The following is a 137,500-nucleotide window of genomic DNA, read 5'->3' as shown; positions in this document are numbered from 1 at the left end:
GGACATCAACCACCCGAGCCACTGCCTGTTCACCCCGCTATCATCCAGAAGGCGAGGTCAGTACAGGTGCATCAAAGCTGGGACCGAGAGACTGAAAAACAGCTTCTATCTCAAGGCCATCAGACTGTTAAACAGCCACCACTAACATTGAGTGGCTGCTGCCAACACACTGACACTGACTCAACTCCAGCCACTTTAATAATGGGAATTGATGGGAAATGATGTAAATATATCACAAGCCACTTTAAACAATGCTACCTTATATAATGTTACTTACCCTACATTATTCATCTCATATGCATACGTATATACTGTACTCTATATCATCGACTGTATCCTTATGTAATACATGTATCACTAGCCACTTTAAACTATGCCACTTTGTTTACATACTCATCTCATTTGTACATACTGTACTCGATACCATCTACTGTATCTTGCCTATGCTGCTCTGTACCATCACTCATTCATATATCCTTATGTACATATTCTTTATCCCCTTACACTGTGTACAAGACAGTAGTTTTGGAATTGTTAGTTAGATTACTTGTTGGTTATTACTGCATTGTCGGAACTAGAAGCACAAGCATTTCGCTACACTCGCATTAACATCTGCTAACCATGTGTATGTGACAAATAAAATTTGATTTGATTTGATTTGAGTCCTTAAACAAGAGTCCTTAAACAAGAGTCCTGAAACAAGAGTCTTTAAACAAGAGTCCTTAAACAAGAGTCCTTAAACAAGAGTCCTTAAACAAGAGTCCTGAAACAAGAGTCTTTAAACAAGAGTCCTTAAACAAGAGTCCTTAAACAAGAGTCCTTAAACAAGAGTCCTGAAACAAGAGTCCTTAAACAAGAGTCCTGAAACAAGAGTCTTTAAACAAGAGTCCTTAAACAAGAGTCCTTAAACAAGAGTCCTTAAACAAGAGTCCTGAAACAAGAGTCCTTAAACAAGAGTCCTGAAACAAGAGTTCTTAAACCAGAGTCCTGAAACAAGAGTCTTTAAACAAGAGTCCTTAAACAAGAGTCCTTAAACAAGAGTCTTTAAACAAGAGTCCTGAAACAAGAGTCCTGAAACAAGAGTTCTTAAACCAGAGTCCTGAAACAAGAGTCCTTAAACCAGAGTCCTTAAACAAGAGTCCTGAAACAAGAGTCTTTAAACAAGAGACCTTAAACAAGAGTCCTTAAACAAGAGTCCTTAAACAAGAGTCCTGAAACAAGAGTCTTTAAACAAGAGTCCTTAAACAAGAGTCCTTAAACAAGAGTCCTGAAACAAGAGTCCTTAAACAAGAGTCCTGAAACAAGAGTTCTTAAACCAGAGTCCTTAAGTTGAATGTATTCCATTGTGCAACTGACTAGGTATCCCCTTTCCCTGTCCATCCTGCCTGGTACAGGCTGGCGGTAGTGTAAAGGTGTGGGGAATGTTTTCCTGTCCACCCTGCCTGGTACAGGCTGGCGGTAGTGTAAAGGTGTGGGGAATGTTTCCCTGTCCATCCTGCCTGGTACAGGCTGGCGGTAGTGTAAAGGTGTGGGGAATGTTTCCCTGTTCATCCTGCCTGGTACAGGCTGGCGGTAGTGTAAAGGTGTGGGGAATGTTTCCCTGTCCATCCTGCCTGGTACAGGCTGGCGGTAGTGTAAAGGTGTGGGGAATGTTTCCCTGTCCATCCTGCCTGGTACAGGCTGGCGGTATTGTAAAGGTGTGGGGAATGTTTTCCTGGCACACGTTTGGTCCCTTGACACCAATTGAGAAACAAACATTTCCAACACCTTGTAGAATCCATGGCCCCTGAAGGATTCAGGCTGTTTCTCGAGGCATAGCGGTGTCAAGTTGTCTGGATGTCCCTTTGGGTGGTGGACCATTCTTGATACACACAGGAAACTGTTGAGCGTGAAGAACACAGCAGCGTTGCAGTTTTTGACACCAATCGGTGCGCCGGCCACCTACTACCACAGGCACTTAAATATGTTGTCTTATCATTCACTTTCTGAATGGCACACATACACAATCCAGGCCCAATTGTCTTAAGGGTTAAAAATCTATATTTAACCTGTCTCCTCCCGTTCATCTACACTCTCAGGAAAACAAATGCTATCTAGAACCTTAAAGGGTTTTTCAACTGTACCCATAGGAGAAACCTTTGAAGAATCCTTTTTGGTTGCAGGTAGAACCCTAGAACCCTTTCTACCTGGAACAAAAAGGGTTCTCTTTTGGGGACAGCCGTAGAACCCTTTCTACCTGGAACAAAAAGGGTTCTCTTTTGGGGACAGCCGTAGAACCCTTTCTACCTGGAACAAAAAGGGTTCTCTTTTGGGGACAGCCGTAGAACCCTTTCTACCTGGAACAAAAAGGGTTCTCTTTTGGGGACAGCCGTAGAACCCTTTCTACCTGGAACAAAAAGGGTTCTCTTTTGGGGACAGCCGTAGAACCCTTTCTACCTGGAACAAAAAGGGTTCTCTTTTGGGGACAGCCGTAGAACCCTTTCTACCTGGAACAAAAAGGGTTCTCTTTTGGGGACAGCCGTAGAACCCTTTTGGAACCCTTTTTTTTCTAATTGAAGTGAATTTAACAGGTGACATCAATAAGGGATCATAGATTTCACCTGGATTCACCTGGTCAGTCTGTGTCATGGAAAGAGCAGGTGTTCTTAATGTTTTGTATACTCAGTATAGATAGATAGATAGATAGATAGATAGATAGATAGATAGATAGATAGATAGATAGATAGATAGATAGATAGATAGATAGATAGATATCTTGTCTCAGGAAGGAAAGATACACAGAGCATTTATCAGAAAAGCAGGGAACTGTAATTTAGTGATATCCTGCTGAGACAGACAGACAGAGACAGGTCGTTTACTAGGCTGCACCCCAGCTGCCTGTCTTCCTGCCCTGCCTGCCTGTCTTCCTGCCGGTCTTCCTGCTTGTCTGTCTGTCTTCCTGCCTGTCTTCCTGTCCTGCCTGTCTGTCTTCCTGCCCTGCCTGTCTGTCTTTCTGCTTGTCTGTCTGTCTTCCTGCCCTGCCTGCCTGTCCTGCCTGTCTGTCTTCCTGCCCTGCCTGCCTGTCTTCCTGCCCTGCCTGCCTGTCTTCCTGCCCTGTCTGTCTGTCTTCCTGCCCTGCCTGCCTGTCTTCCTTCCCTGCCTGTCTGTCTTCCTGCCCTGCCTGTCTGTCTTCCTGCCCTGCATGTCTGTCTTCCTGCTTGTCTGTCTGTCTTCCTGCCCTGCCTGTATGTATGCCTGTCAGTCTGCCTGTCTGTCTGTCAGTCTGGCTGTCAGTCTGCCTGTCTGTCTGTCAGTCTGGCTGTCAGTCTGCCTGTGTTCCTGCCCTGCCTGTCAATCTGCCTGCCTGCCTGTCTTCCTGTCCTGCCTGTCTGTCTGCCTACCTTCCCTGCCTGTCTTCCCGCCCTGCCTGCCTGTCTGTCTTCCTATCTTCCCGTCTTCCTGCCCTGCCTGTCTGTCTATCAGTCAGTCAGTCTGCCTGCCTGTCTGTCTGCCGGTCTGTCTGTCTGTTATAAGGATATTGTAACAGGGTTAAATAAGCTTCCACATGATACTAAAACATGTCCTTTCAATGTGTTTGTATTGATGTTGGTTGGTTGACTGTAAGCTTCTCAAGTCTATAAAGGTGTATCGGAAAACCTGTACAGTGACAAGGGAAACAGCAGACACCAATAGTTTTCCAAATCTATAATAATAGTTTTATTTCTAATTCATTATAGAGAAATGATAATGATTCATGTGAAATGAATGAGTGCATTGATAAAGAAGCCTAATGGCAACCTGGCAAATGTAACCACACTTATGCAGACACACACACACGATCTCCGGTACAATCGTAATATACATATAATATACATCTCCCCATTAGGTCTATCTGACTCACCATCCCCATTATGATAGACCTATCGATGTCTGAATATCCTGGAGGAATATGCCTACCTGTGGTTGGCGCGCGTACAGATGTGTTGACGTCAATGAGAACGTATCGTTCTATTTAAACCGTGACAACTAAATGATCCTATCAGACAGATTTGATTTTTTTTTTATACACCAAATCGTATAATCCATCAGGAAATAAATCCAACGGTCACCTCGAGATCACATTCGGTTCTGGCTGGCAACCTGTTTTGTCTCAGTGTCATATCGACGTTGGCGATGAATACATGTATAATAAACTAACGTACACACACACACACACACATACGGCCTAATACATGTTGTGATGATCATATTTCAAAACACTTGTACAGACAGGAGCTTCCTTCGATCAAATATCCTCCAAATTCTCATTCATCATCATCATCATCATCCGTAGATGTCGTTAACCGACAGCTGGAGACTTACCTCATCTCTGTCCCCCTGCCCGAACTGAAGTCCCAAATCCACAAAATGTTCGACCCGAATATAACCGTCAGCATCCTCATCACACACGTCGAATACCTCCTTGAGCTTTTTCAGGAAGCCTAGAAGCTGTTCTTGGTCGGGGAAGACGTTTCCTTCCATCTTAAGAGTTCGGTTTGTCAGATAACGTCGTTATTGGACGGACTTTGTTTGAATGGGTTCTGTATTCCCCATCATTCCGGTTGCCGTTCTCCGCTGGTGCCGTTGTTGACTGGCTCGGTTGGTGCCGTGACATCAGCAGCATCCCGTTACGGAATGGGAAGGACCACTGGTCGACGCGCCGCGGGTAGAGACGATAAATGGCTACGATTCACGATCATGAACGGGGGGAAAAAATCGACTTACGTAAACATCTGCCCGTGAGCGTGTTTTTAAAGTGTCAGGTCGGGTGTTTTTATGTTAGGATACTGAGAAAGATACAATTTGATGTGATTGTGACACCATCTAGCTCCTTGATTGTTTTCCAACCATAGGACTATTGAACAGAAAAGTGGAAGTTAACCATTACTGTAAATCAACGTAAAATAAATAGTGATATTTAAAATGTAAAAACAGAACTAAATATGACACGTTTTCCAATCGCCAATGTATGTATTGTCCTTGTACACGCCCCAGCTCCATGGTTACCCTGAATAGCTACTTTACATTCCGTTAAATTGTCCTGACCTCTGGTGTGGATGCTATTCTTGATAACTACCGGAACTATGGCATAGCTTAAGAAACCCCACCTATCCGGTCATAGGATATCAAACTTTATTATCTTACAAACAAGTTTTAAAAAAAATGCAAGATGGGACATTCACAGTTATATCAATGTGTAAAAAAAAATAAAAGTAAAGAGACCAAAGATTAAATAACATTTGAAGGTACTTATGCAACCTAGCCTGTACCCTCCCTTCCACAATACAACATTAGAAGGTGTTTAAGTGGGTCATTAAAATGGTGCTCAGCACACCCAGAACTAAAACTAATCAATAGCTTTAATCCAGACTTTGATGAGCTGAATCCAAGGTTCTGGTCAATTTCATTTTAACTCTTGTCTACTGAGGAAATAAACTGAAACGCAAAACTATTGAATCTCCATAAAAATAAAAAAAACATCCTGAATTAGTAGAGTCAACCACATGTTGACAGTAAGGCTGGGATAAGGGGTTTGGTAAGGTAAAATAGCTACCAGTATATAGCTCTTCATCAGAGAGACTGTAGAGTCAACCACATGTTGACAGTAAGGCTGGTTTCCCAGACCCAGATTAAGGCTCTACTCCTGAACTAAACATAATCATAGTGAATGGAACATCTCCAGCTTAATCTGGGTCCAGGGTAAACTGTCTATGGAGGTGTCAGAACAAGCCCCAGTCCATCCAACCAGAAACGGACTGGCCATGGGGCAGATCCGGCAAATGCCAGAGTTGGACTGGTCCATCTTTAACTTAATCTAAATTGGGGTTGTGTGCTGAATTATTATAATTTGGCCAATACTGGGCAACTCAAGTGTGGGAAATGGGCCAGTGTGTTAGAAATGCCTGGTCCAAGTCGACCAAGAACGTCCATCTTGTTCCTCAGCTCAAATTCCCAACAACTAGCCGGGGTTCCAGCAGTGAGTCCCAACGTTCAGTCACCTGCAGAGAGAGAGAGAAAGACACACTGAAAAAGGGATTCTATTCAATTCTATGGGAGTGACATCACAAACACATCCCCATGGTAACCGGAAAACCACAACATTCCGAATTCTGCACATACAGCTGTTTTATTGGAACATATTTAACCCCCATTATGCCTGGTTTAAAGTATCCCAACAGGTTTCTCTTTTCAACTAAACGATTATAAGGGACATTCATTGGACAATGAACAGCTTGCCTCAACATGTGGGTGATGGGGTTAAAATGCAGTCAGGGACAATAGAGAGGGAGGGGGTCAAGCTCATCCATACAGTGTCACACAGCCAGTACAGAGTGAGAAGAGGCCTGCTTAGTGAAGAGAGGGTGGTCAATGGAACCAAAACAAAACAACCCCCCCCCAGAGTGTTACGCCAGACCCTGGCTCTGAAATACAATCTGATAATACAGTATTGTAGAAATGAAGTCTAAATTTTGATGAATGTGCACAGTTCAATTGTGCATGCAGGCAGGGTGAAATAACTCTGTACAGTAACAGTATTTTATATCTTACCCTGGAGCCCCGGGACACAGCGTACTCTACACTGATTCTATTGGTTTTATTCATGTATATATAAACGTATAGTAACAGTATTTTATATCTTACCCTGGAGCCCCGGGACACAGCGTACCCTACACTGATTCTATTGGTTTTATTCATGTATATATAAACGTATAGTAACAGTATTTTATATCTTACCCTGGAGCCCCGGGACACAGCGTACCCTACACTGATTCTATTGGTTTTATTCATGTATATATAAACGTATAGTAACAGTATTTTATATCTTACCCTGGAGCCCTGGGACACAGCGTACCCTACACTGATTCTATTGGTTTTATTCATGTATATATAAACGTATAGTAACAGTATTTTATATCTTACCCTGGAGCCCTGGGACACAGCGTACTCTACACTGATTCTATTGGTTTTATTCATGTATATATAAACGTATAGTAACAGTATTTTATATCTTACCCTGGAGCCCCGGGACACAGCGTACCCTACACTGATTCTATTGGTTTTATTCATGTATATATATATATATATAAACATACAGTACCAGTATTTTATGTCTTACCCTGGAGCCCCGGGACACAGCGTACCCTACACTGATTCTATTGGTTTTATTCATGTATATATATATATATATAAACATACAGTACCAGTATTTTATGTCTTACCCTGGAGCCCCGGGACACAGCGTACCCTACACTGATTCTATTGGTTTTATTCATGTATATATATATATATAAACATACAGTACCAGTATTTTATGTCTTACCCTGGAGCCCCGGGACACAGCGTACCCTACACTGATTCTATTGGTTTTATTCATGTATATATAAACGTATAGTAACAGTATTTTATATCTTACCCTGGAGCCCCGGGACACAGCGTACTCTACACTGATTCTATTGGTTTTATTCATGTATATATAAACGTATAGTAACAGTATTTTATATCTTACCCTGGAGCCCCGGGACACAGCGTACCCTACACTGATTCTATTGGTTTTATTCATGTATATATAAACGTATAGTAACAGTATTTTATATCTTACCCTGGAGCCCCGGGACACAGCGTACCCTACACTGATTCTATTGGTTTTATTCATGTATATATAAACGTATAGTAACAGTATTTTATATCTTACCCTGGAGCCCCGGGACACAGCGTACTCTACACTGATTCTATTGGTTTTATTCATGTATATATAAACGTATAGTAACAGTATTTTATATCTTACCCTGGAGCCCCGGGACACAGCGTACCCTACACTGATTCTATTGGTTTTATTCATGTATATATAAACGTATAGTAACAGTATTTTATATCTTACCCTGGAGCCCCGGGACACAGCGTACTCTACACTCTCGGATCCGTCCGCGTTCTGATACACCAGGTCAAACTTCCCCGGCTCCACCGGCGCTGAGGGGCAGACAGACATGTTAAGGTTGGTCCATCTTGGTAAGGTCCAGCAATGACAGGTAGTGCCAAGGTGCCTTCAGATGGCTGAGGGAAACATCGTCTGAGTCCTGATTCTCCACCTTTCTCCCAAAGTTACACACTGGAACACTTCTCATCATGGATTTAACAATGGAAGCTCACTCCAGCCAATCATTACATCAATCCAATGACAGGAAGTTGTGCCAGTGCACTCTGTGAGAAGGGTGGAGTATCGCCATTCAACAGTTATTTCCTTCATTTCCCCACCCCCCATTCGTTTAAACTGTTAAGTGAGGGATCTTCATCCTACCTTGATAAGCAGAGAGCAGCCATCCGTTTGGCTTTACCTTGATAAGCAGAGAGCAGCCATCCGTTTGATCTTACCTTGATAAGCAGAGAGCAGTCATCTGTTTGGCCTTACCTTGATAAGCAGAGAGCAGCTCTAGCTCAATCTGTTTGATCTTACCTTGATAAGCAGAGAGCAGCTCTAGCTCAATCTGTTTGATCTTACCTTGATAAGCAGAGAGCAGCCACCTGTTTGGCCTTACCTTGATAAGCAGAGAGCAGCTCTAGCTCAATCTGTTTGGTGCTGTGGTCGAAATGAATGATTTTCCCCTCCTGATAGACAAACGGGGAGACACAGTGAGAAAGAACATTACCCACATGTATTTAGTCCTAGTTCAGGACATCAATTTTTCTTCTAAAGTTCTGTCCACCTTGTGGTTAGAGAAAACAGTTTCTAACCGTGTTCACACAGCTGTTTCTCCTCAAGTTATACCAGACAGAGAGAGAAAACAGTTCCTAACAGTGTTCACACAGCTGTTTCTCCTCAAGTTATACCAGACAGAGGAGAGAAAACAGTTCCTAACCCTGTTCACACAGCTGTTTCTCCTCATGTTATACCAGACAGAGGAGAGAAAACAGTTCCTAACCCTGTTCACACAGCTGTTTCTCCTCATGTTATACCAGACAGAGGAGAGAAAACAGTTTCTAACCGTGTTCACACAGCTCTGTCTCCTCATGTTATACCAGACACAGAGAGAAAACAGTTCCTAACCCTGTTCACACAGCTCTGTCTCCTCAAGTTATACCAGACAGAGGAGAGAAAACAGTTCCTAACCCTGTTCACACAGCTCTGTCTCCTCATGTTATACCAGACAGAGGAGAGAAAACAGTTCCTAACCGTGTTCACACAGCTCTGTCTCCTCAAGTTATACCAGACACAGAGAGAGAAAACAGTTCCTAACCCTGTTCACACAGCTGTTTCTCCTCAAGTTATACCAGACACAGAGAGAGAAAACAGTTCCTAAGTGTTCACACAGCTCTGTCTCCTCATGTTATACCAGACAGAGGAGAGAGAAAACAGTTCCTAAGTGTTCACACAGCTCTGTCTCCTCAAGTTATACCAGACAGAGAGAGAAAACAGTTCCTAACAGTGTTCACACAGCTGTTTCTCCTCAAGTTATACCAGACAGAGGAGAGAAAACAGTTCCTAACCCTGTTCACACAGCTGTTTCTCCTCAAGTTATACCAGACAGAGGAGAGAGAGAAAACAGTTCCTAACCCTGTTCACACAGCTGTTTCTCCTCATGTTATACCAGACAGAGGAGAGAAAACAGTTCCTAACCCTGTTCACACAGCTGTTTCTCCAAGTTATACCAGACAGAGGAGAGAAAACAGTTCCTAACCCTGTTCACACAGCTCTTTCTCCTCATGTTATACCAGACACAGAGAGAAAACAGTTTCTAACCCTGTTCACACAGCTGTTTCTCCTCATGTTATCCCAGACAGAGGAGAGAAAACAGTTCCTAACCCTGTTCACACAGCTGTCTCCTCATGTTATACCAGACAGAGGAGAGAAAACAGTTCCTAACCCTGTTCACACAGCTGTCTCCTCATGTTATACCAGACAGAGGAGAGAAAACAGTGAGTCTTTCAACTATTTTTACTTACTTTATACTCAGACACCTCTGGTGTGTAGTTCTCTGTCAGCTCCAGCAGCTGTGAACACACACACACACGACAGAGTGATAATGAGTTACATGGAGGTGTGTAGTACCTTAGCAACAGACAACTCTACAGTCATCTCTCACTCTTCTTCTATTTTAATTAAAGAGCTTTTATTCACATGGAAAACGGAGGGACTTACAGTGGTAAGAAAAAGATATGTGAACCCTTTGGAATTACCTGGATTTCTGGATGAATTACCTGGACTTCTGGATGAATTACCTGGACTTCTGGATGAATTACCTGGACTTCTGGACGAATTACCTGGACTTCTGCATGAATTACCTGGACTTCTGGATGAATTACCTGGACTTCTGGATGAATTACCTGGACTTCTGGATGAATTACCTGGACTTCTGGATGAATTACCTGGACTTCTGGATGAATTACCTGGACTTCTGGATGAATTACCTGGACTTCTGGATGAATTACCTGGACTTCTGGATGAATTACCTGGACTTCTGCATGAATTACCTGGACTTCTGCATGAATTACCTGGACTTCTGGATTAATTGGTCATCAAATTTGATCTGCTCTTCATCTAAGTCACAACAATAGACAAAACACAGTGCGCTTACACTAATAACACACAAATGAGTGTATTTCTCTTGTCTATATTGAATACATCATTTAAACATTCACAGTGTAGGTTGGAAAAAGTATGTGAACACCGAGGCTAATGACTTCTCCAAAAGCTAATTGGAGTCTGGAGTCGGCTAACCTGGAGTCCAATCAATGAGACGAGATTGGAGATGTTGGTTAGAGCTGCCCTGCCCTTTAAAAAATGTTTTAAAAAAAAAATCACAAAATGTGAGTTTGCTATTCACAAGAAGCATTGCCTGATGTGAACCATGCCTCGAACAAAAGAGATCTCAGAAAACCTAAGATTAAGAATGGTTGACTTGCATAAAGCTGGAAAGGGTTACAAAGTATCTCTAAAAGTCTTGATGTTCATCAGTCCACGGTCAGACAAACGGTCTATAAATGGAGAAAGTTCAGCACTGTTACTACTCTTCCTAGGAGTGGCCGTCCTGCAAAGATGACTACTGCAAGAGCACAGCGCAGAATGCTCAATGAGGTTAAGAAGAATCCTAGAGTGTCAGCTTAAGACTTACAGAAACCTCTGGAACATGCCTAACATCTCTGTTGACGAGTCTACGATACGTAAAACACTAAACAAGAATGGTGTTCATGGGAGGACACCACGGAAGAAGCCATTGCTGCACGTCTGAAGTTCTCAAAAAGAGCACCTGGATGTTCCACAGCGCTACTGGCAAAATATTCTGTGGACAGATGAAACTACAGTTGAGTTGTTTGGAAGGAACAGACATCACTATGCGTGGATAAAAAAAGGCACAGCACACCAACATCAAAACCTCATCCCAACTGTAAAGTATAGTGGAGGGAGCATCAAGGTTTGGGGCTGCTTTGTTGCCTCAGGGCCTGGACAGTTTGCTATCGTCGGCAGAAAAATGAATTCCCAAGTTTATCAAGACATTTTGCAGGAGAATGTAAGGCTATCTGTACGCCAATTGAAGTTCAACAGAAGTTGGGCGATGAAACAGGACAACGACCCAAAACACAGAAGTAAAATAAACAACAGAACGGCTTCAACAGAAGAAAATACGCCTTCTGGAGTGGCCCAGTCAAGAGTCCTGACCTCAACCCGATTTGAGATGCTGTGGCATGACCTCGAGAGAGAGAGAGCGGTTTACACCAGACATCCCTTGAACATTGCTGAACTGAAGCGGTTTTGTAAAGAGGAATGGTCCAAAATTCCTCCTGACCATTGTACAGGTCTGACCTACAACTACAGGACACATTTAGTTGAGGTTATTGCTGCCAAAGGAGGATCAACCAGTTATTAAATCCATACTTTTTCAATGTGGGTTCAATAAAGACATGAAAACCTATAATTGTTTTGTTATTAGTTTTAAAGCAGCAGACTGTCTATTGTTGTGACTTCGGTGAAGATCAGATGAAATGTGATGATGAATGAATGCAGAAATCCAGGTAATTCCAAAGGGTTCACATATTTTCTCTTGCCATTGTACATCAGCAGCATCTTTAACTCTTTCCCTCCTCGACCATGGAGAGTCGACTGAATTAGTACAGCTAGGAGTTTCCTGGTCACATGACCTGAGCAGCAAGAAGGCTCCAGTGTCTGAATGGAGTGACGCTATACACTAACTATGGTCTTCTTTCTACCAGTACACTAAGGCCCTTCCAGTTGAACCACTGGGAAACAGTGTTACTGAGTGGACCACCCTGGCTAGATAAAGACACATGACCTGAGTGAAGGTGAAACGCATTGCTTCCATCTGAACCCAGTGTATCAGACTGAGCTGTGTGGTGAGTACGGAACCGCCAGCAGGTCTATAAGAGGCGGGTTACCTCGGTCTATAAGAGGTGGGTTACCTCGACGGTCTATAAGAGGTGGGTTACCTCGACGGTCTATAAGAGGTGGGTTACCTCGACGGTCGGTCTATAAGAGGTGGGTTACCTCGACGGTCTATAAGAGGCGGGTTACCTCGACGGTCTATAAGAGGTGGGTTACCTCGACGGTCTATAAGAGGTGGGTTACCTCGACGGTCTATAAGAGGTGGGTTACCTCGACGGTCTATAAGAGGCGGGTTACCTCGACGGTCTATAAGAGGCGGGTTACCTCGACGGTCTATAAGAGGCGGGTTACCTCGACGGTCTATAAGAGGTGGGTTACCTCGACGGTCTATAAGAGGCGGGTTACCTCGACGGTCTATAAGAGGTGGGTTACCTCGACGGTCTATAAGAGGCGGGTTACCTCGACGGTCTATAAGAGGCGGGTTACCTCGACGGTCTATAAGAGGCGGGTTACCTCGACGGTCTATAAGAGGTGGGTTACCTCGACGGTCTATAAGAGGTGGGATAAGAGGTGGGTTACCTCGACGGTCTATAAGAGGTGGGTTACCTCTACGGTCTATAAGAGGTGGGTTACCTCTACGGTCTATAAGAGGCGGGTTACCTCGACGGTCTATAAGAGGTGGGTTACCTCGACGGTCTATAAGAGGTGGGTTACCTCGACGGTCTATAAGAGGCGGGTTAACTCGGTCTATAAGAGGTGGGTTACCTCGGTCTATAAGAGGTGGGTTACCTCGGCGATCTATAAGAGGTGGGTTACCTCGGCGATCTATAAGAGGTGGGTTACCTCGGCGATCTATAAGAGGTGGGTTACCTCGGCGATCTATAAGAGGTGGGTTACCTTGAAGGCGATCTTCTGTCCGTCCTGAGGGGGAGCAGCTAGGAGGGGCATCTCACTGTAGTCCCTCTTGGGGACACTCTCTGATGGGTTCTACAACACACACACACACACACCTATAAATGTCATACCTCCCACATCTTCGTTGCAGCAGCAACAGAACAGAAGTAGGTTACAGAATGCCACAGGGTCGGTGTCGAGTCCATTTCAATTCAGGAAGTAAACTGAAATGCTAATTCCAGTTCTGTGCTTTTCAATGAGAATTAAAAAAAATAGAAAAATCTAAATGATTTGAATTGATCAACCCTGGAATACCGTGTAGCAGTCAGTTGACTTACCTGAAACACCACAGAGCTGTTATTCAGGGAGTCCTTCTGGTACGATGGTGGCTGAGGAGTCTGCTGTCGCTGTCCACCTTCATAGTTGAAATAAAACCCTGCATCTTCCCCTCTCCCTCCTTTACCCCCACGAGGACCCCTGTCCCACTCCCCACCTCTACCCCCACGAGGACCCCTGTCCCACTCCCCACCTCTACCCCCACCACGAGGACCCCTGTCCCACTCCCCTCTAACCCCCCTACCTCCACCACCCCAACTCTGGCCTCCATCCCCTCTACCCCTAATCCCTCTACCCCCACCTCTCTCCGCACCCCTAGGGCTTCCCCTGCCTCTCCAGGTGGGTTGTGCTGCCATAGCAGGGACTATTCCCATCCCCAGGCCCGGTTGTTTGATAACCAGCTGGATCTCCTCCTCACTACTACTACTAGAGCATGGGCTCTCAGGCCTCCTGTGGGCCTTCTGCACTGCTGGGGTAGAGCCTGGCCCTGGAGCATTAGCTCTCTGGCCAGGGGATACAGAGGTCCTGGGACCTGAGGAAGGGAGGCTGGGCCTGGAGGGGGTGGTTTTGTCTCTAGGACCAGCTCCAAGGCCAGTGGGTGTAGTGGTAGGAGGAGTGGCAGCAGGTTTGGATAGAGGAGTTTGGTTTTTAACGGGAGGTTTGGCTGTGGTGGCTTTGCTAGAGGCATCGTCACCCGATGAGTCTGACGAGTCCGAATCAGATGATGAGGGAGGTGGGCGTGGTTTCTTAATGGGGACTCGGGGTTTAACTACAGGGGTGGCTTTAGATGTGACAGGGGGTGTAGAGCTAGCAGAGTGTGATTTGGGGGGTAGTTTCTGCATGGGGGTTTTACTGGGGGCCTCCTCCTCACTACTGCTTTCACTGGAATCAGAAGAGTCGTCCGTTTCCCCATTCGGGGTCTTTGCTGTGGCTTTACCGTTAACAGATACTGCTGTGGCTTTACCGTTAACAGATACTGCTGTGGCCGCTGGAGCCTTCTTGGTGTTTTTGTCCGCTTTGACTACAGTGGGAGAGGGTCCTGTGGATGAGGTGGGAGAGGGTCCTGTGGACGAGGTGGGAGGGGGTCCTGTGGACGAGGCAGTGGTTTTGGTCGACACCTTCTTATCTTTCTTCTTCTGTTTCTTCTTGTCTTCTTTCCTCCTCTCTTCAACCGCAGCCTGGTTGGAATCGGCCTCCTGACTCTCCTTTCTCTTCTTCTTTTTCTTCCACTCTTCACTCACTCGGTTCTGTGTGGGCTCCTCCTCCTCCTCCTCGGCAGCTCTCCTCCTCTTCTTGGACTTCACAGCAGATGTGTTCGGCTGACTTCCACTCGAAAGGGTTAGGGTGTCCACCTTGACTCTGTCAATCAACACAACACGGAGGGTTGTAACGGTAGATATTCTCAAAGTACTAGGGGTGGTGTGTGTGTGAAAACATATTGGCCTAGGCTAAGACCAGGCTTGGAGTGCAACCCCTCTATTGTTTTGTTGCGAGCCGGTGTAGCTAGCTACCTAGCTAGGCTGTATAACCAACCCAAATAAAATTGAATGAACCAACCACGTGGGTTAGATCACAGACTGAAATCCGAATTAAAGTTACAGCGCCATTAGCTCTTGTCCAAAGCACTAGCGCAGGTCTAGAGCTAAGCGTGGATCAGACTGGATAAAAACATGTCTGGCTGGGCGGGTGTGTGTGTGACGCACCTGATGCTGTCGTTATCTCGGACTACGTAGACGCTCTCTGTGTGCGGCAGGTAGCAGTCTTCAATGAACAGACTCAAAATGCTCCTGCGACTGAAGTCGAACTTTTCCCTGATCAAGCTGGCTATGTCTGCTACCACGCGGCATTTGTTCAGATCCACGAGGACCCAGCACATGCGACAGTCGGTTACCGAGGGCGGCGGGTAATCAAAATACAATCGCACCCGTATCACATTGGTATTGGAGGCTGCCATTGTTGCTGTGTGGAAGGAAATCTATCTCACACGCCGTTCAGAAAACTAGTTGCCTGTCTTTTGAAGAGTTGACTCGTTCAGTTACTGCCACCTGTTGGCACGGAAGGGAATTAAGCCAGCTAAATATTTCATTCAACTCTCCCTCATACCGGAAGCGCTAGCCGGTTCCCACTAGATAACACAGCCACAAAGTCAATTATACTCTAAAATCGTTGGTAGGGGTAGTTGAAAACATAAACAAACACAAGTCCGGTAAAGAGGCAGTCTTTATCAAACCGTAAAACCCTTAACAAAAGAACAATTACATGTTTTATTAACAAATAGCCTAACAATTTAATGAGCAGAACCTGGTAGTAGGCAACAGTAGGAGCCATTTTGGTCAACAACAAAACATTCTCATTATGGACAGATCTACATACTTTTAAAACGTCACACATAGCTGATGAGGTAGTGCATGTCAGTGTCGTGTGTAAGTTGACTATAGAATGTGAGACTAATGCTTCGAATAAAAAACTAAATCATGATGTAATGACAGGCAGCCTAGGATAAACATATCGCTTGAAAAACTCAGTAGCAACTCCTCCAACACCTGATTTTATCCCTTCACGTTTTTCCACATTGAGGAACCATCTCCATTCAACTCCAAAATTATATTAAACTTTTCTAGACTCTCTTCAGCGGACAGAGACCGCAAAGAAACCTGTAAATTGTAGTGAAGATACATGTTTCACGAACTGTGGTCCTTCCATAATTGTGCAACGCCATGCTTGTTGTTGTGATACACCAGAGTTTTTTTGGTGCTTTCAAGACAACTGGGAACCCAACACACACACACACACACACACACACACACACAAAATAGGACAAATAATGTCTGTGATCTTCAGGTCGGAAAGTCAGAGCTCTAGCAAGATGCCTGAGTTTCCGACTTTGAATTCGGAGTTGGATGACCTTTCAAAACTATTTTCCCCAGTCGGAGCTCGTTCTCCCCCCCCTTTTCCCCGAGTTGTCTTGAATGCACCGAAGTCTGAGATTTCTGAGTTCCCAGTTGTTTTGAATGCAGCATTTCTACCATCGTTCTTATTGTGCGCTAGCTCCCTACGTCATCACTACAAGCACCATTTGATTCACCAGATACTCTACATGCCCACGTGCTGATACACCAAGCACAGAGAGGGTCTGCTCGAAAAGCCAATGGAAAGCTAAGTGCCCACCCAGCCGAGCTCAGCGAGGAGAACGAGAGAGAGCAGGGTTGTACACCAAAGTTACATAGCCGAATTCAACACGTACATTCCAAAATGCTGACAAATATTGACATATAAATCGATTACAAATTACATGACCCTCCCCTGGACTAAATACAAGAAAATACTACACCCCCCCGCCTGACTGAAACTGAAAAAGCATGACCCTCCCCCATTTTCCTCCAGGTAACAATTGCTTAAATTTCGACCGCTACCTAACTAGTTGCTTAGCTGGCTAGTTGCATTCTTATAGATTTGTTTTTAAAAAATCTGGTTATTCGACCAACTGTAATGTGAAGCTGCTGTTTTCCTTCCTCCTATTGGATTGTTACAAAACTTGACTTCCCCATTTCAAAACAAACGCTCTGACTGGACGCACTGAGGAGTCGAATGTTTCACACGGCTTAAAATATGAGATTCCCTTTCTTGCCAATAGGCGACAGCAGAGTATACTACATCTTTGGTAGTAGTAGTTGTAAACACCAAGTGGCAGTATTTTCAACCAAGCATTTTCATAATGTACATCAGTGGTTCCCAACCTTTTGGTTAATGTACCACCAAGTCCATTTTACTCTGCCCAGAGTACCCCCTCATGCCCATTACTAGTAAGCCTATGACCTCAGTCTTCTCAGGTACCCCCTATGGATAGGCCCGTTACCCCCCGGGGGTTCTGGTACCGCTGGTTAGGATACACGGATATACATAAGACATGGAAACCTTCACAGAAGATGTATCAAATCATGGAAACCTTCACAGAAGATGTATCGAGACATGGAAACTTTCACAGAAGATGTATCAAGACATGGAAACCTTCACAGAAGATGTATCAAACCATGGAAACCTTCACAGAAGATGTATCAAACCATGGAAACCTTCACAGAAGATGTATCAAGACATGGAAACCTTCACAGAAGATGTATCAAACCATGGAAACCTTCACAGAAGATGTATCAAGACATGGACACCTTCACAGAAGATGTATCAAACCATGCTTATTAACAAACAGCTTTTACAACTGATTTAAACAGAGTAGACAACAAAGAAGAAGCAATTTTGGTCAACTAAAAATTCCTCCTTAAAATCTACCAACAATTATAAACTGGGTGGTTCCAGCCCTGAATGCTGATTGGCTGACAGCCGTGGTACATGAGACCGTATACCACAGGTATGACAAAACATGTGTTATTACTGCTCTAATTACTTTAGTAACCAGTTTATAATAGCAATAAGGCCCGAGCGCCTGTGGTATATGGTCAATATACCACGGCTAAGGTCTGTGTCCAGGCACTCCGCGCTGCACCGCGTGAAAGAACAGCCCTAAGCCGTGGTATATTAGCCATATACCACAACCCCTCTGGTCTTATTGCTTCAACGTAGTATTGTATATATATATATATATATCAGAGCTACATAAAGAAACTACCTAGTATGTAAATATGTAGGATTGCTTCAAGTTATATTTAGTTGGTTGCTAACATGAACTGAGCATCAACAACATTCCAAAATAATCTAATAAGTTTGTGGATAACCTTTGCGCCCCACTCCTGTTGTTCAGACAGGAGTGTATTGATCAGTGTACACTGAGCAAAACATTTTGCAATGAAAACAAGTAAGTCCCACCCGTTTCGTATTCTTCTGTTAGGCTACCTGCCGCCCCTAAGTAACTTACTTAATAATTACGTAGCTTTATTATGTCAACTAAGTCAGTAACAGTTTTCTCCCTGTCTCCAGAGCCAGGCCCAGCACACTGAACAGCAGATAATAGTTGAGTTTGAGAAGCTTCATCAGTTCCTGAGAGAGGATTGAGGCAGTCAGGATCGCTGCCTTGAAGAACGAGGTCGAGTAGAAGATGAAGCGGATTCAAGAGAAGATGGGACATTTTTAGGGACAGACGCTAGAGGCAGGTTGATTTTTTGCTAAATGACGTTGTGATGTCATTGAGTGATAGCGTAAAACTGCGTCTTTGCGTAGAATACACAACAACGTTACTCAAATTGACTGGCCATCTCAGCGAAAAGATGAGATGGAGATGGATAGAGACAGACTCTCACTGATGGGATCCAAACCCTAGAGCATTAGCTGGGACGAGTTGACATCTCGTTCCTTCAGGTCACGAGTCAAGACTGCTCACTCTAAGACCGGTGTTGCCAACAAATGTTTAGGGTAAGATGCTAGAGGCAGGTTGATTTGTTGCTAAATGCCGTTGTGATGTCATTGAGTGATAGCGTAAAACTGCGTCTTTACGTAGATTACACGTCACTCACAATGCACTTTTGCAGCCAGGCACGTGTGTTGTGACTGAGCGTGTGACAGAGAAAAACGTTTTTGTGTCATTTAGAGGGAAAATGCGTGCATTTTAACATGAGTCACTTTTCAAAAGTCGCTAAAAGTTCAAAATAAATGTTTTAAAAGTAGCTAAATTTGTTGCTAGGTGCTGTTTGAAAAAAAAAGTTTCCAGAGTAGTCACATGATTTGGAGGTTTGATTGATTGAGATTGATTGATTGATTTATTTGATTAGCTCTTTTGCCCTCCGGCAGAAGTATAAAACCATGATTGCGTTCTTATGACTTGATAAATAAATGTATTTTTCTTGGTCAATCTTCTGTTTATACATCGCCTGTGTTCCGTGGCTTTTAATATGGAAAACTCACAGGACATTTTCCCCGGGACTTTTATTTTGACACAATTCAAGGCGGAGGGTAGAGGCGTGGCTAGCTTCACAATGCTCATTGATTGGCTCTAAATATCCTGATGGCCTCTCCCCATTTTCCATATTCTGGTCAGCTGAGGATTCGGTCAGTCATGTGACTGACATCTGACATGACACAATAGTGTAATGAAAAGTGTTGTCATTGTGAAGTTCTTGTGAACAAGTCGGGATGATGGGGTTGACGAAAACAAGCGCTTGCAGCGTTGTGTTGCTACTTGTCGTGGCAATTGATACAGGTAAGTAGTTAGCTCTGTCGAGTAATTGTGTCCGATATATCGGTGTTTCAAATTGTTCAATTCCAGTTTGAATACTAACTGCGCCGTTATCCAAACATGCTTGAATTCACGACGGTGACTCCACAGAGTTTAGTCCGCTAAGTACGGTGACTCAGGCTCCAGCAATCAAATTGATTAAATCGATGAATGTGCTTTACTTGGTTGTGTTTCATGTCAGCGTTCAATGTGAAAGCAAAAGTTGTCTAGCTACTATGTTAACGTTTTCCTGATCAGAAACCCCCCACTGCGCTGTTCCACGACGTCTACTGCAGCAATCAGGGCTGGGGATTTTGCCATTAGACTGCATTTTTAAGGCCAACCTTAACATTTTTAATAACATCACTTCAATGTCTCCAAATCTCCAACTCTTGTATGCAGGGTTCTCGAATCCCCTAAAATCTAAAGAATCCTGGGGATATGTTGACGTACGCGAGGGGGCACATATGTTCTGGTGGCTTTACTATGCTGACAGCCCGTCCGCCAGCTACTCCCAGCTGCCTCTCGTGATGTGGCTGCAGGTGAGTAACTTTACACTCCACTAGTCTACACTATACTACTCTCTTACCTATCTAGAAGTGAAGTGGGTAACCTTACACTACACGACTCTTACCTAGCTACAAGTGGGTATCCTTACACCACAGGTGGTTGGGAGGGCAGGCTCATGATAATGACTGGTGCGGAACTGTAAGAGATACATCCTCTACCATCCCTCCCTCTGTATCTCTTACAGGGAGAGGGAGGGAGGGAGGGTAGAGGATGTATCTCTAATAGTGGTACATGTCTCCATTCCAGGGAGGCCCGGGAGGATCAGGCTGTGGCTTCGGGAACTTTGAAGAGATCGGACCCCTGGACAGAGACCTTGAGCCTAGGAAAAACTCCTGGGTAAACCTCACACACACACACACACACACGGCTCATCAATGGAAAGTGGATGTCAGTGTTTAAGGTGTGTGTGTGTGTGTTTTGCCCCTGCAGGTTCAGTACTCCAGTGTATTGTTCGTAGATAACCCGGTAGGAACAGGCTTCAGCTACACGGACTCAGACGAGGCCTTCGCTACTGATGTGGCTACGGTCGCCTCCGACATGCTGGTGCTGCTCAAACAGTTCTTCAACAAGGAGGAACAGTTCCAGGTGGGTTCAGCTTCACACGGGTCGGCTCACCAGGGGTGAGTTCAGAACGGTGGTCGGCTCACCAGGGGTGAGTGTCAGAACGGTGTTCAGCTTCACACGGGTCGGATCACCAGGGGTGAGTTTCAGAACGGTGTTCAGCTTCACGCGGGTCGGATCACCAGGGGTGAGTTTCAGAACGGTGTTCAGCTTCACGCGGGTCGGATCACCAGGGGTGAGTTTCGGAACGGTGTTCAGCTTCTAATTCAGTAGAAACGGTGCCGGGAGGACCAGTTGGAGAACGGTGTGATTATGGAGGCACAGAGGGAGATTGTGTATGGCAGGGGTTAAAGGTCTCGTCACTGCGACAGATTTCTGTCATGTGGATGACGCAGGAGGTTTGAGTAAGAACAAAATAATATATTTTTTAGGGGGGTTATTATTTGGGGAGAAGAAGATAACCTCCAGGCCACACTGGAACATCTAAAACAACATAGAAAGAATGGAGAAATGATGATGGACTTATATATTTTCAAATAACTGCTATTTTTCTGTCCCACAAATTTGATTTGGACTAATAAATCGGTCATAAAATAAATCATCTTTGCGGCCCTCTGAATTTCAATTATTTAAACCTCAAACTATTTATAAATTGTAGAAATTCATATACAAATATTGAAAGCTTTTAATGAGAACTAAAGATGTGAAAATGGTCTCATTTACATCAGGGAATTTGAAAGGGCCCTAACCAGCCCAGGAGATGGGCTATCCAAAGTCAAATCAATTTTGCCACGGTCGCACACCCGCCGATTCAAACTAATTGGCAAAATAATTTGGTTAACTCTTCCCACCTGCAAACACAAGACGACAACCAGGTCAAACCATACCCTGTAACCAACTCGTGTTTGAATTCAGTCATGGGCTGCTAGCATTTCTTAATGAACCAAATCCAAATCAGGAAGTGCATTCCCCCTTTTAAGTTTCAGTCCTGGGATTTTGTTGTTGCTTAAACTCGTGTGTGTGTGTGTGTGTGTGTGTGCGCGCTGCACAAGTTTTGCGATTTTCAAATAGTCACACCCATATTGATCAGACCACACCAAACAGGAGAAAACATACCTCAAAGGCTCAGTTTCTGAGGAAACGTTTCATTCAGTACAAACAGTCACGCAAATGTTGAACCGAACTGAACGCACCCCAGGAGTCTCCTCTAGGGAGGGAGGGATGTATTTCAAAGTATTGGAACAGGGCTGTAGTATTGGCTCAAACTACTCAATGCATTTACATTTATTTTTAACCTATTGTTATTTTATTTTGTCTTCTCCAGAGCGTGCCCTTCTACATATTCTCAGAGTCCTATGGAGGGAAGATGGCTGCCGCGATCTCACTGGAACTCACTAAGGTAGGCACAAATTACATCCCCAATGGCATCCTATTCCCTGTACACTGTATATGGGCTGTGGTCGAAAGCAGTGCACTGCGAAGGGAGAAGGGGAGCCATTTGGGATGAGAACCTACTGTCTCTGCTGTGGGGAAACCCTTTTCCAGTTCTAACACTTGGTATGTAAGTGAATAGGAACCACGCATGGAGAAACTGGTAGCTCAGTTGTACCTGACTCGATAATGGAACAGGGTTTTCAAACTAAAGACTGATATTCACTGTCATGTGTTGAGCCATGCATGACACAGAGAGGACCTAATGACTGGTGCTAAGTTGGGGCCTACTTCCTCAAACCTCTACCCACACTGGTCAGCACAGTACCTTGGGTTCCTGTCTTTCTGTCTGTCTCTGTCTCTCTCAATTCAATATACTTTTTTGACATGGGAGGAGTTGTGCCTCTTGGCTAATGATATTCAAGATAATAATTTACTGATTAATTCATTGATCTGATTTGATTAATTTGGTTATCCTATCCAAATGAATCTGAGGGTCACCATTTAAGGGTTGGATTGGAGCCCTTTTGAATAAACTGTATCAGTAGTTATCACTAGCCGTTCTACCACTTAATCCTATATCATCAATAGTCTTAATGAACAGTCAATTACTCCATTATCATTCTGAAGTCGTCAAGCTCTGAAACGTCAAGAACCCAATCGCTCACAAATTAACTCGACGCCAAAAAGAAATCAGTTTGAAGGTTTTATTTACTAGATGAGGTAGTTAATGGAATATAAGCAGGGTGAAACGGAATACAACTCAGTCATTGAGGGGAGAATCTCCACAGGTCAATATCAATGAATTCCGTACTCAATAGTATATTCACCAGACTTGTAATTAGCTGATGGTGCCACATTCTGGTTTCCCTTCTGAGCTGGCTACGATTAATGTCTCAGTCCAGGAAATGTAAAGTCTATTAGAGTTGTCTTGGTTATTTCTCTGATTTCCCCCGGCATGTATGGTGAACTCAGTCTATTGGTCTTGAATGAGCAACAGTGGGTTCCATCATTGTCCTCTGGGGGGGGTGATTTGCTTCTCTCTGCGTAGGGAAAATTCTCGTCGATCGGTGTTTGGTTTCCAAGGAGATGGGCTCATTCGTTCAAAGGGTGTGGCCTCGAAGAAACTTGATCTGATGTCTGTTAGCAGATCCTGTCATTTTATAGGGATACTCAAGAGGACGGGCTCTAGTAGCCTTGACAACGTGGCACGGGAACGCCCCGTTGATTCGGGGGAAACCCCGCACATTTTCAAAGTTCATATGAGGATAAGTGTCCACGACATAGTTTTCTTGTACAGAAGCTCTGCAGTCTCTGCCCTGAAATGCGTAGCTGGTCGGTACCCAGCACTCGTTGTGTAAATGTGTGTACATTCATGCAAAATACCCGTTATGTTGCTTTTCTGACGTTGGAGGATCAGAAGGGAAATATCACATTGCTGCGAGTTATATCAACATGTCCTGAGTCTTGTCAGTTTTAAAAAAATAATTTGTTCTTAACTGACTTGCCTAGTTAAATAAAGGTTCAAATAAAATAGTAGTGTTTAAGAAAACGTGTTTACTTTGTCATTTTGCGCTATTGGCTCCATTTTCTCTTTGTCACAAAAAAATGGGACGAAAAAGTCTGACTCTTTCTCTCTTTCAATACACGTCTCTTTCAATACACGTCTCTTTCAATACACGTCTCTTTCAATACACGTCTCTTTCAATACACGTCTCTTTCAATACACGTCTCTTTCAATACACGTCTCTTTCAATACACGTCTCTCTTGGTACACGTCTCTCTTGGTACACGTCTCTCTTGGTACACGTCTCTCTTGGTACACGTCTCTCTTGGTACACGTCTCTCTTGGTACACGTCTCTCTTGGTACACGTCTCTCTTGGTACACGTCTCTCTTGGTACACGTCTCTCTTGGTACACGTCTCTCTTGGTACACGTCTCTCTTGGTACACGTCTCTCTTGGTACACGTCTCTCTTGGTACACGTCTCTCTTGGTACACGTCTCTCTCGGTACACGTCTCTCTCGGTACACGTCTCTCTTGGTACACGTCTCTCTCGGTACACTTCTCTCTTGGCTCTCAAGCCTGGCTGGTGGTAAACCCATGCCGATCACAAGGTGTACTGCTGACAGACTGTCTTCTGACCTCCTCAGGCCATTCAGTCGTAAAGGTAGAGCAGTTTATTCGTCTTGTGATGGCTTGAAATACAGAACTGTAAATCTGGGATGTAGCACTCGGTTCTCCATCAACCCCAACTGAGGGGGACTTCACTTCATCGGCTCTCCGCACCACAAAAGTAAAAACTTTCCATTGTCAAAGTCAACGTGTAACAACGATGGGCAACTAAGACTTGGAATATACTGGGCTGTTAGTGATGACACAATAATAATTATGTTTGTGGTGGTAATAATATTAACAGCAATTACAATACATAATGATAATTTTCTGGTACCCGTTGTAAAATGACTGTTAGTAATGGCATGTTAGACAAGTAATTGTGTGTTTGTCTCTCTCACTCACCAATTTGTCTGTTGTTCTAACACATCTGTCTCTCTGTCTCTCTCTGTCTCTCTCTGTCTCTCTCTGTCTCTCTCTGTCTCTCTCTGTCTCTCTCTCTGTCTCTCTCTGTCTCTCTCTGTCTCTCTCTGTCTCTCTCTGTCTCTCTCTGTCTCTCTCTGTCTCTCTAGGCTGTAGAAAAAGGAACCCTGAAGTGTAACTTTGCCGGAGTGGCTCTGGGAGACTCTTGGATCTCTCCACTGGGTCAGTATTTACCTCCGAGCACGGAACATCTGGACGCCCACTTAGAGCATCCGGACGCCCACTTAGAGCATCCGGACGCCCACTTAGAGCATCCGGACGCCCACTTAGAGCATCCGGACGCCCACTTAGAGCATCCGGACGCCCACTTAGAGCATCCGGACGCCCACTTAGAGCATCCGGACGCCCACTTAGAGCATCCGGACGCCCACTTAGAGCATCCGGACGCCCACTTAGAGCATCCGGACGCCCACTTAGAGCATCTGGACGCCCACTTAGAGCATCCGGACGCCCACTTAGAGCATCCGGACGCCCACTTAGAGCATCCGGACGCCCACTTAGAGCATCCGGACGCCCACTTAGAGCATCCGGACGCCCACTTAGAGCATCAGGACGCCCACTTAGAGCATCAGGACGCCCACTTAGAGCATCAGGACGCCCACTTAGAGCATCCGGACGCCCACTCAGAGAACACCAGAACGCCCACTCAGAGAACACCAGAACACCCACTTAGAGCATCAGAACATGACTTTTCCCTTGTGAATATCAGATAATGTCTGATAGAACCTTCATCAGACAGCTGTTTTAAAAGTCAGACCACTCTGTACAACACTGTATTGGCTAGAAAGGTTTACTCTAACCCTGAAACGCCTGAGATTTACCACTAGTGTCCAGTTCAGGCTCACTAACCACACGTGAATACGCTGTGTACCAAATGCCACATTATTCCCTATATAGTGTACTACTTACGTCAAGAGCCCTGTGGGCCCTGGTCAACCGTAGTGGCCTAACAGGAAATAAGGTGTAATTTGGTACTCCGCTGTTGTTCCCTGTGTGGTCATGTGACTGACTGAACAAACTGTTAATCTACTGCTGCAGGTTTCTCCTCTTGTAAAAACCCTGGTCTGGATGGCTCAGTCTGGATGGCTCAGTACAGCTTCATGCATGAGGGGGTTGTTGTACTGTTCAGGTCAAAGTCACCAGGGGTGTGTTCATAAGTGCACGCCCGTAGCAAACTGTTTTTGCAACGTGAACACGCATTTCTTATTGGAATAGTTCGGGTAGGTCCTCTTTCGGTTTCAGCCCTCGTTCTGCGTTGTTCCACCCCCCCCTGGCTAGCTAACCAGTGTGTTCCCTACTGACGGTATAACCCTGGGTAGTGTTCAGTATGGCACCACTGTATTGGACGAGTCCAGGTAGTCCCCTTCCGTTTCCCATTTTGTTATTGTCCCATTCGGTGCCTAATGAACTGCACAGCAAAGCAAACTTTCTTCTCCTCTTCATTTGCAGACTCTGTTATGACCTGGGGTCCTTATCTGTACACCACGGTGAGTCTCTCTTACACACACACTCACACTCACACACACACACACACTCACACTCACACTCACACACACTCACACACACCCTAGTAAAATGCGTTTTCCATGTTTTGTTTTTTACAGGCACATTTAGCTTTTTGATGTGTTTTACATTCTGTAGTTCTTTCTGCAGACGGGGTTGTTTAAAGTCTGGAGAATACTAAATGCAGCTTGTTTTGGTACCTGGGTATTGTAGTTTTTCTCTTCGACTGTCTCCCCATTGTCGTCCAGTCCCTGCTAGATGACTACGGCCTGCGGGAGGTGAACAGTGATGCATGTTGGGTAATGTAGTTATCTGACCCGTCTCCCCGTTGTCCTCCAGTCCCTGCTAGATGACTACGGCCTGCGGGAGGTGAGCAGTGCAGCAGAGGCGGTGAAGCAGGCGGTGGATCAGGGGCAGTACCTGAAGGCCACAGAGCTCTGGTCTGTCACTGAGAGTGTCGTGGAACAGGTCAGTGGTGTGTGTTGGTGTGAATCACTGAGAGTGTCGTGGAACAGGTCAGTGGTGTGTGTTGGTGTGAATCACTGAGAGTGTCGTGGAACAGGTCAGTGGTGTGTGTTGGTGTGAATCACTGAGAGTGTTGTGGAACAGGTCAGTGGTGTGTGTTGGTGTGAATCACTGAGAGTGTCGTGGAACAGGTCAGTGGTGTGTGTTGGTGTGAATCACTGAGAGTGTTGTGGAACAGGTCAGTGGTGTGTGTTGGTGTGAATCACTGAGAGTGTTGTGGAACAGGTCAGTGGTGTTTGTGTGAACGCCATGGTCATTCAGCTCCCGTCTGATTTTCAGAACACAAACGGAGTGAACTTCTACAACATCCTCACCCAGGAACCTGATGAGGAGATGTCCTCCGTGGCTGGAGAAGGATTCCTCTGTAAGATGCCTTTTCAGTTCCGTCTTAAACGAGAGAATAATAACAAACAAACAAAAAAAGGTTTATTTGAACATCCTGGTACATATATGCAGAAACATACATAAAATATACATACAATATTTTAAAACACAAGTAAAAACCGTTTTGTTACAAATGATACAGTCTGTGAAAAGATGGTCCTTTACTAGATTACACCGTCACTTCCTGTTTATTAAGTTGGTCTACTTTCCGTGGTCCCTCCCACAGCCCTGCTGATGAGGCATCACATTAGCCCCCTCCACCGCCAATCACTGAGCCAGTTGATGAACGGGCCAATCAGGAAGAAGCTGGGAATCATCCCTCAGAACGTCACCTGGGGAGGTAAGACACTGCTACTGGGTCAAAAATTGGATTCATTTTAAAAAGTGCTTCTTTTGTTTTAAAGCTGCAATTATTGAACTTTTTTGGCAACCCGACCAAATTCACATAGACGTATGTTTTATAAATCTCTCATTCTACTTGAAAGGAAGTCTAGGGAGCGGTAGATCTATTCTATGTGTGCTATTTCCATGCGTCACATTCTTAAGTTACATTTTTTGCGTCTTGGACACCAGCTTCAAACAGCTCAAATACAATATTTTTGGTTATGGAAAGCTGTTGCACCGCGCTTTAGATGGTACAATGATTCTCTACACAATGACTGTTTTGTCACAAACTGAAATTAGGCGAACTATTTAAAAAATAAAAAAAAATTGTAACCAGGAAATGGTTGTATATTGTACCTTTCTTTAGAAATAAATGTGCCCTCCTCTCTGATCTCTCTCTCTCATATCTCCCGCTCCACTTCTCAATCTCTCACCCTTCTCTCTCACCACCTCCTCCCCCCCCCCCCCCCCCCCCCCCTTTCCCCCTCTAGGTCAGGCTGAGGCAGTGTTCAGCAGCATGTCAGGTGACTTCATGAAGCCAGTGGTGGACGTGGTGGATCAGCTGTTGGATGCCGGGGTCAACGTCACCGTCTACAACGGACAGCTGGACCTCATAGTGGACACCATGGGTCAGTGATTCCCCTAGCTAGACTTGTTTACAGGCGGAGGGGCACATCATGCAACACTTACATTTTGTAGGGAAATCCGTTGAAACATAAACGGTGGAGACCGGGGAGGTGTCGCCAGGGCCGGGGAGGTGTCACCAGGGCCGGGGAGGTGTCGCCAGGGCCGGGGAGGTGTCGCCAGGGCCGGGGAGGTGTCGCCAGGGCCGGGGAGGTGTCGCCAGGGCTGGGGAGGTGTCGCCAGGGCTGGGGAGGTGTCGCCAGGGCTGGGGAGGTGTCGCCAGGGCTGGGGAGGTTACTTTCTGAATGTAATCAGTTATTAGCAGGGTGATGTGGATCTGGACAGGGGGGGTGATGTGGATCTGGACAGGGGGGGTGATGTGGATCTGGACAGGGGGGGTGATGTGGATCTGGACAGGGGGGGTGATGTGGATCTGGACAGGGGGGGTGATGTGGATCTGGACAGGGGGGGGTGATGTGGATCTGGACAGGGGGGGTGATGTGGATCTGGACATTATTTTTCATCAGCAGGAATCCGATTGTGGTCTTCTTAATAAAAGTGGTATTGACAGGATGGACTGGAGCACATTATTACCACAGAGGGGGAGGAGTTTAGAACGGAGGAACTCCCACAGACTGTTATTCCACAGGCTGGGATCCACCACAGACTGGGCTATTCCACAGGCTGGGATCCACCACAGACTGGGCTATTCCACAGGCTGGGATCCACCACAGGCTGGGATCCACCACAGACTGGGCTATTCCACAGGCTGGGATCCACCACAGACTGGGCTATTCCACAGGCTGGGATCCACCACAGACTGGGCTATTCCACAGGCTGGGATCCACCACAGACTGGGCTATTCCACAGGCTGGGATCCACCACAGACTGGGCTATTCCACAGGCTGGGATCCACCACAGACTGGGCTATTCCACAGGCTGGGATCCACACTATGCATCTGTTGCAAGATCACATTTTACTGGCTGTCCACTGGTCTCAAAAACAATGATTGATGGGCAGTTTAAACATCTTCAATTCAACCATTATTGGGTTACAATACACATTTGTGAACAGCCGTCCACAACAACCACAATCCTTATGGCGCAAATGGCTAAATGAGAGAGTAGCAGTGTGATTCACATCAATGCGCTATGAAGATCTCATAAGTGATATCCGTGTTGCCGTAGACAACACCACTGCTGTCCTCCTGACCTCCAAGCGTTTATTCAGGTTGGATAATCTTTGGATGCCGACAGAAGTCGTACCATTGGAAGACATAGTTTGGACTGTAGTTTACAAAAGCCCATTCCTGCTCTTTTCTCGCAAATCCATCAAACGCATTTGGTTTGTCATCATCGTGGTTTCTGATTGGTGGTCATCATTTGGCGGGTCATCATAGTGGTTTCTGATTGGTGGTCATCATTGTGTGTCATAGTGGTTTCTGATTGGTGGTCACATTAGGATAGTCATCGTAGTGGTTTCTGATTGGTGGTCATCATTGTGTCATAGTGGTTTCTGATTTGTGGTCATTTGGTGTGTCGCCATAGTGGTTTCTGATTGGTGGTCATCATTAGGTGTGTCATCAGTGGTTTCTGATTGGTGGTCATCATTAGGTGTGTCAGTGGTTTCTGATTGGTGGTCATCATTAGGTGTGTCAGTGGTTTCTGATTGGTGGTCATTAGGTGTGTCAGTGGTTTCTGATTGGTGGTCATCATTAGGTGTGTCATCATAGTGGTTTCTGATTGGTGGTCATCATTAGGTGTGTCAGTGGTTTCTGATTGGTGGTCATCATTAGGTGTGTCATCATAGTGGTTTCTGATTGGTGGTCATCATTGTGTCATAGTGGTTTCTGATTGGTGGTCAGACTGTCTCAGGTGGAACAAAGTTAAACCGACACCTTTTTTTCAATGTGTCAGATTTTTACGCAAACATTTCTGAATTTAAAAGTAATCTGAGTGATCTAGTTATTCAAAAGTATCTGTAGTCATCTGATTATATTTTAGCTGGTAACGGATTAGTTTATATTTTTTATAATCCGTTACTCCCCAACCCTGGCTATAGTGCGGTCAACCATTAATCAATATTACCATTAATACATTGACTATTGGTCCCTGATACTTTCATACATGAGGATTGTTGATTGGATACAGATGATCAATTGATCACTGATTGGACAAAAATCAATCACAGGTCAGGAGCAATGGGTGAAGCAGCTGAAGTGGGTGGGGCTCCAGAGCTTCAGCCAAATGAAATGGACTGCCCTCGATGACCCCGCCTTCCCGGGTGTGACCGGCGCCTTCTACAAGACCTACAAGAACTTCTCCTTCTACTGGATCCTCAAGGCTGGTCACATGGTGAGGAAACAGAAACATGTGTCCTAAAATCTCTCTTCTTTTCAACATTTATATTTATTCTCTTTTCAAACGGGGTCAAGCATCAGAGTTGGTACAGGAATAATGATCTCTCCTTTTCTCCTAAAGTGCAACCTCGTTTTACTTCCCTTTTATGGGTTTTGAAACAAAATGACTGGTATATGGAAACATCCTCTATAGCCCATGCCTACATCAATCCGTTGTTTTTACAATGGGGGAAGAGTAGTGAATGAGTGTACACTTCAGGAGGGAGAGATTATTGGGATGTGAACCCTGGTGTCAGAGTAGGAAGGTGATATGCAGAAGATTGAACCCCAGTATTCAGTCATTATAGCCTTTCATTGGGAATATCTCAATTGCGTCCTCTCTCCTTCTCAAAGCCTGTTGAAGGAGAAGATGAGAGGGGAGGGGCCTCTGGCTTTCTCATCCAATGGGTTTTTTGAGAAGGAGACAAGGAGAAAGATTATGTAATTGAGATCTTCCCCTAGTATCCTTTTTGTCTTGCACTCCCATGATTCATTTCTCTCTCTCTGTTACCAGATCCCCTGTAATTGAGATCTTCCCCTAGTATCCCTTTTTGTCTTGCACTCCCATGATTCATTGCTCTCTCTCTCTCTGTTACCAGATCCCCTGTAATTGAGATCTTCCCCTAGTATCCCTTGTTTGTCTTGCACTCCCATGATTCATTGCTCTCTCTCTCTGTTACCAGATCCCCTCGGACCAGGGACCCATGGCACTGCAGATGCTGAAGATGATCACACAGCAGGACTGACACACACACACTCGCACTTAATAACACACACACGCATACCGCACACACTAGAGCTGGACGATATGGAGACAAAACAAATCCAGATTGTGATATATTTCCTTTTTTTTAAAATTTGTTGCAATATTGTTAAATCAGTTATTTTGGGGGGAGGTGTGCTAAAGCTAAAAGCTAAAAGTCCTAATGTGATGAATGGAACTATAGTGTTTTTAATGGTTAGTTACTTTACACTAGCGAAGAGCTAATAAGAGCATCTTCTGTAAGATGAGGCAATGAGAGCATCTGCTAAATGACACATTTTTAAATGTAAATTAGTGGCAGGGCTCTAGACGGTGTGTTTCCAGGGCCAGGTGAGATAACTGAGATGGTAGACTACGATTCAAAAAGTAAGATATTCCCATGCCACATATCCAGGGAAGGAGTGGTTGATGTGCAACCTGTCAAAACGATCCACAATGATCACATTTTATTTTGGCCTCTTCAGAGAATTGGCTGACATCTTTGTGCATATTGGCCTGTAGGCGATATGATTCACCACCTGAGGAAGGGCGACCTCAAAACACTAAGATAGATTACTAACCGTAGACATGATATTGTTGCTAGGTAACCATGTAATGAAGGCCAACCACCGATAAACTTGCCCTGTCGGAGATTGCTTTCCTGCAGTTCTGTTAACGACGTCGATGGCAGGTGTTTGGCAGGCAGGAAAGAAGGACACTGTGTGCTAGCTAGGACTCCGGTACACACAAGGCGGGAGGCAGCGGTAACTGGTTGGTAGCTAGCTAGGACTCCGTTACACAGAAGGCGGGAGGCAGCGGTAACTGGTTGGTAGCTAGCTAGGCCACAGGTAGTTTCGTTCTCCCCTCATCATAATTTTATTTCCCTTTTGACCAACATTTTTAAATCTTCTAGAATATCAAGTGACCCTCAAGCATGAAGATCAAGACTAACCTACTTCATGGTGATTTGTTTGACAATCAGATGAAAACCAGTCATGATGTTGTGTTCATGCCACATTAAAAGGTCATCCATTTTCACAGTTAAATGACATGTCTTTACACACAGGAAGTCCCGTGAAGAAAACAACACGTGTCTCCTTATGGAAATCAAATGCCAGTTCGACTGATTCATCCTGGTGCCAGCCCTGAGGGACAGGCTGAGACTTTTCATAGCAGGAAACAACAACAATGCATAGGCTATTACTGTTGACCAGATAATGGTTCTAGAACAATCCACAGGAACGTTGTGTAGCAAAATACCCCCCCCCCCCCCCCCAAAGAATGGTTCTAGAACAATCCACAGGAACGTTGTGTAGCAAAATAACCCAAAATGTATGCAAAACGATTTGGTATGAGGAAGATGGTGTCTGTAATTTTTGGTTTATCGTCCCAGCTCTAGTACGTGCACACACACACACATACATACACACACTCTCTGATGCCAGCTGGAATGGCTCTCCGTCAGATATAAGGCAATCAGGAAGAATCACCAAATATAACCGACTGCTCAGTCCAGCATCATAGATAGATTGATCTCTATCTCGTACCATTACTGACGACCAACTGCTCAGTCCCACATCATCCATACTGTACCATTATCCACCACAAAATCTGCTTCCAGACTGGTGCACTATATAGGGGATAGGGTGCCATGTCAGATTGTGCACTATATAGGGAATAGGGGGCCATTTCAGATGGTGCACTATATCAGTGTTCAGCTCGTCTCTTGCAGCAGTAGCTCTGATCCAGGGTGTTTTTTCCCCCGGCTTCGCTCTTCACTATTGGAAGACAATGGTGAGAGAGCAGCTGAAAGACACCCTGCACCAGAGCTACTACAGGGGATACGGACTGGTACTCAAGATCTGTTGATTTAACTGATTGATTTTCTTTTGTAAATTTGAGCGTGAGAACAATAAATAAAAGCTTTTTTTTTTTCTAAATAGTGTGCCTGTTTGAATGCTTTGGTGGAGATTTGTTGACTAAAATATGAAACTAAGTCTTTAATTCTGTCAGACATTTCTAAACTGTCCTCCATGTTGTTTTGTCAAACATTCAGTAACCAGCATGGAACGCTGTAGTGGAAATGTTATGACTCAAACAAAATTCAGAATGTTTTTTAAATAGTATCTTTATTGATGCTTCAATTCATTTAGCATGTGGTGTATAATATTTTTCTAGATAAAAGGATGCGTAGCGTGTAGTTTAAACGCGTGCTTGCTTTTCTCCTTAGAAAAAATAAAAGGGTGTGTGTCACTTCCTGTCACATCCTCTGGAAATCCGTAATGGGAGGGGCCACAGCCTCCTTCGTTCTCCGATTAACGTATTGACACGCTCCTTGACCATTTGGTTTCTGGGTCGCAGAGGGGAAGGTCTTTTGCCCAATTGGGGAGTCTCTCTCTATGTTCTGCTTGAAGTATCCTTCCCTTGCTCTGCACAGGAAGGGCTGCAGATGTCGGCTCAATCAGGAAGTACCTACAGCGCGCTTCATGTTATTCTGGCCTTGAGTTCCCCTAATTGTTCTGGGAAGATAATTATATATATATTTTTTTTTTAATACTTTCTTGACTAGAAAAAAATGGTTAACTCTATAGGTGACTAGGAGATCACATCACTACAAACTAGCTTACTGACTGGCCAGGAAGTAGAGTAGTAGTACATCCCAAATGGCACCCTATTCCCTATATAGTGCACTACATTGGCCAGAGCCCTATGGGTCCATGTAGTGCACTATATAGGGAATAGGGTTCAATTTGGGACAGCCAGTACATTGCTACCCTTTCAGTGTCTTATGATTGGTCCGTCCTCTCCTCAGTATAACTGAGACTCCTCCTCCCCCATTGGGACTCAGGAACACGGAAGCCCTCCCGGGACACGGGTTCCACCACCAGTTCTAGAAGACCTGGAGGTTCTGGAACCGTCAGCTCGGTCACCCGGAATAAGGGGCAGTAGGCTCGGCCAATCAGGGCCAGCTTGCCAGATGGGATCCGGGGGTCTGGACCCCTCAGCCGGCGCCAGTACACCAGGAAGTGGCGTACGAGTTGGGCAGGGTAACGCCAGCGCAGGGTGGCGTTGAGATTAAGTTTATTGGCGCCCCTCAGCCACACCACGTCATAGAGACACACACTCTGCACTGGGAGGGGAGGAACGGAGAGGGACTCAGCATCCAGGATCTGGGGGGGAGGGAGACAGACATCTTATAATCACTTTTATAAATGATTGAAATGAACAAACAGTTACAACATATACTGAACAAAAATATAAATGTAACAATTAAAGATTTTACTGAGTTGAAATAAATCAATTCATTAGACCCTAATCTATGGATTTCACATGACTGAGAATACAGATATGCATTTGTTGGTCACATATATACACTATATATACAAAAGTATTTTGGACACCCCTTAAAACTAGTGGATTCAGCTATTTCAGCCACACCAGCTGCTGACAGGTGTATAAAATGTAGCACACAGCCAAGCAATCTCCATAGACAAACATTGGCAGTAGAATGGCCCGTACTGAAGAGCTCAGTGACTTTCAACGTGGCACCGTCATAGGATGCCACCTTTCCAACAAGTCAATTTGTCAAATTTCTGCCCTGCTAGAGCTGCCCCGGTCAACTGTGAGTGCTGTTACTGTGAAGTGGAAACCTCTAGGAGCAACAACGGCTCAGCCGCAAAGTGGTAGGCCACACAAGCTCACAGAACGGGACCGCAGAGTGCCGAAACACGTAGCACATAAAAATCTTATCCTCGGTTGCAACACTCACTACCGAGTTCCAAACTGCCTCTGGAAGCAACGTCGTCGGGAGCTTCTTGCAATGGGTTTCCATGGGAAATACGACTGGTTCATTCTGCTGTATGTGGTGGCCAGGTGGGAAATACGACTGGTTCATTCTGCTGTATGTGGTGGCCAGGTGGGAAATACGACTGGTTCATTCTGCTGTATGTGGTGGCCAGGTGGGAAATACGACTGGTTCATTCTGCTGTATGTGGTGGCCAGGTGGGAAATACGACTGGTTCATTCTGCTGTATGTGGTGGCCAGGTGGGAAATACGACTGGTTCATTCTGCTGTATGTGGTGGCCAGGTAGGAAATACGACTGGTTCATTCTGCTGTATGTGGTGGCCAGGTGGGAAATACGACTGGTTCATTCTGCTGTATGTGGTGGCCAGGTGGGAAATACGACTGGTTCATTCTGCTGTATGTGGTGGCCAGGTGGGAAATACGACTGGTTCATTCTGCTGTATGTGGTGGCCAGGTGGGAAATACGACTGGTTCATTCTGCTGTATGTGGTGGCCAGGTGGGAAATACGACTGGTTCATTCTGCTGTATGTGGTGGCCAGGTGGGAAATACGACTGGTTCATTCTGCTGTATGTGGTGGCCAGGTGGGAAGAAGGACTGGTTCATTCTGCAGAACAACAGGTGTCGGCCTACTACGTCTACAGGAGAGAGCTGTTGAGGAGAGTGTCGCCCAGCTACTCATTTGAAGTATATTTGCCATTTGCTAAAGCAACTTGAGTTGTCCTCATGGTCCTGTCTTTGTAGCTATGTTGTCATTTGTACAGGTCAAACCGCAACGGAGCGAGTCCTATCAAACATTGTGGTTGTACTCGACCTCTGACACGAGGCACCGTTGTGTTATTCCCCACAGGCTTTAAAGGGATGATTTTGACCATACGGGTGTTTTGAAATGCAAATAGCCAAGGTCAATGCAAATAGCCAAGGTCATGCACGAGCACTGAGGCAGAGAACAATGGGTATTTATCAACGGTTATATCCTACCGGTGTGCCTATAATGCTCTTAGGATTGTTCTAGAAATCTCACTTTTTTTTTCTCTATGCGTTACGAACATTCTAAATTCCGTATTTTAAAACAGTTTCTAAACAATATTGATAAGTGAGGCCCCAGGCCTAAGAGTCGGGGACAGATATGATTCTGGTGATGGGTAATTCTGTGGTGAGGTCTCTCTCTCTCTCTCACCATAATCTCTCCGACCCGGCATTTGAAAGGTGTGTCCTTATCTCCTCCATCACGCTGCACGCTGACACACACATCCCTCAGAGCACAGCCCTGCAGCTCCAACTGGGAACACCTGGCACACACACACACACACACACGTTATTACAAACAGTATTACTAGCCTATATCACACACACACGTTATTACAAACAGTATTACTAGCCTATATCACACACACACGTTATTACAAACAGTATTACTAGCCTATATCACACACACACACACACACACGTTATTACAAACAGTATTACTAGCCTATATCACACACATCTCTCAGAGCACAGCCCTGCAGCTCCAACACACACACACACACACACACACACACACACACACACACACACACACACACACACACACACATACACACACACACACACGAGCACAGCCCTGCAGCTCCAACACACACACACACACACACACACACACATCTCTCAGAGCACAGCCCTGCAGCTCCAACACACACACAGAGGTCTTCTTACCTGACAGTCCATCCGTCTGGGTTCCACTGTCCACAGCTCTGAGAGAACTGTCTCATCAACTGGTGGTCCTCTGTTAAAGCAACAGGCTCAATACTGCTGGCTACACACACACACACACACACACACACACACATCAATAATAATACAACACTTTACAACTCAGGTATATCCTGGACTGTGTGTGATATGACTCACTAGGTATATCTTGAACTGTGTGTGATATGACTCACTGGGTATATCCTGAACATCTCTGTGTGATATGACTCACTAGGTATATCCTGAATATCTCTGTGTGATATGACTCACTAGGTATATACTGAACTGTGTGAGATATGACTCACTAGGTATATCCTGAAAACCTCTGTGTGATATGACTCACTAGGTATATCCTGAACACCTCTGTGTGATATGACTCACTAGGTATATCCTGAACTGTGTGAGATATGACTCACTAGGTATATCCTGAACTGTGTGAGATATGACTCACTAGGTATATCCTGAACTGTGTGTGATATGACTCACTAGGTATATCCTGAACTGTGTGTGATATGACTCACTAGGTATATCCTGAACACCTCTGTGTGATATGACTCACTAGGTATATCCTGAACTGTGTGAGATATGACTCACTAGGTATATCCTGAACTGTGTGTGTAATGACTCACTAGGTATATCCTGAACTGTGTGTGATATGACTGACTAGGTATATCCTGAACTGTGTGTGATATGACTCACTGGGTATATCCTGAACTGTGTGTGATATGACTCACTAGGTATATCCTGAACTGTGTGAGATATGACTCACTAGGTATATCCTGAACTGTGTGTGATATGACTCACTAGGTATATCCTGAACTGTGTGTGATATGACTGACTCACTAGGTATATCCTGAACTGTGTGTGATATGACTGACTCACTAGGTATATCCTGAACTGTGTGTGATATGACTGACTCACTAGGTATATCCTGAACTGTGTGTGATATGACTGACTCACTAGGTATATCCTGAACACCTCTGTGTGATATGACTGACTCACTAGGTATATCCTGAACACCTCTGTGTGATATGACTGACTCACTAGGTATATCCTGAACTGTTTGTGAGACATGACTCACTAGGTATATCCTGAACACCTCTGTGATATGACTCACTAGGTATATCCTGAACTGTGTGTGATATGACTCACTAGGTATATCCTGAACTGTGTGAGACATGCCTCACTAGGTATATCCTGAGCACCTCTGTGATATGAATCACTAGGTATATCCTGAATACGTGTGTGATATGACTCTCTAGGTATATCCTGAACTGTGTGTGTAATGACTCACTAGGTATATCCTGAACTGTGTGTGATATGACTCACTAGGTATATCCTGAACTGTGTGTGATATGACTCACTAGGTATATCCTGAACTGTTTGTGAGACATGACTCACTAGGTATATCCTGAACACCTCTGTGATATGACTCACTAGGTATATCCTGAATACGTGGGTGATATGACTCACTAGGTATATCCTGAACTGTGTGCGATATGACTCACTAGGTATATCCTGAACACCTGTGTGTGATATGACTCACTAGGTATATCCTGAACATCTCTGTGTGATATGACTCACTAGGTATATCCTGAACTGTGTGAGATATGACTCACTAAGTATATCCTGAACTGTGTGTGATATGACTCACTAGGTATATCCTAAACTGTGTGTGATATGACTCACTAGGTATATCCTGAACTGTGTGTGATATGACTCACTAGGTATATCCTGAACTGTTTGTGAGACATGACTCACTAGGTATATCCTGAACACCTCTGTGATATGACTCACTAGGTATATCCTGAACATCTCTGTGTGATATGACTCACTAGGTATATCCTGAACTGTGTGTGATATGACTCACTAGGTATATCCTGAACTGTGTGAGACATGACTCACTAGGTATATCCTGAGCACCTCTGTGATATGAATCACTAGGTATATCCTGAATACGTGTGTGATATGACTCTCTAGGTATATCCTGAACTGTGTGTGTAATGACTCACTAGGTATATCCTGAACTGTGTGTGATATGACTCACTAGGTATATCCTGAACTGTGTGTGATATGACTCACTAGGTATATCCTGAACTGTTTGTGAGACATGACTCACTAGGTATATCCTGAACACCTCTGTGATATGACTCACTAGGTATATCCTGAATACGTGGGTGATATGACTCACTAGGTATATCCTGAACTGTGTGCGATATGACTCACTAGGTATATCCTGAACACCTGTGTGTGATATGACTCACTAGGTATATCCTGAACATCTCTGTGTGATATGACTCACTAGGTATATCCTGAACTGTGTGAGATATGACTCACTAAGTATATCCTGAACTGTGTGTGATATGACTCACTAGGTATATCCTAAACTGTGTGTGATATGACTCACTAGGTATATCCTGAACTGTGTGTGATATGACTCACTAGGTATATCCTGAACTGTTTGTGAGACATGACTCACTAGGTATATCCTGAACACCTCTGTGATATGACTCACTAGGTATATCCTGAACATCTCTGTGTGATATGACTCACTAGGTATATCCTGAACTGTGTGAGACATGACTCACTAGGTATATCCTGAACACCTCTGTGATATGACTCACTAGGTATATCCTGAATACGTGTGTGATATGACTCTCTAGGTATATCCTGAACTGTGTGTGTAATGACTCACTGGGTATATCCTGAACTGTGTGAGACATGACTCACTAGGTATATCCTGAACACCTCTGTGATATGACTCACTAGGTATATCCTGAATACATGTGTGATATGACTCTCTAGGTATATCCTGAACTGTGTGTGATATGACTGACTAGGTATATCCTGAACTGTGTGTGATATGACTGACTAGGTATATCCTGAACTGTGTGTGATGTGACTCACTAGGTATATCCTGAACTGTGTGTGATATGACTCACTAGGTATATCCTGAACTGTGTGTGATATGACTCACTGGGTATATCCTGAACACCTCTGTGTGATATGACTCACTAGGTATATCCTGAACACCTCTGTGTGTGCAGAGTGTAGCATCAGCAGTCTTTAACTCCAGAGAGACAGTGACCCCAGGAGACGGCTTATAGATCAGAGACACAAAGACCCTGGAGGATAGAGGCACCTGGAGAGAAAAGATCCTGGGAGGGGAGAGAGGGAGAAGAGAGGGAGAAGAGAGGGAGAAGAGAGGGAGAAGAGAGGGAGAAGAGAGGGAGCGATGGGAAGGGGGAGAGAGGGAGAAGAGAGGGAGCGAGGGGAAGGGGAAGAGAGGGAGAAGAGAGGGAGTGAAGGGAAGGGGAAGAGAGGGAGCGATGAGAAGGGGAAGAGAGGGAGCGATGGGAAGGGGAAGAGAGGGAGCGATGGGAAGGGGAAGAGAGAGGGAGCGATGGGAAGGGGAAGAGAGAGGGAGCGATGGGAAGGGGAAGAGAGGGAGAAGAGAGGGAGTGAAGGGAAGGGGAAGAGAGGGAGAAGAGAGGGAGTGAAGGGAAGGGGAAGAGAGGGAGCGAAGAGAAGGGGAAGAGAGGGAGCGATGGGAAGGGGAAGAGGGAGCGATGGGAAGGGGAAGAGAGGGAGCGAAGAGAAGGGGAAGAGAGGGAGCGATGGGAAGGGGAAGAGAGGGAGCGATGGGAAGGGGAAGAGAGGGAGCGAAGAGAAGGGGAGGAGAGGGAGCGATGGGAAGGGGAAGAGAGGGAGCGATGGGAAGGGGAGGAGAGGGAGAAGAGAGGGAGCGATGGGAAGGGGAGGAGAGGGAGCGATGGGAAGGGGAAGAGAGGGAGCGAGGGGAAGGGGAAGAGAGGGAGCGATGGGAAGGGGAGGAGAGGGAGCGATGGGAAGGGGAAGAGAGGGAGCGAAGAGAAGGGGAAGAGAGGGAGCGAAGAGAAGGGGAAGAGAGGGAGCGAAGAGAAGGGGAAGAGAGGGAGCGAAGAGAAGGGGAAGAGAGGGAGCGATGGGAAGGGGAAGAGAGGGAGCGATGGGAAGGGGAAGAGAGGGAGCGATGGGAAGGGGAAGAGAGGGAGCGAAGAGAAGGGGAGGAGAGGGAGCGATGGGAAGGGGAAGAGAGGGAGCGATGGGAAGGGGAGGAGAGGGAGAAGAGAGGGAGCGATGGGAAGGGGAGGAGAGGGAGCGATGGGAAGGGGAAGAGAGGGAGCGAGGGGAAGGGGAAGAGAGGGAGCGATGGGAAGGGGAGGAAAGGGAGCGATGGGAAGGGGAAGAGAGGGAGCGAAGAGAAGGGGAAGAGAGGGAGCGATGGGAAGGGGAAGAGAGGGAGCGAAGAGAAGGGGAAGAGAGGGAGCGAAGAGAAGGGGAAGAGAGGGAGCGAAGAGAAGGGGAAGAGAGGGAGCGATGGGAAGGGGAAGAGAGGGAGCGATGGGAAGGGGAAGAGAGAGAGGCCATAGCATTTGAATCCTTAAAGCTGTAAGAGGAATATACAAGCCCTCATGAACACACACTCCCCCACACACTCCCCCACCTGGCGCAGACTTTAGACAGCATGGAGGGTAGGACACCCTCTACGAGCAGAGAGCTGCCCCCGCTCCAGGCATCTTCAGGGCAGCCCTGGGTCCTCAGCCAGCCCTCCCCCTCGAGGGTCTCTCTGTAGTATAGGGGTTGCAGCTCCTGGGCATCTAGGTTGAACCAGCTACGATCCACCTCACGCTACACAACCCAGCAGACAGACACACACAGGACAGGTCAGAGGGTAACTACAGGACACGAATAGGACAGAATCCCATCCAATGATACATATTGCAGTACAATGCATTCCAAAGAAGACCCAGATCCTTGTTGTTATGAGTCGTGTGACAGTCATGGAATTTTGGACACCGATAATTGGGCAGCCAAACGACCGCAGTCTCCGTAATAACCGCTGAGCACATTTTCTCCGTTCCTCCTCTCCTAACTGCATGTGCTGCCATAGAAATAAAATGAATAGAACAGGCGTCCCCATTCAAGTCAATTATGGCATAATGGGTGGACTGGCAGCCATTGCGAGTGTACCCCATAGGAGCAAAGCAGGAAGTGTACCCATAGGAGCAAAGCAGGAAGTGTACCCCATAAGAGCAAAGCAGGAAGTGTACCCATAGGAGCAAAGCAGGAAGTGTACCCATAGGAGCAAAGCAGGAAGTGTACCCATAGGAGCAAAGCAGGAAGTGTACCCCATAAGAGCAAAGCAGGAAGTGTACCCATCAATATGTGCTGTGATTTGTTGATACAACTCAACTGACAAATACATTGTACTGCATGAGCCACATCAGTTAACATCATTTGAATTGCATCACAATACCCAGGCAGCCATGGTGGGGGCAATTTTATGAATATTCTAGACATAGAACCCGTCCTCTGATTGGTTGACTCACTCACCTGTCCCCTCCAGTAGAGGCTGGTCCCAGCACCCTGGCAGAAGGAGGAGACGAAAGGGAGGGGCGACGAGGGCCGGTGGACATACAGGAAGTCAGACAGAAGAGACCAGAACCTGCACACAGGAAACAGGATGTGACATTGTAGGATACGACATAGGAGGCTCACTTTCGACTGTGGCTATGCTACGTGTGGTATGAGTGAGCGCTTTTATAAGAGAGAAAATATAGTCTATTTTATTAGTTTATTCAACAGGGTCCAGGGACCCTGTTAACAAACATAGCGTCAGATGTTAGCGCCAGATGTTAGCGCCAGATGTTAGCGCCAGATGTTAGCGCCAGATGTTAGCGCCAGATGTTAGCGCCAGATGTTAGCGCCAGATGTTAGCCCCACATGTTAGCTACATGCCTTGTACTCATCTACAGTTCTTAGATAGACAGCATCACTTCATATTTCCCAGAGGCATTTAAGGTGTGGGATATAACATCACACTACATCAGACAAAATCCCCAAAACAACCACAGCGCTACATTAGACAGTAAAAGCAGCAGAAGTTCATCTCACTTGTCCTGCTCCTTCCTGAAGTCAGTCTTGTCTGGGATGGACTCGTACACCCAGCCTGGAGCAAAGATGGCCGTGGAGAAGTCATGTTTACGAATCATCTCCAGAGCCTGGGGAGGGAGGGAGGGACTGGTGTTTATATGTTGTTACGAGCACACACCACTTTATGATCACACACACACACACACACACACACAATAAATTCCACTTCTTTAAGAAGACACACGCACGTACCTGTGACTAAGCACTGACACCCCCACCCTTCCCCCACCATCTCCCTCCCCCTCCCCCCTTCCTCCCCTTCCGACCCTCCCCCTCCTACCCTCCTACCCACACACCCCACCCTTCTCCCACCATCCCCCTCCCCCCCCTCCGACCCTCCCCCTCCGACCCTCCCCCTCCTCCCCCTCCCAGTTCTAACCTTATTAGTCTCCAGCTTCCCCCCCACCACCTCTCCCCTGGCGAACACGTCCACCCCAACAAAGATGTCCGCCAGCCGGCCCTGAGCAGCTGAGTAGGCCTTCATTCCCTCCAGGTTCTGCTCTGTCCAGTTATAGTTGGTGAAGATACCATCACACGCTGAGAAAAACACTCTGAGAGAAGGGGGGAGTGGAGAGAGATAGAGAGGTGGGGAGTGGAGAGAGAGAGGTGAAGGGGGGAGTGGAGAGAGAGAGAGAGGTGGGGAGTGGAGAGAGGTGAAGGGGGGAGTGGAGAGAGAGAGAGAGAGGTGGGGAGTGGAGAGAGAGAGGTGAAGGGGGGAGTGGAGAGAGAGAGGTGAAGGGGGGAGTGGAGAGAGAGAAAGAGAGAGAGAGAGGTGGGAAGTGGAGAGAGAAAGGTGAAGAGGGGAGTGGAGAGAGATAGAGAGGTGAAGGGGGAAGTGGAGAGAGAGAGAGGTGGGGAGTGGAGAGAGAGAGAGAGGTAAAGGGGGAAGTGGAGAGAGAGAGGTGAAGGGGGGAGTGGAGAGAGAGAGAGAGGTGAAGTGGGGAGTGGAGAGAGAGAGAGAGGTGAAGGGGGAAGTGGAGAGAGAGAGAGGTGAAGGGGGAAGTGGAGAGAGAGAGAGAGAGAGAGAGAGGTGAAGGGGGGAGTGGAGAGAGAGAGAGAGATGTGAAGGGGGGAGTGGAGAGAGAGAGAGAGGTGTAAAAGATCTCCTTATCTTCCCTATCCACATTTTCCACTCCCTCCCCCCTCCCTCACCTCCTCTCCCCCCTCCCTCACCTCCTCTCCCCCCTCCCTCACCTCCTCTCCCCCGTCCACCTACCTGTTGGATGGGTTGAGTTCATTCTGCCATTTGAGCTGTCCGTTCTCCAGAACAGAGTCATACCACAACACCATACTACCAGGGACTCTCTCGTGCATCTGGTCCGTCAGATAACGTAGAAACAGAGGAGTGTTCTTCACAGCCGTCTCCTAATTACACGAGAGGAGGAGACGGAGGGCAGGGAACATACACGTTATCAATCATCGACGTGTTTCCCAAATGGCCCCCTCTGTCTCCTAGTCCACTACTTTAGACCACGACCCATTAAGGCTGCACTGTTGTCATATTGTACGTGGCAGCGCAGTAATATAGGTCAGTAAGTATACTGTAGGACAGCAGATAGCAGGGAGGCTGTCGACCTAAAGGAGACTTGTCATTGTTGACGTTCTGGGTTCAGCACAGTAATATAGGTCAGTATACTGTAGGACAGCAGATAACAGGGAGGCTGTCGACCTAAAGGAGACTTGTCATTGTTGACGTTCTGGGTTTAGCACAGTAATATAGGTCAGTATACTGTAGGACAGCATATAACAGGGAGGCTGTCGACCCAAAGGAGACTTGTCATTGTTGACGTTCTGGGTTCAGCACAGTAATATAGGTCAGTATACTGTAGGACAGCATATAACAGGGAGGCTGTCGACCCAAAGGAGACTTGTCATTGTTGACGTTCTGGGTTTAGCACAGTAATATAGGTCAGTATACTGTAGGACAGCATATAACAGGGAGGCTGTCGACCCAAAGGAGACTTGTCATTGTTGACGTTCTGGGTTTAGCACAGTGTGCAGACAACTGATGAGGTCATTATTGCTGTTTCTACCATACTGCTTTAGCCAGTACAACCTGTATGTAGTGCACTAGTTATAGGGAATAGAGGGGGAATATAGTGCACTACTTATAGGGAATAGAGGGGGAATGTAGTGCACTAGTTATAGGGAATAGAGGGGGAATATAGTGCACTAGTTATAGGGAATAGAGGGGGAATATAGTGCACTAGTTATAGGGAATAGAGGGGGAATATAGCACAGTACTGTTTCTACCATACTGCTTTAGCCAGTACAACCTGTATGTAGTGCACTAGTTATAGGGAATAGAGGGGGAATATAGTGCACTACTTATAGGGAATAGAGGGGGAATATAGTGCACTAGTTATAGGGAATAGAGGGGGAATATAGTGCACTACTTATAGGGAATAGAGGGGGAATATAGTGCACTAGTTATAGGGAATAGAGGGGGAATATAGTGCCTTTTTTCAACACACCCACAACATAATGAAAACCAACGTCTCTATAGCACAGCAATAGACAAAGAGTTTAGTATAGAATAACAAATTGTTTAAAGTTATAAAACTCACACCGAGAGGGTTCTCGATGTTTATCAGCCAACCATCGAAGCCGTAACAGTGGGCTATCTGAACCAGCCTATCAGCTACGGCCCTGTAAGACTCCTCCTCTTTCAGGAAGACCTCGCACATCTTCCCCCCGTCCGTCCACTCAGTGATGAAGGTGCCTGGAGAACAAGCCAATCACAGCCGTCGATCAGTCACTGTGGAACTCAAACAGACCAATCAGCAGTGTGACTTTGAGGCGGTCAGATCGGCACCTATATTCTCAACGTGAGCCCTATCAGTACTGTAGAAGGCAAACGTTCCAACCGTTTCAGATATGAATCCAACACCTAGAATATAATCTGTTTGATATAGAAGGCTTGTGTTCTCTCTCATGTACACTGTGTAAACTATTAGAATTTCATCTGTTAGGTTCAACCCCTTATTCTGTACATCTCACTGTATATGACCTGAGTGAGACAGTCACTCTGACACACACACACACACACACACACACACACACACACACACAGTGAGACAGTCACTCCGACACACATACACAGTGAGAGTCACTCCGACACACACACACACACACACACACACACACACACACACACACACACAGTGAGACATGTGAAAACCACAGACTAAAGCCTGAAGGTCACAAACAATAGAGGTTTTAAAAGTGAAACAAAACCTCTCGACTGGCTGATAAAGTAGAGCAGCGTCTCTCCAACACAGTAGGAGTGTAGACAACACTTCCTCTGAGTGGTAGACAACACTTCCTCTGAGTGGTAGACAACACTTCCTCTGAGTGTAGACAACACTTCCTATGAGTGGTAGACAACACTTCCTTTGAGTGTAGACAACACTTCCTCTGAGTGGTAGACAACACTTCCTCTGAGTTGTAGACAACACTTCCTCTGAGTGTAGACAACACTTCCTCTGAGTGGTAGACAACACTTCCTCTGAGTGGTAGACAACACTTCCTCTGAGTGGTAGACAACACTTCCTCTGAGTGAAGACAACACTTCCTCTGAGTGTAGACAACACTTCCTCTGAGTGTAGACAACACTTCCTCTGAGTGGTAGACAACACTTCCTATGAGTGGTAGACAACACTTCCTCTGAGTGGTAGACAACACTTCCTCTGAGTGGTAGACAACACTTCCTCTGAGTGGTAGACAAGACTTCCTCTGAGTGGTAGACAACACTTCCTCTGAGTGTAGACAACACTTCCTCTGAGTGTAGACAACACTTCCTCTGAGTGTAGACAACACTTCCTCTGAGTGGTAGACAACACTTCCTCTGAGTGGTAGACAACACTTCCTCTGAGTGGTAGACAACACTTCCTCTGAGTGGTAGACAACACTTCCTCTGAGTGGTAGACAACACTTCCTCTGAGTGGTAGACAACACTTCCTCTGAGTGGTAGACAACACTTCCTCTGAGTGGTAGACAACACTTCCTCTGAGTGTAGACAACACTTCCTCTGAGTGTAGACAACACTTCCTCTGAGTGTAGACAACACTTCCTCTGAGTGTAGACACCACTTCCTCTGAGTGAAGACACCACTTCCTCTGAGTGAAGACACCACTTCCTCTGAGTGAAGACACCACTTCCTCTGAGTGTAGACAACACTTCCTCTGAGTGGTAGACAACACTTCCTCTGAGTGGTAGACAACACTTCCTCTGCGTGGTAGACAACACTTCCTCTGAGTGGTAGACAACACTTCCTCTGAGTGGTAGACAACACTTCCTCTGAGTGGTAGACAACACTTCCTCTGAGTGGTAGACAACACTTCCTCTGAGTGGTAGACAACACTTCCTCTGAGTGGTAGACAACACTTCCTCTGAGTGAAGGCAGAGAACAGACTGGTGGAAACAGTAGTGTACAATAATGTACTACATACTGTAATACTGTACCACTTTCACACTGCTGGGCCGGCCAGAATGAACCTAACCGTGATGACTTTAATATTTTGACATTTCAGCATGCTTCACGACACATTACCAGGCCCACTTAGACCCTACAGCTGGGGTTTGGCTCGGTTCGGTAGTGTGAAAAGATATATAACTACAAGGGTATTATTGAATCCCAATAATCTCTGCTTTCTCCCAAAGTGTGCACTGGTTCACTTCCCTTCATGGATTTGACAGGAAATGACTGTTATAAAAAAACTTCCTCTCTACCCCCAATCTCTATACCAATCCAATGTTTTCCCATTCGTGAGGAGTAGTGAACAAGCACACACTTGTTCAGGAGGAAAGAGAGGTTATTGGGACGTGGCCCCGTTGAGTCTCACCCAGGACGATGACTCCGTGTCTGTGAGCGGCGTTGGTCCAGACGGACGGGGGGATGGTCACCGTGTTGTGGCTGAAGTAGTTAAACACGTCGATGTACTGCCAGTGGTAGAACACATAGGGAGCATCCGACTCTGCTCCCTGCAGAAACCTGAGGGGGAGAGGTCAGGGGGTCAAAGGTGAGAGGGAATTTAGTCGTACCACTTAGCAAAACACTTTTAATCCAAAAAAGGGACTTCCAACACAATGAGTACGTTGTTATGTGAGAATTTAGTAATAGCCTATTGTAGAAGAGTCATGAGTGTGCAAACAAAGTCTACTTGTGGCAGTTCACAGGTGAGAGTTCAGAGGTGAGGAGGTCAACCTACCTGTCATCCAGGTATCCGCCCATCATGTCGTGACTCACCAGAGTCCGGTGCGGCGTGCTGGTCAGAGAAGGCTCCCGATTGGCCAGGGGCACCGTCGCCACGTTGAAGGGGTTGGCCTCGCTGCGTTTCCACGACAACAGCTCCTCCAGGGACTGAAGGCCGGAGCTGATTGGCTCGGTGGTGTCCGGGTCATAGTGCTTAGCTGTAAAGGGAAAGGCACAGATCGGTTCGTTCTTTGTGCTTGAGGTAACCTTTGCGTTTTCACTGAATACGGTTGGTTACTGTGTCTTCAGGTCGGCCTGGCGACCAAACAACTGGGTGAGCAGAACGAACAGGGACAGCATCACTATAACCTGAGTGTTAGAGCTATTTCATCATTCCACTGTCCTGTCATTTCCTAAGGATGAAAACCCTTCTGAAACTCAGAGGCTCTGTACTGTTAGACAGTCTATATTATGTACTGTTAAACAGTCTATACTCTGTCTGTACTGTTAGACAGTCTATACTCTGTACTGTTATACAGTCTATACTCTGTATACAGTCTATACTCTGTACTGTTATACAGTCTATACTCTGTATACAGTCTATACTCTGTATACAGTCTATATTATGTACTGTTATACAGTCAATACTCTGTACTGTTATTCAGTCTGTACTCTGTATACAGTCTATACTCTGTATAGTCTATACTCTGTACTGTTATACAGTCTATATTCTGTATATAGTCTATACTCTGTACTGTTATACAGTCTATACGCTGTACTGTTATACAGTCTATATTCTGTATACAGTCTATACTCTGTACTGTTATACAGTCTATATTCTGTATATAGTCTATACTCTGTACTGTTATACAGTCTATACTCTGTACTGTTATACAGTCTATACGCTGTACTGTTATACAGTCTATATTCTGTATACAGTCTATACTCTGTACTGTTATACAGTCTATATTCTGTATACAGTCTATACTCTGTACTGTTATACAGTCTATACTCTGTACTGTTATACAGTCTATACTCTGTATAGTCTATACTCTGTACTGTTATACAGTCTATATTATGTACTGTTATACAGTCTATATTCTGTATACAGTCTATACTCTGTACTGTTATACAGTCTATACTCTGTATAGTCTATACTCTGTACTGTTATACAGTCTATATTCTGTATACAGTCTATACTCTGTACTGTTATACAGTCTATACTCTGTACTGTTATACAGTCTATACTCTGTACTGTTATACAGTCTATACTCTGTATACAGTCTATACTCTGTACTGTTATACAGTCTATATTCTGTATACAGTCTATACAGTCTATACTCTGTATACAGTCTATATTATGTACTGTTATACAGTCTATATTATGTACTGTTATACAGTCTATACTCTGTACTGTTAGACAGTCTATATTCTGTATACAGTCTATACTCTGTATACAGTCTATACTCTGTACTGTTATACAGTCTATACTCTGAATACAGTCTATATTCTGTACTAGTATACAGTCTATACTCTGTACTGTTATACAGTCTATACTCTGTACTGTTATACAGTCTATACTCTGAATACAGTCTATATTCTGTACTAGTATACAGTCTATACTCTGTACTGTTATACAGTCTATACAGTCTATACTCTGTACTGTTATACAGTCTATACTCTGAATACAGTCTATATTCTGTACTAGTATACAGTCTATACTCTGTACTGTTATACAGTCTGTACTCTGTATACAGTCTATATTCTGTATACAGTCTATACAGTCTATACTCTGTACTGTTATACAGTCTATACTCTGTATACAGTCTATACTCTGTATACAGTCTATACTCTGTACTGTTATACAGTCTATACTCTGTATACAGTCTATACAGTCTATACTCTGTACTGTTATACAGTCTATACTCTGAATACAGTCTATATTCTGTACTAGTATACAGTCTATACTCTGTACTGTTATACAGTCTGTACCCTGTATAGTCTATATTCTGTATACAGTCTATACAGTCTATACTCTGTACTGTTATACAGTCTATACTCTGTATACAGTCTATACTCTGTATACAGTCTATACTCTGTATACAGTCTATACTCTGTACTGTTATACAGTCTATACTCTGTATACAGTCTATACAGTCTATACTCTGTATACAGTCTATACAGTCTATACTCTGAATACAGTCTATATTCTGTACTAGTATACAGTCTATACTCTGTACTGTTATACAGTCTGTACCCTGTATAGTCTATATTCTGTATACAGTCTATACAGTCTATACTCTGTACTGTTATACAGTCTATACTCTGTATACAGTCTATACTCTGTATACAGTCTATACTCTGTATACAGTCTATACTCTGTACTGTTATACAGTCTATACTCTGTATACAGTCTATACTCTGTATACAGTCTATACAGTCTATACTCTGTACTGTTATACAGTCTATACTCTGTATACAGTCTATACAGTCTATACTCTGTATACAGTCTAAACTCTGTATACAGTCTATACAGTCTATACAGTCTATACTCTGTATACAGTCTATACTCTGTACCAACCTGGCAGAGACGAGGCTCCATACTTGATGACTTCATGAACACTTCTCAACTCAACTGGCTCATCCAAGCAAGACTCCAAACTGGTGAAATATGAATGACAATACATTTAGAATGTACAGTACAGTACCATACAGTACCATAGATTACAGTACAGTACAGTACCATACAGTACAGTACCATAGATTACAGTACAGTGCCATACAGTACCATAGATTACAGTACAGTACCATAGAGTACAGTACAGTACCATAGAGTACAGTACAATACCATAGAGTACAGTACAGTACCATAGAGTACAGTACCATAGAGTACAGTACCATAGAGTACAGTCCATAGAGTACAGTACAGTACCATAGAGTACAGTACCATAGAGTACAGTACAGTACCATAGAGTACAGTACCATAGAGTACAGCACCATAGAGTACAGTACAGTACCATAGAGTACAGTACAATACCATAGAGTACAGTACAGTACCATAGAGTACAGTACAGTACCATAGAGTACAGTACAGTACCATAGAGTCCAGTACCATAGAGTACAGTACAGTACCATAGAGTACAGTACCATAGAGTACAGTACCATAGAGTACAGCACCATAGAGTACAGTACAGTACCATAGAGTACAGTACAATACCATAGAGTACAGTACAATACCATAGAGTACAGTACAATACCATAGAGTACAGTACAGTACCATAGAGTACAGTACAGTCCATAGAGTACAGTACTATAGAGTACAGTACAGTCCATAGAGTACAGTACAGTACAGTACCATAGAGTACAGTACCATAGAGTACAGTACCATAGAGTACAGTACAGTACAGTACCATAGAGTACAGTACAGTACAGTACCATAGAGTACAGTACAGTACCATAGAGTACAGTACAGTACAGTACCATAGAGTACAGTACCATAGAGTACAGTACCAAACAGAGACCATGTGTGACGCCAAGCATAGATTTGAAATTCAGTAGTGTATTCCTTTCAACCATTTTATTTATCATTGCATGTGATTGATTACATCATTATGTTTATTCTAGCTGCTGTAAAATGTGGGCTGTGTGCTCTGTGAACTTAAACAACTCTACTTATCAGCGGCCCAGAGGGAGGCCGACACAAACTACGAAGTGGCAGCTGTCAAAAAAAAAGTTACCCGGTGGTTTCCGTTTTTGACAACTTGCTCCCGATCTGATCCTCTCCTTCGTCTTCGGTCTTTCTCCTCCGCAAAGACCCATCCTCCTGATGCTCAGTAGTCAATGCACCGTCCATGGTGAGAAATACGAGTTAGAAGTCTATGACTGAACGGAAGACATAAACATGCATCAACGGGCAGAATGTTGCATTGCTCATGTTCGGGACAGAGCGCGAAAGAAACATTTCCTTGTTTCCTGCGATTGGCTGCAGTTGTGACGTTGTTCAAAAGCGTGTGCTTCGGCCAACGAATGACAGCTGAGATAAGGCGATCACGTGGAAGGTGTTTTTTTGACAGCGACTGCCGTTAGTCGTGCTGTTGGACAGAAAACCCGGCATGGTCTTTTGGCTCTGGTGGACTTTTGACCTCATACCGGCCACTAGATGGCAATATAAACCCCTTGTCATTCTGACATGCCAGTCATTCAAAAGGTCACGTAAACACAGCGTATAAAACATTAAGAACACCTTCCTAATAATATTTTTTTTATTTAACTTGGGAAGTCAGTTAAGAACAAATTCTTATTTACAATGACAGCCTAGGAACAGTGGGTTAACTGCCTTGTTCAGTGCCAGAACAACAGATTTTTACCTTGTCGGCTCGGGGATTCAATCTAGCAACCTTTCGGTTACTGGCCCAACGCTAACCACTAGGCTACCTGCCGCCCCAGATGCTCCAATCAGATTAGATTAGAGAGTTTATCAGTCACATGTACAGGGTTGACCATGTAATCAGACACATGTACAGGGTTGACCATGTAATCAGTCACATGTACAGGGTTGACCATGTAATTACAGGGTACAGGGTTGACCATGTAATTAGTCACATGTACAGGGTTGACCATGTAATCAGTCACATGTACAGGGTTGACCATGTAATCAGTCACATGTACAGGGTTGACCATGTAATCAGACACATGTACAGGGTTGACCATGTAATCAGACACATGTACAGGGTTGACCATGTAATCAGTCACGTGTACAGGGTTGACCATGTAATCAGTCACATGTACAGGGTTGACCATGTAATCAGACACATGTACAGGGTTGACCATGTAATCAGACACATGTACAGGGTTGACCATGTAATCAGACACATGTACAGGGTTGACCATGTAATCAGACACATGTACAGGGTTGACCATGTAATCAGTCACATGTACAGGGTTGACCATGTAATCAGTCACATGTACAGGGTTGACCATGTAATCAGTCACATGTACAGGGTTGACCATGTAATCAGACACATGTACAGGGTTGACCATGTAATCAGACACATGTACAGGGTTGACCATGTAATTAGTCACATGTACAGGGTTGACCATGTAATCAGTCACATGTACAGGGTTGACCATGTAATTAGTCACATGTACAGGGTTGACCATGTAATCAGACACATGTACAGGGTTGACCATGTAATCAGTCACATGTACAGGGTTGACCATGTAATTAGTCACATGTACAGGGTTGACCATGTAATCAGACACATGTACAGGGTTGACCATGTCATTACAGGGTACAGTGACAACCGTAAGCTCTGAGGTCCAACAATACAGGGCTAAGTGAAATAAAAGTGACATCGAGAGCCACGTACAGTTTGTGTATTCAACGTAAAATAGAGGGCCCTACATGGTCTAAAGGGCCCTACATGGTCTAAAGGGCCCTACATGGTCTAAAGGGCCCTCCCTACATGGTCTAAAGGGCCCTCCCTACATGGTCTAAAGGTCCCTCCCTACATGGTCTAAAGGTCCCTCCCTACATGGTCTAAAGGGCCCTACGTGGTCTAAAGGGCCCTCCCTACATGGTCTAAAGGTCCCTACATGGTCTAAAGGGCCCTCCCTACATGGTCTAAAGGGCCCTACATGGTCTAAAGGGCCCTACATTGTCTAAAGGGCCCTCCCTACATGGTCTAAAGGGCCCTCCCTACATGGTCTGAAGGGCCCTACATGGTCTGAAGGGCCCTACATGGTCTAAAGGGCCCTACATGGTCTAAAGGGCCCTACATGGTCTAAAGGGCCCTACATGGTCTAAAGGGCCCTACATGGTCTAAAGGGCCCTCCCTACATGGTCTAAAGGGCCCTCCCTACATGGTCTAAAGGGCCCTACATGGTCTAAAGGGCCCTCCCTACATGATCTAAAGGGCCCTACATGGTCTAAAGGGCCCTATATGGTCTAAAGGGCCCTACATGGTCTAAAGGGCCCTCCCTACATGGTCTAAAGGGCCCTACATGGTCTAAAGGGCCCTACATGGTCTAAAGGGCCCTACATGGTCTAAAGGGCCCTACATGGTCTAAAGGGCCCTACATGGTCTAAAGGGCCCTCCCTACATGGTCTAAAGGGCCCTCCCTACATGGTCTAAAGGGCCCTCCCTACATGGTCTAAAGGGCCCTCCCTACATGGTCTAAAGGGCCCTCCCTACATGGTCTAAAGGGCCCTCCCTACATGGTCTAAAGGGCCCTCCCTACATGGTCTAAAGGGCCCTCCCTACATGGTCTAAAGGGCCCTACATGGTCTAAAGGGCCCTCCCTACATGGTCTAAAGGGCCCTCCCTACATGGTCTAAAGGGCCCTACATGGTCTAAAGTGCCCTACATGGTCTAAAGGGCCCTACATGGTCTAAAGGGCCCTACATGGTCTAAAGGGCCCTACATGGTCTAAAGGGCCCTCCATGGTCTAAAGGGCCCTCCCTACATGGTCTAAAGGGCCCTCCCTACATGGTCTAAAGAGCCCTATATGGTCTGAAGGGCCCTACATGGTCCAAACGGCCCAAAAAAAGAGGGCAATCTGTTCGGCTTTAGTTTTAAGTCTGTGGGGAGATGTACATTTGAATAGTCTGTGTCCAAAATGGCACACTATTCCCTACATAGTGCACTACTTTTGAGAGAGAGAGAGAGAGAGAGAGAACTGTGTAACCACTGTCTCCTTGTACAGTGTGAGTTGGATATGTTGTTATCTGATCTCCTCTGCAACTACCTGCAGCAACAGGGTTTAAATGTTTGCTTGACTGGTGGTAAAGCTATTAGCTGGCCAAAATGAGGCTACATGAAAAGCACAATACTGTTAATATAACCGGTTTTATAACAGGTTTTCAGTGAATTCATGTCAATCATGAAGCTCATCTGCATGTCCTGCGGTGCAGAAAAATTCTCATCAACAAAAGAGTGATGAAATTAAGATCCTACATTTCTACCTGGCAGTGTGTTTGGTTCTGCCAGTACTTTGAGAGGTTTTACAAGGGAGTGGGTATTGTTTTGGTTTACAAGGGAGTGGGTATTGTTTTGGTTTACAAGGGAGTGGGTATTGTTTTGGTTTACAAGGGAGTGGGTATTGTTTTGGTTTACAAGGGAGTGGGTATTGTTTTGGTTTACAAGGGAGTGGGTATTGTTTTGGTTTACAAGGGAGTGGGTATTGTTTTGGTTTACAAGGGAGTGGGTATTGTTTTGGTTTACAAGGGAGTGGGTATTGTTTTGGTTTACAAGGGAGTGGGTATTGTTTTGGTTTACAAGGGAGTGCGTATTGTTTTGGTACAGTGCGCTAATAGACTTCCAGCACATTGGATTCAACAGTGACTGAGGAGTACTTTCATTATGTAATGTCTCTGTGTCAAGCCAAGCCGAGGAGCCATGTGACAGTCTTGTATTGCGATAGAAGGCTATGTCCGTGAGATACCCGTGGAATTAGAATACTTACAGCAGAGGCCTCAGGCATTGGTTACCTTATAGCCAATCAGCATGTACGATCAGAGAGTATCAGTGCTGTGTGGTGGAACCAAGGTGATCGAATTTCATGCTGACCCCCTTCTTGAAACACACCATCCAGGGCCAGGAACAATGGCCAATATGCACACACACACACACACACACACACACACACACACACACACACACACACACACACACACACACACACACACAGTGTCCAAGGCCCATCTGTATATGTAATGTCAACAGTACTGTAGTTGGTGTTGAGCTTGTTGTTGACTTGTCCATTCACCCTGAAGCTCTAAAACAACCTGTAGGTTGACACGACATTTACAAACCTCCACATTTTAGAGTTAGTTTTTGCATGAACAGGGTGTGTGAAGTAAGCACAACTAAGATGATCTAGGTTTTTAGGACAAACAAGTCAATTGAATGGACATTGCTAAGATTGGAGGAAAAAGAAAGGAACAGATAGAGTAGCTTTAAATTCATGCCTTTTGGACAGGAATGACATATCATCTCGTTCAATGTCGTCATGTCCTATACTGCAACGTGTCTTAGTTCCTCGACAGCTTGTAAAACCTTGCAGAAGGCAGCATGTTTCAATGTGCAAATCAGAACACTTACCTTACAAAACAATGTCTTCTTCTACATGTGTGGCTCAGAGAGCAGAGGACAAAAGGAGAGGTCTGAATCCACAGAGCAGGAAACTGAGTCGACACACTGGGGGACCAGTTTAGCATATTCATTTAGTTCAGTCATTACTTTATTACTCTTTAGGCCATCCAGTAGAATCCAAATTAATTAGTCCAACGGTAACTATGGTGATTATTTTATTAAGTGTTTCTTCCTTCACAAAAAAAAACCATACTTCTGGATTAAATCGTTATTACAACGAATCCCAACTAAATTAATCCATATTGCTTTGTTCTCTAAATGCAGTAGACAATACAGTGGGGCAAAAAAAGTATTTAGTCAGCCACCAATTGTGCAAGTTCTCCCACTTAAAAAGATGAGAGAGGCCTGTCATTTTCATCATAGGTACACTTCAACTATGACAGACAAAATGAGAAAAAATCCAGAAAATCACATTGTAGGATTTTTAATGAATTTATTTGCAAATTATGGTGGAAAATAAGTATTTGGTCACCTACAAACAAGAAAGATTTCTAGCTCTCACAGACCTGTAACTTTTTCTTTAAGAGGCTCCTCTGTCCTCCACTCATTCATTACCTGTATTAATGGCACCTGTTTGAACTTGTTATCAGTATAAAAGACACCTGTCCACAACCTCAAACAGTCACACTCCAGCCATGTGGTCTATGTAACCACCTTCTATATCAACTCTGATTGGTCTGTGAATACAGGAAATAATCATGATGTAACCACTTTCTATATCAACTCTGATTGGTCTGTGAATATGAAGTGGGGATAATTTTTGTGACATCACTACTGTGAATGGACTATAAGAAAATCCTCTAAAACAATGTGTCCAGCCTTCTGCTCCGTGTGTGTGAGTGTGTGTGTGTGTGTGTGTGTGTGTTCACAATTCATGTGCACACTTTCATTTTAATTAGGGCATTTTAATTTAATCATGGTGGTAATATCAAAGCTCTGTACTAAACCCATTGTGTGTGTTGGCAGAGCCAGATTAAACAGACAGCAGCTGTACTCTCTGGGGATTATATCCTACTTTGTCCCAAATTGCATCCTATTCCCTGTATAGTGCACTACTTATGACCAGGGCCCATAGGGGCCTCTGGGCTCAGGGTCAAATTTAGTGCACTATACAGGGAATAGGGTGCCATTTGGGACACAGACATATATCTGCTGGAGCAGAATGGATCCGGATGATCACTGTAAATTCACTTAGAGGGAAGGGAAAGCCGGGCCGGGAAGCACAGAGGAAACACAGTATCACATGCTGCCAGCCGTGGGTAATATAACTGTTATTCCTATTGAAGTCCCCTGGCAGCCGTGGGTAATAGAACTGGAAGTCATTCTTATTGAAGTCATTCCTATTGAAGTCCCCTGACAGCCGTGGGTAATAGAACTGGAAGTCATTCCTATTGAAGTCATTCCTATTGAAGTCCCCTGACAGCCGTGGGTAATAGAACTGGAAGTCATTCCTATTGAAGTCATTCCTATTGAAGTCATTCCTATTGAAGTCCCCTGACAGCCGTGGGTAATAGAACTGGAAGTCATTCCTATTGAAGTCATTCCTATTGAAGTCATTCCCATTGAAGTCCCTGACTGCCGTGGGTAATAGAACTGGAAGTCATTCCTATTGAAGTCCCCTGACAGCCGTGGGTAATAGAAGTGGAAGTCATTCCTATTGAAGTCATTCCTATTGAAGTTATTCCTATTGAAGTCATTCCTATTGAAGTCATTCCTATTGAAGTCCCCTGACAGCCATGGGTAATAGAACTGGAAGTCATTCCTATTGAAGTCCCCTGACAGCCGTGGGTAATAGAACTGGAAGTCATTCTTATTGAAGTCATTCCTATTGAAGTCCCCTGACAGCCGTGGGTAATAGAACTGGAAGTCATTCCTATTGAAGTCATTCCTATTGAAGTCCCCTGACAGCCGTGGGTAATAGAACTGGAAGTCATTCCTATTGAAGTCATTCCTATTGAAGTCATTCCTATTGAAGTCCCCTGACAGACGTGGGTAATAGAACTGGAAGTTATTCCTATTGAAGTCATTCCTATTGAAGTCCCCTGGCAGGCTTCAATCAGACGACAGGCAGGCAACACACACACTTTCACACGTGGTACGTTGATCAGCTAAGGTGTGGTAGGTAGATCAGCTAAGGTGTGGTACGTTGATCAGCTAAGGTGTGGTAGGTAGATCAGCTAAGGTGTGGTAGGTAGATCAGCTAAGGTGTGGTACGTTGATCAGCTAAGGTGTAGTAGGTAGATCAGCTAAGGTGTGGTACGTTGATCAGCTAAGGTGTGGTAGGTAGATCAGCTAAGGTGTGGTACGTTGATCAGCTAAGGTGTGGTAGGTAGATCAGCTAAGGTGTGGTAGGTAGATCAGCTAAGGTGTGGTAGGTAGATCAGCTAAGGTGTGGTACGTTGATCAGCTAAGGTGTAGTAGGTAGATCAGCTAAGGTGTGGTAGGTAGATCAGCTAAGGTGTGGTACGTTGATCAGCTAAGGTGTGGTAGGTAGATCAGCTAAGGTGTGGTACGTTGATCAGCTAAGGTGTGGTAGGTAGATCAGCTAAGGTGTGGTAGGTAGATCAGCTAAGGTGTAGTAGGTAGATCAGCTAAGGTGTGGTAGGTAGATCAGCTAAGGTGTGGTAGGTAGATCAGCTAAGGTGTGGTACGTTGATCAGCTAAGGTGTAGTAGGTAGATCAGCTAAGGTGTGGTACGTTGATCAGCTAAGGTGTGGTAGGTAGATCAGCTAAGGTGTGGTAGGTAGATCAGCTAAGGTGTGGTAGGTAGATCAGCTAAGGTGTGGTAGGTAGATCAGCTAAGGTGTGGTAGGTATCTGAAGGGTTTCACAGACAATGTGCCACATATAGATGTCATGTTAACCCAGGTTTTACGTAACAGGCCAAGTCAACCAGTTTGAATACTGATAACACATCCTTTCCTTGAAGCGATCTCTGATCTGACATGGATGGATGGACGCAAGGTACGTATGTTGACAAACCTCTCTCCCAGAACCACTGGAGAGAACCACAGGAGAGAACCACAGGAGAGAACCACAGGAGAGAACCACTGGAGAGAACCACTGGAGAGAACCACAGGAGAGAACCACTGGAGAGAACCACTGGAGAGAACCACTGGAGAGAACCACTGGAGAGAACCACAGGAGAGAACCACAAGAGAGAACCACAGGAGAGAACCACAGGAGAGAACCACTGGAGAGAACCACAGGAGAGAACCACAGGAGATCAACCACAGGAGAGAACCACTGGAGAGAACCACAGGAGAGAACCACAAGAGAGAACCACAGGAGAGAACCACAGGAGAGAACCACTGGAGATAACCACAGGAGAGAACCACAGGAGATCAACCACAGGAGAGAACCACTGGAGAGAACCACTGGAGAGACCCACAGGAGAGAATCACTGGAGAGAACCACTGGAGAGAACCACAGGAGAGAACCACAGGAGAGAACCACAGGAGAGAACCACAGGAGATCAACCACAGGAGAGAACCACTGGAGAGAACCACTGGAGAGACCCACAGGAGAGAATCACTGGAGAGAACCACAGGAGAGAACCACTGGAGAGACCCACAGGAGAGAATCACTGGAGAGACCCACAGGAGAGAACCACAGGAGAGAATCACTGGTGAGAACCACAGGAGAGAACCACCTGTTTTCTCCCCCCTGATTTGCTTTGGGGTCTGTGTTATTAAAGAATAACATCAACTGTCAACACCAGGATGACTCATAACAGCCCAGTCCTCATGCCTGGCTGGTTGTGTGAAGCCTCGCTCGCTCACTGACTGAGGCATTTGAATCTCCTCAGTTACATCTGGCCCAAATGACACCCTAAGTCCCAATCCCTATACACTACCCGTATGGGCTCTGGTCAAAACCAGTGTACTGCATATAGAATTGGGTGCCATTTGGGACTCTGACAGTTTGATTGAGCGGTTGATTTACCCAGCATGCCCTGGTCTTTTAAAGTGTTGGAGCCTGGAGGGGCGAGCTGAGTCATTGCTCCGGCGACGTCACGGCTACGTCATGACAACATGTCCTGACAGATACCTCCTACACCAGACGGACTGACAGATTCAAGTCTTATCGCAGTACGGATGGATGACTGTGAACTGTTACTTGAATAAAAGAGACGTCATGATAGGACAGTAGTAGGGGAGATAAGTGGGGGTTGTTTTCGGACACTCCCATACCTCCTCCTCCTTTCCTCATTCCTTTTTACACCTCTCGATGGCCATTCCTAGAAGCCATGATTGTAAAAAGTCAATCATTGGACAACTGGAGTGATAAGTGGAGTTTGTGCCTCTTGGTTTCCACCCGGTTATGTCAGAACTAACAGAGAGCATTGATCATGTGTGTAATGAGAGGTCCCATGGGGGGGGGGGGGGGGGGGGGGTTCTCTGGTACTAACTGAGCGGCTGTGAAATGAGACTATTAACTTGTTGGTTGTATTCCTGAGCAGGCAAAGCAGGGTGGAGAAGTATATTGACAGAGAGGGCTGAGTGATGTTACTAAGAACTAGGAGCAGCAGGGAAACTTCTGTGTAAATATTTAGTATAGTTTGTACTTTTCCGTTGGTGGGTTGAGGGCAGATGAGGGCATATAAAATAAAATAAAAATGTTATTTGTCAAATGCTTAATAAACAACAGGTGTAGACTAACAGTGAAATGTTTCCTATCGGGTCCTTCTCAACAACGCAGAGAGACAAATAGAGAATTAACAACACAAGGAATTAATACACAATGAGTAATGATAACTTGGCTATATACACGGGGTAGATATGTACATATAGGTAGGGATAAAGTGACTAGACAACAGGATAGAACCACCAGATAGTCTGGGTAGCTATTAGTTAACCATTTAACTAACTATTTAGCAAGTCTTATGACTTGGGTGTAGAAGCTGTTCAGGGTCCTGTTGGTTCTAGACTTGGTGCATCGGTACCGCTTGCCGTGGGGTAGCAGAGAGAACCGTCTATGACTTGGGGGTAGAAGCTGTTCAGGGTCCTGTTGGTTCTAGACTTGGTGCATCGGTACCGCTTGCCGTGGGGTAGCAGAGAGAACCCTCTTCAACAACAACCGTGTATGTAGACTGGTAGATATGATATCTATGTGTACCAGGGTCGTCACTATCAGACAATTGGAGAATGGTGTTTGGTATTTTATTAGGATCCCCATTAGCTGTTGCGAAAGCAGAAGCTCCTCTTCCTGGTGTCCACACAAAACATGACATAATACAGAACATTAATAGACAAGAACAGCTCAAGGAGAGAACTACATGAAAAAAAATAGAAATGCACATGTAGCTTAAATGACAGTGGGTGTTGGTTCACTCTGAGGCCAATTTGTGTTTCCTTTGTAATTTTCTTTTGTGTGTTTCTAATTTTGTAACACTTCTCTTGAACCAGGAAGTGTTGCTGTGTGGAACAGGCTGACAGGATGTTGTTATTCAAGTGATGCTGTAGTGTTTTTTATGCCTTTCCTGTTTTAACCAGATACACAGGCTGGGGTTTACACACAGGGTGTGCATCCCAAATGGCACCACATTCCATATAGTACATTACTTTTGACCTAAAGTAGTGCACTATTTAGACTACGATAGGGTTCCATTGGGGTTACACAAACAGGGAATCCGGTTTCACCTGGTTTTACAGGCCATCTCTCCGTTTCCTTGTCATCCCATGCCTAAAGACACACCCAGACTCCCTGATTGATCAACATGTCCTTTTTAATGTTTACAAAGAGGTTGAGATTGAGATTTTTATGTTTTAAATTATATATTTGTCTTATTTCTTATGTAGGCCTACTATTACACAATGTTGATTAATTAAATACATACAAAAATAACTGTAGATTGATGTGTGTCTCAATATACTGTGCAATAATTTCATCTCAACATAAAAGCTTGTTGTAGAGGTTATTAAAAACGAGAAAAACACACTGTGAACAGGACAGTTAGATAATACTCATGCTAGCTTTTACGTGTCATGCTGGACAAAGGAAATTGATTCAACCCTGGCTTTGTTGTTATTGTGTCAAGGCAAGCCCTTCCCAGCCCCAGCGCCCCTCCCCCATGCCAGATATTTTGCCATGGCCAGCCGTTGCTAAGGGAAGTGACGACACCGACGTACAACAGATTGCTGAACGACGAGAAGTCGCATATTAACTATGTGGAAAAAGCCAGACGCAGAGACAGTGGTGAAAGAACATAGCAAAAAAATAGGGCAACGTCTTCAAAATCCATCTTCATCTTCGGGAAAAGCAATTCGGGATGATATCGAAAATAGCAAGAGCATAAACTACACACGTTAACCTTCAAAACAAACCCAGTATTATGATTTTATGACATTAGGATTGTTTTAAAAAGAGAGGTGAAAGATAGTTTGTTGGATTGTAGCTAGGGACAGTGTTACTATATCCGGATAGATAGACTACGGGAAGCAGAAAGAAGAGAGAGAAAAATAAACCGTTTCTGGAAATAATTTTGCCGTTAAAAAATATATTTGGACTAAAACTTTTTTGGACTTTTGCCTGAAACATTTTTTTTGTGGATTTTGAGCTAGCTTGCTAGCTGAAAATTGTCAATCATGGAATTGAGAGTGGGAAACCGATACAGACTGGGCAGAAAAATTGGAAGTGGTTCGTTTGGAGATATTTATTTGGGTAAGTTTCTAATATAAAACAGTTAATAGTATTTATTTTCCTCAGCTGTTATTTTAGCTTAAAAAAATAAAAAAAACATTGTTTATAGCAAGCTTACATTGCATTTGCTAGCTGGCTAATAACTCCAACGGTAGACTCGATCCAACGTCAGCTGTTCCGTTTTCGCCAGCTGATTCTAGCAAACGTTGGAACAAATTGTCCCGTTTGAATGTAACTTATCAATGCGCAGATATATTTTTTTATCAGAGTATATCTGTGAGATACTACACACGTCAATTGTTCTTGTTGGTGATATAAACCACCTTCATTTGGGTGATCAGAACCACTAGCTAAGCCAGCTGGAAAGGTTTTGAGTCCAATGCTGTCGACCTTTTGTCAAGCTACAGAGACATAACGTTTGGTTGTGCAGAAGTCAACCAGGAAGCGGTCTGTCTGTAACAATAAGCTAAGGACCAAAGCTGAATATAGTGTCTCTAAATGTCCAATTTGACTGATAACTCACGATCTGCCAGAGGCAATGGCTGACTTGACATATATTGTATTGACTGATCTCTCAACATGTTCACCACCGGTATCAGTCCCTCTTGAAAACGTTAACGAGATGGAACTGCGCGGAACACTATTTTCACTGGAGTGTTGTTGTACCAGCTATCTACTCCAATCCCTATTAACTGTCGTCGCTACTAGTTGTCAGATTGGACATGTTCTGACATGTTCTGGTGGTTTGTGTGTAGTCTATGGATGAAAGTGCTTGCTGCTCATCCCTTTCGACTCTCAGCTGAGATCAAACTGGCCCTCAGGTCCAGGTGGATAAGGGGCCTAACAAGTTGATAAGACATTATCAAATAAAATGCATGGACATTACAAACTGTCCGTGGCCTAACCTAGATAACATGATGGATGGCATTTTGTCTGTTTTTCATTGATTATTTTCCTTCATTCAGCTTCAGCTGATTCATTGGGGGTGAGAGAGAGCAAGGTCATGTTTGTGACACAGAAACTGATGCAGGCCTGTGTGTGTGTGTGTGTGTGTCCAACTTCCATCAGGGTAGGTTATGATGAGGGCTCATACCCTCACTTACCTCATATATTTGTTTTACTTGCAAACAACAACTGGGCTAGACCTAGCTGGATCACTTGTTACTCTGGTTTTAACAACACCGCAAACCAAACTAGATTAAAAAGGACAACATTATTGTCAAATAATATACATTTTCTTTTGCAAAGCGTTTTGTTACGGTGTGCACTACTGATTATGCCTCCTAGCCACGTCTTATTGCGCTGAAAGGACTGGATAATTAGCTATATATTAAGGACTCCACCACCTTGCCCACTGGCAGGCTTCAGGGCCTATCCAATTCTTTCTGCCCCAGGCTACGTGAAGCACTAATGTGTAGGAGTCTAGGGGTTGATTTGGAATCAGCCAGCAGTGTAGGAGTCTAGGGGTTGATTTGGAATCAGCCAGCAGTGTAGGAATCTAGGGGTCAGCCGGCAGTGTAGGAGTCTAGGGGTTGATTTGGAATCAGCCAGCAGTGTTGGAGTCTAGGGGTTGATTTGGAATCAGCCAGCAGTGTAGGAGTCTAGGGGTCAGCCGGCAGTGTAGGAGTCTAGGGGTCAGCCGGCAGTGTAGGAATCTAGGGGTCAGCCGGCAGTGTAGGAGTCTAGGGGTCAGCCGGCAGTGTAGGAGGCTAGGGGTCAGCCGGCAGTGTAGGAGGCTAGGGGTCAGCCGGCAGTGTAGGAGGCTAGGGGTCAGCCGGCAGTGTAGGAGGCTAGGGGTCAGCCGGCAGTGTAGGAGGCTAGGGGTCGAAATCTGTCTGTAGTTTGTCATGATTGACCGCCGACCTTGCCCCTTATTGTCCTGGAACCAGTGTTGAGGAGCAGGGGCTGTATTGTCCTGGAACCAGTGTTGAGGAGCAGGGGCTGTATTGTCCTGGAACCAGGGTTGAGGAGCAGGGGCTGTATTGTCCTGGAACCAGGGTTGAGGAGCAGGGGCTGTATTGTCCTGGAACCAGGGTTGGAGGAGCATGGGCTCTATTGTCCTGGAACTAGGGTTGGAGGAGCAGGGGCTCTATTGTCCTGGAACCAGGGTTGGAGGAGCAGGGGCTCTATTGTCCTGGAACTAGGGTTGGAGGAGCAGGGGCTCTATTGTCCTGGAACCAGGGTTGGAGGAGCAGGGTCTCTATTCTCCTGGAGCCAGGGTTGGAGGAGCATGGGCTCTATTGTCCTGGAACTAGGGTTGGAGGAGCAGGGGCTCTATTGTCCTGGAACCAGGGTTGGAGGAGCAGGGGCTCTATTGTCCTGGAACCAGGTTTGGAGGAAGCAGGGGCTCTATTCTCCTGGAACCAGGGTTGGAGGAGCAGGGGCTCTATTGTCCTGGAACCAGGGTTGAGGAGCAGGGGCTTTATTGTCCTGGAACCAGGGTTGGAGCAGGGGCTCTATTGTCCTGGAACCAGGGTTGGAGGAGCAGGAGCTCTATTGTCCTGGAACCAGGGTTGGAAGAGCAGGGGCTCTATTGTCCTGGAACTAGGGTTGGAGGAGCAGGGGCTCTATTGTCCTGGAACCAGGGTTGGAGGAGCAGGGGCTCTATTGTCCTGGAGCCAGGGTTGGAGGTGCAGGGGCTCTATTGTCCTGGAACCAGGGTTGGAGGTGCAGGGGCTCTATTGTCCTGGAACCAGGGTTGGAGGAGCAGGGGCTCTATTGTCCTGGGACCAGGGTTGGAGGAGCAGGGGCTCTATTGTCCTGGAACCAGGGTTGGAGGAGCAGGGGCTCTATTGTCCTGGAACCAGGGTTGGAGGAGCAGGGGCTCTATTGTCCTGGGACCAGGGTTGGAGGAGCAGGAGCTCTATTGTCCTGGAAACAGTGTTGGAGGAGCAGGGGCTGTATTGTCCTGGTGTTGTCCTAGACTAGTGCACTGGTGGTCTTTGTCTGGTGTGGTACTCTCAGTCTCTGGTGGGGTGTTGGGCTGGGTGTGAATATATACAGACAACACTGTCTTTGAGACAAACTAGACTTGCTGCGGTATGAGTTGTCTACTAATGCTTTCCCTCTGTGTTCAGGTTGGAGTCGGAACAGAACAGTGTCTGGTCTCCCGAGTGGTGCGGTGGTCTAAGGCATTGCATCGCTGTGCTAGCTGTGCCGCTAGAGATTCTGGGTTCGAGTCCAGGGTCTGTCGCAGTCGGCCGCAACCGGGAGACCCATGGGGCGGCGCACAATTGGCCCAGCGTCGTCCGGGTTTGGGGAGGGTTTGGGGAGGGTTTGGCCGGCAGGGATGTCCTTGTCGCATCGCGCTCTAGCGACTCCTGTGGCGGGCAGGGAGCATGACAGCTGACACGGTCGCCAGGTGTACGGTGTTTCCTCCGACACGTTGGTGCGGCTGGCTTCCGGGTTAAGTGGGCATTCTGTCAAGAAGCAGTGTGGCTTGGTTGGGTTGTGTTTCGGAGGACGCATGGCTCTCGACCTTCACCTCTCCCGAGTCTGTAGGGGAGTTGCAGCGAGGGGGCAAGACTGTAACTACCAATTGGATACAAGAAAATTGGGGAGAAAAAGGGGTAAAAAAGAACACATTGATGAGAGGAAGCCATTCTAGACTATAGAGAAACACCCCTGGTCTTTAATAAGGGCGTAGGCAGCCTGGCAGCTCACACACACAGAAGTTATGTACAACCTGTGGCGACGTGAGCGATCTCTTTATTGCATGTTTGTACAGTACATCCCCGTTGGTAGATTAGCTGCTCTCACAGCAACAGCTGTACCTGTGGAGAAGCCAGCCTACATGCTGCTTACAATGTGTTGCTGTCAGATGTGTTTTCTTGGTGGAGGTCTGAATTTCACTCCCTCTTGTGTAGCGCTGTACAATTCAGGTAATTTCCCCTAAACTGCCTTATTCCATCATCGGCTTCCAGGAATCTTCCAACTAGATTCAGAACGCTTGACCTGAGTTCTGACGTTCTCAGCCTTCACCCGAGCTCTGACGTTCTCAGCCTTCACCCGAGCTCTGACGTTCTCAGCCTTCACCCGAGCTCTGACGTTCTCAGCCTTCACCCGAGCTCTGACGCGCTCAGCCTTCACCCGAGCTCTGACCCGCTCAGCCTTCACCCGAGCTCTGACCCGCTCAGCCTTCACCCGAGCTCTGACGCGCTCAGCCTTCACCCGAGCTCTGACGCGCTCAGCCTTCACCCGAGCTCTGACGCGCTCAGCCTTCACCCGAGCTCTGACGCTCTCAGCCTTCACCCGAGCTCTGACGCTCTCAGCCTTCACCCGAGCTCTGACCCGCTCAGCCTTCACCCGAGCTCTGACGCGCTCAGCCTTCACCCGAGCTCTGGCGTTCTCAGCCTTCACCCGAGCTCTGACGCGCTCAGCCTTCACCCGAGCTCTGACGCGCTCAGCCTTCACCCGAGCTCTGACTCTCTCAGCCTTCACCCGAGCTCTGACGCTCTCAGCCTTCACCCGAGCTCTGAGGCTCTCAGCCTTCACCCGAGTTCTGACGCTCTCAGCCTTCACCCGAGTTCTGACGCTCTCAGCCTTCACCCGAGTTCTGACGCTCTCAGCCTTCACCCGAGTTCTGACGCTCTCAATTCTGAACTTGAAAGAAAGAAATCAAATAGTTTACTGTTCCTTAACTAGTTGACCCTTTAGTTGGGGTTAGAATGGAAGACCTGGCCCTTACCTCATTCACACACAACATTCCTTTTCCCTGTGAGAACTGTGTGTGTGTGCGTGTGAACTGTGTGTGCGTCTCTTTGTGTCTTGCACGTTGTAACAGACCACTCCACCAAAGCCCCTGTTGTGAGATGTATGTGATGTAATGATGTCGCAGTGTGCGTACCAAACGGGCCCCCTATTCCCTATGTAGTGCACTACTATTGACCAGGGCCTACATAGGGAATAGGGTGTCCTTTGCAGACACAGAGAAGGGCAGAACAGAGATGTCCTTGGAGCCAGAGAGTTATTGTTACAGCCAGCTGCTCTTAATGCCCTCTTCAGACACAACTACCTGATCCATCGCTGTTGGCTGAGTCCCAAATGGCCCCCTGTATGGTCATAAGCAGTGCACTATTTAGAGGAAAGGGTGCCATTTGGCACTAAGCTAATAAGTATCCTGTTCCATGCTTGTTTTCTCTCCTACAAACCCCTGTAGCTGTTTGCTTTCATGTGTAGATAGAAGATGGATGGAAGGCCGCTCACTCTGGTTCACTTCATACAATGGTGTAATCATGTTCTATCCCCTGTGTGTGTGTGTGTGTTGAGGTAATCATGGTTTTGAGTACAGCTGGAATCTCTTAAGGGTCTCGGTAGCGTGCTGTGTTCTGTTCTGTGTTCCTGGTCCTGTAAAGACCCGGTGTGTGTGTGTGTGTTGTCATAGGCAACGAGACGTGAGGATGAGGTCAGTGTTTGGCCTGTGATTGGAGAACTGGGATGTAGTTCAACAGGGTGACACTTTCTCAATGTGCATCCCAAAGGACACCCTATTCCCTATTTAGTGCACTACTTTTGACCAGAGTTCTATGGGCCCTGGCACCCTATTCCCTATTTAGTGCACTACTTTTGACCAGAGTTCTATGGGCCCTGGCACCCTATTCCCTATTTAGTGCACTACTTTTGACCAGAGTTCTATGGGCCCTGGCAACCTATTCCCTATTTAGTGCACTACTTTTGACCAGAGTTCTATGGGCCCTGGCACCCTATTCCCTATTTAGTGCACTACTTTTGACCAGAGTTCTATGGGCCCTGGCACCCTATTCCCTATTTAGTGCACTACTTTTGACCAGAGTTCTATGGGCCCTGGCACCCTATTTCCTATTTAGTGCACTATTTTTAATGGCCCTGGTCAAAAGTAGTGCACTATATAGGGAATAGGGTGCCATAGGGCCCTGTTCAAAGTAGTGCACTATATAGGGAATAGGGTGCCATAGGGCCCTGTTCAAAGTAGTGCACTATATAGGGAATAGGGTGCACCCAACATTGCAACTGTGCAGAAATCTACTATACTAGTCAACCCCCCCCCCCCCCCCCCCCAAAAAAAAATGCATTTGATATTATTTTGAGTCCTCTCTGTATGTGTTGTGGGAAGCTGTCCAGGAAGTGTAGTAAGACAAGCTAGAACGTATGTTCTCCGTGAGGATCCCATTGGCTTACACTAGGTGGAGGCTGTATCACTGAACCAGGTTGTAACTGGATTAGATGAGGGCTGGCTAAAACCAGCCAGTGAATTAGAGCCAACTAGGCTGCTTATTGACAAGCAGTTTGTGTTATTTGGTTTGGGCTGGCTGGCCTTTTGGTATAGCTTCCAGAGTGGCGCAGTGGTCTAAGACACTGCATCTCAGTACAAGAGGCATCACTGCAGTACCTGGTTCAAATCCAGGCTGCATCACATCCGGCTGTGATTGGGAGTCCCATAGGGCGGCGCACAATTGACCCAGTGTCGTCCGGGTTTGGCCGGGGTAGGCCGTCATTGTAAAATAAGAATTTGTTCTTAACTGACTTGCCTAGTTAAATATAGGTTATGTAAACCTATACCTTTCTCCTGAGAAACAAGAATACGTGTTATGGGTCATGAATAAGACTAGGAGTTGTTGGTTTTGTGACAGGTTTACTTGAAAATGGCTGATGTAATATTTGTCTGTGTCAGGATGTTGTCCCAGCCCTAGTGTTGGCTGTCTATCTGCATGTGTTTGGCTTTGGCTAGTGGCAACCAATCAACTCAGCTGGGACACCAACCAACCAATAGAGAGCAGAGAACTCAGCTGGGACACCAACCAACCAACAGAGAGCAGAGAACTCAGCTGGGACACCAACCAACCAATAGAGAGCAGATAACTCAGCTGGAACACCAACCAACCAATAGAGAGCAGAGAACTCAGCTGGGACACCAACCAACCAATAGAGAGCAGTTAACTCAGCTGGGACACCAACCAACCAATAGAGAGCAGAGAACTCGGCTGGAACACCAACCAACCAATAGAGAGCAGAGAACTCAGCTGGGACATCAACCAACCAACAGAGAGCAGAGAACTCAGCTGGGACACCAACCAACCAATAGAGAGCAGTTAACTCAGCTGGAACACCAACCAACCAATAGAGACCAGAGAACTCAGCTGGAACACCAACCAACCAATAGAGAGCAGTTAACTCAGCTGGAACACCAACCAACCAATAGAGAGCAGAGAACTCAGCTGGAACACCAACCAACCGATAGAGAGCAGAGAACTCAGCTGGAACACCAACCAACCAATAGAGAGCAGAGAACTCAGCTGGAAGACCAACCAACCAATAGAGAGCAGAGAACTCAGCTGGAACACCAACCAACCAATAGAGAGCAGAGAACTCCGCTGGAACACCAACCAACCAATAGAGAGCAGAGAACTCAGCTGGAAGACCAACCAACCAATAGAGAGCAGAGAACAGCTGGAACACCAACCAACCAATAGAGAGCAGAGAACTCAGCTGGAAGACCAACCAACCAATAGAGAGCAGAGAACTCAGCTGGAACACCAGTGTTTACAAACTCCTGACAGAAATTCTAACAGTCATCCATCTCTCTCTCCCCCCAGTCCCTCCACTACTAACATAATGTGTTGTTAAGCGATCTTTAAAACACTGTTGCAACATTACCTGGCATCGCTCCAATTCTTAGTCTGTAAATCAGTGACTAAACTGTGTTACACAAACTCACACGGTGTGTTCATCTACTTAAAGGACTTGTATAAAGTTGTCCGAGCTCTTCACACCCGGGGAAGCTGACCTGTTGTGCCCCTACTTTTGAGAGTTGGGAATGTGTTTGTGTGCAAGCATTGAGGCTGATGGGTGTTTTGCACTCGAGTTCTGGTCTCCGAGGTTTTACACCAGGTCTGGGATCTGTGCTGGTACATAGCTATGGTGTGTTTCAGCAGGTGTACTGTACATGCCAGTGTTATGCTCTGGGGCTTGGACCTCCAAGTTCTGTGCAGTGGAACAACATGGCCCTGCTCTGTAAAACCTGCCAAGAAAGAGATGAGCTCACAGTCTCTGTTCTCCTGACCAGACCAGAGGTCTATAATCACCACCAGGTGGTTTATCTCCTCCTGACCAGACCAGAGGTCTATAATCACCACCAGGTGGTATATCTCCTCCTGACCAGACCAGAGGTCTATAATCACCACCAGGTGGTTTATCTCCTCCTGACCAGACCAGAGGTCTATAATCACCACCAGGTGGTATGTCTCCTCCTGACCAGACCAGAGGTCTATAATCACCACCAGGTGGTATATCTCCTCCTGACCAGAGGTCTATAATCACCACCAGGTGGTTTATCTCCTCCTGACCAGACCAGAGGTCTATAATCACCACCAGGTGGTATATCTCCTCCTGACCAGACCAGAGGTCTATAATCACCACCAGGTGGTTTATCTCCTCCAGACCAGAGGTCTATAATCACCACCAGGTGGTTGAGACCTCTCCCCCTTATAGGTCTGTTCTCCTGACCAGACCAGAGGTCTATAATCACCACCAGGTGGTTTATCTCCTCCTGACCAGACCAGAGGTCTATAATCACCACCAGGTGGTATATCTCCTCCTGACCAGACCAGAGGTCTATAATCACCACCAGGTGGTTTATCTCCTCCTGACCAGACCAGAGGTCTATAATCACCACCAGGTGGTATGTCTCCTCCTGACCAGACCAGAGGTCTATAATCACCACCAGGTGGTATATCTCCTCCTGACCAGAGGTCTATAATCACCACCAGGTGGTTTATCTCCTCCTGACCAGACCAGAGGTCTATAATCACCACCAGGTGGTATATCTCCTCCTGACCAGACCAGAGGTCTATAATCACCACCAGGTGGTTTATCTCCTCCAGACCAGAGGTCTATAATCACCACCAGGTGGTTGAGACCTCTCCCCCTTATAGGTCTGTTCTCCTGACCAGACCAGAGGTCTATAATCACCACCAGGTGGTTTATCTCCTCCTGACCAGACCAGAGGTCTATAATCACCAGGTGGTATATCTCCTCCAGATCAGAGGTCTATAATCACCACCAGGTGGTTTATCTCCTCCTGACCAGACCAGAGGTCTATAATCACCACCAGGTGGTTGAGACCTCTCCCCCTATAGGTCTGTTCTCCTGACCAGACAGGAACGTGTTTCATCCTCTTTCTGTTGTTGTCACGTGCCGTTAGAGGGAGGACAACGTTCTTGTAAACTGAAGGTTTTACTTGTCTTCATGTTGTACATGTTTCAGCTGCATCTGAATATGGACTTCTCTCTCATTGTATTCATATTATCCAATTGAAGAAGTTTAGCAAAGTTAACAATCTATCATGCTAATCTTTGACAATTACCTAGTTAAGTAGTTTTTTTTTTTACTTTGAGAAGTGGCCAACATTTACAAAACATCGATGCAGTTTTAGTGTGTTCAATGTTTGGACACGTGATGTTTTTACTAGACTGAAGTTGGGAGTTCCCCCTCCCTCTCCTCACTCTGATAGCATAACATGACATGCTATGGGCTCTGATTACCACCCAGCCCTGTGGATCTCTGTGTTCCTCTACGCATGGATGACATGATTGCAGATAGTCTATCCAGCCAACAGCCCCCCAGCCCTCACCCCTACTGAGTCCCAGAACAGGGAGAGATAAGCAGGGACAGGGAAGAGACTAGGGGGGGTTGGGGGATAAATAAGGGCCAGCTGCCTCCAGGCTATGAAGAGAGAGGAAAGGAAGGAAGGGAGAGAGGAGTAGAGAGACTGTTGATCTGGCTGGCTGAATAAAGCTCTACTTTCTACCCTTCTTGAAATAAGCAGCTCAGTGTTGAGAAATAAGAGGGGTTTTGTTAGCCAGTCAATTGGTGTAACACTCCTGTCCATTTCACACAGTGAAACAAATGTCAAACTGTCATAGCAGCTTCAGTTACCCTCAACACACTCCATCTCCTCCTCTGTCCTTCTCTCCCCTCTCTGTCCTGTCTTTCCAGCTCTCCTCTTCCCTCCTCTCCATTATATTACACCACCACCCCCACAAGCAGGAACCCATTATATTACACCACCACCACCACAGCAGGAACCCATTATATTACACACCACCACCACAGCAGGAACCCATTATATTACACCACCACCACCACCACAGCAGGAACCCATTATATTACACCACCACCACCACAGCAGGAACCCATTATATTACACCACCCCCACCACAGCAGGAACCCATTATATTACACACCACCACCACAGCAGGAACCCATTATATTACACCACCACCACCACCACAGCAGGAACCCATTATATTACACCACCACCACAGCAGGAACCCATTATATTACACCACCCCCACCACAGCAGGAACCCATTATATTACACACCACCACCACAGCAGGAACCCATTATATTACACCACCACCACCACAGCAGGAACCCATTATATTACACCACCCCCACCACAGCAGGAACCCATTATATTACACACCACCACCACAGCAGGAACCCATTATATTACACCACCACCACCACCACAGCAGGAACCCATTATATTACACCACCACCACCACAGCAGGAACCCATTATATTACACACCACCACCACAGCAGGAACCCATTATATTACACCACCACCACCACAGCAGGAACCCATTATATTACACCACCCCCACCACCACAGCAGGAACCCATTATATTACACCACCACCACCACCACAGCAGGAACCCATTATATTACACCACCACCCCCACAGCAGGAACCCATTATATTACACCACCACCCCCACAGCAGGAACCCATTATATTACACCACCACCACCACAGCAGGAACCCATTATATTACACACCACCATCACAGCAGGAACCCATTATATTACACCACCACCACAGCAGGAACCCATTATATTACACCACCCCCACCACAGCAGGAACCCATTATATTACACACCACCACCACAGCAGGAACCCATTATATTACACCACCACCACCACAGCAGGAACCCATTATATTACACCACCCCCACCACAGCAGGAACCCATTATATTACACACCACCACCACAGCAGGAACCCATTATATTACACCACCACCACCACCACAGCAGGAACCCATTATATTACACCACCACCACCACAGCAGGAACCCATTATATTACACACCACCACCACAGCAGGAACCCATTATATTACACCACCACCACCACAGCAGGAACCCATTATATTACACCACCCCCACCACAGCAGGAACCCATTATATTACACACCACCACCACAGCAGGAACCCATTATATTACACCACCACCACCACCACAGCAGGAACCCATTATATTACACCACCACCACCACAGCAGGAACCCATTATATTACACCACCACCACCACAGCAGGAACCCATTATATTACACACCACCATCACAGCAGGAACCCATTATATTACACCACCACCACAGCAGGAACCCATTATATTACACACCACCACCACAGCAGGAACCCATTATATTACACCACCACCCCCACAGCAGGAACCCATTATATTACACCACCACCACCACAGCAGGAACCCATTATATTACACCACCACCACCACAGCAGGAACCCATTATATTACACCACCACCACCACCACAGCAGGAACCCATTATATTACACCACCACCCCCACAGCAGGAACCCATTATATTACACCACCACCACCACCACAGCAGGAACCCATTATATTACACCACCACCACCACAGCAGGAACCCATTATATTACACCACCACCACCACCACAGCGGGAACCCATTATATTTGTACTGTTAATTCTGTTGGTAACCAGTTTATAATAGCAGTAAAGCACCTCGGGGGGGGGGGGGGGGGGGGGGGGGGGGTTGTGGTATATAGCCGTGTCGAGCCTGAGAATAGCCCTTAGCCGTGGTATCTTGGCCACATACCACATCTCCCCGGGCCTTATTGCTTCAATAGGTCAGGTTGTAGCTAGTTCCTAGTTTGATTCCTTAAGGGATGTCTGAGCATGTCTACACACACACTCCTGCAGTATGGGCAGGAGTAGGAGTGGAGCGTTCCCTGCTCAATCTGTCAAGACGTATCACATTCCTGTTAAGATAACCCACACCCTGACCGGCTCCCCTAAAACGTTGTCTCATGTTCACTTCATGCCTACAGAATCCCTAGCCAAGATAACCCACACCCTGACCGGCTCCCCTAAAACGTTGGCTCACGTTCACTTCATGCCTACAGAATCCCTAGCCAAGATAACCCACACCCTGACCGGCTCCCCTAAAACGGAGTCTCACGTTCACTTCATGCCTACAGAATCCCTTGCCAAGATAACCCACACCCTGACCGGCTCCCCTAAAACGTTGTCTCACGTTCACCTCATGCCTACAGAATCCCTAGCCAAGATAACCCACACCCTGACCGGCTCCCCTAAAACGTTGTCTCATGTTCACTTCATGCCTACAGAATCCCTAGCCAAGATAACCCACACCCTGACCGGCTCCCCTAAAACGGAGTCTCACGTTCACTTCATGCCTACAGAATCCCTAGCCAAGATAATCCACACCGGCTCCCCTAAAACGGTGTCTCACGTTCACTTCATGCCTACAGAATCCCTAGCCAAGATAACCCACACCCTGACCGGCTCCCCTAAAACGGAGTCTCACGTTCACTTCATGCCTACAGAATCCCTAGCCAAGATAACCCACACCCTGACCGGCTCCCCTAAAACGGTGTCTCATGTTCACGTCATGCCTACAGAATCCCTAGCCAAGATGACCCACACCCTGACCGTTTTGTGTTTATAGAGCGAGAGCGTCTAACCTCCTAGCCGTTCTTCTTTATAAGTTGGAGCTGAAGGAGAGGTGTTCTTGTTCTGTTGTTGCATGTTTCTGTGTTTCACAAGCGTGGTTGGCCACAGGGAAGGCCTGTTTGTGTAGACAGAGTGAAATCTGTGTAGTTTATTTCCAGGCGTTGTGTTTAGAGAGAGAGAGAGAGAGAGAGAGACCTTCTAGTCTTTTCTTGTTGATGAGTTGGAGCCTTGAAGCAGAACAACACGTTTGTTTGGTTGGTGTTCTGTGCTGTTGCACGTTTCTGTGTTTCCCAAACCTCAACTTGCTAGTTGGCCTGTTCATATGTTCACACTACATAGACTGAATGCTCTGGATCTGAAAAGAGCGGCCCCAGCGGTCATTGAGTTTGTTGTCCAGGCGTGTTTCTGAGGCGCGGGAGAGAGAGGCCTGTTGCTCTGCAGCCAGAGCGTGAACCTCGCTGGCCTCGTCTGACGTGAAGAGGGGAGAGCTGAACGTCTAGACTTGCACCGTCACAACCATTATGCTAATGTGCTGTGAACCGAGAGAGAGTCCTTTCCTTTTTGATAGCGATGCTAAAGGCAGTGTTGTCTGTGTGTGTTTATAGTTTTGTGCGTAGCTTCAGAGCGTGTGTGTGTGTGTGTGTGTGTGTGTGTGTGTGTGTGTGTGTGTGTGTGTGTGTGAGTGTGAGCATAGCCTGAGGGCAGCAGAGTGTGACAAGATTTTCTGTGTCCTGTCCCTCCCCTGAACAATAGAGAAGCTCCATTTAGATGGAAATGGGCTGGTGGTATGTCCAATGGAGCATTGAGACAGCATGATGGATACCCACAAACCCCTGCAGCCCTCCCCACTGACGTGTGTGTTATGAAGGGGGTAGTCGTTAATGTAGGGTACATTTTAGTAGGTCTATGTTATGTAGTGGGAATAGTTTGTCATTGTTGAGTTGTACACGTTTCAATCAGTCGATACAGGCCCCTCCTATGCAAACGATTCTAAATATGGCTGCCTGGAATAGGAATCACTGGTTCCTTCAATACAAACGATTCTAAATATGTCTGCATGGAATGGGAATCACTGGTTCCTTCAATACAAACGATTCTAAATATGTCTGCCTGGAATGGGAATCACTGGTTCCTTCAATACAAACGATTCTAAATATGTCTGCATGGAATGGAAATCACTGGTTCTTTCAATGCAAACGATTCTAAATATGGCTGCCTGGAATGGGAATCACTGGTTCCTTTAATACAAACGATTCTAAATATGTCTGCCTGGAATAGGAATCACTGGTTCCTTCAAAACAAACGATTCTAAATATGTCTGCCTGGAATAGGAATCACTGGTTCCTTCAATACAAACGATTCTAAATATGTCTGCATGGAATAGGAATCACTGGTTCCTTCAATACAAACGATTCTAAATATGTCTGCATGGAATAGGAATCACTGGTTCCTTCAATACAAACGATTCTAAATATGTCTGCATGGAATAGGAATCACTGGTTCCTTCAAAACAAACGATTCTAAATATGTCTGCATGGAATGGGAATCACTGGTTCCTTCAAAACAAACGATTCTAAATATGTCTGCATGGAATAGGAATCACTGGTTCCTTCAAAACAAACAATTCTAAATATGGCTGCCTGGAATAGGAATCACTGGTTCCTTCAAAACAAACGATTCTAAATATGTCTGCATGGAATGGGAATCACTGGTTCCTCCAGTTGGTGAGGTCTACAGAATTAACTGCATTTTGCTTCAATATTTTCCCCCTAACTGAATGCGTGCAAAAAGACTGAGGGATCACATTGACAGCTTTACTATCAGGGTTACTAACTAACCTATACTATCAGGGTTACTAACTAACCCACATTGACAGCTATACTACCAGAGTTACTAACTAACCCACATTGACAGCTATACTATCAGGGTTACTAACTAACCTATACTATCAGGGTTACTAACTAACCTATACTACCAGGGTTACTAACTAACCCACATTGACAGCTATACTATCAGGGTTACTAACTAACCCACATTGACAGCTATACTATCAGGGTTACTAACTAACCCACATTGACAGATTTACTCTCAGGGTTACTAACTAACCTATACTATCAGGGTTACTAACTAACCCACATTGACAGCTATACTATCAGGGTTACTAACTAACCCACATTGACAGCTATACTATCAGGGTTACTAACTAACCCACATTGACAGATTTACTCTCAGGGTTACTAACTAACCTATACTATCAGGGTTACTAACTAACCCACATTGACAGCTATACTATCAGGGTTACTAACTAACCCACATTGACAGATTTACTCTCAGGGTTACTAACTAACCTATACTATCAGGGTTACTAACTAACCCACATTGACAGCTATACTATCAGGGTTACTAACTAACCCACATTGACAGCTATACTATCAGGGTTACTAACTAACCCACATTGACAGCTATACTATCAGGGTTACTAACTAACCCACATTGACAGCTATACTATCAGGGTTACTAACTAACCTATACTACCAGGGTTACTAACTAACCCACATTGACAGCTATACTACCAGGGTTACTAACTAACCCACATTGACAGCTATACTATCAGGGTTACTAACTAACCCACATTGACAGCTATACTATCAGGGTTACTAACTAACCCACATTGACAGCTATACTATCAGGGTTGCTAACTAACCCACATTGACTATTAACCCTTCATGTCCTTACTATCAGGGTTGCTAACTAACCCACATTGACCATTTAACCCTTCATGTCTATACTAGCAGGGTTACTAATCAATCATGTTTATTTACTGGATGAGGAGTGATTTAAGGGTTACACACACACACACACACACACACACACAGGAATCGATGATGGGCAGCGAGCCAGTGACTTTGGCTCTATACAAAGCCATTTAGACACACTACACATCTGTCTGTAGGACACACACGCTACACATCTGTCTGTAGGACACACACGCTACACATCTGTCTGTAGGACACACACGCTACACATCTGTCTGTAGGACACACACGCTACACATCTGTCTGTAGGACACACACACGCTACACATCTGCCTGTAGGACACACACACACGCTACACATCTGCCTGTAGGACACACACACTCGCTACACATCTGCCTGTAGGACACACACGCTACACATCTGTCTGTAGGACACACACCACACACGCTACACATCTGCCTGTAGGACACACACCACACACGCTACACATCTGCCTGTAGGACACACACCACACGCGCTACACATCTGCCTGTAGGACACACACCACACGCGCTACACATCTGCCTGTAGGACACACACCACACGCGCTACACATCTGCCTGTAGGACACACACCACACGCGCTACACATCTGCCTGTAGGACACACACCACACGCGCTACACATCTGCCTGTAGGACACACACCACACGCGCTACACATCTGCCTGTAGGACACACACCACATGCGCTACACATCTGCCTGTAGGACACACGCGCGCTACACATCTGCCTGTAGGACACACACACACGCGCTACACATCTGCCTGTAGGACACACACACACGCGCTACACATCTGCCTGTAGGACACACACAATCTGTCCATGAACCATAGGTAAATGCATTAGTGAGGTGAAGGGAGGGAAGTGAAAGTTTTGGTTAGTTACATAACATGTATAGAGTCTGTTACACACCTACCAGAGGAACTAGTCCCATTTACACAGGCTGTACCAGGATCCTGATCTGTCTATAACATTACACAGGCCGTACCAGGAGGATCCTGATCTGTCTATAACATTACACAGGCTGTACCAGGATACTGATCTGTCTATAACATTACACAGGCCGTACCAGGAGGATCCTGATCTGTCTATAACATTACACAGGCTGTACCAGGATACTGATCTGTCTATAACATTACACAGGCCGTACCAGGAGGATCCTGATCTGTCTATAACATTACACAGGCCGTACCAGGATACTGATCTGTCTATAACATTACACAGGCCGTACCAGGAGAATACTGACCTGTCCCTGAGATAACACAACTTGTTTTGGAGCTGGGCCTCTCTCTGCACTTGTGTTCAGAAAATGACAAAGGATTGATTTCCTTATAATGCCAATGCACTTGTACATCAATATTTGAGTCAATTAGAAGACGCTCTTTTCCAATTCATTCAACTTCTGTTTAGTATGAAGAAACAGTCCCCTAATACTATGATGGGAGAAGTGAAGCCCTCTGTTTATAATTGAATCAGGAAAATCATCTGAATTATTGACACAAGTGAGTCTTGGCCAACCACAGTATTCGTGCATGGCCTCCAGTGGGATTGGACCAGGGGGGAGGAGCCTCCAGTGGGATTGGACCAGGGGAGGGACCTCCAGTGGGATTGGACCAGGGGAGGGGCCTCCAGTGGGATTGGACCAGGGGAGGGACCTCCAGTGGGATTGGACCAGGGGAGGGGCCTCCAGTGGGATTGGACCAGGGGAGGGGCCTCCAGTGGGATTGGACCAGGGGAGGAGCCTCGATTGGGATTGGACCAGGGGGGAGGAGCCTCGATTGGGATTGGACCAGGGGAGGAGCCTCGATTGGGATTGGACCAGGGGAGGAGCCTCGATTGGGATTGGACCAGGGGGAGGGGACCTCGAGTGGGATTGGACCAGGGGGAGGGGACCTCCTAGTGGGATTGGACCAGGGGGAGGTGGAAGGGACCTCCAGTGGGATTGAAATACCCCCTCCCTCCCCACATCCTTATATTGATATTGGGGTGGGGGATACACCAGGGTCATGTTCATTAGGACGCACCACTGTATAGCTGCTTAGATAGTAACTCTCCATTTCTGACCTTTATCTTTAGTTTGGTGCTTACTGAACGAGACCCACGGATGTTGTTGATGAATGGGTCGACAACAGAGATTTTTGTTGGATGCTTGAGAGATGGTGGTGTCACCAATCTGTCCATGAACAGTAGGAAGGATGACAGATGGTGGTGTTCACCAATCTGTCCATGAACAGTAGGAAGGATGAGTGCTGAGAAGCAGTGTTTATTATATTGCAACGTTGGTTATTTAGGGAATGCTGTCGTAACAAGTTGGTGACGATGAATACTGAGGGATCCCACTCTCCTACAGCCATGCCAGAAGACGGGGGTGAGGAGGAGGGACAGCATTTATAGAGAGACTAGGGAAAGGGGGTGGGGGGGGGGGGGGGAGACGGTGAATGGGAGGGATGGAGAGACTGTAAAAGAGAGTAGGTGGTAGAGTTGGTGCTCATGACTCAGACAGCCAATCATAGACAGGATGTGTTTTCAGCAGGAACTGAGATGGTTTAATCACGGACAGGATGTGTTTTCAGCAGGAACTGAGATGGTTTCATCAGACAGGATGTGTTTTCAGCAGGAACTGAGATGGTTTAATCAGACAGGATGTGTTTTCAGCAGGAACTGAGATGGTTTAATCAGACAGGATGTGTTTTCAGCAGGAACTGAGATGGTTTAATCAGACAGGATGTGTTTTCAGCAGGAACTGAGATGGTTTAATCAGACAGGATGTGTGTTCAGCAGGAACTGAGATGGTTTAATCAGACAGGATGTGTTTTCAACAGGAACTGAGATGGTTTAATCAGACAGGATGTGTTTTCAGCAGGAACTGAGATGGTTTAATCACGGACAGGATGTGTTTTCAACAGGAACTGAGATGGTTTCATCAGACAGGATGTGTTTTCAACAGGAACTGAGATGGTTTAATCAGACAGGATGTGTTTTCAGCAGGAACTGAGATGGTTTAATCAGACAGGATGTGTTTCTGTAGGGCTGTGTTTGATTGACACTGGGATGACTTGGGCTACTCATACATTTACTGATGAGTAAAGCTGATTGAGGCATTTTGTTTTCTAATGAAGTGGATTAGAATGTGATGATGCAGTCGGGCTGGGTGATTTATCAAATTAATTCAAATTACTATTTTTGCGCGATGTTCACCATACTTGTATCGCAAAATCTTTTTTTTTTTTTGTATTTTTGGTTTTTATGAGTGTTTATGTCCACTTGTTCTCATGTCTTCTTGGTCTCGTTCGCTCCTTCTCGGCTGTGAACCTTCCCATTTCCACTAGAGATCTCGATATAATGGCGAGAGGCTCATGTCTTCTTGGTCTCGTTCGCTCCTTCTCGGCTGTGAACCTTCCCATTTCCACCAGAGATCTCGATATAATGGCGAGAGGATCATGTCTTCTTGGTCTCGTTCGCTCCTTCTCGGCTGTGAACCTTCCCATTTCCACCAGAGATCTCGATATAATGGCGAGAGGCTCATGTCTTCTTGGTCTCGTTCGCTCCTTCTCGGCTGTGAACCTTCCCATTTCCACCAGAGATCTCGATATAATGGCGAGAGGATCATGTCTTCTTGGTCTCGTTCGCTCCTTCTCGGCTGTGAACCTTCCCATTTCCACCAGAGATCTCGATATAATGGCGAGAGGCTCATGTCTTCTTGGTCTCGTTCGCTCCTTCTCGGCTGTGAACCTTCCCATTTCCACCAGAGATCTCGATATAATGGCGAGAGGATCATGTCTTCTTGGTCTCGTTCGCTCCTTCTCGGCTGTGAACCTTCCCATTTCCACCAGAGATCTCGATATAATGGCGAGAGGCTCATGTCTTCTTGGTCTCGTTCGCTCCTTCTCGGCTGTGAACCTTCCCATTTCCACCAGAGATCTCGATATAATGGCGAGAGGCTCATGTCTTCTTGGTCTCGTTCGCTCCTTCTCTGCTGTGAACCTTCCCATTTCCACCAGAGATCTCGATATAATGGCGAGAGGCTCAAGTCTCCGCCCTAACAATGGGAGTCGTTGTCCCAAAGGCGGAAAGGCAGGCGACAAGCTGAGTTCCAAAATAAGCGCGTAGAAACGCATTGGGCTTATTTTTGGACAGATTTTGGCGAGAGTGAAACGTCTTGCTTCTCCTCTTTCTCTATAGTTTACATACACACCCTAAGCCCCTCCCCCTGTCACTCACAAAAACTAAATTAACATTTCAAGCCAATCCCCTGTTTATGTCTCAACTCCTCAGATTGAGAGCAGAGCAGACACTACTGCCACAGGAGTATCAATGAACATTGATTGTGGAAAAGGAATGCCCAATTAGTCTCATGTGCATTACAGTATCGCATATCGCCAGCAGCATTTTAGTCAAATAAAGACCGGTATACTGGCTGTTAAGTCTGTGTTTTATAAAAAAAACACTTATACAAGGAATTGTCAACTCATTCTGATAAATCAGGTAGGACACTTGATTTCAACACCTGAACAAAATGGACAGGATAGCATGCTGCTCAAACAGCTGGAGATGTACAGAAGGGTGTGTTCATCACAATCTGTTCTACCTGGTTAGCTAGCAGATAGATCCAAGTTGGCTAAGTGAGCCTATGATCCTATATGTGTAATTTGGCTACAACATGTGATGTGTGGTGGAGTTGTAGTGCAATACTTGTTTGGTAACAAATCCAGTTTCTTAAGGAATCCTGCAAGCTTTCTTTATTAAGATAGTCAATGAAGAAGTTGACCAATTCTGAGTGTTAACATGTCATCTGTTTGTATTTCTCTCTAGGTACTGATATCTCCGTAGGAGAGGAGGTGGCCATCAAGCTTTCTTAAAGATAGTCAATAAAGAAGTTGACCAATTCTGAGTGTTAATATGTCATCTGTTTGTATTTCTCTCTAGGTACTGATATCTCGGTAGGAGAGGAGGTGGCCATCAAGCTAGAGTGTGTGAAGACCAAGCACCCGCAGCTCCACATCGAGAGCAAGATCTACAAGATGATGCAGGGAGGAGGTACGACGCTACACCATTTATCTGTCCCACTGGCCTAGTGGTCATCCTACCAGCTCTCATCTAGATCACTGTAACTGGCCTAGTGGTCATCCTACCAGCTCTCATCTAGATCACTGTAACTGGTCTAGTGGTCATCCTACCAGCTCTCATCTAGATCACTGTAACTGGCCTAGTGGTCATCCTACCAGCTCTCATCTAGATCACTGTAACTGGCCTAGTGGTCATCCTACCAGCTCTCATCTAGATCACTGTAACTGGCCTAGTGGTCATCCTACCAGCTCTCATCTAGATCACTGTAACTGGCCTAGTGGTCATCCTACCAGCTCTCATCTAGATCACTGTAACTGGCCTAGTGGTCATCCTACCAGCTCTCATCAAGATCACTGTTACTGGCCTAGTGGTCATCCTACCAGCTCTCATCTAGATCACTGTAACTGGCCTAGTGGTCATCCTACCAGCTCTTATCTAGATCACTAACTGGCCTAGTGGTCATCCTACCAGCTCTTATCTAGATCACTCATGTAACTGGCCTAGTGGTCATCCTACCAGCTCCTATCTAGATCACTCATGTAACTGGCCTAGTGGTCATCCTACCAGCTCTCATCTACATCACTGTAACTGGCCTAGTGGTCATCCTACCAGCTCTCATCTACATCACTGTAACTGGCCTAGTGGTCATCCTACCAGCTCTCATCTACATCACTGTAACTGGCCTAGTGGTCATCCTACCAGCTCTCATCTAGATCACTGTAACTGGCCTAGTGGTCATCCTACCAGCTCTCATCTAGATCACTGTACCTGGCCCAGTGGTCATCCTACCAGCTCTCATCTACATCACTGTACCTGGCCCAGTGGTCATCCTACCAGCTCTCATCTAGATCACTGTAACTGGCCTAGTGGTCATCCTACCAGCTCTGATCTACTCAAAGTAGGTGGACACCCCTTCAAATGAGTGGATTTGGCTATTTCAGGCACACATGTTGACCGGTATAGAAAATCGAGCACACAATGGCCCGTACTGAACAGCTCAGTGACTTTCAACGTGGCACCGCCATACGATGCCACCTTTCCAACAAGTCAGTTTGTCAAATTTCTGCCCTGCTAGAGCTGCCCCGGTCAACTGTTAGTGCTGTTATTGTGAAGTGGAAACGTCTAGGAGCAACAACGGCTCAGCCGCAAAGTGGTAGGCCACACAAGCTCACAGAACAGGACCGCAGAATCCTGAAGCGTGTAGCTCTTAAGAATCGTCAGTCCTCGGTTGCAACACTCACTACCGAGTTCCAAACTGCCTTCTGGAAGCAACATCAGCACAATAACTGTTCGTCGGGAGCTTCGTGAAATGGGTTTCCATGGTCAAGCAGCCGCACACAAGCCTAAGATCACCATGTGCAGTGTTAAGCGTCGGCCTGGAGTGGTTTGAAGCTCGCCACCATTGGACTCTGCGGCAGTGGAATGCTGTCCTTGGAGTGATGAATCACGCTGCACCATCTGGCAGTCCGGCGGACGAGTCTGGGTTTGGAGGATGCCAGGAGAAAGCTACCCGACATTGGACTGGGGGCTGTTTTTCATCGTTCGGACTCGGTCCCTTAGTTCCAGTGAAGGGACATCTTAACGATACAGCATACAATAACATTCTAGATGATTCTGTGCTTGCAACTTTGTGGCAACAGTTTGGAGAAAGCCCTTTCCTGTTCCGGTATGACAATGCCTGCGGGCACAAAGCCAGGTCCATACAGAAATGGTTTGCCGAGATCGGTGTGGAAGAACTTGACAGAGCCCTGACCTCAACCCAATCAAACACCTTTTGGAATGAATTGAAACGCCGACTTCGAGCCAAGCCTAATCGCCCAACATCAGTGCCCGACCTCACTAATGCTCTTGTGGCTGAATGGAAACAAGCCCCTGCAGCAATGTTCCAACATCTAGTGGAAAGCCTTCCCAGAAGAGTGGAGGCTGTTATAGCAGCAATGTTCCTACATCTAGTGGAAAGCCTTCCCAGAAGAGGTGGAGGCTGTTATAGCAGCAATGTTCCAACATCTAGTGGAAAGCCTTCCCAGAAGAGTGGAGGCTGTTATAACAGCAATGTTCCAACATCTAGTGGAAAGCCTTCCCAGAAGAGTGGAGGCTGTTATAGCAGCAATGTTCCAACATCTAGTGGAAAGCCTTCCCAGAAGAGTGGAGGCTGTTCTAGCAGCAAAAGGGGGGACCAACTCCATATTAATGCCTGTGATTTTGGAATGAGATGTTTGACACTTTTGGTCATGTAGTGTATATCCCTGTAGCTGGTGACTCTCTTATCCTGTATCAGACTTGTAACTGCCCTGCGTTGTGTTGCACTGTGCTGGGTCCATACCAGAACACACCAACCTTTAATGTGCTGCTGCTGATCTAACTACATTCACTCGTCTCAACACATCCCTCTTATATACAGTCCTCTCACCCCTCCTTACCCCAAAACACTCCCCTGACTTAAATAATAACCCACCTCCCCTCCATTCACTCCAGTTCTCTGACCCCGTCTGCCAGGTGGCTCTAGTCCAGGCCTGACCTATTGATCCTGGTGTAGATGGAGAGTGTGCTGTAATTAGCTGAGGTGAAAAAGTCGACGGCTCGCTCCCATCAAACAGCCTGTGGTGGGCTATCAGAAATACTTCAAAATAGAAAGGAAACCCTGTACTCACTGGAATACTGTAGTAGTTTGAATGTATTGTTGACCTCTCACTGGAATACTGTAGTAGTTTGAATGTATTGTTGACCTCTCACTGGAATACTGTAGTAGTTTGAATGTATTGTTGACCTCTCACTGGAATACTGTAGTAGTTTGAATGTATTGTTGACCTCTCACTGGAATACTTGTTGACCTGCTGCTGCTAAAATACATTAACTGCTGAACTTCTCCAGTGAGTGTGGGTTTTCCTTCTTCTCATTGTAATTAGCTGAGTAACAGGACAGAGCCAGTTAGCCCTGGGGTTAACCCTGTCTACATTTACATTCAGCCTCACCACTGTCAGTCCGGATCCTCTGTGACCTTTACCCTGGCCGTTCAGTCAGTCCGGATCCTCCGTGACCTTTACCCTGGCCGTTCAGTCAGTCCGGATCCTCCGTGACCTTTACCCTGGCCGTTCAGTCAGTCCGGATCCTCTGTGACCTTTACCCTGGCCGTTCAGTCAGTCCGGATCCTCTGTGACCTTTACCCTGGCCGTTCAGTCAGTCCGGATCCTCTGTGACCTTTACCCTGGCCGTTTAGTCAGTCCGGATCCTCCGTGACCTTTACCCTGGCCGTTTAGTCAGTCCGGATCCTCCGTGACCTTTACCCTGGCCGTTTAGTCAGTCCGGATCCTCCGTGACCTTTACCCTGGCCGTTCAGTCAGTCCGGATCCTCTGTGACCTTTACCCTGGCCGTTCAGTCAGTCCGGATCCTCTGTGCATGTGTCCTAGTCCCACTGACCATCGTGCTGTTTAATGGTGTCTTCCCCCCTCCAGGGTGTGTGTTGTTTAATGGTGTCTTCCCCCCTCCAGGGTGTGTGTTGTTTAAAGGTGTTTTCCCCCATGCGGTGTGCGCGTACCTATGCAAGTGCAAGCTTTTGTGTGTGTAACAGCCTGCACTGCCAGTAACAGGCTTATCTCCACCACAGCCATCCAGCCCCTCACCCCTGGAGTGTTGCCCCAGCAGGGTGCTCTGACATTGGGATAGGATGGAGCGATAACCTGGGTTCCTGGAGCCCTGTGGGTCTCATTCGTTTGTGCCCTATATCCTTTTTTTTTCACTGCTCCCCTCTCCTCCACCAATCCCCTCACCTCTCGATCTCTCCATCATTGGTTCTATCCTTTCTCTCTGTCATCTCCCCTCTATCCTCTGTCATCTCCCCTCTATCCTTTCTCTCTGTCATCTCCCCTCTATTCTTTCTCTCTGGCATCTCCCCTCTATCCTTTGTCTCTGTCATCTCCCCTCTATCCTTTGCTTTTGGCATCTCCCCTCTATCCTCTGGCATCTCCCCTCTATCCTCTGGCATCTCCCCTCTATCCTCTGGCATCTCCCCTCTATCCTTTGTCTCTGTCATCTCCCCTCTATCCTTTGCCTCTGGCATCTCCCCTCTATCCTCTGGCATCTCCCCTCTATCCTCTGTCATCTCTTCTCTGTCATCTCCCCTCTATCCTCTGTCATCTCCCCTCTATCCTCTGTCATCTCCCCTCTGTCATCTCTCTCATCTCTCCTTTTATCTGCTCTCTCTCATTCTCCCTCTCTCTCTCTCCCACCCTCTCTCTGGCCAGATGGTGTGTGCGCCTGGGGAGGAGAGGGTGGAATAGACGGAAGGAGAAGGAGGGAGGTGTGGGGGAGGGGCAGAGCGCTGCATTCCTCTTCTCTGGGGCGCCATCCCTCCATCCTCCAGCTCATGAATATTCATACAGTGTGTGTGCGTGGTAAAATGAGCCTCCGGTGTAGCAGCAAGAACAAAGCACAACCATGCTGTATTATATGATCAAACAGAGATGACGCATTGCTGCACGACCATCATTATTATCCTCATAGTCCCCATTATCCTACTGACCTCTGGGTCAATACACACCATAGTCCCCATTATCCTACTGACCTCTGGGTCAATACACACCATAGTCCCCATTATCCTACTGACCACTGGGTCAATACACACCATAGTCCCCATTATCCTACTGACCTCTAGGTCAATACACACCATAGTCCCCATTATCCTACTGACCACTGGGTCAACACACACCATAGTCCCCATTATCCTACTGACCTCTGGGTCCATACACACCATAGTCCCCATTATCCTACTGACCACTGGGTCAATACACACCATAGCCCCCATTATCCTACTGACCACTGGGTCCATGCTGCACGACCATCATTATTATCCTCATAGTCCCCATTATCCTACTGACCTCTGGGTCAATACACACCATAGTCCCCATTATCCTACTGACCACTGGGTCAATACACACCATAGTCCCCATTATCCTACTGACCACTGGGTCAATACACACCATAGTCCCCATTATCCTACTGACCACTGGGTCAATACACACCATAGTCCCCATTATCCTACTGACCTCTGGGTCAATGCTGCACGACCATCATCATTATCCCCATATTCCCCATTATCCTACTGACCACTGGGTCAATACACATCATAGTCCCCATTATCCTACTGACCTCTGGGTCAATACACACCATAGTCCTCATTATCCTACTGACCACTGGGTCAATACACACCATAGTCCCCATTATCCTACTGACCACTGGGTCAATACACACCATAGGCCTCATTACCCTACTGACCACTGGGTCACACCATGTTACTCTATCAATATTGGCTAATCAGTATGATATATATTGCTTTATCATTTTGCTCTACGGTAGGAAACGGACTGAAACAGGGAGGGACTACCCGAACTTGTCCAATAAGAAACACAACATTGTTGTTGCAATATGTTTTGTTAGGTTTTACCCTAATGAATACATCCCAGGTTCTGGAACAGAACCAGATGGGAGGAAGATATTTTAGACTCCAGTTCTGTCCCATATTGCACCCTATTCCCTTTATAGTGCACTACTTTAGACCAGGGACCTATGGCACCCTATTTCCTTTATAGTGCACTACTTTAGACCAGAGCCCTATGGCACCCTATTTCCTTTATAGTGCACTACTTTTGACCAGAGCCCTATGGCACCCTATTTCCTTTATAGTGCACTACTTTAGACCAGAGCCCTATGGCACCCTATTTCCTTTATAGTGCACTACTTTTGACCAGGGCTCTATGGCACCCTATTCCCTACATAGTGCACTACTTTTGACTAGGGCCCTATAGTGGTCTGATCAAAATGAGTGCACTATATAGGGACTAGGGTGCCATATGGGATACAGACAGGCTATTTAGTGCTGAGTGACCCTACAGGTCCTTAGATGGACACTGTACATTCTGCTGCTTAATATATCCAGTGGTCTGGTCTATGTAGTCTAAGGTTGAGCTGCTTCTAAATATATGTTGCTGTGTCAGTATGGGGGCTCCCGAGTGGCGCAGCGGTCTGAGACACTAGAGGTGTCACTACAGACCCTGGTTCGATCCCGGGCTGTATCACAACCGGCCGTGATCTGGAGTCCCACAGGGCGTCCCACAATTTGGCCCAGCGTCGTCCGGGCTGTTCTTAACCCTGGGCAACATGGGCCTGGGAGGCTCACAGAGATATTAGTATCCACAGTATTCTGTTCTTAACCCTGGGCAACATGGGCCTGGGAGGCTCACAGGGATATTAGTATCCACAGTATTCTGTTCTTAACCCTGGGCAACATGGGCCTGGGAGGCTCACAGAGATATTAGTATCCACAGTATTCTGTTCTTAACCCTGGGCAACATGGGCCTGGGAGGCTCACAGAGATATTAGTATCCACAGTATTCTGTTCTTAACCCTGGGCAACATGGGCCCGGGAGGCTCACAGAGATATTAGTAGCCACAGTATTCTGTTCTTAACCCTGGGCAACATGGGCCTGGGAGGCTCACAGAGATATTAGTATCCACAGTATTCTGTTCTTAACCCTGGGCAACATGGGCCTGAGAGGCTCACAGAGATATTAGTATCCACAGTATTCTGTTCTTAACCCTGGGCAACATGGGCCTGGGAGGCTCACAGAGATATTAGTATCCACAGTATTCTGTTCTTAACCCTGGGCAACATGGGCCTGGGAGGCTCACAGAGATATTAGTATCCACAGTATTCTGTTCTTAACCCTGGGCAACATGGGCCTGGGAGGCTCACAGAGATATTAGTATCCACAGTATTCTGTTCTTAACCCTGGGCAACATGGGCCTGGGAGGCTCACAGAGATATTAGTATCCACAGTATTCTGTTCTTAACCCTGGGCAACATGGGCCTGGGAGGCTCACAGAGATATTAGTATCCACAGTATTCTGTTCTTAACCCTGGGCAACATGGGCCTGGGAGGCTCACAGAGATATTAGTATCCACAGTATTCTGTTCTTAACCCTGGGCAACATGGGCCTGAGAGGCTCACAGAGATATTAGTATCCACAGTATTCTGTTCTTAACCCTGGGCAACATGGGCCTGGGAGGCTCACAGAGATATTAGTATCCACAGTATTCTGTTCTTAACCCTGGGCAACATGGGCCTGGGAGGCTCACAGAGATATTAGTATCCACAGTATTCTGTTCTTAACCCTGGGCAACATGGGCCTGGGAGGCTCACAGAGATATTAGTATCCACAGTATTCTGTTCTTAACCCTGGGCAACATGGGCCTGGGAGGCTCACAGAGATATTAGTATCCACAGTATTCTGTTCTTAACCCTGGGCAACATGGGCCTGGGAGGCTCACAGAGATATTAGTATCCACAGTATTCTGTTCTTAACCCTGGGCAACATGGGCCTGGGAGGCTCACAGAGATATTAGTATCCACAGTATTCTGTTCTTAACCCTGGGCAACATGGGCCTGAGAGGCTCACAGAGATATTAGTATCCACAGTATTCTGTTCTTAACCCTGGGCAACATGGGCCTGGGAGGCTCACAGAGATATTAGTATCCACAGTATTCTGTTCTTAACCCTGGGCAACATGGGCCTGGGAGGCTCACAGAGATATTAGTATCCACAGTATTCTGTTCTTAACCCTGGGCAACATGGGCCTGGGAGGCTCACAGAGATATTAGTATCCACAGTATTCTGTTCTTAACCCTGGGCAACATGGGCCTGGGAGGCTCACAGAGATATTAGTATCCACAGTATTCTGTTCTTAACCCTGGGCAACATGGGCCTGGGAGGCTCACAGAGATATTAGTATCCACAGTATTCTGTTCTTAACCCTGGGCAACATGGGCCTGGGAGGCTCACAGAGATATTAGTATCCACAGTACTCAGTTCTTAACCCTGGGCAACATGGGCCCGGGAGGCTCACAGAGATATTAGTATCCACAGTATTCTGTTCTTAACCCTGGGCAACATGGGCCTGGGAGGCTCACAGAGATATTAATATCCACAGTATTCTGTTCTTAACCCTGGGCAACATGGGCCCGGGAAGGTCACAGAGATATTAGTATCCACAGTATTCTGTTCTTAACCCTGGGCAACATGGGCCTGAGAGGCTCACAGAGATATTAGTATCCACAGTATTCTGTTCTTAACCCTGGGCAACATGGGCCTGGGAGGATCACAGAGATATTAGTATCCACAGTATTCTGTTCTTAACCCTGGGCAACATGGGCCTGGGAGGCTCACAGAGATATTAGTATCCACAGTATTCTGTTCTTAACCCTGGGCAACATGGGCCTGAGTACTCCACCAATTATCCATTTTTCGACTCAATATTTATTTTATTCCACAATTATTAATATATATTTTTTATTTTATTTACGTAAAAGCACTGTAATTTAAAGCTAGATTCCTTAGTTGCTACGTCCATCTTTGATATGGCAAACCCTGATGTACCCACTTGATTCTTGAAGAATATAACTTAGAAGTGCTTCATGAGTTCAACTTACTTACTTCAATTTACTCCAATGTTTGGAAACAAAGTAAACTAACACTGTGTAGCCTCAAAACATGGTTAAAACTATAATGTTGATATCATGGATGGTCAGTCCTTACATCCATAGCTCTGTCTAATTTAATGGCTATATTTCTCCAGGCCCATCCCTCAGCTTTTTACCAAAACCGAGACTTAGAATTACAGGAAATTAGCTTGAAAACGGACAATTTTTCTCTCCGATGCAAAGAGTTGGACCTTTAAAAAAAAAAAATGTTCCTTCTCAGCGTGTGAAACTTGGTTCGTCCAGCCCTGCGCTGCCAAAGTCCTAGTTAAACTCCTCGTATGCTATTTCTGTCTCACTGGAGTTATGAGGGGGTCCCTGGCCCCAACAAGTTGGAGAACCCCTTATCTAGCGTTTTCAACTGTAGCCTATATACAGGCTGCTGCTGCTAAAAACAGCCTCCTGGTGTGGTGTACTGCTCGTTGGAGATGGTCTATGTGCTGCTGTTAGCCTGGCTAACACACACTCTGCCTGGCTAGCCCATATACGTCTCCTCCAGCTTCCAGAACACACTCTGCCTGGCTAGCCCATATACGTCTCCTCCAGCTTTCAGAACACACTCTGCCTGGCTAGCCCATATACGTCTCCTCCAGCTTTCAGAACACACTCTGCCTGGCTAGCCCATATACGTCTCCTCCAGCTTTCAGAACACACTCTGCCTGGCTAGCCCATATACGTCTCCTCCAGCTTTCAGAACACACTCTGCCTGGCTAGCAGCCCATATACGTCTCCTCCAGCTTTCAGAACACACTCTGCCTGGCTAGCCCATATACGTCTCCTCCAGCTTTCAGAACACACTCTGCCTGGCTAGCAGCCCATATACGTCTCCTCCAGCTTTCAGAACACACTCTGCCTGGCTAGCCCATACACGTCTCCTCCAGCTTCCAGAACACACTCTGCCTGGCTAGCCCATATACGTCTCCTCCAGCTTTCAGAACACACTCTGCCTGGCTAGCCCATATACGTCTCCTCCAGCTTTCAGAACACACTCTGCCTGGCTAGCCCATATACGTCTCCTCCAGCTTTCAGAACACACTCTGCCTGGCTAGCCCATATACGTCTCCTCCAGCTTTCAGAACACACTCTGCCTGGCTAGCAGCCCATATACGTCTCCTCCAGCTTTCAGAACACACTCTGCCTGGCTAGCCCATATACGTCTCCTCCAGCTTTCAGAACACACTCTGCCTGGCTAGCAGCCCATATACGTCTCCTCCAGCTTTCAGAACACACTCTGCCTGGCTAGCCCATATACGTCTCCTCCAGCGTTCAGAACACACTCTGCCTGGCTAGCCCATATACATCTCCTCCAGCTTCCAGAACACACTCTGCCTGGCTAGCCCATATACGTCTCCTCCAGCTTTCAGAACACACTCTGCCTGGCTAGCCCATATACGTCTCCTCCAGCTTTCAGAACACACTCTGCCTGGCTAGCAGCCCATATACGTCTCCTCCAGCTTTCAGAACACACTCTGCCTGGCTAGCCCATATACATCTCCTCCAGCTTTCAGAACACACTCTGCCTGGCTAGCCCATATACGTCTCCTCCAGCTTTCAGAACACACTCTGCCTGGCTAGCCCATATACGTCTCCTCCAGCTTTCAGAACACACTCTGCCTGGCTAGCCCATATACATCTCCTCCAGCTTTCAGAACACACTCTGCCTGGCTAGCCCATCTACGTCTTCTCCAGCTTTCAGAACACACTCTGCCTGGCTAGCAGCCCATATACGTCTCCTCCAGCTTTCAGAACACACTCTGCCTGGCTAGCCCATATACGTCTCCTCCAGCTTTCAGAACACACTCTGCCTGGCTAGCCCATATACGTCTCCTCCAGCTTTCAGAACACACTCTGCCTGGCTAGCCCATATACATCTCCTCCAGCTTCCAGAACACACTCTGCCTGGCTAGCCCATATACGTCTCCTCCAGCTTTCAGAACACACTCTGCCTGGCTAGCCCATATACGTCTCCTCCAGCTTTCAGGACACACTCTGCCTGGCTAGCCCATATACGTCTCCTCCAGCTTTCAGAACACACTCTGCCTGGCTAGCCCATATACGTCTCCTCCAGCTTTCAGAACACACTCTGCATGGCTAGCCCATATACGTCTCCTCCAGCTTCCAGAACACACTCTGCATGGCTAGCCCATATACGTCTCCTCCAGCTTTCAGAACACACTCTGCCTGGCTAGCCCATATACGTCTCCTCCAGCTTTCAGGACACACTCTGCCTGGCTAGCCCATATACGTCTCCTCCAGCTTTCAGAACACACTCTGCATGGCTAGCCCATATACATCTCCTCCAGCTTTCAGGACACACTCTGCCTGGCTAGCCCATATACGTCTCCTCCAGCTTTCAGAACACACTCTGCATGGCTAGCCCATATACGTCTCCTCCAGCTTTCAGAACACACTCTGCCTGGCTAGCAGCCCATATACGTCTCCTCCATCTTCCAGAACACACTCTGCCTGGCTAGCCCATATACATCTCCTCCAGCTTTCAGAACACACTCTGCATGGCTAGCCCATATACGTCTCCTCCAGCGTTCAGAACACATTCTGCCTGGCTAGCCCATATACGTCTCCTCCAGCTTTCAGGACACACTCTGCCTGGCTAGCCCATATACGTCTCCTCCAGCTTTCAGGACACACTCTGCCTGGCTAGCCCATATACGTCTCCTCCAGCTTCCAGAACACACTCTGCCTGGCTAGCCCATATACGTCTCCTCCAGCTTTCAGGACACACTCTGCCTGGCTAGCCCATATACGTCTCCTCCAGCTTCCAGGACACACTCTGCCTGGCTAGCCCATTTACGTCTCCTCCAGCTTTCAGAACACACTCTGCATGGCTAGCCCATATACGTCTCCTCCAGCTTCCAGAACACACTCTGCCTGGCTAGCCCATATACGTCTCCTCCAGCTTTCAGAACACACTCTGCATGGCTAGCCCATATACGTCTCCTCCAGCGTTCAGAACACACTCTGCCTGGCTAGCCCATATACGTCTCCTCCAGCTTTCAGGACACACTCTGCCTGGCTAGCCCATATACGTCTCCTCCAGCTTTCAGAACACACTCTGCCTGGCTAGCCCATATACGTCTCCTCCAGCTTTCAGGACACACTCTGCCTGGCTAGCCCATATACGTCTCCTCCAGCTTTCAGAACACACTCTGCCTGGCTAGCCCATATACGTCTCCTCCAGCTTTCAGAACACACTCTGCCTGGCTAGCCCATATACGTCTCCTCCAGCTTTCAGGACACACTCTGCCTGGCTAGCCCATATACGTCTCCTCCAGCTTTCAGGACACACTCTGCCTGGCTAGCAGCCCATATACGTCTCCTCCAGCTTTCAGAACACACTCTGCCTGGCTAGCCCATATACGTCTCCTCCAGCTTTCAGGACACACTCTGCCTGGCTAGCCCATATACGTCTCCTCCAGCTTTCAGAACACACTCTGCATGGCTAGCCCATATACATCTCCTCCAGCTTTCAGGACACACTCTGCCTGGCTAGCCCATATACGTCTCCTCCAGCTTTCAGAACACACTCTGCATGGCTAGCCCATATACGTCTCCTCCAGCTTTCAGAACACACTCTGCCTGGCTAGCAGCCCATATACGTCTCCTCCAGCTTCCAGAACACACTCTGCCTGGCTAGCCCATATACATCTCCTCCAGCTTTCAGAACACACTCTGCATGGCTAGCCCATATACGTCTCCTCCAGCGTTCAGAACACATTCTGCCTGGCTAGCCCATATACGTCTCCTCCAGCTTTCAGGACACACTCTGCCTGGCTAGCCCATATACGTCTCCTCCAGCTTTCAGGACACACTCTGCCTGGCTAGCCCATATACGTCTCCTCCAGCTTCCAGAACACACTCTGCCTGGCTAGCCCATATACGTCTCCTCCAGCTTTCAGGACACACTCTGCCTGGCTAGCCCATATACGTCTCCTCCAGCTTCCAGGACACACTCTGCCTGGCTAGCCCATTTACGTCTCCTCCAGCTTTCAGAACACACTCTGCATGGCTAGCCCATATACGTCTCCTCCAGCTTCCAGAACACACTCTGCCTGGCTAGCCCATATACGTCTCCTCCAGCTTTCAGAACACACTCTGCATGGCTAGCCCATATACGTCTCCTCCAGCGTTCAGAACACACTCTGCCTGGCTAGCCCATATACGTCTCCTCCAGCTTTCAGGACACACTCTGCCTGGCTAGCCCATATACGTCTCCTCCAGCTTTCAGAACACACTCTGCCTGGCTAGCCCATATACGTCTCCTCCAGCTTTCAGGACACACTCTGCCTGGCTAGCCCATATACGTCTCCTCCAGCTTTCAGAACACACTCTGCCTGGCTAGCCCATATACGTCTCCTCCAGCTTTCAGAACACACTCTGCCTGGCTAGCCCATATACGTCTCCTCCAGCTTTCAGGACACACTCTGCCTGGCTAGCCCATATACGTCTCCTCCAGCTTTCAGGACACACTCTGCCTGGCTAGCAGCCCATATACGTCTCCTCCAGCTTTCAGAACACACTCTGCCTGGCTAGCCCATATACGTCTCCTCCAGCTTTCAGAACACACTCTGCCTGGCTAGCCCATATACGTCTCCTCCAGCTTTCAGAACACACTCTGCCTGGCTAGCCCATATACGTCTCCTCCAGCTCCACTCTGGAAGACATGTATTCACTATGACAGATGCTAAAAGCACGTCTCCCCACACTTTGGCTTTAAGACTAAGAGACAAACGCACCAGACTGTGTGTGTGTGTGTTGCGACACAGGGAGATTGCTGGAGCATGGAGAATATACTTGGCATCTCGTGTGTCTGTGTGTGTGCTTCGCCTATGTCTGTCTCTGTGAACTAGTGTCTGTCTGTAGCTGAGCTGGGTAAAGTGTAAAATGCTGATCACCAGTCCCTCTGATGACAGTCAGGTAGATAGACACTAGGTTAATATGAGCTGACCTCCCTCTGATGACAGTCAGGTAGATAGACACTAGGTTAATATGAGCTGACCTCCCTCTGATGACAGTCAGGTAGATAGACACTAGGATAATATGAGCTGACCTCCCTCTGATGACAGTCAGTTAATATGAGCTGACCTCCCTCTCTGATGACAGTCAGGTAGAAAGACACTAGGTTAATATGAGCTGACCTCTCTCTGATGACAGTCAGTTAATATGAGCTGACCTCCCTCTCTGATGACAGTCAGGTAGATAGACACTAGGTTAATATGAGCTGACCTCTCTCTGATGACAGTCAGGTAGATAGACACTAGGTTAATATGAGCTGACCTCCCTCTGATGACAGTCGGGTAGATAGACACTAGGTTAATATGAGCTGACCTCCCTCTGATGACAGTCAGGTAGATAGACACTAGGTTAATATGAGCTGACCTCCCTCTGATGACAGTCAGTTAATATGAGCTGACCTCCCTCTCTGATGACAGTCAGGTAGATGGACACTAGGTTATTATGAGCTGACCTCCCTCTCTGATGACAGTCAGGTAGATAGACACTAGGTTAATATGAGCTGACCTCCCTCTCTGATGACAGTCAGGTAGATAGACACTAGGTTAATATGAGCTGACCTCCCTCTCTGATGACAGTCAGGTAGATAGACACTAGGTTAATATGAGCTGACCTCCCTCTCTGATGACAGTCAGGTAGATAGACACTAGGTTAATATGAGCTGACCTCCCTCTCTGATGACAGTCAGGTAGATGGACACTAGGTTAATATGAGCTGATCTCTCTCTGATGACAGTCAGGTAGATAGACACTAGGTTAATATGAGCTGACCTCCCTCTGATGACAGTCAGGTAGATAGACACTAGGTTAATATGAGCTGACCTCTCTCTGATGACAGTCAGGTAGATAGACACTAGGTTAATATGAGCTGACCTCTCTCTGATGACAGTCAGGTAGATAGACACTAGGTTAATATGAGCTGACCTCCCTCTCTGATGACAGTCAGGTAGATAGACACTAGGTTAATATGAGCTGACCTCCCTCTGATGACAGTCAGGTAGATAGACACTAGGTTAATATGAGCTGACCTCTCTCTGATGACAGTCAAGTAGATAGACACTAGGTTAATATGAGCTGACCTCTCTCTGATGACAGTCAGGTAGATAGACACTAGGTTAATATGAGCTGACCTCCCTCTCTGATGACAGTCAGGTAGATAGACACTAGGTTAATATGAGCTGATCTCTCTCTGATGACAGTCAGGTAGATAGACACTAGGTTAATATGAGCTGACCTCCCTCTGATGACAGTCAGGTAGATAGACACTAGGTTAATATGAGCTGACCTCTCTCTGATGACAGTCAGGTAGATAGACACTAGGTTAATATGAGCTGACCTCCCTCTCTGATGACAGTCAGTTAATATGAGCTGACCTCCCTCTGATGACAGTCAGGTAGATAGACACTAGGTTAATATGAGCTGACCTCTCTCTGATGACAGTCAGGTAGATAGACACTAGGTTAATATGAGCTGACCTCCTTCTGATGACAGTCAGGTAGATAGACACTAGGTTAATATGAGCTGACCTCCCTCTGATGACAGTCAGGTAGATAGACACTAGGTTAATATGAGCTGACCTCCCTCTGATGACAGTCAGGTAGATAGACACTAGGTTAATATGAGCTGACCTCTCTCTGATGACAGTCAGGTAGATAGACACTAGGTTAATATGAGCTGACCTCCCTCTCTGATGACAGTCAGTTAATATGAGCTGACCTCCCTCTGATGACAGTCAGGTAGATAGACACTAGGTTAATATGAGCTGACCTCCCTCTGATGACAGTCAGGTAGATAGACACTAGGTTAATATGAGCTGACCTCCCTCTGATGACAGTCAGGTAGATGGACACTAGGTTAATATGAGCTGACCTCCCTCTGATGACAGTCAGGTAGATAGACACTATGTTAATATGAGCTGACCTCTCTCTGATGACAGTCAGGTAGATAGACACTAGGTTAATATGAGCTGACCTCTCTCTCTGATGACAGTCAGGTAGATGTACACTAGGTTAATATGAGCTGACCTCCCTCTGATGACAGTCAGGTAGATAGACACTAGGTTAATATGAGCTGACCTCCCTCTGATGACAGTCAGGTAGATAGACACTAGGTTAATATGAGCTGACCTCTCTCTCTGATGACAGTCAGGTAGATAGACACTAGGTTAATATGAGCTGACCTCCCTCTGATGACAGTCAGGTAGATGTACACTAGGTTAATATGAGCTGACCTCCCTCTGATGATAGACACTAGGTTAATATGAGCTGACCTCCCTCTGATGATAGACACTAGGTTAATATGAGCTGACCTCCCTCTGATGATAGACACTAGGTTAATATGAGCTGACCTCCCTCTGATGATAGACACTAGGTTAATATGAGCTGACCTCTTGTGATTTTGTTTTTATTGCATCTAATCTCAGCCTGAACTGAATCAAATGTCCTCCCCTCCTCCTCCTCCTCCCTCTGTCATCCTCCTCTCCTCAGATCTGTGTAGAGGTCACCTTGAGCTTCTGTATGTGTGTTACATTCTTCACCAGCTATAGTATGTTGTCAACCATCTCCACGCTGCGATAGGCTGTAGCGATGTTCTACTGCCATCGTGGTATCATCCTGGCCCCAATACCAGGGCTATGATAGGATATAATTTGGGGCTAGTTCCTGGTTTCAGCTCCTAACTCCTCCCTCTCGGTGCTAAATGCTACTCAACGTCATTTGCTGTAATGTCAAACTTTCTAGAGACATTATAATACATGAATAATAATATTTTTTTCTCTCCTAAATATGAATTTAACTCTTTCCCCCTACAGTGGGTATCAATGGGTGTATGATTAAACACATGGTTACTTTAACATGACTAACGTCTCTCTCTCTCCCTCTCTGTCTCTCTCTCTCTCTCTGTTTATCTCTGTCTGTCTGTCTCTGTTTGTCTCTCTCTCTCTCTCTCTCTCTCTCTCTCTCTACCTCTCTCTCTCTCTCTCTACCTCTCTCTCTACAGTGGGTATCCCAACGATAAAGTGGTGTGGGGCGGAAGGCGACTACAACGTGATGGTGATGGAGCTGTTAGGACCCAGTCTGGAGGACCTGTTCAACTTCTGCTCCCGCAAGTTCTCCCTCAAGACTGTCCTGCTGCTGGCTGACCAGATGGTGAGAGACTGGCGTGTGTGTGTGTACCGAGGCAGGGCGCGTGCCAACCTGGGGGTATGGGACCACCTTCAGGAGGCCACTATAACGGGGGCTACCCCCATCCTGAATGACACTGGCCAACACCCCCATTCTGAATGACACTGGCCAACACCCCCATCCTGAATGACACTGGCCAACACCCCCATCCTGAATGACACTGGCCAACACCCCCATCCTGAATGACACTGGCCAACAACCCCATCCTGAATGACACCGGCCAACACCCCCATCCTGAATGACACTGGCCAACACCCCCATCCTGAATGACACTGGCCAACACCCCCATCCTGAATGACACTGGCCAACACCCCCATCCTGAATGACACTGGCCAACACTCCCATCCTGAATGACACTGGCCAACACTCCCATCCTGAATGACACTGGCCATCTCTTAACTCTGCCTCCATTGTGAATGTTAGGAAGCCTTGTCCCACTGTGACCATGCAGCCCCTCAGGCTGATGTAGAAACACCTCCTTGTTGGCTTCACGATTCTATTTGCATTGTGTGTCAGGTGTGTGTCAGGTGTGTGTCGGGTGTGTGTCGGGTGTGTGTCAGGTTTGCATTGCCGAATGTGGGTCTTCCTCCTTCTCCTTGTTAGTTTCCCCCCGTCCTGTTTTTGATTGATTAAGATCCCCTACTAGCCGACACCAGTGGAGACAGCAGGTCTTACAGGGGTCAGGGGTCAGACCCATGACCAAAAACACATTACAGACAAAACACTTTACAAATTTACACCCATTTTAAACAACATTCACATTGTAGTGTGTTTCAGTTCCACATGCCAGTACATAGACACAACACACAGATCCCACTGTTGAACCAGTCAGATGGGCCTGGATCAGAAAGCCATTCATTCTATTGACTGTCCGTTGGTCCATCTACGTTGACAGTACAGTGGTGTCACAGTTAGCCAGCTAAAACTGTTGACCGTCACTTAGCAGTTAGGGACGATTCACCCACACCCATCGATTTCAAATGTTTAAGCGTCGATCGGAGAAGCGGTTTTAAAAAAACGTTTCCGAACCGATGGTTCAGTCACATTTTATGACTCATGTTGTTACGTTCTTTCTACCTTCTGGGAAAAATCCCTCTCGTCTTTTGTGCCAACGGCTGCGTCCTGTTCTTCAGTGTGTAACTGCGTGGAACCGTGTTGACCGTCATCGGGGCGACAGGGTAGCCTAGTGGTTAGAGCGTTGGACTAGTAACCTGAAGGTTGCAAGTTCAACCCCCGAGCTGACAAGGTACAAATCTGTCGTTCTGCCCCGGAACAGGCAGTTAACCCACTGTTCCTAGGCCAGTTAACCGACTGTTCCTAGGCCAGTTAACCCACTGCTCCTAGGCCGTCATTGAAAATAAGAATTTGTTCTAAACTGACTTGTCTAGTAAAATAAAGGTAAAATGAAAATTAAAAATTGATCTGCTAGTCATTTAGCATGCCAAACAACTCCAGGTGATATCTGTAGCTGAGTCCAACTACACCCTGCAATGTCTTATGGTGTATGTAGGATGCTTCCAATAAGGGAACCCGGGCATCTACCACCACACTATCAATTAGAGGGGGAGATCTATATAGCACAACTTTGAATTTCATCCCCCGTCTCATAATGGAATGGTTTAGACCGTTTGGAAGTTCTGACTCTCAGAGCTTCTCTTCTTCTCCTGCTTCAACCAGGCAGTGAGGTCGCTGTCCTGTCTCCTTGTTTCAAGCAAAACTACCAAAACAGATGTAATGTAAATATATAGGACCGTTGTCATTTCTACCCGTCCAGGGGTTTCTAATGCTGAGATGAGTATGGAGAAACCCCTGGCCTGGATCTAGATACGTATGGAGAAACCCCTGCCCTGGATCTAGATACGTATGGAGAAACCCCTGGCCTGGATCTAGATACGTATGGAGAAACCCCTGGCCTGGATCTAGATACGTATGGAGAAACCCCTGGCCTGGATCTAGATACGTATGGAGAAACCCCTGGCCTGGATCTAGATACGTATGGAGAAACCCCTGGCCTGGATCTAGATACGTATGGAGAAACCCCTGGCCTGGATCTAGATACGTATGGAGAAACCCCTGCCCTGGATCTAGATACGTATGGAGAAACCCCTGGCCTGGATCTAGATACGTATGGAGAAACCCCTGGCCTGGATCTAGATACGTATGGAGAAACCCCTGGCCTGGATCTAGATACGTATGGAGAAACCCCTGCCCTGGATCTAGATACGTATGGAGAAACCCCTGGCCTGGATCTAGATACGTATGGAGAAACCCCTGGCCTGGATCTAGATACGAATGGAATCATCTTGAAAAGGAAAGATCACGTCCCGATTAGCAATCGCTTCTTCTTCATTTTTTGCAACAGTAGTGCTGCAGTGTTTAGACTACCAGGTGTCCTGCAGGTGTTTATACTACCAGGCGTTTATACTACCAGGTGTCCTCCAGGTGTTTAGACTACCAGGTGTTTATACGACCAGGTGTTTATACTACCAGGTGTCCTCCAGGTGTTTAGACTACCAGGTGTTTAGACTACCAGGCGTTTATACTACCAGGTGTCCTCCAGGTGTTTAGACTACCAGGTGTTTATACTACCAGGTGTTTATACTACCAGGTGTCCTCCAGGTGTTTAGACTACCAGGTGTTTATACTACCAGGTGTCCTCCAGGTGTTTATACTACCAGGTGTTTATACTACCAGGTGTTTAGACTACCAGGTGTTTAGACTACCAGGTGTTTATACTACCAGGTGTTTATACTACCAGGTGTTTAGACTACCAGGTGTTTATACTACCAGGTGTCCTCCAGGTGTTTAGACTACCAGGTGTTTAGACTACCAGGTGTTTAGACTACCAGGTGTTTATACTACCAGGTGTTTATACTACCAGGTGTCCTCCAGGTGTTTAAATTTTTTACCATTGACACCCATCATGTATATCCACGTTCTATGTGCATTATTGATTATGCTAACGCCACCGGTCCAGATCAGACTAGCTGTTATTGATCAAGCTCTCTCCTCTCCAGATCAGACTAGCTGTTATTCATCAAGCTCTCTCCTCTCCAGGTCAGACTAGCTGTTATTGATCAAGCTCTCTCCTCTCCAGATCAGACTAGCTGTTATTGATCAACCTCTCTCCTCTCCAGATCAGACTAGCTGTTATTGATCAACCTCTCTCCTCTCCAGATCAGACTAGCTGTTATTGATCAACCTCTCTCCTCTCCAGATCAGACTAGCTGTTATTGATCAAGCTCTCTCCTCTCCAGATCAGACTAGCTGTTATTGATCAACCTCTCTCCTCTCCAGATCAGACTAGCTGTTATTGATCAACCTCTCTCCTCTCCAGATCAGACTAGCTGTTATTGATCAAGCTCTCTCCTCTCCAGATCAGACTAGCTGTTATTGATCAACCTCTCTCCTCTCCAGATCAGACTAGCTGTTATTGATCAAGCTCTCTCCTCTCCAGATCAGACTAGCTGTTATTGATCAACCTCTCTGATGTCCTCTCCAGATCAGACTAGCTGTTATTGATCAAGCTCTCTGCTGTCCTCTCCAGATCAGACTAGCTGTTATTGATCAAGCTCTCTGCTGTCCTCTCCAGATCAGACTAGCTGTTATTGATCAACCTCTCTCCAGATCAGGCTAGCTGTTATTGATCAAGCTCTCTGCTGTCCTCTCCAGATCAGACTAGCTGTTATTGATCAACCTCTCTCCTGTCCAGATCAGACTAGCTGTTATTGATCAACCTCTCTCCTCTCCAGATTAGACTAGCTGTTATTGATCAACCTCTCTCCTCTCCAGATCAGACTAGCTGTTATTGATCAACCTCTCTCTTCTCCAGATCAGCCGTATAGAGTACATCCACTCTAAGAACTTCATCCACAGAGACGTGAAGCCAGACAACTTCCTGATGGGCCTGGGCAAGAAGGGCAACCTGGTGTACATCATCGACTTTGGCCTGGCCAAGAAGTACCGCGACGCCCGCACACACCAGCACATCCCCTACCGCGAGAACAAGAACCTGACCGGCACCGCGCGCTACGCATCCATCAACACACACCTGGGAATTGGTAGGATATATACACTATATGTACAAAAGTATGTGGACACCCCTTCAAATTAGTGGATTTGGCTATTTCAGCCACACCCTTTGCTGACAGTTGTATAAAATCGAGCACACAGCCATGCAATCTCCATAGACAAACATTGGCAGTAGAATAGCTCAGTGACTTTCAAAGTGGCACCGTCATAGGATGCCACCTTGCCAACAAGTCAGTTCGTCAAATATCTGACCTGCTACAGCTGCCCCGGTCAACTGTAAGTGCTGTTATTGTGAAGTGGAAACGTCTAGGAGCCACAATGGCTCAACCGTGAAGGTAGGCCACACAAGCTCACAGAACAGAACACTTCCGAGTTCCAAACTACCTCTGGAAGCAACGTCAGCACAAGAACTGTTCGTCGGGAGCTTCGTGAAATTAGTTTCCATGGCCGAGCAGCCGCACACAAACCTAAGATCACCATGCGCAGTGCCATGCGTCAGCTGAAGATGTTGTACTCTGGAGCATTCTCTGGCGTGATGAATCACGCTGCACCATCTGGCAATCCGACGGATTAATCTAGGTTTTTCGGATGCCAGGAGAACGCTATCTGCCCCAATGCATAGTGCCAACTGTAAAGTTTGGTGGAGGAGGAATAATGGTCTTGGGCTGTTTTTCATGGTTCGGGCTCGGCCCCTTAGTTACAGTGTAGGGAAATCTTAACTCTACAGCATACAGTTACATTCTAGATGATTCTGTGCTTCCAGCTTTGTGGGAACAGTTTGGGGAAGGCCCTTTCCTGTTTCAGCATGACAATGCACTCCTACACAAAGCCAGGTCCATACAGAAATGGTTTGTAGATTGGTGTGGAAGAACTTGACTGGCCTGCACAGAGCCCTGACCTCAACCCCATCGAACACCTCTGGGATTAATTGGAACGCCGACTGTGAGCCAGGCCCAATCGCCTAACATATCAGTGCCCGACCTCACTAATGCACTTGTGGCTGAATGGAAGCAATTCCCTGCAGCAATGTTCCAACATCTAGTGGGAAGCCTTCCCAGAAGAGTGGAGGCTGTTATAGCAGGAAAGGGGGGGACCAACTCCATATGAATAGCCATGATTTTGGAATGAGATGTAAACAAACACATACACTACTTACACACACCAGTTAACAGGTACACAACAGAAACACCCTGACCCTCTCGCTCTCTTCTCTCTCTCTCCCTCTCTTTTCTCTCTCTCTCTTCTCTCTCGCTCCCTCTTCTCTCTTTCTCTCTTTCTCTCTTTCTCTCTTTCTCTCTTTCTCTCTTCTCTCTCCCTCTCTTCTCGCTCTCTCGCTCTCGCTCCTCTTCTCTCTCTCTCTTCTCTCTCTCTTTTCTCTCCTCTACAGAGCAGTCTCGTCGTGATGACCTGGAGTCTCTTGGCTATGTCCTGATGTACTTCAACCTGGGCAGTCTGCCCTGGCAGGGCCTGAAGGCTGCCACCAAGAGACAGAAGTACGAACGCATCAGTGAGAAGAAGATGTCTACCCCCATCGAGGTCCTGTGTAAAGGATATCCATGTGAGTAGTTGAAAGACCTGTCTGTGGCTGGAAGTTGATGGGGTTTTCTGAAGTCAAAAACAGGTTGTTTTTTACATAGTAGATCCTTGTACATATAGAATTTCCACTCCCGGTCTTTGAAAGTGGATAGCTCTTCTGTGGTCCAAAGTGTGATGGTTAGGAGTTTATCCTGAGCATGTGACCTAACCAGGAAGAAAGCTGATCAGATTCAGATCTGTTTGTAGTGTATGTCTTGTTGTCTTGGAGACTAGAGGATTCACATTCAGGCATTTTATTCCACATATATATATATATATTATACAACTGGATGTATAAAAAGAGCTGTATCTTGACCCATCCTCTCCTCCCAGCAGAGTTTACCATGTCCAGTTGTATAATAATTACAGAGCTGTATCTTGACCCATCCTCTCCTTTCTCCTCCCAGCGGAGTTTACCACGTCCAGTTGTATAATAATTACAGAGCTGTATCTTGACCCATCCTCTCCTCCCAGCGGAGTTTACCACGTCCAGTTGTATAATAATTACAGAGCTGTATCTTGACCCATCCTCTCCTTTCTCCTCCCAGCGGAGTTTACCACGTCCAGTTGTATAATAATTACAGAGCTGTATCTTGACCCATCCTCTCCTTTCTCCTCCCAGCGGAGTTTACCACGTCCAGTTGTATAATAATTACAGAGCTGTATCTTGACCCATCCTCTCCTCCCAGCGGAGTTTACCACGTCCAGTTGTATAATAATTACAGAGCTGTATCTTGACCCATCCTCTCCTCCCAGCGGAGTTTACCACGTCCAGTTGTATAATAATTACAGAGCTGTATCTTGACCCATCCTCTCCTTTCTCCTCTCAGCGGAGTTTACCACGTCCAGTTGTATAATAATTACAGAGCTGTATCTTGACCCATCCTCTCCTTTCTCCTCTCAGCGGAGTTTACCACGTCCAGTTGTATAATAATTACAGAGCTGTATCTTGACCCATCCTCTCCTCCCAGCGGAGTTTACCACGTCCAGTTGTATAATAATTACAGAGCTGTATCTTGACCCATCCTCTCCTTTCTCCTCTCAGCGGAGTTTACCACGTCCAGTTGTATAATAATTACAGAGCTGTATCTTGACCCATCCTCTCCTTTCTCCTCTCAGCGGAGTTTACCACGTCCAGTTGTATAATAATTACAGAGCTGTATCTTGACCCATCCTCTCCTTTCTCCTCTCAGCGGAGTTTACCACGTCCAGTTGTATAATAATTACAGAGCTGTATCTTGACCCATCCTCTCCTTTCTCCTCTCAGCGGAGTTTACCACGTCCAGTTGTATAATAATTACAGAGCTGTATCTTGACCCATCCTCTCCTTTCTCCTCTCAGCGGAGTTTACCACGTCCAGTTGTATAATAATTACAGAGCTGTATCTTGACCCATCCTCTCCTTCCTCCTCCCAGCGGAGTTTACCATGTCCAGTTGTATAATAATTACAGAGCTGTATCTTGACCCATCCTCTCCTTTCTCCTCTCAGCGGAGTTTACCACGTCCAGTTGTATAATAATTACAGAGCTGTATCTTGACCCATCCTCTCCTTTCTCCTCTCAGCGGAGTTTACCATGTCCAGTTGTATAATAATTACAGAGCTGTATCTTGACCCATCCTCTCCTTTCTCCTCTCAGCGGAGTTTACCACGTCCAGTTGTATAATAATTACAGAGCTGTATCTTGACCCATCCTCTCCTTTCTCCTCTCAGCGGAGTTTACCACGTCCAGTTGTATAATAATTACAGAGCTGTATCTTGACCCATCCTCTCCTTTCTCCTCTCAGCGGAGTTTACCACGTCCAGTTGTATAATAATTACAGAGCTGTATCTTGACCCATCCTCTCCTTTCTCCTCCCAGCGGAGTTTACCACGTCCAGTTGTATAATAATTACAGAGCTGTATCTTGACCCATCCTCTCCTTTCTCCTCTCAGCGGAGTTTACCACGTCCAGTTGTATAATAATTACAGAGCTGTATCTTGACCCATCCTCTCCTTTCTCCTCTCAGCGGAGTTTGCCACGTACCTGAACTTCTGCCGTTCTCTGCGGTTCGATGACAAGCCCGACTACTCGTACCTCAGACAGCTGTTCAGGAACCTGTTCCACAGACAGGGCTTCTCCTACGACTACGTCTTCGACTGGAACATGCTCAAGTTTGTGAGTAACGTCTCTCTGCTAACGTCTGAGTCATCCCCTTCGTTACATTGACCCCGGGACTGGAGTCTTTTCATCACAGTATCTCCTTTCTCCTGAAGTGTACACTCGTTCACTACTTCCCACAGTATCTCCTTTCTCCTGAAGTGTACACTCGTTCACTACTTCCACAATATCTCCTTTCTCCTGAAGTGTACACTCGTTCACTACTTCCCACAATATCTCCTTTCTCCTGAAGTGTACACTTGTTCACTACTTCCCACAAATCTGGAAAGCGTGGAGATTGGGATTGGTGGAGACATGGGCTAGTGGGAGGTTCCACTGTATTTCTTCAAGTCAGTGATGTGAACCAGTGCACACTTTGGGAGGAAGGAGAGGTAATTGAGACATAGTAATGGAATGTCCACGGTGGCCATTTTGTTGGTCTACGAATAGCAGTGGTGTCCCTGGCAACGGCAGCCATTTTGAATGCTGATTGAGCAAATTCCTGGTCAATAAGATCCCATGGTGTTGTTGTGATAGTGAAGGGTTGGGGGGTGTGACTGTTGTCTCCATGGTGTTGTTGTGATAGTGAAGGGTTGGGAGGTGTGACTGTTGTCTCCATGGTGTTGTTGTGATAGTGAAGAGGTGGGACAGTGTGACTGTTGTCTCCATGGTGTTGTTGTGATAGTGAAGGGTTGGGAGGTGTGACTGTTGTCTCCATGGTGTTGTGATAGTGAAGAGGTGGGACAGTGTGACCGTTGTCTCCATGGTGGTGTTGTGATAGTGAAGAGGTGGGACAGTGTGACTGTTGTCTCCATGGTGTTGTTGTGATAGTGAAGAGGTGGGACAGTGTGACTGTTGTCTCCATGGTGTTGTTGTGATAGTGACGGGTTGGGAGGTGGGATAGTGGGACTGTTGTCTCCATGGTGTTGTTGTGATAGTGAAGGGTTGGGAGGTGGGACAGTGTGACTGTTGTCTCCATGGTGTTGTGATAGTGAAGAGGTGGGACAGTGTGACTGTTGTCTCCATGGTGTTGTTGTGATAGTGAAGAGGTGGGACAGTGTGACCGTTGTCTCCATGGTGTTGTTGTGATAGTGAAGAGGTGGGACAGTGTGACTGTTGTCTCCATGGTGTTGTTGTGATAGTGAAGAGGTGGGACAGTGTGTGACCGTTGTCTCCATGGTGTTGTTGTGATAGTGAAGAGGTGGGACAGTGTGTGACCGTTGTCTCCATGGCGATGTTGTGATAGTGAAGAGGTGGTACAGTGTGTGACCGTTGTCTCCATGGTGTTGTTGTGATAGTGAAGGGTTGGGAGGTGGGACAGTGTGACTGTTGTCTCCATGGTGTTGTTGTGATAGTGAAGAGGTGGTACAGTGTGACCGTTGTCTCCATGGTGATGTTGTGATAGTGAAGAGGTGGTACAGTGTGACCGTTGTCTCCATGGTGTTGTTGTGATAGTGAAGGGTTGGGAGGTGGGACAGTGTGACTGTTGTCTCCATGGTGTTGTTGTGATAGTGAAGAGGTGGTACAGTGTGTGACCGTTGTCTCCATGGTGTTGTTGTGATAGTGAAGGGTTGGGAGGTGGGACAGTGTGACTGTTGTCTCCATGGTGTTGTTGTGATAGTGAAGAGGTGGGACAGTGTGACCGTTGTCTCCATGGTGATGTTGTGATAGTGAAGAGGTGGGACCGTTGTCTCCATGGTGATGTGTGTATCTGTGTGTCCAGGGCGCCAACAGGGCAGCGGAGGATGCAGAGAGGGAGAGGAGAGCTGGTGAGGACAGACTGAGACAGGGACAGGCCAGGGCCCCTGCAGGGACCAGGGGGATCCCCTCCGCCTCCGGACGACCCAGAGGAGCACAGGACGCAGCCGCACCCGCACCCCTCACACCCACCTCACACACAGGTTAGTGAAATCCCACACACCCCTCACACACACCTCACACACAGGTTAGTGAAAACACACACACACCTCACACACAGGTTAGTGAAAACACACACACACCTCAAACACAGGTTAGTGAAAACACACACACACCTCAAACACAGGTTAGTGAAAACACACACACACCTCACACACAGGTTAGTGAAAACACACACACACCTCACACACAGGTTAGTGAAAACACACACACACCTCAAACACAGGTTAGTGAAAACACACACACACCTCAAACACAGGTTAGTGAAAACACACACACCTCACACACCCCTCACACACAGGTTAGTGAAAACACTGAACTGGTTAAATAAAGGTTGATCACCAGGTATCTGTCCTCTATCCCAGGTATGGAGGAGTCTCTCTCTCTACCCCAGGTATGGAGGTCTCTCTCTCTAACCCCAGGTATCTGTCCTCTAACCCCAGGTATGGAGGTCTCTCTCTCTCTACCCCAGGTATGGAGGTCTCTCTCTCTAACCCCAGGTATCTGTCCTCTACCCCAGGTATGGAGGTCTCTCTCTCTAACCCCAGGTATCTGTCCTCTACCCCAGGTATGGAGGTCTCTCTCTCTAACCCCAGGTATCTGTCCTCTATCCCAGGTATGGAGGTCTCTCTCTCTCTAACCCCAGGTATCTGTCCTCTACCCCAGGTATGGAGGTCTCTCTCTCTCTACCCCAGGTATGGAGGTCTCTCTCTCTAACCCCAGGTATGGAGGTCTCTCTCTCTAACCCCAGGTATGGAGGTCTCTCTCTCTAACCCCAGGTATGGAGGTCTCTCTCTCTAACCCCAGGTATCTGTCCTCTACCCCAGGTATGGAGGTCTCTCTCTCTCTAACCCCAGGTATCTGTCCTCTATCCCAGGCATGGAGGTCTCTCTCTCTCTAACCCCAGGTATCTGTCCTCTATCCCAGGTATGGAGGTCTCTCTCTCTCTAACCCCAGGTATCTGTCCTCTACCCCAGGTATGGAGGTCTCTCTCTCTAACCCCAGGTATCTGTCCTCTATCCTAGGCATGGAGGTCTCTCTCTCTCTAACCCCAGGTATCTGTCCTCTACCCCAGGTATGGAGGTCTCTCTCTCTAACCCGAGGTATCTGTCCTCTACCCCAGGTATGGAGGTCTCTCTCTCTAACCCCAGGTATGGAGGTCTCTCTCTCTCTAACCCCAGGTATCTGTCCTCTATCCCAGGTATGGAGGTCTCTCTCTCTCTAACCCCAGGTATCTGTCCTCTACCCCAGGTATGGAGGCCTCTCTCTAACCCCAGGTATGGAGGTCTCTCTCTAACCCCAGGTATCTGTCCTCTACCCCAGGTATGGAGGTCTCTCTCTAACCCCAGGTATCTGTCCTCTACCCCAGGTATGGAGGTCTCTCTCTCTAACCCCAGGTATGGAGGTCTCTCTCTAACCCCAGGTATCTGTCCTCTACCCCAGGTATGGAGGTCTCTCTCTCTCTAACCCCAGGTATCTGTCCTCTACCCCAGGTATGGAGGTCTCTCTCTCTAACCCCAGGTATGGAGGTCTCTCTCTCTCTAACCCCAGGTATCTGTCCTCTACCCCAGGTATGGAGGAGTCTCTCTCTAACCCCAGGTATCTGTCCTCTACCCCAGGTATGGAGGAGTCTCTCTCTAACCCCAGGTATGGAGGTCTCTCTCTCTAACCCCAGGTGTCTGTCCTCTATCCCAGGTATGGAGCGAGAGAGGAAGGTCAGCATGCGTCTTCACCGTGGAGCTCCTGTCAACATCTCCTCCTCAGACCTGACTGGACGACAGGACTCACGCATGTCCACCTCACAGGTTAGACACACACAACACCCTGTATGTCCACCTCACAGGTTAGACACACACAACACCCTGTATGTCCACCTCACAGGTTAGACACACACAACACCCTGTATGTCCACCTCACAGGTTAGACACACCACACACACAACACCCTGTATGTCCACACCTCACAGGTTAGACACACACAACACCCTGTATGTCCACCTCACAGGTTAGACACACACACAACACCCTGTATGTCCACCTCACAGGTTAGACACACACACAACACCCTGTATGTCCACCTCACAGGTTAGACACACACAACACCCTGTATGTACACCTCACAGGTTAGACACACCACACACACAACACCCTGTATGTCCACCTCACAGGTTAGACACACACAACACCCTGTATGTCCACCTCACAGGTTAGACACACACAACACCCTGAATGTCCACCTCACAGGTTAGACACACCACACACACAACACCCTGTATGTCCACCTCACAGGTTAGACACACACAACACCCTGTATGTCCACCTCACAGGTTAGACACACCACACACACAACACCCTGTATGTCCACCTCACAGGTTAGACACACACACAACACCCTGTATGTCTACCTCACAGGTTAGACACACACACAACACCCTGTATGTCCACCTCACAGGTTAGACACACACAACACCCTGTATGTCCACCTCAGGCTAGACACACACACACTTCTCACAGGTCTGAAAACGTCGCCATGTTTCTAGCCTTGTTTTAATTGTTCTTCATTCCTTTTCAACTCTCGCTGATGACACTTTAACGATGAACGCCGCAGGGCGTCCACAAACAGTCACACAGGAATGTGAAACCTTTTCACTGGCGTCATAAAAACATGGCTGTAATGTTGCAGGGTGTCAGTGTTTCCCCTATATTCATTTTTAGCAGTGGCGGGCCACCGCTGAAGAAGACAATAAATTCAACTTAAAGGACTAAAACCAGATGTGAAGTGTGTAGAAAAGATAACTGACTGATATATATTTAACATGAGATCGTCTTTGAGAACTAACAATCACCAATATAAAAACTAGACATTCGGGGAGAATCAGAAATTAAAACACTTTAGTTCCGTATGTTTCAGTCACTCAGATGGCATAAGAACATGGCAAAATGTGTAGAATTGCAATAAACTAAAGTTCTGGGTGAGGCTCAGAGATCGGCTCAGAGATCGGCTCAGAGATCGGCTCAGAGATCGGCTCTGAAACTCTGTGAATAAGCAGTGGAATGGCTGCAGGAGAGAAAAAAACAGGTGACAGGTTTCCTCCAGATGTGAAGCTTGGCATTCAGGCCAAAGAGTTCAATCTTGGTTTCATCAGATCAAAGAATCTTGTTTTTTTGTGGTCTGAGAGTCCTTTAGGTGCCTTTTGGCAAACTCTAAGCGGGCTGTCATGTGCCTTTTACTGAGGAGTGGCTTCCGTCTGGCCACTCTACCATAATAGCCTGATTGGTGGAGTGCTACAGAGATGGTTGTCCTTCTAGAAGGTTCTCCCATCTCCACAGAGGACCTCTGGAGCTCTGTCAGAGTGATCATTGGGTTCTTGGTCATCTCCCTGACCAAGGCCCTTCTCCCCCGATTGCTCAGTTTGGATGGGCGTCCAGCTCTAGTCTTTGTGGTTCCAAACTTCTTCCATTTAAGAATGATGGAGGCCACTGTGTTCATGGGGACCTTCAATGCTGCAGAAATATTTTGGTACCCTTCCCCAGAACTGTGTCTCGACACAATCCTGTCTCGGAGCGCTACGGACAATTCCTTCTACCTCATGGCTGGGTTTTTGCTCTGACATGCACTGTCAACTGTGGGACCTTTTTATATAGACAGGTGTGTGCCTTTCCAAATCATGTTCAATCAATTGAACTTGTAGAAACATCTAAAGGATGATCAATGGAAACAGGATGCACCTGAGCTCAATTTCGAATCTGAATACTTATGTAAATAAGGTATTTCTGTTTTTTTTGTATTTGTGTCTTCGTCATTAATGGGTAGATTGATGAAGAAAACATTTAATTTAATCCATTTTAGAATAAGAGTAACGTAACAAAATGTGTATAAAGGGGGGAAGGTGTCTGAATACTTCCTGAACGTACCGTATGTGGAATAGGATCCCATTTGGAAAACACCTGTAGGTGATGTGCTATTAGCCAAGTTGTAGTGTTGTTTTACCTCACACTCGGTTGTCTCCTCCTCCTCCTCCTCCTCTCACCAACTCAGAATAGCATTTCCTTCCATCGTCATCTGAGAAAGTAGCAGCTCGTCACATCCTGGTGTGAACGGCTGGTGAGTCACCGCTGGTATCCCAAATGGCACCCTGTTCACTATGTCGTGCACTACTTTTGACCAGGCCCTATAGAGGTAGTGGTCGGGAAGTAGTGCACTATAATATAGGGGGGGAAGGGTGCCATTTTGGACACAGTAATGTTAGGTAAGAGTGTAGGTGTCCCTTCAACACTAATCCCCTCCCTGGAGAGATATCTATAGGCTGAAGGCGTCCGCGGGCTTCTGGTCCACACTAGGGATTCTTCAATGAAGTGTTTGTTGAGAGCGAGAGAGAGAGGGGACTCGTGTTCTTTTCATGCACATTTCTTTCATTGAGAAATACTCCGCCGATCTTAGATGTGAAGGTACGCGACTAAGAACTCCTTGGCAAAAAAAAAAAAAACTTCAATTTATGACAGAAATCTGGCTACGGCGTCTCGAGATGGACAAACAGTACTATTGACGCTTTCTTTCTCTTCTTCTTTTTTTTATTTTTTAATTCAAGCAAAGGATTTTTTTTAGGGGAGTATGTGAGCACACTCGTTGGGTTCAGCTGAGTTCAACTAGGCTCCAGATGGATGGAAGCATGCTGACGCCTTTAGGCTACGTCTCCCCCCCCCCTATATAAATATCTATGGGTTAGGCTACGTCTTGATAGTCTAAAAACTATTGAACCCCCCCCCCCCCCCCTATAGTAATATCTATGGGTTAGGCTACGTCTTGATAGCCACACTGGTACCATACCTTCTTTAGACTGTCAGCTCCCAACCTCACCCTAACCCCCCTATAGAAACAGGTCACATCTCAATAGTCTCTAGCCGAGTCTATATATAGTATGACTCAGGTCTAAAGTGACTTGATCCCCATGTCTCCTCTCCTTCATCTGAACTGAACCTGAAAGAATCAGACAGGTGACGAGGTGTTTTACAGTCAGAGATCCAGAGTAGGCCATAGTAGATACACCCCCGTAAGGCTCCACTCTGGAATCTCCGGTTCTGGAGGACCAGAAACATTCCGTTCTGGAACTCTTGGTGATGTAATAAAGAAGAGATGAAGTTCTATCCACAGATTCAGTTCCACATTCTTTCCATGTTCCGCATTCCCCAATTAATAGGAATTCAAGTTCTCTAGAACAAGGATTTCTAACCATCTCTGAACCCTCATGCCCTTGTAAAATAGTTCCTAACCCCTGTACTTGACCTCAGCCCTCCGTAACTAGGTCTGGTTCACCTTATGACCTTACAAGACTGTATGATATGGGCTATATAACATAAGTTTTAAGGTAGACCTTCAGTGACCCAGACAATACCCTCTGTTAGGTAGTGTTTGGTTTAAGCTCTTCCATTCACCCTCTGTAGTGGACAGATTGAGACACATCTCATATACTAGATGGACAATATTCTTCCCATGGTCCATACTCAGTGCCTTCAGAAGATATTCACAGCCCTTGACTTGATCCATATGTTATCACATCCTGAATTTAAAATGGATTACCTGTAGATATTGTCACTGATTTATACACAATACATTTTCTATCCTGAATACAAAACCCTTATGTTTGGGGCAAATCCAGTCCAACACATCTCTGAGTACCGCTCTTTGTATTTTCAAGCGTAGTGGTGTCTGCGTCATGCTATGGGTATGCTCGTCATCGGCCTAAGACTAGGAAGTTAAGGATTAAAATAAACAGAATGGAGGTAAACACAGGCAAAATGCTAGAGGAAAACCTGGTTCAGTCTGCTTTCCAACAGACACTGAGAGATGAATTCACCTTTCAGCAGGACAGTGACCTAAAACACAAGGCCAAATTTACACTGGAGGTGCTTACCAAGACGACATTGACTGTTCCTGAGTGGCCGAGTTACAGTTTTGACTTAAATCAGCTTGAACATCTAATGGCAAGACTTGAAAATAGCTGTCGAGCAATGATCAACAACCAACTTGACAGAGCTTGAAGAATTTTAGAAAGAATAATGTGCGAATATTGTAGAATCCAGGTGTGGAAAGCTCTTAGAGACTCACCCAGAAATACTCCCAACAGTCTCTATCGCCTGCTCCCAGGTCACTGCCAGAGGTGATTCCAACACTCAGGAGGTTGAATACTTATCTAATCGGTATATATTAGTGTGTTGTTTTCCATTTAATAAAAAATAAAAATACAAGTTATAATTTTTCTTCCACTTTAATGTTTTCTGTAAGTTCTCTGTTTGGGTTTCTGTAAGTTCTCTGAGATGGCTGGGGTTTCTGTAAGTTATCTGCTTGGGTTTCTGTAAGTTCTCTGCTTGGGTTTCTGTAAGTTCTCTGTTTGGGTTTCTGTAAGTTCTCTGAGATGGCTGGGGTTTCTGTAAGTTATCTGCTTGGGTTTCTGTAAGTTCTCTGCTTGGGTTTCTGTAAGTTCTCTGTTTGGGTTTCTGTAAGTTCTCTGAGATGGCTGGGGTTTCTGTAAGTTCTCTGCTTGGGTTTCTGTAAGTTCTCTGTTTGGGTTTCTGTAAGTTCTCTGAGATGGCTGGGGTTTCTGTAAGTTATCTGCTTGGGTTTCTGTAAGTTCTCTGCTTGGGTTTCTGTAAGTTCTCTGTTTGGGTTTCTGTAAGTTCTCTGAGATGGCTGGGGTTTCTGTAAGTTATCTGCTTGGGTTTCTGTAAGTTCTCTGCTTGGGTTTCTGTAAGTTCTCTGTTTGGGTTTCTGTAAGTTCTCTGAGATGGCTGGGGTTTCTGTAAGTTCTCTGCTTGGGTTTCTGTAAGTTCTCTGTTTGGGTTTCTGTAAGTTCTCTGAGATGGCTGGGGTTTCTGTAAGTTATCTGCTTGGGTTTCTGTAAGTTCTCTGTTTGGGTTTCTGTAAGTTCTCTGAGATGGCTGGGGTTTCTGTAAGTTCTCTGCTTGGGTTTCTGTAAGTTCTCTGTTTGGGTTTCTGTAAGTTCTCTGAGATGGCTGGGGGTTCTGTAAGTTATCTGCTTGGGTTTCTGTAAGTTCTCTGTTTGGGTTTCTGTAAGTTCTCTGAGATGGCTGGGGTTTCTGTAAGTTCTCTGCTTGGGTTTCTGTAAGTTCTCTGTTTGGGTTTCTGTAAGTTCTCTGAGATGGCTGGGGTTTCTGTAAATTCTCTGCTTGGGTTTCTGTAAGTTCTCTGCTTGGGTTTCTGTAAGTTCTCTGCTTGGGTTTCTGTAAGTTCTCTGCTTGGGTTTCTGTATGTAACAGCCACTGCCAAATGCCTGACTGCGTTTATACAGAAATAATGCATTAACTATAATCCACCTGCTGCATCCAAACACCCTCATCCAAACACCCTCATCCAAACACCCTCATCCAAACTCTCATTTCAGTTTGATGTTCTCAAACTAAAGAGAGAGTGTGTGTGCAACCTGCCCTCCTGGAATGGACTGAATACAGCAAACACCCTAAGCATTTAAACATATATATTTTACCTTTATTTACCTAGGAACAGTGGGTTAACTGGTCTAGGAACAGTGGGTTAACTGGTCTAGGAACAGTGGGTTAACTGGTCTAGGAACAGTGGGTTAACTGGTCTAGGAACAGTGGGTTAACTGGTCTAGGAACAGTGGGTTAACTGGTCTAGGAACAGTGGGTTAACTGGCCTAGGAACAGTGGGTTAACTGGTCTAGGAAAAGTGGGTTAACTGGCCTAGGAACAGTGGGTTAACTGGTCTAGGAACAGTGGGTTAACTGGTCTAGGAACAGTGGGTTAACTGGTCTAGGAACAATGGGTTAACTGGTCTAGGAACAGTGGGTTAACTGGTCTAGGAACAGTGGGTTAACTGGTCTAGGAACAGTGGGTTAACTGGTCTAGGAACAGTGGGTTAACTGGTCTAGGAACAGGGGGTTAACTGGTCTAGGAACAGGGGGTTAACTGGTCTAGGAACAGGGGGTTAACTGGTCTAGGAACAGTGGGTTAACTGGTCTAGGAACAGTGGGTTAACTGCCTGTTCAGGGACAGAAGGACAGATATTTACCTTGTCAGCTCGGGGGATTCAATCTAGCAACCTTTCAGTTTCTGGCCCAACGCTCTAACCACTAGGCTACCCTGCCTCTAACCACTAGGCTACCCTGCCTCTAACCACTAGGCTACCCTGCCTCTAACCACTAGGCTACCCTGCCTCTAACCACTAGGCTACCCTGCCTCTAACCACTAGGCTACCCTGCCTCTAACCACTAGGCTACCCTGCCACTCCACTGGATGTTCAGTTCGACTCTCTTCCTGTCTAGAGTCATAATCACTGTCCTCTAGTCACGTTAATACATCCTTCAGTCAGCTTATAGAAAGACCATGATGTACGTGACAACAGTGTCTGTTTTGGTTCTTTTGTTCTCTGTCACTCGTGGCCCCTTCTCGCCCTCTAGTGGAGGGAGGCCACATTACAGCCCAGCCTCAGTCCTCTCCACAATCCTGTTGATTATCAAATCACATGTTATTGGTCACATACACATATTTAGCAGATGTTATTGGTCCATACACATGGTTAACAGATGTTATTGGTCCATACACATGGTTAACAGATGTTATTGGTCACATACACATGGTTAACAGATGTTATTGGTCCATACACATGGTTAACAGATGTTATTGGTCACATATTTAACAGATGTTATTGGTCACATATTTAACAGATGTTATTGGTCACATATTTAACAGATGTTATTGGTCACATATTTAGTAGATGTTATTGGTCACATATTTAGCAGATGTTATTGGTCACATGTTTAGTAGATGTTATTGGTCACATGTTTAACAGATGTTATTGGTCCATACACATGGTTAGCAGATGTTATTGGTCCATACACATGGTTAGCAGATGGTATTGGTCACATATACATATTTAATAGATGTTATTGGTCACATATACATATTTAATAGATGTTATTGGTCACATACACATATTTAATAGATGTTATTGGTCACATACACATATTTAACAGATGTTATTGGTCCATACACATATTTAACAGATGTTATTGGTCACATATTTAGCAGATGTTATTGGTCACATATTTAACAGATGTTATTGGTCACATATTTAACAGATGTTATTGGTCACATATTTAACAGATGTTATTGGTCACATATTTAACAGATGTTATTGGTCACATATTTAATAGATGTTATTGGTCCATACACATATTTAGCAGATGTTATTGGTCACATATTTAACAGATGTTATTGGTCCATATTTAACAGATGTTATTGGTCACATATTTAACAGATGTTATTGGTCCATACACATATTTAGCAGATGTTATTGGTCACATGTTTAACAGATGTTATTGGTCCATATTTAACAGATGTTATTGGTCCATACACCTATTTAGTAGATGTTATTGGTCACATATTTAACAGATGTTATTGGTCCATATTTAACAGATGTTATTGGTCACATATTTAACAGATGTTATTGGTCCATACACATATTTAACAGATGTTATTGGTCACATGTTTAACAGATGTTATTGGTCCATATTTAACAGATGTTATTGGTCCATACACCTATTTAGTAGATGTTATTGCTGCTTAGGAGCTAGAAGCACATCTGCCCTAGTGGTCTCCCGAGTGGCGCAGCGGTCTAAGGCACTGCTTCTCAGTGCTTGAGGCCTCACTACAGGCACTCTGGTTTGATTCCAGGTTGTATCGTAACCGGCTGTGATTGGGAGTCCCATAGGGCGGCGCACAATTGTCCCAGCATCGTCCGGGTTTGGCCGGGGGGTCGGCCGTCGTTGTAAATAAGAATTTGGTTAAAATATTTGTAAAAATGCCCGACAGCAGCTTCTATCTCAAGGTCATCAGACTGTTAAAGGTCATCAGACTGTTAAAGGTCATCAGACTGTTAAAGGTCATCAGACTGTTAAAGGTCATCAGACTGTTAAAGGTCATCAGACTGTTAAAGGTCATCAGACTGTTAAAGGTCATCAGACTGTTAAAGGTCATCAGACTGTTAAATAGCCATCACTAGCCGGCTTCCACCCTGTTATGTAACCCTGCACATTAGAGGCTGCTGCCCCATATACAGTGGGGAGAACAAGTATTTGATACACTGACGATTTTGCAGGTTTTCCTACTAACAAAGAATGTAGAGGTCTGTAATTTTTATCATAGGTACACTTCAACTGTGAGAGACGGAATCTAAAACAAAAATTCAGAAAATCACATTATGATTTTTAAGTAATTAATTTGCATTTTATTGCATGACAAGTATTTGATACGTCAGAAAAGCAGAACTTAATATTTGGTTCAGAAACCTTTGTTTGCAATTACAGAGATCATACGTTTCCTGTAGTTCTTGACCAGGTTTGCACACACTGCAGCAGGGATTTTGGCCCACTCCTCCATACAGACCTTCTCCAGATCCTTCAGGTTTCGGGGCTGTCGCTGGGCAATACGGACTTTCAGCTCCCTCCAAAGATTTTCTATTGGGTTCAGGTCTGGAGACTGGCTAGGCCACTCCAGGACCTTGAGATGCTTCTTACGGAGCCTGGCTGGCTGGCTTGCTGGCTCGCTGGCTCTATAACCTGGATGTTTGTAGACTATAGACTGTAATATTTGAGGGCTGTCCCTCCCTCCCTCCCTCCCTCCGTGTGTTGTGTTCAACCTCTTAAATCCCTCCAAGTCCCCTTTTCTAACGTGTAATGTCACTATCTATGGCTACTGTACTAACTTCTCTGTCTCTGTCTCTCTGCCCTCTCTGTCGTCTCCAGGCTCTCTCTCGTGTCACCCCCAGTGGCCTCCAGTCAGCAGCCCCTCGATGAGTCCCTCTGCCCCCATCACCACCCTGGAGGGTTAAACCATGCACGGCCCTAACCATACCACACACCAACACACACACCATACCACACACCAACACACACTTCAATACCTGGAGGACGCTTACTGAAACAACCAGTCAACCCATCAGATGCCTGGACTCTTACACAATCAACCAATCAAAAGGCAGGACAAGGACCTCGTCATCCGCTAGCAACTCCATCCATCCAACCAGCCAATCAAAACACACAGACTGATGCTCTGCCTCTTTGACATCAGCTGATCTCTGCTAAGTAACAAGCTCATGCTGTTGTAACAGGGTGGATGACACACACACTCTCTCACACACACACACACACGACTCAGAGAGCGTTCAGCCGTGCTCATCGGGGATGGAAGAGGAGGAGATGAGACGGGGATGGAGGAGGAGGAGGAGAAACAAGAGAGGGGGGAAGGAGGGACTTTGTTGCCCCTGGCACACCCAGAACAGTCACTGCCCCCCCCCCCCCACCCCTCTGCTTTCGTGAACCCCAGCGAGGACACTGACATGGGGCACACAGACCTGCTTAACGCCCGTTACACACCTCATCCTCCATCACTTCTCTCCCTCTCTCTCCTCCTCCATCACTTCTCTCCCTCTCTCCTCCTCCATCACTTCTCTCCCTCTCTCCTCCATCACTTCTCTCCCTCTGTCCTCCATCACTTCTCTCCCTCTGTCCTCCATCACTTCTCTCCCTCTCTCCTCCTCCATCACTTCTCTCTCCTCCTCCATCACTTCTCTCTCCTCCTCCATCACTTCTCTCTCCTACTCCATCACTTCTCTCTCCTACTCCATCACTTCTCTCTCCTACTCCATCACTTCTCTCTCCTACTCCATCACTTCTCTCTCCTACTCCATCACTTCTCTCTCCTACTCCATCACTTCTCTCGCTCTCTCCTCCTCCATCACTTCTCTCCCTCTGTCCTCCATCACTTCTCTCCCTCTGTCCTCCATCACTTCTCTCCCTCTCTCCTCCTCCATCACTTCTCTCTCCTACTCCATCACTTCTCTCTCCTCCTCCATCACTTCTCTCCCTCTCTCTCCTCCTCCATCACTTCTCTCTCCTCCTCCATCACTTCTCTCTCCTCCTCCATCACTTCTCTCTCCTCCTCCATCACTTCTCTCTCCTACTCCATCACTTCTGATGGACCAGATGCTCCTCCCAGCCAGACAGTTCTCCTCCAGAGTTGCTGTCCTGATAAAACCCATCAGCTTGTTTCTCTTTCCTGTTGTTTTTTTTTACTTTATTTACTTGACTTTTCCTCTGTTTGTATTTTAGGTGAAGTTGATTAAACGTTGTTTGTACTGGCAGTGTTCTGTTCTGACTACACTGACTGTGTGTGTTGCTGTTTTTACACGGTTGCCGAATATCAACGGACTCATGCCAATCATAAATCGTGTCTTAAGTGAAAAGTCAAGTGTGTTTTCTGTTTTTAAAGAGAGACGATGGAAGTCATATTGAATGAATAACCCCTAATTGAAACTCTGAAGGTCATGTGAGAGAGGTCTTGTTTGTGCAGCGGGAGATGGCCTGGGTTCCATTTTCGTGTCCTCAAAAGACTCTTAATCCCCACAATGCAATGCAGAGAAAGAGAGTACTATTCTCCAACTGGACAGCGGGTTTGTTTAGAGGGTCCCAAACACCACCCTACTCCCTACTGGGCTCTGGTCCATTCTATTGGTCACATACACGTGTTCAGCCGATGTGGGTGGAGCTACATGCTTGTGGACTGAATAGGGGATAGGGTGCTGTTGGAGACGTGTCCCTCTCTGTTGTTTTTAAAGGGGACTGGGAGAAAGCAAATCCTCTACTGTTCTGAAGCTTATAGTGACTGTGTGTGTGTGTGACAGTTTTAAATAAGGACTGGTTGTTTGTCCATAGTGATGGGATGGGGTGGGATGGGGGGGGGGTTGCTGATGTCTTCTCTGCTAGTCAGTCTGTTTCTCCATCACCTCGTCTCTCTTCAGCCTCCTCTTCCTCTTCTGCTGTTGGTGTCCTGGGGCTGAAAGCTGTGAATCACCCGTCTCCACACTCATGTAGCAGTTATTTTTGTTGTTGAACTTGTTGGTCAGTTAAATGTGCGTTGGGGGGGGGGGGGGGTCTGCTTTAAAATGCCTATTTCAACCTATGCTTTCAATCCACCACAATCTCAAACTTTTGATTTTTTATTTTGTTATCAATCAATATTTTAAAATGTTTTTACCGTAATGAAACTACGTTTCTGAGAAAAAAAAGTGATCTGATAATTGCCAGAGGGCAAAGTTCGGTTTGGTGGATGTACAGGAGACTATCGACCAATGCTACGTTTCTCTCTCTTCTGGTTGTCCTATTGGTTAGTTCAGGACGAGGGCCAACCCACTGGTCACATCATTCAGTGTAGTACTGCCTCAGGGTGCTGTAGGCCTTTTCTGTAGTCTGGGATAAAGGGGGTTTAGTGGTAGCCTGTTCCTGGATCAGTTTGTGCTGACTTGTCAACTTTATCACTCAGTGCATTATAATGAGTGACAAGGAGTTGGCAAGAGAGTCCAACCAGATCTGAGACCAGACTAGTTTAGTGCGTCTGTCTTCTGTTGTCATGTATATAGGATGTACCTAGTACTCAACGGTGAAATATCATGTCTGCATTAGGAGCTGGTAGCAGTTCCAGGATCAGATGTATTTGTTTTCCTCCTAATGGTTAAGGTTAGGAGTTAGTTGGATAACCTGATCCTAGATCTGTGGTTAGGGTTAAGTTCTACCTCCAGCTCTGTATTAGCCACTGTGTGTAGTATGATGATGATGATGAAGGTAGTGTATGGGGGGGGGGTTGAATGCTTCACTCCATTGTAGTTTTGGGTAAGTTAGTTTTAAACCCTCGAACCGACCGGCTGATGGTCTTAAAAAAAAAGAACCTCCCACCTCATTCTCTTCAGTGTGGGATTGTGGGTAATGACGATCAAGGTACACTTGTGTTAAGTACAGTTCTTTACGTGGGATCTCTCGTTTCTCTCTGGGTATGTCACGTCTTTCCCTTCTCTCTCTTTTTATTTCCTTCTTGTTTTGTGTTTGCATATCTACGTGGGGACGGACTCCGGAAACCTTGCGTTGGTTCCCACAATGCATCACTCACTGAGTCATGGGAAGTCTTGTCGTCAGTTTTGCTCATCATTTGTAATGCCACTGTATTTGTGTATTTTAAAATTGTGTAAATAAATGAATAAGTCCTTGTACACTTGTGTCACTACAGTTTTCATTGATGAGCATGTGGCTTCAGCAGTCAAACTCTGTTTTATGTTGTTAGACTGTTTTATAACGTTAGACTCTGTTTTATAGTGTTAGACTGTTTTATAATGTTAGACTGTTTTATAGTGTTAGACTCTGTTTTATAACGTTAGACTCTGTTTTATAGTGTTAGACTGTTTTATAATGTTAGACTGTTTTATAGTGTTAGACTCTGTTTTATAGCGTTGTTAGACTCTGTTTTATAACGTTGTTAGACTCTGTTTTATAACGTTGTTAGACTCTGTTTTATAACGTTGTTAGACTCTGTTTTATAACGTTGTTAGACTGTTTTATAACGTTAGACTCTGTTTTATAATGTTAGACTCTGTTTTATAACGTTGTTAGACTGTTTTATAGCGTTGTTAGACTGTTTTATAACGTTACTCTGTTTTATAACGTTAGACTGTTTTATAGCGTTGTTAGACTGTTTTATAACGTTACTCTGTTTTATAACGTTAGACTGTTTTATAGCGTTGTTAGACTCTGTTTTATAACATTACTCTGTTTTATAACGTTACTCTGTTTTATAACGTTAGACTGTTTTATAGCGTTGTTAGACTCTGTTTTATAGCGTTGTTAGACTCTGTTTTATAACGTTAGACTGTTTTATAGCGTTGTTAGACTCTGTTTTATAACGTTAGACTGTTTTATAGCGTTGTTAGACTCTGTTTTATAGCATTGTTAGACTGTTTTATAACGTTGTTAGACTCTGTTTTATAACGTTGTTAGACTTTGTTTTATAACGTTGTTAGACTCTGTTTTATAACGTTACTCTGTTTTATAACGTTAGACTGTTTTATAACGTTGTTAGACTCTGTTTTATAACGTTAGACTCTGTTTTATAGAAATAATTATCCCTGATGCTTATGAACAATTTGCTTCCACAGCTCAACCGCTTACAGATCAGTGCATAATGAAAGCTCGTCTTTATTGGACGAGTTCACGAAGGTCCCGCCCTGTTTCGATCCGATTGGTTCCTGATGAGTACGCCCCCAGGTTCACCCAGATGTTCACATATAATACAGGCCCATAGAGGCCTGTGTAAGTACATCAATGCATTTAATACAGGAAGTGTATTATTAGCCCTTCGAGACATTGACAAACAGTACACACACTTTGAACACAACACACACGTAGATCATAGAGTGGTTCGGACTGTATAGACCTTCGTGATACATGTCGTAGTACCACAGCATAGAAACACTAATACACCCCTAGAGACGTCTGTTATTGGGGGTCGTGAGAGCGGTTTGAAACTAGGAGAAGAACAATATTTTACAAAGGACATATTTGTGTAGTGTGTTATCAGTAGTTGTGCTATTAATAAAAATGACTACTCCTGTTTGCATTCTTTAGGAAGTTTTAAACAGAAATGAAATTGCTCAACTGACAAATGAACCCAACATAATGTCAACAAGCAACATACACAGGAAATGACCTCAGCGTGGAACATTGTGATTGTGTCAGTGTGTGAGTGTCTGTGTACGTGCATGTGGTTTGTGTAACGATTTTACCAAAGAACCGGAGGAAAGAGGTGACACGCGTTCAATGGAAGCAGCAGATGCTAAAAAGAGGACACGCACACACACACACACACACACACACACACACAGGGGAAGGAAGGCAGGGTAGTGAGAGCAGCTCTCTCCTTATTTAACATCAACCGGAGTGACGTCAACAAAACCCCAGAACTAGAACATGGCAGTTTATTCAGTCATTATTCATCACTCAGAACAAGTATGACTGAAACCCACATGATTCCACAGAGTCAAGGTGGATACTCAGAACAAGTATGACTGAAACCCACATGGTTCCACAGAGTCAAGGTGGATACTCAGAACAAGTATGACTAAAACCCACATGGTTCCACAGAGTCAAGGTGGATACTCAGAACAAGTATGACTGAAACAAACATGGTTCTACAAAGTCAAGGTGGATACTCAGAATAAGTATGACTGAAACAAACATGATTCCACAGAGTCAAGGTGGATACTCAGAATAAGTATGACTGAAACAAACATGGTTCCACAGAGTCAAGGTGTATACTCAGAACAAGTATGACACATGGTTCCACAGAGTCAAGGTGTATACTCAGAACAAGTATGACTGAAACACATGGTTCCACAGAGTCAAGGTGTATACTCAGAACAAGTATCACACATGGTTCCACAGAGTCAAGGTGTATACTCAGAACAAGTATGACTGAAACACATGGTTCCACAGAGTCGAGGTGGATACTCAGAACAAGTATGACTAAAACACACATGGTTCTACACAGTCGTTGTTGGAAGTGCTCTGATAACCAAAATGAGTTTGGGAAATATTCTAAGGTACTGTTAGTCTTCATGTCTCATCTACTATCTGATGTAACTGAAGTGACAAACAACAAAAATAATCAGAACTGACTCCAATTAGATATTTAAGGACCTAAACTTGAATAAGATTATAAACATATCGTCTATACTGAGCCACTGACAAGAACAATAAACCTTGACTTTAAATTCTGGCTTGTTGTTTATGTGGTGTTTTCAGTTCCAACTCTTCGAGGTGTTTAGTTTAATTGTGTAGCTCCCAACAGATTAACAAGGGATGCATCCCAAATCAAATTTTATTTGTCACATACTTCGAATACAACAGGTGTAGTAGACCTTACAGTGAAATGCTGACTTACAAGCCCTTAACCAATAATACAGTTTTAAGAGAAATAAGTGTGAAGAAAGTATTTACTAAAATAAAGTGAAGTAAAAAATTGATAAATAAAAAATGGAAGAAAATAGAAAAATAACAAATAATTAAAGAGCAATAATAAAATAACAGTAGCGAGGCTATATACAGGGGGTACCGGTACAGAGTCAATGTGCGAGGGCACAGGTTAGTTGAGGTAATTGAGGTAATATGTACATGTAGGTAGAGTTAATGCACCCTAGTGGGACCCTAGTCCCTTTCCTTAGTCCCTCCTGAGTGGCACAACGGTCTAAGGCACTGTGTCACAGTGCTAGAGGCGTCACTACAGACCCTGGTTCGATTCCAGGCTGTATCACAACGTTCTAAGGCACTGCGTCACAGTGCTAGAGGTGTCACTACAGACCCTGGTTCGATTCCAGGCTGTATCACAACGGTCTAAGGCACTGTGTCACAGTGCTAGAGGCGTCACTACAGACACCTGGTTCGATTCCAGGCTGTATCACAACGGTCTAAGGCACTGTGTCACAGTGCTAGAGGCGTCACTACAGACACCTGGTTCGATTCCAGGCTGTATCACAACCGGCTGTGATTGGGAGTCCCATAGGGCGGTGCACAATTGGCCCAGCGTCATCCGGGTTTGGGCCGTCATTGTAAAATAAGAATTTGTTCTTAACTGACTAGTTAAATAAATAAATACAAACTTTTGACCAGGGACAATAGTGCACTATATAGGGAACATGGTGCCATTTGGGATGCATCCAAGGTAGGCTAATAGCCACACCTCCACGTCAACATCGTCTTTATCAGTTAACATGTAGCACTGAGAAAACAGCAGTGAACAAGGAAGTACATTAATAAAATATAACTTATCATGAAACGGAGAGGCTATTAGCCTTCCTTTAACAAATACTGACATAAAGTATCAATACATTTATCAATACATTTATCAATACATTTATCAATACATTTATCAATACATTTATCAATACATTTATCAATACATGTATCAATACATTTATCAATACATTTATCAATACATGTATCAATACATTTATCAATACATTTATCAATACATTTATCAATACATCTATCAATGCATCTATCAATACATGTATCAATACATTTATCAATACATTTATCAATACATCTATCAATGCATCTATCAATACATTTATCAATACATGTATCAATACATCTATCAATACATTTATCAATACATCTATCAATGCATCTATCAATGCATCTATCAATACATTTATCAATACATTTATCAATACATTTATCAATACATTTATCAATACATGTATCAATACATTTATCAATACATGTATCAATACATTTATCAATACATTTATCAATACATTTATCAATACATTTATCAATACATTTATCAATACATTTATCAATACATGTATCAATACATGTATCAATACATGTATCAATACATTTATCAATACATGTATCAATACATGTATCAATACATTTATCATTACATGTATCAATACATTTATCAATACATTTATCAATACATTTATCAATACATCTATCAATGCATCTATCAATACATGTATCAATACATTTATCAATACATGTATCAATACATGTATCATTACATGTATCAATACATTTATCAATACATTTATCAATACATGTATCAATACATTTATCAATACATTTATCAATACATGTATCAATACATTTATCAATACATGTATCAATACATTTATCAATACATTTATCAATACATGTATCAATACATTTATCAATACATGTATCAATACATTTATCAATACATTTATCAATACATGTATCAATACATTTATCAATACATTTATCAATACATGTATCAATACATGTATCAATACATTTATCAATACATGTATCAATACATTTTTCAATACATTTTTTAAAAGTTTTTTTAGATCTGCATGGGAGGTCATTGGTTTCTCCGGACTGACTGGTTTCTGTCAGCTAGTTCTGCCAGACCTAATAACGTCTGGTTCCAAATGGAACACTATTCCCTATATAGTGCACTAGTTTTGAACAGAGCCCTATAGGGACCCTGGTATAAAAAAAAGTAGTGCACTATATAGGGAGTAGAGTTCCATTTGGGACTCACACTGCATCTACAGATTAAACTGTGAAGTCTAGAAACTGTGTGACCTATTTCTGCCATCGTAGTTAATGTTATGACACTGAAACAAACAGAAACAGGGTACCTCTGTCTGGGTGCCATTAGGGAGGTAACCAGGGATACTAGTCTGGTGTTCTCATTGGCATCTCTCTCTCTGGGTGCCATGAGGGAGGTAACCAGGGATACTAGTCTGGTGTTCTCATTGGCATCTCTCTGTCTGGGTGCCATTAGGGAGGTAACCAGGGATACTAGTCTGGTGTTCTCATTGGCATCTCTCTGTCTGGGTGCCATTAGGGAGGTAACCAGGGATACTAGTCTGGTGTTCTCATTGGCATCTCTCTCTCTCTGTGTGTCCTAGTCTAATAAAGTCTACAATCACTACAAGGTTACAGAGTGGAATTCAACCGTTCAACATCACTATACCTTTAAACGTCTGTGCCAAAGCTCAGAGTGAAATGATATGCATGACAGTAGCCAGATATCTGTCCATTCATTCCTCATTCTGCCACTCAACGGAATGTTGACTGACAGCGGAATGTTCCACGCTGGGTTTGGTTAAAGTTCCGGAACACTTGTAATGTTGTGCTCCAGAGTAACAGTGGTAGGAAGTGACGGTATTTATTCCACATTATTACAGACAACAACATGGTGTCTACCATATCGCCCTGCAGCACTACACACTGGTAGCTGCACAATTCACACGGCAGGGCACAACACTATTCACACGGCTATTCACTTGACATTTATCAGTCTCACATCACGATTGTGTGTGTGTGTGTGTGTGTGTGTGTGTGTGTGTGTGTGTGTGTGTGTGTGTGTGTGTGTGTGTGTGTGTGTGTGTGTGCGCGCGCCTGTGTGTGTTATTGTTGTTGATATGGCACACAGCCCCACAGAGAACAGCTACACAACATAACAACACAACAACACCTCAACTACATACAGGAGGATACTGCTAGGACCAGCTGTGTCTTCCCCAGTATGCTTCTCTAAGCACTTTCTTGGTCCACTTCTAAGTACACTTTTTAGTGCCCTTCAAAGTACACTGCGGAGTACAATTCTTAGTGCCCTTTAAAGTGCCCTTGGCAGTGTTTAAGTTTAAAGTCTGTAGTTTGTTCTGTGCCAGGTTCTCTTCCATTTTGTTATTCTGGTTCTTTAAGGAAGCTCTCCACTTCTTCTGAGACCACCATTACGCTCTCAGGCCTGATCTCCTCCTTCTTTTTCTCACTGTCTTCCTCGTCCTCCTTTGCTTTCTCAACCGCTTCCTCCTCCATCTCCTTCACCTCCTCTTTCTCCTTCATCGCCTTCACCTCCTCTTTCTCCTTCACCTCCTTCACCTCCTCTTTCTCCTTCTCTTCTTTCTCCTTCATCTCCTTCATCTCCTCTTTCTCCTTCTCCTCTTTCTCCTTCATCTCCTTCACCTCTTTTTCCCCCTTCTCTACTTCCTCCTCCTCCTCTTCCTCAGCGGCAACAGGCTTGTTGAGAAGCTCCATTTCCGCGGAAACCGTTCCGTTCTCCAGTTCCGCAGCGGGTTCCGAGGGCTTCTTCCTGATGAACAGGAAGTTACACGTGGCCAGGACCACGGCGGCGAGGACCACCTCAATTCCTGCCAGCAGGAACACGTACATGTAGTTCTTAGTGGCGTCCAGCAGCCGACCTGAGGAGGGAGAGAGGGAGAGAGAGGGAGGGAGGAGGAGGGAGAGGGAGGGAGAGAGAGAGAGAGAGAGAGGAGGGAGAGAGAGAGAGAGAGAGAGAGAGAGAGAGAGAGAGAGAGGAGGGAGAGAGAGAGAGAGGAGGAGGAGGGAGAGAGGGAGAGAGAGAGAGTAGGAGGGAGAGGGAGAGAGAGAGGGAGGAGGAGGGAGAGAGAGAGAGGGAGAGAGAGAGGGAGGGAGGGAGGAGGAGAGAGAGAGAGAGGGAGGAGGAGGGAGAGAGGGAGAGAGAGAGAGAGAGGAGGAGGAGGGAGAGAGGGAGAGGGAGGAGGGAGAGGAGAGAGATCAGAGGGGAGAGGAAACTGGATAAATTCTCCATTATATTTATCTAACCTTAACCTTAACCCTAACCTAGCCCTAACCCAACCTCCACCTGTTAATCCTGTGTGTACTAACCTGCTCCAGGTGGTCCCACCAGCACAGCAATAGCTTCCATGAGCAACACCAGTCCTATAGCGCTGGAGAATTTCTCCGTGCCAACGATCGCCATGAGAACCTCAAACTGTAGCGCCCCGACCATGCCGTAGGAGATCCCGAAGAACACACAGAACACCACCAGAGACGGGTAGTCCTTCGCCTACAGGTGACATGGAAACCAGATAGTATTTACAGTAACATTTTACAGTATTTACAGTAACATTTTACAGTATTTACAGTATTTACAGTAACATTTTACAGTATTTACAGTAACATTTTACAGTATTTACAGTAACATTTTACAGTATTTACAGGATACCAACAGTAACAGTATTGATACAGTAACACCAGGGATGTTAACAACACATATGTGTAGTTTAGATGCTGTATGTATCATCAGTCAATACAACAAACAGAAATGTACACATGACAACCAAATCAACCTCAACAAGCCAACACGTTACTGTAATTACACGTCCAGCCCTACCTGAGATCCCACCAGGTCAGTGCATCCATTAAAGATCATGGCAAAGCTGAACAGGTAAACAACTCTGGGCCTGACCCACTTCAGCCCAGCGATGATGCCACAGGTGGGCCGGGCGAAGATGTCTATGAAGCCGAGGATGGATAGGAGGAGGGCCGACTTGGTGTCTTCGTTGCCCAGCTCTTTGGCATAGCTCACCACGAACACCGGCGGCACAAACAGACCCAGAACCTAGGACAGATGAACTCTTAACCATGTCAATTTGAAATGAAGGACGACTATTTAATTGCAGTCAAGTGACATGAATACAAAAAACTAATTAAAAACATAGAAGAACTAATTAATTAAAACATAGAAGAACTAATTAATTAAAACATAGAAGAACTATAGCTTCTACTTTGTAGTTTATCTTCAAGTCATTTAAAATGAAGACCCTTTTTTTCAACTATTGAATTGTAATTTCACTTTTCTTAGGACTCTGGTCAAAAGTAGTGCACTATATATAGGGAATAGGGTGCCATAGAGCTCTGGTCAGGAGTAGTGCACTATATAAGGAATAGGGTGCCATAGAGCTCTGGTCAGGAGTAGTGCACTATGTAGGGAATAGGGTGCCATAGAGCTCTGGTCAGGAGTAGTGCACTATATAGGGAATAGGGTGCCATAGAGCTCTGGTCAGGAGTAGTGCACTATATAGGGAATAGGGTGCCATAGAGCTCTGGTCAGGAGTAGTGCACTATATAGGGAATAGGGTGCCATAGAGCTCTGGTCAGGAGTAGTGCACTATATATAGGGAATAGGGTGCCATTTGGGACAGTATTGTTCCTGTTCTGACTCACCATAATAGATGCAGCTATGGTGTAGATCAGGAAACCCCTGTCCTTAAACACACTGAAGTCCAGGAGAGGTTTGGGTTTGGACTGGGTCTTCTCTACCTCCAACTCTTTTCCCTCCTTCTCAACGTCTTCCCGCTGGGGGGGTTTAGGAGGGGCCACTAGGGGCCTCATGAGGGCCGCGCAGGCGCAGCAGTTGAGCAGGAGCCCTCCGAGGATGAGGAAGCCTCCTCTCCAACCGTACTGGTACTGCAACAGCTGGAAGAGACAGCAGGGTTAAGGTCGGGGTTAGGGTCAAAGGTTAGAGGTGTAATGTAGAAGGGAGAGGCAGCAAAGGGTGATGGGGCTCCCAGCAGCAGGGTTATGGTTAGGGGTCAGGGGTCAGACGTTAGAGGTGTAATGTAGAGGGGAGAGGAAGCAAAGGGTGATGGGGCTCCCAGCAGCAGGGTTATGGTTAGGGGTTAGGGGTGTAGTGTCGTACCTGTCCCAGAGGTGATAAACAGCAGAGGGCCACAGGGATCCCAGCAGCAGAGTTATGGTTAGGGGTTAGGGGTCAGGGGTTAGGGGTCAGATGTTAGTGGTGTAGTGTTGTACCTGTCCCAGAGGTGATAAACAGCAGAGGGCCACAGGGATCCCAGCAGCAGAGTTATGGTTAGGGGTTAGGGGTCAGGGGTTAGGGGTGTTGTGTTGTACCTGTCCCAGAGGTGATAAGCAGCAGAGGGCCACAGGACTCCCAGCAGCAGCCAGGCCGTTAGCCAGGGGCCTCTTCTCACTGAAGTAGCGATTCAGCATGATCAGAGACGGCTGGAAGTTCAACGCCAGGCCCAGACCTGGAGGACAGGGGGACAGGAGAGGACTGTCAAAGAATTAGGAGACATACAGTATCACATTGATGTCGCTGATGGTCACACACGTTGGTGTATGTGACCAACCTGTAATGACTCCAGTAGAGAGGTAGATGTGGACCAACCTGTAATGACTCCAGTAGAGAGGTAGATGTGGACCAACCTGTAATGACTCCAGTAGACAGGTAGATGTGGACCAACCTGTAATGACTCCAGTAGAGAGGTAGATGTGGACCAACCTGTAATGACTCCAGTAGAGAGGTAGATGTGGACCAACCTGTAATGACTCCAGTAGACAGGTAGATGTGGACCAACCTGTAATGACTCCAGTAGAGAGGTAGATGTGGACCAACCTGTAATGACTCCAGTAGAGAGGTAGATGTGGACCAACCTGTAATGACTCCAGTAGAGAGGTAGATGTGGACCAACCTGTAATGACTCCAGTACAGAGGTAGATGTGGACCAACCTGTAATGACTCCAGTAGAGAGGTAGATGTGGACCAACCTGTAGTGACTCCAGTAGACAGGTAGATGTGGACCAACCTGTAATGACTCCAGTAGAGAGGTAGATGTGGACCAACCTGTAATGACTCCAGTAGAGAGGTAGATGTGGACCAACCTGTAATGACTCCAGTAGAGAGGTAGATGTGGACCAACCTGTAATGACTCCAGTAGACAGGTAGATGTGGACCAACCTGTAATGACTCCAGTAGAGAGGTAGATGTGGACCAACCTGTAATGACTCCAGTGGAGAGGTAGATGTGGATGATGCTGGTGGAGAAGGAAGACAGAATCATCCCCAGAGAGGCAAAAAGTCCCCCCACCATCATCACCGGACGACACCCGTAACGATTCACCAACACACTGCACAGAGGACCTGCAGGGAGAGGAACACACACATATCGAATCTGTGTGTGTGTGTGTGTGTGTGTGTGTGTGTGTGTGTGTGTGTGTGTGTGTGTACATCCTCTACCTGTGCCGTACAGCATAGCCAGCAGAATAGATGAGATCCATGCTGTGTCGCTGTACCCCACGTCGAACTCTCTGATCAGTTCCTTGAAGAACACGCTGACAGCCTTGGGGAAGGCGTAGGAGAACCCAGTGATGACGAAACAGCCGGACAGCACAGCCCAGCCCCAACCCCCGTCTGGTGCCTTCACCCCCCCAGGTCCCTCGTCCACCACCACACCTCCCATGGTCCTCTAACTTTGGATCTGAGAGGAGAAAGAGGAAGGGGGTGGGTTATGGTATAGCTAACTCTGGGGGGGGGGGGGGGGGGGGGGGGGGTAGTCCTGATTGGGACTCGAACCCAGGTCCAGCGTCTGTCAACCCAACACCTTAGCTGTTACACCAAGAGATCCAAAGCTCTTGACGAGGTTGCTAGGTGTTGGGATTAGTCCTGACCGGGACTCAAACCCAGGTCCAGCGTCTGTCAACCCAACACCTTAGCTGTTACACCAAGAGATCCAAAGCTCTTGACGAGGTTGCTAGGTGTTGGGATTAAAGGTCGCTACAATATAAATAGAATTCATAGAACATGCATAATCAGCGTAGATCTAACATTGTATACCGGTAGTAACACAACTTCCTATCTGTATCCTAAGCCTCGTAACCATGTTGTCATTGCCTTAAATTATTACTGTGTTGAATTTTATTTTAACCTTTATTGAACTGCGCAAGTCAGTTAACAAACTAATTCTTATTTACAACGACGGCCTACACCAGGCCAAACCCAGACGATGCTGGGCCAAATGTACACCGCCCTATGGGACTCCCAATCACAGCCGGTTGTGATACAGCCTGGATTCTAACCAGGGTGTCTGTAGTGACGCCTCTAGTACTGAGATGCAGTGCCTTGGACCGCTGTGATACAGCCTGGGATCGAACCCAGGTCTGTAGTGACGCCTCAAGCACTGAGATGCAGTGCCTTGGACCGCTGTGATACAGCCTGGAATCGAACCAGGGTGTCTGTAGTGACGCCTCTAGCACTGAGATGCAGTGCCTTGGACCGCTGTGATACAGCCTGGGATCGAACCCAGGTCTGTAGTGACGCCTCAAGCACTGAGATGCAGTGCCTTGGACCGCTGTGATACAGCCTGGGATCGAACCAGGGTGTCTGTAGTGACGCCTCTAGCACTGAGATGCAGTGCCTTGGACCGCTGTGATACAGCCTGGGATCGAACCCAGGTCTGTAGTGACGCCTCAAGCACTGAGATGCAGTGCCTTAGACCGCTGTGCCACTCGGGAGCCCCTAGATGAATAAATGTTGTTGAATAAATGATATATTGATTAAATGACATATTGATTAAATGACATATTGATTAAATGATATATTGATTAAATGACATATTGATTAAATGACATATTGATTAAATGATATATTGATTAAATGATATATTGATTAAATGACATATTGAGTAAATGACATATTGATTAAATGATATATTGATTAAATGATATATTGATTAAATGATATATTGATTAAATGACATATTGATTAAATGATATATTGATTAAATGACATATTGATTAAATGACATTGATTAAATGACATATTGATTAAATGACATATTGATTAAATTATATATTGATTAAATGATATATTGATTAAATGACATATTGATTAAATGACATATTGATTAAATGATATATTGATTAAATGACATATTGATTAAATGACATATTGATTAAATGATATATTGATTAAATGATATATTGATTAAATGATATATTGATTAAATGACATATTGATTAAATGACATATTGATTAAATGATATATTGATTAAATGACATTGATTAAATGACATATTGATTAAATGACATATTGATTAAATGATATATTGATTAAATGACATATTGATTAAATGACATATTGATTAAATGATATATTGATTAAATGACATTGATTAAATGACATATTGATTAAATGACATATTGATTAAATGATATATTGATTAAATGATATATTGATTAAATGACATATTGATTAAATGACATATTGATTAAATGATATATTGATTAAATGACATATTGATTAAATGACATATTGATTAAATGACATATTGATTAAATGATATATTGATTAAATGATATATTGATTAAATGATATATTGATTAAATGACATATTGATTAAATGACATATTGATTAAATGACATATTGATTAAATGATATATTGATTAAATGATATATTGATTAAATGACATATTGATTAAATGACATATTGATTAAATGATATATTGATTAAATGACATATTGATTAAATGACATATTGATTAAATGACATATTGATTAAATGACATATTGATTAAATTATATATTGATTAAATGACATATTGATTAAATGACATATTGATTAAATGACATATTGATTAACAGATTGCATGAAGTGGCTTGGCCTTGGTCTGTATTCATTGTGCAACAGCAGGTTGGAAATCAGACTGAAAAGTTCAATATAAATACAATCCATTATTTACTCTCCATATCCCGGCCAGGTGACCTTGCACACCTGGAGGACACTACAGTATTGCAATCATCTTTGCTGTGTGTGTACTTTCAGAAATATATTCTGCTTACCCCCCATATATACACACAGTCTGTAATAATCACACTCACCACCACCATCACAATATATTAGACTTACAAACATAGCTACAGGAGGCTGACTGATTACACCGAGAGTAATGGCTAGCCATGGCTCCATGGAGAGCCGTAATGGACTCTGGAGATTTACAGTTTCACTTCAGCAATGGAGAAAGCAATGGGTTTTAGTGCCACCGCCACACATCAGCAACCATGGCAGCCCCCCCCCCCCAGGCCAAGCATTCTCTGAGGGATATTTATGACCAAGACACCATCGATACAGAGAGCTAGCCACACACGCACACACACACACACACACACACACACACACACACACACACAGGAAGGAGTTATCTGTGCTGTGCTGCAGTTTCTCAGAAACAATGGATGTAACTTCCATAAACTCAATGGGGCTATTCTGATATGCTTGAGGCTGACTTTAATCAAATATTCTCAATGCCAAATCCTTTAAAACACTTGACAGGATTTTTTCCTATAATAGGTTGTTAGTGGGACTGTTAATATACTAATGAGCTTTATGAGATCTATGTCTGGTGTGTCTAGTCTATAGAGGTTGGTAGTAGATCTATGTCTGATGTGTCTAGTCTATAGAGGTTGGTAGTAGATCTATGTCTGGTGTGTCTAGTCTATAGAGGTTGTTAGTAGATCTATG

The 137,500-nt window shown here is 45.8% G+C and overlaps 7 protein-coding genes and 1 long non-coding RNA gene across 22 annotated transcripts in view; 3 read left to right on the top strand and 5 right to left on the bottom strand.

Annotated features, from left to right (window-relative positions):
* The window catches only part of rab11fip4a (RAB11 family interacting protein 4 (class II) a), a 117,426-nt gene extending 112,758 nt beyond the window's left edge, over nt 1-4,668 (bottom strand). The window contains exon 1 of the mRNA XM_090197739.1: nt 4,342-4,668. Within this exon, the coding sequence (XP_090053865.1) occupies nt 4,342-4,500 (159 nt within the window). The 5' untranslated portion in view covers nt 4,501-4,668. The remainder of the gene's footprint in view (nt 1-4,341) is intronic.
* A 469-nt stretch (nt 4,669-5,137) lies between these two features.
* On the bottom strand, nt 5,138-17,208 carry coil (coilin p80). 7 transcript variants are annotated; one of them, XM_090197733.1, is made up of 9 exons: nt 15,286-17,208; nt 13,740-14,941; nt 13,585-13,703; nt 13,250-13,339; nt 9,958-10,005; nt 8,539-8,622; nt 8,426-8,501; nt 7,898-7,986; nt 5,138-6,017 (listed from the first exon to the last, which is right to left on the bottom strand). In XM_090197733.1, the coding sequence occupies exons 1-9, from the start codon at nt 15,534-15,536 to the stop codon at nt 5,958-5,960; spliced, it is 2,019 nt and encodes a 672-aa protein (XP_090053859.1). In that variant the 5' UTR covers nt 15,537-17,208; the 3' UTR covers nt 5,138-5,957. The 7 variants fall into 7 exon arrangements, with proteins under 7 accessions (XP_090053859.1, XP_090053858.1, XP_090053857.1 ...); XM_090197732.1 differs by having other exon boundaries at nt 13,585-13,739; nt 13,776-14,941; XM_090197731.1 differs by having other exon boundaries at nt 13,585-14,941.
* Nucleotides 17,209-18,739: 1,531 nt separating this feature from the next.
* scpep1 (serine carboxypeptidase 1) lies at nt 18,740-33,403 on the top strand. 2 transcript variants are annotated; one of them, XM_090197730.1, is made up of 13 exons: nt 18,740-19,727; nt 20,145-20,284; nt 20,559-20,648; nt 20,742-20,897; nt 22,198-22,272; nt 24,992-25,064; nt 26,352-26,389; nt 26,745-26,873; nt 27,210-27,294; nt 27,541-27,654; nt 28,190-28,327; nt 30,514-30,677; nt 31,405-33,403. In XM_090197730.1, exons 1-13 carry the CDS (start codon nt 19,661-19,663, stop codon nt 31,465-31,467), a joined length of 1,332 nt encoding a protein of 443 aa, XP_090053856.1. In that variant the 5' UTR covers nt 18,740-19,660; the 3' UTR covers nt 31,468-33,403. The 2 variants fall into 2 exon arrangements, 1 of the variants encoding a protein (XP_090053856.1); XR_016486134.1 differs by having other exon boundaries at nt 19,280-19,727; nt 26,654-26,873.
* A 167-nt stretch (nt 33,404-33,570) lies between these two features.
* Nucleotides 33,571-52,213, bottom strand: engase (endo-beta-N-acetylglucosaminidase). Of its 3 annotated transcripts, none has more exons than XM_036942051.2 (14): nt 51,910-52,213; nt 50,754-50,833; nt 48,189-48,390; nt 47,823-47,971; nt 45,546-45,700; nt 44,195-44,343; nt 43,358-43,529; nt 42,940-43,046; nt 42,379-42,490; nt 41,489-41,673; nt 40,018-40,160; nt 36,967-37,066; nt 36,449-36,560; nt 33,571-34,633 (listed from the first exon to the last, which is right to left on the bottom strand). In XM_036942051.2, the coding sequence occupies exons 1-14, from the start codon at nt 52,023-52,025 to the stop codon at nt 34,250-34,252; spliced, it is 2,166 nt and encodes a 721-aa protein (XP_036797946.2). In that variant the 5' UTR covers nt 52,026-52,213; the 3' UTR covers nt 33,571-34,249. The 3 variants fall into 3 exon arrangements, 1 of the variants encoding a protein (XP_036797946.2); XR_016486132.1 differs by having other exon boundaries at nt 33,574-34,633; nt 39,980-40,160; XR_016486133.1 differs by lacking the exon at nt 40,018-40,160 and having other exon boundaries at nt 33,574-34,633; nt 51,910-52,212.
* A 10,178-nt stretch (nt 52,214-62,391) lies between these two features.
* csnk1da (casein kinase 1, delta a) lies at nt 62,392-124,092 on the top strand. Of its 2 annotated transcripts, XM_090197728.1 has the most exons (10): nt 62,438-62,987; nt 83,356-83,381; nt 83,496-83,580; nt 100,170-100,318; nt 104,187-104,415; nt 105,774-105,944; nt 107,969-108,117; nt 109,823-110,000; nt 111,712-111,821; nt 120,797-124,092. In XM_090197728.1, exons 1-10 carry the CDS (start codon nt 62,912-62,914, stop codon nt 120,845-120,847), a joined length of 1,224 nt encoding a protein of 407 aa, XP_090053854.1. In that variant the 5' UTR covers nt 62,438-62,911; the 3' UTR covers nt 120,848-124,092. The 2 variants fall into 2 exon arrangements, with proteins under 2 accessions (XP_090053853.1, XP_090053854.1); XM_090197727.1 differs by lacking the exon at nt 83,356-83,381 and having other exon boundaries at nt 62,392-62,987; nt 83,470-83,580.
* LOC149979018 (uncharacterized) lies at nt 65,242-67,989 on the bottom strand. Its single transcript, XM_090194545.1, has 2 exons — nt 67,981-67,989; nt 65,242-67,568 (listed from the first exon to the last, which is right to left on the bottom strand). The coding sequence occupies exons 1-2, from the start codon at nt 67,987-67,989 to the stop codon at nt 66,876-66,878; spliced, it is 702 nt and encodes a 233-aa protein (XP_090050671.1). The 3' UTR covers nt 65,242-66,875.
* LOC149979017 (uncharacterized) lies at nt 108,130-109,815 on the top strand. The gene is made up of 3 exons (XR_016486131.1): nt 108,130-108,699; nt 108,742-108,798; nt 108,888-109,815. It is a non-coding gene; the product is annotated as an uncharacterized LOC149979017 (long non-coding RNA).
* A 5,473-nt stretch (nt 124,093-129,565) lies between the features above and the next one.
* slc16a3a (solute carrier family 16 member 3a) overlaps nt 129,566-137,500 on the bottom strand; it is a 16,845-nt gene continuing 8,910 nt past the window's right edge. For all 5 annotated transcript variants that reach the window (XM_090197724.1, XM_036942049.2, XM_090197723.1 and 2 more), the window contains 7 exons: nt 134,219-134,459; nt 133,979-134,122; nt 133,094-133,230; nt 132,407-132,658; nt 131,574-131,801; nt 131,066-131,246; nt 129,566-130,617 (listed from right to left, as the gene is read on the bottom strand). In XM_090197724.1, coding sequence (XP_090053850.1) covers nt 130,103-130,617; nt 131,066-131,246; nt 131,574-131,801; nt 132,407-132,658; nt 133,094-133,230; nt 133,979-134,122; nt 134,219-134,441 — 1,680 coding nt within the window. In that variant the 5' untranslated portion in view covers nt 134,442-134,459 and the 3' untranslated portion in view covers nt 129,566-130,102. The remainder of the gene's footprint in view (nt 130,618-131,065; nt 131,247-131,573; nt 131,802-132,406; nt 132,659-133,093; nt 133,231-133,978; nt 134,123-134,218; nt 134,460-137,500) is intronic.

Source organism: Oncorhynchus mykiss, chromosome 13 (assembly GCF_057628025.1).
Source record: "Oncorhynchus mykiss isolate SJ-2025 chromosome 13, ASM5762802v1, whole genome shotgun sequence".
NCBI classification, from domain to species: Eukaryota; Metazoa; Chordata; class Actinopteri; order Salmoniformes; family Salmonidae; genus Oncorhynchus; species Oncorhynchus mykiss.
The sequence above is the reverse complement of the archived record's forward strand: the minus strand, read 5'-3'. Positions and strand labels throughout refer to the sequence as shown.

Coding starts and splice junctions, on each gene's coding strand:
- coil (XM_090197731.1), bottom strand. CDS start 15,536: ATGGCAGCCTCCAATACCAATGTGATACGGGTGCGATTGTATTTTGAT. Junction 13,340..13,584: donor ACAGCTCTGTGGTGTTTCAG/GTAAGTCAACTG, acceptor TGTGTGTTGTAG/AACCCATCAGAGAGTGTCCC. Junction 6,018..7,897: donor CTGTGTCCCGGGGCTCCAGG/GTAAGATATAAA, acceptor CTCTCTCTGCAG/GTGACTGAACGTTGGGACTC.
- scpep1 (XM_090197730.1), top strand. CDS start 19,661: ATGATGGGGTTGACGAAAACAAGCGCTTGCAGCGTTGTGTTGCTACTT. Junction 20,285..20,558: donor CTCTCGTGATGTGGCTGCAG/GTGAGTAACTTT, acceptor TCTCCATTCCAG/GGAGGCCCGGGAGGATCAGG. Junction 26,390..26,744: donor GTCCTTATCTGTACACCACG/GTGAGTCTCTCT, acceptor GTTGTCCTCCAG/TCCCTGCTAGATGACTACGG.
- engase (XM_036942051.2), bottom strand. CDS start 52,025: ATGGACGGTGCATTGACTACTGAGCATCAGGAGGATGGGTCTTTGCGG. Junction 44,344..45,545: donor ACATCGAGAACCCTCTCGGT/GTGAGTTTTATA, acceptor TCGTGTAATTAG/GAGACGGCTGTGAAGAACAC. Junction 37,067..40,017: donor AGGTGTTCAGGATATACCTA/GTGAGTCATATC, acceptor GTGTGTGTGTAG/CCAGCAGTATTGAGCCTGTT.
- csnk1da (XM_090197727.1), top strand. CDS start 62,912: ATGGAATTGAGAGTGGGAAACCGATACAGACTGGGCAGAAAAATTGGA. Junction 83,581..100,169: donor CAAGATGATGCAGGGAGGAG/GTACGACGCTAC, acceptor CTCTCTCTACAG/TGGGTATCCCAACGATAAAG. Junction 110,001..111,711: donor CACACCCACCTCACACACAG/GTTAGTGAAATC, acceptor CCTCTATCCCAG/GTATGGAGCGAGAGAGGAAG.